The sequence below is a fragment of the Zootoca vivipara genome, chromosome 2, assembly GCF_963506605.1.
Source record: "Zootoca vivipara chromosome 2, rZooViv1.1, whole genome shotgun sequence".
NCBI classification, from domain to species: domain Eukaryota; kingdom Metazoa; phylum Chordata; class Lepidosauria; order Squamata; family Lacertidae; genus Zootoca; species Zootoca vivipara.
Genome location: NC_083277.1, coordinates 19,231,942 through 19,374,730, shown reverse-complemented (window position 1 = coordinate 19,374,730; position 142,789 = coordinate 19,231,942). Strand labels below are relative to the sequence as shown.

The 142,789-nt window shown below is 46.6% G+C and overlaps 4 protein-coding genes across 7 annotated transcripts; 1 reads left to right on the top strand and 3 right to left on the bottom strand.

The window, feature by feature from the left end:
* The first annotated feature begins 10,470 nt into the window (after positions 1-10,470).
* Positions 10,471-16,294, top strand: LHFPL4 (LHFPL tetraspan subfamily member 4). The gene is made up of 3 exons (XM_060271021.1): positions 10,471-10,702; positions 15,654-15,670; positions 16,286-16,294. The coding sequence occupies exons 1-3, from the start codon at positions 10,489-10,491 to the stop codon at positions 16,292-16,294; spliced, it is 240 nt and encodes a 79-aa protein (XP_060127004.1). The 5' UTR covers positions 10,471-10,488.
* Positions 16,295-32,414: 16,120 nt separating this feature from the next.
* Positions 32,415-94,298, bottom strand: SETD5 (SET domain containing 5). 3 transcript variants are annotated; one of them, XM_035106900.2, is made up of 24 exons: positions 94,111-94,298; positions 65,832-66,006; positions 63,091-63,196; positions 61,183-61,394; positions 60,317-60,375; positions 59,816-60,003; positions 58,559-58,597; positions 57,818-58,060; positions 57,252-57,400; positions 56,945-57,062; positions 56,118-56,227; positions 55,650-55,890; positions 55,377-55,460; positions 53,205-53,468; positions 52,200-52,520; positions 50,635-50,877; positions 48,206-48,335; positions 44,772-45,025; positions 40,628-40,684; positions 37,771-38,226; positions 37,010-37,287; positions 34,730-34,863; positions 33,532-33,617; positions 32,415-33,390 (listed from the first exon to the last, which is right to left on the bottom strand). In XM_035106900.2, the coding sequence occupies exons 2-24, from the start codon at positions 65,900-65,902 to the stop codon at positions 32,752-32,754; spliced, it is 4,482 nt and encodes a 1,493-aa protein (XP_034962791.2). In that variant the 5' UTR covers positions 65,903-66,006; positions 94,111-94,298; the 3' UTR covers positions 32,415-32,751. The 3 variants fall into 3 exon arrangements, with proteins under 3 accessions (XP_034962791.2, XP_060127225.1, XP_034962795.2); XM_060271242.1 differs by lacking the exon at positions 94,111-94,298 and adding an exon at positions 90,531-90,548; XM_035106904.2 differs by lacking the exon at positions 40,628-40,684.
* Positions 94,299-99,743: 5,445 nt separating this feature from the next.
* On the bottom strand, positions 99,744-114,970 carry LOC118080897 (probable peptidyl-tRNA hydrolase 2). 2 transcript variants are annotated; one of them, XM_060271241.1, is made up of 6 exons: positions 114,848-114,970; positions 114,619-114,693; positions 111,063-111,143; positions 109,145-109,242; positions 108,836-108,950; positions 99,744-105,862 (listed from the first exon to the last, which is right to left on the bottom strand). In XM_060271241.1, exons 1-6 carry the CDS (start codon positions 114,941-114,943, stop codon positions 105,746-105,748), a joined length of 582 nt encoding a protein of 193 aa, XP_060127224.1. In that variant the 5' UTR covers positions 114,944-114,970; the 3' UTR covers positions 99,744-105,745. The 2 variants fall into 2 exon arrangements, with proteins under 2 accessions (XP_060127224.1, XP_034962803.1); XM_035106912.2 differs by having other exon boundaries at positions 99,744-105,835.
* A 7,819-nt stretch (positions 114,971-122,789) lies between these two features.
* On the bottom strand, positions 122,790-137,659 carry LOC118080898 (SRSF protein kinase 3). The gene is made up of 11 exons (XM_060271240.1): positions 136,884-137,659; positions 135,304-135,412; positions 134,889-134,976; positions 134,015-134,102; positions 132,115-132,221; positions 130,240-130,402; positions 129,169-129,254; positions 126,366-126,473; positions 124,550-124,619; positions 124,358-124,450; positions 122,790-123,652 (listed from the first exon to the last, which is right to left on the bottom strand). The coding sequence occupies exons 1-11, from the start codon at positions 137,008-137,010 to the stop codon at positions 123,468-123,470; spliced, it is 1,224 nt and encodes a 407-aa protein (XP_060127223.1). The 5' UTR covers positions 137,011-137,659; the 3' UTR covers positions 122,790-123,467.
* Positions 137,660-142,789: the final 5,130 nt, after the last annotated feature.

Genomic DNA, 142,789 nt, shown 5'->3' with positions numbered 1-142,789 from the left:
CTCAGGGCTGTGCACCTGGTCTTTTAGGGGCACGGTTACCCCATTCAGGACCAGGACGTCCCCCACACACCCCAACCCCCTGTTCTCCATGAACAGTAATTCACCTGGTGAGCTTCTCCAATCACCACAGGTCCCTGGCTGGGTTTCTACATGCCCCACAGATTTTAAATGTGCAGGATGGGGGCCCAGAAAGGTGACAACAACCCTACACACATATAATGGCTGGTGATATGCAGGTGGCTTGTTTTAGTTGTTTCCCTTTCCGTTGTTTGTTTCTTTTTATTTTCAGATCTTGAGCGTTCCTAAATCTTGTTGATTTTTAAGTCCTGGTGTCACCTCGAGGCCAGCATGTAATGTTCAGCTATAGCAGCACAGGCCTGAAACATACCATCAGGACGGAATAGGAGGACTCTAAGAGCCTCTCTCCGGATAAGCCCTGAGATTGATATTATGGCTCAGCTGAGCTGAACATAATACGATTAAGGAGATGAACTCGGGCGGTTGGTCCCAACAAGATCTCGGCACCTGCAGGGATGTGAGAAATGAGAAATGAAAGGGCAGAGGCTGGTTTTTCATAGAGGGGTGGGTGGGTGGGTGCCGGTCTGACTGTCGGTTGGGTTGGTTTACTCTATGCCAGGCATCCCCAAACTGCAGACCTCCAGATGTTTTGGCCTACAACTCCCATGATCCCTAGCTAACAGGGCCAGTGGTCAGGGAAGATGGGAATTGTAGTCCAAAAAATCTGGAGGGCCAAAGTTTGGGGATGCCTGCTCTAAGAAGTTGGACTTAGTCGAAACAAAATACAAAAAATTCCTTCCAGCAGCACCTTAGAGACCAACTAAGTTTGTCATTGGTATGAGCGTTCGTGTGCATGCACACTTCTTCAGATGCCATGTACACAAAAGCTCATACCAATGACAAACTTAGTTGGTCTCTAAGCTGCTACTGGAAGGAATTTTTTTATTTTGTTTCGACTACATCAGACCAACACGGCTACCTACCTGTAGTTGGACTTAGGATAGGCATGTAGTTGCGGCTGGAGTTCAGAGTCGTCCTCATCTGCAAAATGTAGCAATAAAATAATAATAATAATAATAATAATAATAATAATAATATCCCGGCCAAAGCTGGGCTCAGAGCGGCTAACAACAAGTTTAAATAGCACAGTGTACATAAAACCACAGTCAATTAATTAAAATACATTCTAAAATCAATTCAGAATCAAATTAATGGCAACCACTGGGCTAGAGTTTTGTGAGGATTGCAGAAGGAGAGATGGGGTCAGACTGTGCCTTGGCCATAGGCCTGGCGGAACAGCTCCATCTTGCAAGCCCTGCGGAAAGATGTCAAGTCCCGCAGGGCACTAGTCTCTTGTGACAGAGCGTTCCACCAGATCGGGGCCACGGCCGAAAAAGCCCTGGCTCTGCTCGAGGCCAGCCTAACCTCCCTGTGGCCCGGGATCTCCAAGATGTTTTTATTTGAAGACCGTAGGGTCCTCTGTGGGACATACCAGGAGAGGCGGTCCTGTAGGTACGAGGGTCCTAGGCCGTATAGGGCTTTAAAGGTTAAAACCAGCACCTTAAACCTGATCCTGTACTCCACCGGGAGCCAGTGTAGCTGGTATAGCACCGGGTGAATGTGATCCTGCGGTAAGGACCCCGTAAGGAGTCTTGCATTCTGCACCCGCTGGAGTTTCTGGGTCAGTTTCAAGGGCAGCCCCACGTAGAGTGAGAACAGCTAAGTTAAGAGAAGGGGATGCTGTACAACAGTGGACTTGGATGAAATGGTATTGCTTCTAGTAGACAACCTGTTTGTTGAGCATTCATCCCAGTGGGTTTGTGGAAAATTCAAGCAACGTTAAGTCACGGCGAGTGCCTTTGCCTTTCCACGCTTTCTAATGCATTTTCCTCTCACTTCCCTTCGTGCGAAACGTCCAACCTTTGAGAAAAAAGGTTTTGTTACACTAGACCTCCCAAGTCAGCTACCATTGCACCTCAATTTGCCAGGATGCAACGGAATTGCACCCCAAAATAGCAGCACTGTGGAAGTGTCCTAAAACAATCTAACATCCATATTGGTTTGTTTGCTTGCTTATGTAATTTATTTTTATTATTATTTTATTGGTTTCTATTGCTTTATTGCAGGGGTCCCCAAACTAAGGCCCGGGGGCCGGATGCAGCCCAATTGTCTTCTCAATCTGGCCCGCGGGCAGTCCGGGAATCAGCATGTTTTGACATGAGTAGAATGTGTCCTTTTATTTAAAATGCATCTCTGGGTTATTTGTGGTGCCTGCCTGGTGTTTTTACATGAGTAGAATGTGTCCTTTTATTTAAAATGCATCTCTGGGTTATTTGTGGGGCATAGGAATTCATTCATATATATTTTTCAAAATATAGTTCGGCCCCCCACAAGGCCTGAAGGACAGTGGACCAGCCCCCTGCTGAAAAAGTTTGCTGACCCCTGCTTTATTGGTTTGTTTGTTGGCTAAAATGATATTCTGTTTCTTAATGTCTGATGTTTTGTTGTGTTTTTATATTATTATTATACTTTGGCTAACTCGTAGCCGAGTAAGATTGTCTTCCGGGTTTAACAGTGACTGTGGAGGCCAATTCTGGATCCACACATCCTTCGACAGTGGGGACATTGGTTTCTGGGTGGGAGTTGATCACGGTGTGGATTTGCCAAGCGTGCCTTCCTCCTAGCATGTTTCTCCCTTGTGTCCTGAGTTCGAGCGTCTTTGAAGCCTATGACACCTTTGGTAAAGGCTGTTCTCCAATTGGAGCGCTCGCAGGCCAGTGTTTCCCAGTTGTCAGTGTTTATACTACATTTTTAAAGATTTGCCTTGAGACAGTCTTTGAACCTCTTTTGTTGACCACCAACATTATGCTTAGTATTTTAAGGTTCGGAATAGAGTAGCTGTGTTTTTATATATGCTGTAAGCCACCCAGAGTGGCTGGGTGGCTGGGGAAACGGAGCTAGATGGGTGGGATAGAGCCATTTAAAGGTAAAGGGACCCCTGACCATTAGGTCCAGTCGTGACCGACTCTGGGGTTGTAGCGCTCATCTTGCGTTATTGGCCGAGGGAGCTGGCGTACAGCTTCCGGGTCATGTGACCAGCATGACAAAGCTGCTTCTGGCGAACCAGAGCAGCACACGGAAACACCGTTTACCTTCCTGCTGTAGTGGTACCTATTTATCTACTTGCACTTTGACGTGCTTTTGAACTGCTAGGTTGGCAGGAGCTGGGACTGAGCAACAGGAGCTCACCCCATCGCAGGGATTTGAACCGCCAACCTTTTGATCAGCAAGCCCTAGGCTCTGTGGTTTAACCCACAGCACCACCTGCGTCCCATAGAGCCATTTAGGTTGACTTAAAGGTGGAAAATACAGTGTCTTCTTTAGTTATAGGTTTTTAAACCTCTCCCATCCTCTCCCACCCCAGCCTCCGCCCGCACCTTCTTAGCTGAGATTTTAAAAGAATTCCCCTCCTCCCCTTGCTCTGTGTTGTACCTGGGTATGTGTGTGTGTGGTGTGTGTGTATAAAAGCATCTTGTCAAGGTAAGAATAGCTGGGATGATGACTCACATTCCTGTCTGGTTCTATCTAATGAGCATCCTTCTCTTCACCCAGTGCATGTTTCATATGTCTCCAACCAGGCTTGTTCCTCCCTCCACATTCAGCCTAGGCAGAGGTCCCACAACTTATGTTGTGCTGCAAAAGCAGAGGGTGGTCTACAGAGGAAGGTGTATACACAACACCTCACAGGATGGGGAAACTGCAGCCTCCTCTCTTCTTTATCCTCCACCCCGTGACACAGTCTGACCGACAGCTGCAAATGAGTTGGAGTCAATCAAGCACCTCGATATGAATGAACAAAAAGGAACTCTTTGGCTGCTGTCATGCAGGGGAAAAAAGCCTCTGGCTGTAGGATCCCACACAGGCAAAGCAGATTATGCAGACAAAAGCGTGGCCCGGGAGACAGAATATTCTATACCTGCAGCATCTCTTGACAGATGCCTATGCAAATCACCCCACCTTTGCCCCTGCAATCCACCAAGATGGGGGGGGGCTGCTGGTCGCAATCTGCAGAAGTAATTAAAAACTAAGCGCCCCTAAGCACACAGAGAGTGCATTTCCTTTGCAAATGAGTAACCGTGGTTCATTGCCATACAAGAGGGTTTCTATGGGGAAAGTGGGGTCTGCTTCGAGTGTGGGTTCAGCTCCTCATTCTTCAGAAATGCAGCAGCAATCCAAGGAAGGAGAATCTATCTTGTCACCGTCCCCTTTCCCCTGGTATTTAGTCTAAACCTGCCTTCCTATACTGTAGTTTAAAAGGATTTTCCTCTTGGGCTGGTCTTGATGGAGAGGGTCAAAGCCACATCTCCTTTCCGGGGACCCTTTAAAATATTAGGAGACTGTTGTCCTAGCTCCTTTCAATATCTCCTGCTAAATAGCTTAACGCACCTATTTTAGTCTTTCATCATACATTTTTCCACCAGCGCTAAGGATTTTATGTATATCCTACAGCACAACGACATCCTGAGAAGCTTAGACTCTGTCTTAACAAAAAAAGTTTCTAGACCCTATGACATAGCTGTCAAGTTCTCCCCTTTTTTTCAGGGAAATTCCCTTATGCTGAATAGGCTTCCTCACGAGAAAAGGGGAAACTTGACAGCTATGCCTTATGGATGTAAGGATGGAACCTGAAAACATGTGAGCAATACCTGAACCCTTGGATGGCAGCTGAATAAGGCTTTCAGTGGTCAGAGGGCAGGATGTGAATTCTTTGCCAAGCTCCTGGCACCCCCCCCCCTAGCATTGGGCAGAATAGATGCAGACATGCACGACAAACTTAAAAGTGCATAATATAGTAGTGCAAGTTGCAGATACAGTGCAGAATTTGGGTTATGTAAGAGAGCTTGAGAATTTATATAGAACAAAGTCTTGTTGTGAGAGTCGGAGGTTGAACGGCTGGACTAGAGCCTGTCCCTTGGCAAAGCTATCAAGTACGGTACCTCCTTCGTCATGAAAACAACAGGTAAATGGTCCAGGACGACTAGGAAAAGGGTCTGTGCAATCCTTAGAACTAAGGAGGGTGCCTTCCATGCACCTACAGAGGAAACAACGGGCAAGGGATGATTTTGAGAAAGATGAGCAGGGATCTGCCTCTGGGCTCTGTGAGTATCCTAGGATGCAGCCTCGCCCTCCTGCTAGATGTGGAAGCAGTGAACTGCGGCTGTCTGTTGGGAGTCTTTCAGCTGCACCTCCACCTATGCCCAGTGTGACAAATTGAAGCACTTTTAAAATGTTTATTTCTGCCCGGCTGGCAAAGAGTTAACCCACCTCCAGCCTGACTGGCATAGAACTCTGATGGGGGCGGGACTGTGCCAGGTTTGAAGGGAGGGAGAGTCGGTTTGGTGAGTTAGGAGGGAGAGGGAGGAAGGTGTGGTGTGATGTTATGTGGTGGCTTGTATGAAGACAGTTAAGAGGCTAGGAAAACTTAAAGTTAAATGTTTGACTGAGTTTATTTTGTACAACTGGAACAAAGCTAATTAATAAATGACACGTTAAAGAATCACTTATGTTTTTAACACAATAAAACTTCATCTCTGTTTTTGCCAACAAGAGGTCCGTTTGTATTTTTCCAGCGAGGTACCAGGACTCACAGCCGTGGTGACTCAAGAGAGGGCCAAACTCACCTCAGGCAGGGAGGTGGTGGTTTGTGTCCTGAAGTTACACGGAGGAGGCTTAGAAGGGTAACCTGAGGTGCCAAGAAGTTGCCAGAGTGCCTAGGGCAAACTTCTACAGTGGGGGAATCTAACTGAGGGAGACCCTTTACAGGAGGCAAGAGGTTATTCCTGGGGGACAGCCTAGAGTTTCTTAAGGTACCAGGCCACGTAGGCTGGAAGGCTCTCCTTACTTAGAAACCCATCAGGAAAAGGGGTTTATTTTTGAGGCGGCAGGAGAAGAGGGTGGGTGTTTTCCCCTCTGGATTCCTGTGTCGCAGTGATAGTAAGGTAGAGTGGGACCCGGGTCGTCACATTTTTGGTGGCAGCGTCGTGATCGAAATTCAAAGCTCACGCGCCTAGTTTGGTTTGAGTCTGTCAGGATTTTCCTGTGAGGAAAATGACTCACGTAAGAAAACCCAGAGAGGCAAAAGGAGATGAAAGAATGGAAGGGGCTGAGGGAAGCCCAGGTTCTGAGGTAGAAGTTATGAAACTACGAATTGAGATGGCCCGAATTGAAAGCGAGAGGGAAAAAGCCAGAATTGAAGCTGAGGAGAGAATGCAGTCCGAGAGGCTAAGGGTTCAATTAGAACAGGACAGAATGAAGCTTGAAGAGATACGTTTGCGATCAGAATTAACTAGTAGCCCAGTTAACAATGATAGTACCGCAATTAATTTAAAAAGGTTCCCCAAATTTGGAAAGGACGATAATGTCGAATCGTTTCTATTTACCTTCGAACGCGTTTGTGTGGAATTTCAAATACCTGAGGAGAACTGGATGCTTTATTTAAGACCTCAAATTTGTGGGATACTAAGTGAAATTTATGCTGACCTGAGGGAAGAAGAGCTGTCAAGTTACCAAGTATTTAAGCAAAGGGTCAGGGTTCGATGTGGACTCACGGCTGAACAAAGCAGAAAGGCTTTTCGTGAGGCAAAAAAGGAACATAAAGAGACTTATGCCCAACTAGCTAGCCGCTTAGATAAATTACTTGACAGATGGATTCAAGGGAGTGGAGTGAAGGACTTTGATGAGTTAAAACAATTAATTTGTTTAGAACAATTTTTTAAGCAAATCCCTAGCAATTTACGTTGGTTCTTGAGGGATAAAAAACTGAAAACTGTGGCACAGGTTGCCGAGGTCTTAGACGAACTACAAGGAGATCTCAATGAAATAGCATTCCCAAAACACTCACAGAAGGGTAATCCATGGAGAAACAGAGAAAATAAAGACAGGCAAGAAAATTTTCCTGTCAGGGAATCAGTTTCTGACAAGACAGGGTCTAAGAAAATCACTTGTTTTTTCTGTAATCGTGAGGGCCATGTACGTGCCAGGTGCCCCCTGCTGGTTAAGTCGCAAACTACACCTACTGCAGCTAAACAAGTAAAACTGGTAATGCAGTCACAGGAAAATAGCTCGCCTCAGACAGAAGGCTCAGAGAAAGCAGACAGTCCAGCTGAGACTACTTCTAAGGTCTTACAGGTCTGGAGGGCTGAGCAGGAGTGCAACCAAGATTACATGGAGCCAATTGAATTAAATGGTCAGTCTTGTTTAGGTTTGAGGGACACAGGAGCAGAAGTCTCACTTGTTAAATCACAATTTGTTCCAAAGGAGCAGTACCTCAAGGGTCAGTCCTATAGTTTAAAAGGCATATGGGGCCCACATTTTGAAGTACCATTAGCTGAAGTTGATATTACCTACAAAGGATTTTGTGGCAAGTGGAGAGTAGGAATCCTAAATGAGTTGGAGGTACCCTTTTTAATAGGGAATGACCTAGCTAGTCAGAAGCACCGTATTCAAGTGATAACTAGGTCACAGTCTCAAGTCACTGAGAGTAATCCTCCTGCAGTTATAGAGTCACCCATAGAGCCTGGTGAGGATGAAGGGCTGATTAGCGTGCCAGTGGTCCAGGAGCACGGTGCCCAATTCTTGAGTGATCAAAAAGAGGATGAAACTATAAAAGAGCTGTGGGGTAAAGCACAAAGTCCTAATGCCGAAGTAACTGTGGAAAACCCCTGCTTATTTACCACCATTGAGGGAAGACTGTATAGAATTTCTAGGAGGAGGAAAACTGCTGCTGTTTGGGAAAGGAAGAAACAGTTAGTGTTGCCAAGAGCTTACCGGTTGCAAGTGCTACAAATGGCACACGACGCACCCTCAGCAGCGCATCTAGGCATTAGAAAGACTAGTGATAGAATCCAAGCAAGATTTTACTGGCCTGGGATGGGCAAAGACATCAAAGAGTATTGCAAGTCCTGTGTGATCTGCCAAAAAGCAGGCAAAAGAGCGGACAAAACGCGAGGCTTGTTACAGTCTATTCCCGTAATTACTGAGCCCTTCTCCAGAGTTACAAAAAGGGGGAATAAGTTTATTTTATGCCTCGTGGATTATGCTACGCGCTATCCAGAAGCAATACCTCTAAAGGACATTGACTCAAAGACTGTAGCAAAAGCCCTCATGTCGGTGTTCCTAAGGCTGGGATTCCCCAAAGAAATTATAACAGATTTAGGGACATCCTTCACGTCCAAGACCATGGAAGAGCTTTTAACTCTTTGTGGAATTAAGCATGTTAAAACTACGGCTTATCATCCACAGTCGAATGGCTTGACGGAGAAATTTAATTCGACCCTGAGCCGGATGCTAAAAACCTATTCCATCAATCATCCTAACGACTGGGATGAGAGGCTGCAACACTTCCTATTTGGTTATCGCGAAGTGCCGCAGGAGAGCACAGGGTTCAGTCCTTTTGAACTCCTATTTGGACGACAGCCACGAGGACCCCTAGACTTGATGAAAGCAGCGTGGTCAGGGGAGGAGCAGATCGACAGCCCTGATGTTGTGACGTATCTACAGGAGCTGCAGAGCGACCTTCAAGAGCTACGGGAGCAAGCTGCTCACAACTTGCAGCAGGCACAGCGTCGACAGAAGCAGTGGTATGATGCACACGCAAGAGACAGAACTTTCCAGCCTGGTGACAGTGTGCTCGTGTTAAGAACAAGACGTCGAAAGAAGTTGGAGATGTCGTGGGACGGTCCCTTCAAAGTGGTCGAGAGGATATCAGCGGTGAACTATTTGGTAGAGTTAGATGGGGAAGGGAACCGATGTAAAAACTTTCATGTAAATTTACTTAAGCCTTATTTTGACAGAAATAAGTTGGTGTTACAAGTAAAGGGGAAGATGACCCAAGGAATTCATTTAACTGGGTGGGGAGAGCTAAGTAAGGGCACAACTCTAGCAGAGGTGTCATTCGACGAAGGTCTGACCCCAGAGCAAAAGGAGCAGTTAAAATTAGTCCTTGCTCAGTTTGCTCAGATCTTCTCAAACATACCAGGGAGGACCAGCCTAGCAACTTATAAAATAGACACAGGGTAAGCACATAAGTGGGAAGGAAAACATCATAGCGGACGCTTTATCCAGGTATTTTTGAGAGGTATAGAATGGTGCAAATGATTATATGAAACGGTGATAACCCTAGCAGAACATTTGTGCTTAGGCATTATAGTCTGACACATGCCAAACATGGTTTATCTGTGTACAAGTTTATGAGATGTTAATTTAGTTGACTTTGTAATATGAATGTTATAGAATGCATTGAAGTATTTTTAACCCCAAGCCCATTGCTTTGGCATTGCTCTAGTTAGTTAAGAGCAAGCCGACGCAATGTCTTTGTGGTGGGGGAGATATGTGACAAATTGAAGCACTTTTAAAATGTTTATTTCTGCCCGGCTGGCAAAGAGTTAACCCACCTCCAGCCTGACTGGCATAGAACTCTGATGGGGGCGGGACTGTGCCAGGTTTGAAGGGAGGGAGAGTCGGTTTGGTGAGTTAGGAGGGAGAGGGAGGAAGGTGTGGTGTGATGTTATGTGGTGGCTTGTATGAAGACAGTTAAGAGGCTAGGAAAACTTAAAGTTAAATGTTTGACTGAGTTTATTTTGTACAACTGGAACAAAGCTAATTAATAAATGACACGTTAAAGAATCACTTATGTTTTTAACACAATAAAACTTCATCTCTGTTTTTGCCAACAAGAGGTCCGTTTGTATTTTTCCAGCGAGGTACCAGGACTCACAGCCGTGGTGACTCAAGAGAGGGCCAAACTCACCTCAGGCAGGGAGGTGGTGGTTTGTGTCCTGAAGTTACACGGAGGAGGCTTAGAAGGGTAACCTGAGGTGCCAAGAAGTTGCCAGAGTGCCTAGGGCAAACTTCTACAGTGGGGGAATCCAACTGAGGGAGACCCTTTACAGGAGGCAAGAGGTTATTCCTGGGGGACAGCCTAGAGTTTCTTAAGGTACCAGGCCACGTAGGCTGGAAGGCTCTCCTTACTTAGAAACCCATCAGGAAAAGGGGTTTATTTTTGAGGCGGCAGGAGAAGAGGGTGGGTGTTTTCCCCTCTGGATTCCTGTGTCGCAGTGATAGTAAGGTAGAGTGGGACCCGGGTCGTCACACCCAGCCTGTATATTTGCAAATAAACACAAACGTTGCAAAATGCTGAAAAAGCCTCCTGCAACCTCCTTGTATGAAGGGGAACCAAACCTGGGTAAGCACCGAACTCCTTGGAACATGGTTTGTGGGGGAATCCTACCTGTATATATACCCGTTATACGTCTTACAGAAAGGTCCCTGCTCCTTTCCAGACTGCAAAGCAGAGCGATTGATTTCAGCCCTCCTGTTGTGTTAACCACATGCCTTCCCCCACCCCCACCCCCACCCCCCACCCCGTTTATTTCTTTGTTCCATCCAGCTCTCTGCCTGGTGCTGGGCTGCATGATATTCCCAGATGGCTGGGATTCAGAGACCGTCAGGGACATGTGCGGGGAGAAGACGGGCAAGTACTCGCTGGGCGACTGCTCCGTGCGCTGGGCTTACATCCTAGCCATCATTGGCATCTTGAATGCCCTCATCCTCTCCTTCCTGGCCTTTGTCCTCGGCAACCGGCAGAACGACCTGCTTCACGAGGAGCTCAAAACAGAGAACAAAGGTGAGTGCCAGCCTCCCTGTGCCCCTCTGTGATGCAGCAGAGCTTCTGCTTGCCCACCTCAAGCCATGAAGCAGATATCGGGAGGTAGAGCTTTGGAAAGGAGGTGGGAGGGCTCTGAGTCCTCCTGCCTCCTTCCCAAAGCATAGTTAGGGCTTCCCCAGCTTTTAGGAGGAAGTGGGAGAGTGACAAGGCATCATAGCTGCCAAGTACCCCGTTTTCCCCGGGAAACCCCCGTTTTTACTTACCTTTTCCCGGTGGTCCCCCGTTATCACTTCGTCTCCCGTTTTTCTCTGTTATTTTCTCCTGCCGGCGGCCATTTTTTTTCTTTCCAATTTGCCCTTCTATGGGCACCAAAAATGGCCGCCGCCGGCTTCAAAAGTCGCATCTACGCATGTCCGGAAGTGCATAGACGCGACTTCCGGTGTCCGCGGTGGCCATTTTTGGTGCCCATAGAAGGGCAAAGCGACACCGGAAGTTACGTCGATGCAACTTCCGGTGTTACACGGCTGCCGGTCCCGGATTCTGCAGTCCGGGACTTGGAAGGTAAGGGCAGGGTGCGGCCCACGAGTTGTGTGTAGACGTACTCTTGCGGCCCACTTGCTATGAACGGTTGGGCTGCCCTTAGATAGAGAGAGCCTACCTTTCCTGAGAAATAACTTCTCTAAGTTCACCTTTATGCTCTGGTGTAGCACAGTCCAAAGAGGTGAGGAAGGGCACAAGCCTTCTCCATCCCTGGTCCAAGAAGGGCATCATCCTCACCCTGCCACATGACCAATCTCGCAAAACCTGGTGCTCGCGAGGGTTCCCTATCCACCTCATCAGGTTGGCAGAAGTTGTTGCATGCCGTTTTCTTTGCAAGTTTGCAAATTGATATCTAGCACAGAATTCAGCATGCCAAGAATTTTGCTAATTTTTTAAGGAACACCCTTCTTGCTCCCATGGCTATAGATGATTTTAAAGACAGCCCAGGGGTAGTTTGTGGAATCTCAAAAGGCATCAGGGTGTCTGAAGAGAACAACCCACCCAATACACACTAGCAAGGGGGTGGATTTCAGGAGTTGCACCCCTCATTGCCCCTCCCCATAAGCAGAAGGAGACCTACATGGAGGAAACCAGAGGCATGTTTGTTTAGGATGTGCAATCTGTTCAGATCAGAGAACTGTGCTGCATGATTTTATTTTATCATGCATATAGCAGATTAAAGTGTGCCTTCAATAAGTGAAATGCTTTTTACACCAAACAGAAGCAGTTCATTATATATACCAGATTTGGGAAACCTTTGGCCCTCCAAATGTTGCTGAGCCACAGCAAGTATGGCCAGCGTTCGGGGATGGTGGGAGTTGTAGTTCAGCGACATGTGGAACATCAAAGGCAAACTCGGCCCTCCAGAAGTTTTGGGACTACAACTCCCATCATCCCTGACCACTGGTCCTGTTAGCTAGGGATGATGGGAGTTGTAGTCCCAAAACAGCTGGAGGGCTGAGTTTGCCTAATGCTGACACACACACACACCCCTTCATGATGAAGGCCAGACTAACTTTCATTTTCATCCAATGCTGTTCCCACTTCCCAAGGAAGTAACTGCTGCAAGGGCTGGAACGGCAGGAGAAGGTGCTCTATTACATTTACAAAAATGTGAAGCATGCATAAAATGCACATATTTCTGAAAATAACCCTTTAGAAATGCATTACAAGGCAAAAACGCTTTGCAAAAACGTGTGCACAGTTGTAAAACTGTATACAAACGTGTGTATTAGGAGAAAACCCTTGCTAAAATGCTTTTGAGTTTTTGTTACAGCCGTACCTCGGTTGCCGAACAGGATCCATTCTGGAAAATCTGTTCAACTTCCGAAACCAAGGAGCGTGGCTTCCGATCGGCTGCAGGAGCTTTCTTGCACTCAATCGGAAGCTGCATAAGCCGCGTCAGACATTCGGCTCCCAAAGAAGGTTTGCAAACCGGAAACACTCAGTTCCGGGTTTGCGGCATTCGGGAGCTAAAACGTTCGAGTCGCAAGGCGTTCGGGATCCAAGGTACGACTGTATTTGTATCAGTGCCAGATTTGCATATATGCTAAACAAGCTATAGCTTAGGGCCCCACTCTATTGGGCCCCCCCAAAAAAAAATTTAAGGGAGAAAAACCTGGATGTACATTTCCAAAATATAAGTTAAAAAACAAATAAAATAAAACCCACATGCAGCAATGGTGGCAAATGGCTTTAGATACCTATTAGGTCCATAAATTACCCTACAGCACAGGGGTCGGCAAACTTTTTCAGCAGGGGGCCGGCCCACTGTCCTTCAGACCTTGTGGGGGGCCGGACTATATTTTGAAAAAAAATATGAACGAATTCCTATGCCCCACAAATAACCCAGAGATGCATTTTAAATAAAAGCGCACATTCTACTCATGTAAAAGCACCAGGCAGGCCCCACAAATAACCCAGAGATGCATTTTAAATAAAAGGACACATTCTACTCATGTAAAACCATGCTGATTCCCGGACCGTCCGCAGGCCGGATTTAGAAGGTGATTGGGCCGCATCCGGCCCACGGGCCTTAGTTTGGGTACCCCTGCTTGTTGTTGTTGGTTAGTTGGTTAGTCGTGTCCGACTCGTGACCCCATGGACCATAGCACTCCAGGCACTCCTGTCTTCCACTGCCTCCCGCAGTTTGGTCAGACTCATGTTCGTAGCTTCGAGAACACTGTCCAATCATCTCATCCTCTGTCGTCCCCTTCTCCTTGTGCCCTCAATCTTTCCCAACATCAGGGTCTTTTCCAAGGATTCTTCTCTTCTCATGAGGTGGCCAAAGTATTGGAGCCTCAGCTTCACGATCTGTCCTTCCAATGAGCACTCAGGGTTGATTCCCCCTGCTATAGCATATATTCAACACAAAAAACCAGTGACAATTTGTTGTTGACAAAGGGCAGCTGGACATATAAAGGGCCCCATTACCTTCAGTAGCTTAGGGCCTCATCAAACCTAAATCCGGCCCTGATTTATATATATAACAAACTGATGTGGAAATGTGAGATCTCAATTAAGACTAGAGAAAATCGAGAAACTGAAATCGACGGACTTCCCCATCGCTATATACAGACTTAGGATCTCTCTCTCACACACAGACCATTTGTGCTCTTTAAACCCTCCACTTTTGGACCAAGGTGCATTCCAGCTCCATGGTTCTGCCTCTGCCACTCTGCGTCCTTTAGGCCATGGAGGGAAAACAGCGGCCACCTTCTGTTTCTGCTTCTGCTTCCCCTGGCCTTGCCGAGGCTTGGGTGGAAGCCAGGGAAACCGAAGGTGCCTAATTGGAAATGTAATTAATCATAATAAATCTCCTGGCCTCCGGGCTTGGTCCATCTGTTCGAATCAAGACAAGGCAGTCTCGCCAGCCGGAACCCAAGTGCTTGAGCAGCACTCAGTGATGCTGGGAGGGAACCGCGAGCCAAGCAAATCCCTGCTTTTTGTTGATGCACAGAGAGAAAAAGCAAAATATTCCTCGTGCACACTTGTCCTGATCCTGCAGCAACCCGCCACTCCTCGGCCCTGTCCTCTGTGGCCCCACAGTGATGGCTGCCAAGAACAATTACCTTCCCCAGGTCTTTTTCAAACAAGGGATGAATAAGCCACATTATAGTCACAACAACAACAACAACAACAATTTATTATTTATACCCCGCCCATCTGGCTGGGTTTCCCTAGCCACTCTGGGCGGCTTCCAACCAAATATTAAAAACAGTACAGCATCAAATATTAAAAACTTCCCTAAACAGGGCCGCCTTCAGTTGTCTTTTAAAAGTAAAATAGTTGCTTATTGCCTTGACATCTGATGGAAGGGCGTTCCGCAGGGCAGGTGCCGCTACCGAGAAGGCCCTGTCTGGTTCCTTGTAACCTCACTTCTCGCAATGAGGGAACTGCCAGAAGGCCCTCGGTGCTGGATCTCAGTGTCCGGGCTGAATGATGGGGGTGGAGACGCTCCTTCAGGTATACAGGAGCGAGGCCATTTAGGGCTTTAAAGGTCAGTACCAACACTTTGAATTGTGCTCGGAAACGTACTGGGAGCCAGTGTAGATCTCTCAGGACCGGTGTTATGTGGTCCTGGCGGCCACTCCCAGTCACTAGTCTAGCTGCCACATTCTGGATTAATAGCAGTTTCCGGGTCACCTTCAATGGTAGCCCCACGTAGAGCGCATTGCAGTAGTCCAAGTGGGAGATAACCCTTTCCCAATCCAAATTAAGCAGCCCCATATCCTTTCCTTTGTTCGCTAGCTTTGCAGCTGACTTCTTATTCCCAAGCGTTTATCAGCAATAAGCCAGCAATAATTTGCAAGGCTGCTTCTCCAGCAGATCAAGTGGCTTTTAAAGGCAGGGCTTGCAAGAGCTGGTTGGAAGAGCTGGCAACCTTTGTCCAACCTCACATGCCATGGGGCAAGGGAGAAAAGAAAAATAAATATTGCTGCAGCAGCAGGAAGACAGGTGATGTCCTTTCTGCTGTCCCCCTGCTTTTTTTTTTTTTAAGGAATAGCTGCACACTTCCGTGCTGGAGTTATAGAGCAGAATAAAGTCTCCCCCAGAAAAGTATTCCCAAATGAAAAATTAAATTAATCTTAATAATAAGTAATAAAACAGAAACAGAAAGCCTCAACACTAAAACACAAACGGCAGAATTATTTAAAACAGAGTGGAAGTAGTAATAGTAATAATAATAATAATAATAAACTGAAAATCCCATTGAACTCAATGGTGCCTGTTTCTGAACATTTATAGCCCATGATTAGGCTGAAAGTTGCAGAGCATCCAAGGGGTGCTTCTTGTGACAATTGCTCCGTCACACCCCATAAGGCAATCAGAGCAGCCGAGGAAGCTTTTGAGTGATGAAATAAGTCTGCTAGGGAACCCCTGGAAGCCAGAGCTCAACCCTAACCTTCTCTTTTTATATTTTCAACAGATTTTGTTGGCACTGCGGTAAGTTCTGTGTGTCAGTGTGGCCTCACGGCCTAGTCTGTGCTACACCTGTTAGTGGAGGCCTAGCCTAGTTCTGTCATGTCCCTGTCCACATATCTGTACTGTGTTAGGAGGAGACTACCCCACTTTTTGTCTTAAGAGAATGAGAGCGAGAGTGCAAGAGTTGAGTGTACGGACACACATTTATGTTCCATGCTGTCTCACACGTCTACCCCTCTCCTCTTTGTCTGGGGAAATGCGAGTTACAGGTAGGCAGATTCGCGGGCTCTTTGTGTTGCTGCAAGCCCTGTTCCCCAGGCCATCTGCACACATACAGTGCTCAGAATGTGAACCAGCCCCGGGGTAAAGACTATACCAGGCCGGATAGGATGGACCAAGGACCGTCTGAGGCAGCCCCATGGGTTTCACGGAGCCCACGAAGTCCAGTTATGGCCCAACGACAGCTGCTGGGGGGATCCTGAAGTCACCCAGAGCTTTTTAAAATTGTTGGGATGCAGAATTTTAGCTGTTCTCTCCACCGCCCGCCCCAAGCAAGAGTCCATACAGCACTCCTATTGCCGGCTTTTGTGCAGTCTTGTTTATATTGGTGACATTCTTGTGTTTTCTCCCCCGCAGAGGATATAATGTAGAAGAGGGAGGAGGGCCCTTCTCTCGTTGGTATCTGGATTGAACTCTCTCATCCTTCCTCCTCCCTCCCCACCTCCCTCACTGCCTTTCCTTCGCTGCTGCCAATGGGGGGGAAACGTCCAACTCGAAGCCTCAGAATCTGCAGACCTCACCTGCGTGCCACTTCCGGAGACATGTCCATCCCTCATGATTTGCCAGCTTTGGCCTCTGCCCCCTCTGCTGATTGGCTGCCGATGGAGGAGAGTGTGACACTGGTACCCCTAACCTTACCCCAAACCTACCACTTCGGGGGACGAGGCGATGCACGCACTCTGACCTGGTGTTTCAAAGAAGTTACGCCCCTGGGACTTTTTAACGCGTTCTTTTCAAAGGGATCCCAGCCTTTCCGGGAAAAGCTTCCAGGGCGTTTCCCGGTACCCTCCTTCCCAAGAACCAACCAAGAACTGGTGCCAAGACGCTACTGCTGCAACAGACTCTGCCAGGGCCACCTCCTTGCCAAGTCTTTCTCCATTTTAAACCTTTCAGCAACTTTGCCTGCCCTCCGGCCCACAGGGGGCCGCCCGGCGCCTGAGACTGGCCCATTTGATACTTGTACATGTAAATTTAAATTGTCTCTGAACAGGGTAAGGTGAGCCCGAATCCCCACCCCGTATCCCTTTGGGGATTTCAGCCACCAGAAAACTTTTGCATTCTCCACTCATTCTGCCCAGGTAATGCAGCCGTACCACGAAGGGTGCCGCCGAAGGGGGGGACTGGGGTGGGGTGGGGGAATTTGGGGTTGGCTAGCTGGCTTCTCTCTCCAGCCGCCGTCGTGGGGTGCGACGACATCTCCGCCTGTAGGGTGACTCCTCTTAACACTGAATGTAACCCTTGGGCCAGGAGAGCGAGAGGTGGAAGGGGTTCGCAGCCAGTGGCAGCAAGGGTGGGAAGCAAAACTCCCCTCTTGCTTGCCAGCAGGGTCGGCACCTTTCCAGTTGAGTTCTGAGGTTCGTGCCAAAGAGCATTTTCCTCGAACATGGTGTCTGCTTGGGGCGGGGGGGCAATGCTTTACTTCCCTGGCTGGAACCAATATTACAACTCGGGAGGGCGAGGCAAAGCAGGAAGTGGGTCAGAGCAGAATTTCAGCTCCCCTAACTCGGGATATAATCCCATAGGCAGGGAGGAATTTCTGGCTGCAGGAATTAGTGCCCAAACCCCCCACCCCACCCCACCCCGCTCTGGTATTGGTATTCTGCGTTGTAATGCCAGCAAACAACCTCACAACACCCCCCCACCAGAACTGTGAGCAGGGCAGTCTTGGGCAGGTCGCGCGCCGTGGCGCTGAGGGGTGGAGATCGCTCCAGCGCCCCTGCCCTCGCAGGGCGCAGCATGGTTTCCGCGCGGCGCCCAGCCTACCGGCCCGGTGCCCTGGTGCACCGCGCCACCGGGGGTCTACGTAGAGCCGGCCCTGACTGTGAGCCTCCATTCACATTCCCCCCCCCCCCCCGCTCTCGGTGGCAGCTGAAGACTAGGACAGAAATAGGTCTTCTTAGATGTTCGGACAACTGTGCCCCCACCCGCTGTCCCCACCATCCAGACATCAGTGTAGCAGCTAACCCAGTCCCTGCGGTTTGAGCTGAATGGAGAGGTAGTTCCACCGGTGCAGCTATTCTTGCCCTGTCCAGCGTAGCCATTGAAGAACTATAAAATGCACCTCCATGCCTCTCGCTGGCTGAAGTGGAAGCAGGCTTCAGGGCAGAGCTAGGCCTCAAACCTACCAGGAAGAGGGACCCGCAGAGAGCAGGCCGAAGCCAAACCCTGCCTCGCGAGCCAAAGAGGGGTCCCCGGGTGGTGACATGGACGGACAAGCCATTTCAGCCTGTGCAAAAGCCCCCCCCCCCCGGCCCCTTCCTTTCACACAGCCCACCAGCAGCAGCTATTGACGTGATAAGGAGCCTGTAGGGCCGTGAAGCGAGATTAGAGCAGCCTCACAAAGAACCGAGGGCCTGAAGAAGCAGAAAGAATCTGCTTTGGGCAAGAGGGTCAAGAGGAAGGCGAGAAGAAAAGGAGGCTGGATTTTAAAAATCAAAGAAAAAAGTCTAGAGGGAGGGCCTAAGAAAATCCAAAATGGCACCCTGCGTAGTAGTGAAAAAAGATAAAACAATCGACTTTTTGCCTGCCCTGTAACGGTGCTCCCAAGATCTGCTGCTTGGGGAAGGCTGCATCACCTTGCCTAATGTTAGGGCCGGGCCTGAATTAGTGGCATGAGGGACCCAGTTGGAAACAAGCAAAAAGAGCATGTAGGAAGGAGTGCATGGGCTCAAAAAGCTGGTGGGCAATGAAGGGCCAGGGGTTGGGGGTGAGGGTTAGGAAAGGACAGCAGGAAGCCTGTGAATGGATCTCCAGCTATTTAATAGCAACCAGGATCGAAACAAGTTATGACTGTGGCTCTAGCGGACGGCTAACTCTTTCCCCAATACTATTTTCCTGGTGACAATTCCTCCCTCCAAAGGTGTTTTTTGTCCCGCTGGGGGAATACGCCTTTTACCCCCTTTCCTATAGTAATTTGAAGCTTTTGTAAGGGGGTGGGTGTGTCGATATTCATCAGAAAAAATGACATCGGAGGAGAGGGTTAACCACCCCAGCACCCATGAGCTCAACTGGACGCGCCCCACCCAGCCGCTAAAAATTAAAATTAAAACAAGAGTTTTAAACAAATCACTGTGGGGAAACACGATAAGAAACAGAGGGAAGATTCACCGGTGTGGGAGATGTAGCGCACGACATCGCATGGTCATGTCACTTATGTTTGCCAAATATTTAACACTTAAGAGGCCACTCAAACATTGCCAACACGGGAAGCAAAAGGGTTGTGCTGTTGCATCTTGTTATGCTTAAGTGCACCAATAACCAGCCCTCGAGTATTGTGGTTTATGCAGAAGTGCCAAAGGAAATGGCTGGCTCACCCGAGGACATTTGACAAGCCTCTGTGGAGAGCAATCCTCCCTTCCATAACTATGACCTCAGAAAAGCCGCAGCCAAATTATGAGGGGAGGAATGACACAAATATATATATGTGTGAATTTAGCCCTTCAGACGCCACTCTTTAAAGTGACAGGCCTCAATGTATTGGGCAGTAAACTTCACCGAGCTCCGTAGAACTGACTTCTGAGTAAACACTGATACGATCGGCCTTTAAATCTCAGCTCTCCACAACATAAGGGAATCTCAGCGAGAGAGAGGGACAGAGCCAAACTAGATTAAAGGCTTGCCCAGCCATGTAGGCCCAGGCACATGCACCCTTAATATTCTCAGCCCAAATTTCCCATCGGCCGTTCTAGGAAAGTCCAAAATATAATCGGTAAAGGTTATCTAGTAGCTTGGACCGAAGGAGCGGCGTTAGCCTGCAATTCCCCAAGCCACTAGGTTTCGTGAGCATACTGAGTCAGCCACCAGATGAAGTTTACCCTATGTTGGGGGGGGGGGGCGGCAGGGAGGGCGAGATGTGCCCTTACGCCGATTACGTGACATGCGCGTGAGGAATGGGATCGACGGAAATGGCAAGATTGGTGGAGAAGGGAATACAGTAGCTGTAATATATATCTGTATTTTAGTACCAAAAAAAAAAAAGTTTGATACAGTGTTTCACAAAACCTTAACCGGAAAACATAAAAATTCAAGCTGGATTGGATCGGATCAGAACCCTGTCGCGTCACTGGGGAGCAACACGATTTATTCGGGTTTTTTTGCCTTGGGATTTGGAGGTGGGGAGGAGGGGGATCTAACCAGTCGCAGACTATGGATTTGCAAGGAAACACTTAGGAATATGTAAGAATGGGTGATCAGAGCCAGTCTTTGAAAGAGGCTAGCTGAGAAAATCTCACCATCACCACTCGGGCATTATACAAGGGTGAAACAATTGGTGCATGGGCAGGTTATGTGAGCCTGTATAGCTCCCAGTTCACCATTTTTAATTTACATTTACCAGCTGTCGCCACTCAGCCAGATTTCAGCAGCAACACGCTCAATGGGAATCAATTAGCCACTTAATGAACTGGCTTCTTCACCACACGGAGAATTCTGCATGGATCCACTCAGCCTTTCTTGTCATGGCAGTTAGATTGTATGAATTGGCATTGAGACAGGGACTGCAAGAAAAAGTATACCAGTACATAAGGGTTTTCTTTGCATCTGTAGATGTTAAGAGCCTAATCCTAAAATCATCATGATGAGTGAATAAGGGAAGGGTGTACATTGAAGGGAATCCTGGAGGCGCAGTACATCTGCCCATGTGCTATACACTGTAGCTTTTAAAGATAAAATGATCGAGGATATTATGGAAGAATAAGCCTTGCTTATGAAGAATAGGCATGGCTTCTGCAGAGGGAGGTTTCTGCACCGTTAAACCTATTAGAATTATTTGAGATTGTCTATTGTTCTATTGATTCTAATAATAATTTGATTTATTTATTGCTAATACAGAACATCTCTAGGCTGCTTCCACATACAACTAAAATCAGCCATCAAATTTCACAGTAAAATACGACACGCATACATCTGACACAGCAATAAGCATGGTGATCACATTCCCTCAGATACCCTAGGAGAAAAGGTATGTTTAATCTGGCACAAAGAGAGTGTTAATGTGTCCAAACATCTGGGTCGAAGTTAACACCGTATATTTGGACTCCCAAAATGTTTTTGACAAAGGCCCTCAGCAAAGGTTCCTGGAGCACACTTTGTCATTGTAGAATAAGAGGAGAGACCCTCTTATGGATCAGTAAGTAAAACACATCCATGACGGCTTAGTGATGATGGCTGTGTATTACGTCCCGTATCAGAGGTAGTGTCTCTCTGAATACCAGTTACAGGAACCATGAGCGAGAGAAGGTTCTTGTACTCTTGCCCTGCTTATGGGCTTCCCACAGACCTCTGGACGCCTGGAGAATAGAAGGTTAAGGGGTGATATGATAGCCATGTTCAAATATATAAAAGGATGCCATATAGAGGAGGGAGAAAGGTTGTTTTCTGCTGCTCCAGAGAAGCGGACACGGAGCAATGGATTCAAACTACAAGAAAGAAGATTCCACCTAGACATTAGGAAAAACTTCCTGACAGTAAGAGCTGTTCGGCAGTGGAATTTGCTGCCAAGGAGTGTGGTGGAGTCTCCTTCTTTGGAGGTCTTTAAGCAGAGGCTTGACAGCCATCTGTCAGGAATGCTTTGATGGTGTTTCCTGCTTGGCAGGGGGTTGGACTGGATGGCCCTTGTGGTCTCTTCCAACTCTATGATTCTACTACCTCCGGGTTAGTGGAGTTTGTAACCCGAAGAGTTTGTAACCCGAGGTACCACTCTAAACATAAATTAAACTGTTTGGGGAAGGAGAACACCCATTCAGCTGTCTACCCCTCAGAAAGCTACAGTTCCCAACACCCTTAACAAACTAGATGGGCCTTTGGTCATTTCAAGTGGGGCTCTCTTTATATTATTGCCAGTAATGTTTGAGGGGTGGCTGGGGAAATACCACATCTCCTGTCAGCCTTTCAATCAAAACCTCCATCCATACTTTGTACATGCTCCCACTGTCAGCAGTAGCCCTGTCAATTTATAAGCAGTGATGAAGTCGCCTCCTTTTCCAGTGCAGGCGTAGGCTCCAGAAGCCAGCCTGTAGTAAAAGAGTTGGGCTTAGCTCAGCTTCTGCTGGGAACTCCTCATCCAGCCCAGAGGAGTCAGCCCTGCCCCCCCCCAATGTGTATTGGGGCTTATAATTTATTTACATTGTTCATAAGTGATCTGAAGTTACAGGCGAACAGAGAGGCAGCCAAGTTTGCAGGTACCGACAAATTATTCAGGATGGTGAAGGCAACATGCCAAGAGCTCCTGGAAGATCTGGGTGAACAGGGGATAAAACGGCGCAAACACAGGTCAATATAAAGCCCACCCAGAAATTATAGAAACTCTTTTCGGGTTTAATGCTTGGGTTTTTGAATTTATTCGGTAAATTAGTTAATCTGAATTAGTTTGTCCCAAGTGCCGAGTATAAGCCACACGGGCCTAGGCAAGGAGATAGGATATGTATGCCACTGATTCTGGGAAGAGGATGGTCTGGATGGGTAGACTTGTTTATAGATTTTTATTTTCCTGAAGAAAGGTAGGTAGGTGCATGTGAGAGAGAAATGGCATGGGGAACACTGATCAGTGTTGTAGAAGTGCCACCTTAGATATCACAATTCAGTGTATTTTGTCTCTTGCCTTGCCCTTTAACAACAACAACAACAACAACAACAACAACAACAACAACAACAACAACAACAACAGGTGGAGCTGCAGTTTGGGGAATTCTTGCCCTCACACCAAGTGTCACTGAGATTAGTCCTTGCTCAAGGGAGACATTACTTACGAGGTCCTTTGCACCTCTCCTCTCTCCCTTGCTAGACCTTCTTCCCCTTTGGTTGAAAATAGCTGTTCAAAACCTGAAGGAGAGATTTGTGCCCTGAAAAATGCATACTAAATTTCATTCCTATATCTTGGGCATTAAGGGGGGCATCACGATGACAAAGAACGCCAAACAGGCATGTTAAACCAAAGGGCTTTCATTGCACTGAGCCTTTGACAGAAACTTCAGAGACTGAAAAATTAGATGAAGCCATAAATGTTTGCTTCACTTGGCTTGGAGCAGAATTGGAGCTACACCTTCAACACCCAGGTAGCTGTCTTGGGAGGAAATCTGGAGAGCTCACCATTGTGCAGTTGCAATCGCTCGGGGATTTTTATTTCACATTTATCAAGCTGTCCATTAAATCCACACAATTGCCATAATGGCATTCCAGTTCTGCTCTTGCACTTAAATGCAGAAAAGCTAGTTGAGTCTTTGGTCCAAATTGTCCCATCAGCCGCGAACGAACTAGCTGGACTCAAGCAGACCTCAGCTCTCAACTGCAAAATGGGTATAATACATACCTTATGGAGTTGTCGCAAGAGCGACTGAGAAGGCATTGCAAAGAAGCATGGACACGCAGTTGTAAGCATTGTCATTGAAACAGCACACATTTATTTATTCATCCTCACACCTGACATTTCCACTCTTGTTGACATGGTTCCATAAAATGCAAACCTATCCTGAGATTCCCCCGTTTGGTGTTAAGTGAGCAAACAGAAAACATAATATTTTTTTTAAAAAATACAACCATAAGCAAGCAGCACAAAAGCAAGCAGCAAATCCCTAGTATCCCAATCACACAATATAACAAACCAGGAAAAAGCTTTATTGAAAGCCCTGCTACAGAGGCGAGTCTCTTTCAAGAACTACGGGATCCATCGCAACCTCAAGTGGCGTCGCTGTCTTTTTCAGCTACATGAATGGACAGAGCAAGGCCTCATCTGATAAACTTTAGTGGGCACAAATGGAGAGAACGGTTAATGCGAATAAGGGAAGAACAGGTGGGGAAGTGGAATCACCGCCACTGCATGCTTTAGTAGATGTCTGGGGGGGGGACTTTTTGCCCCCTCCCAGACATTGCTGATCTAAAGATTCCTGCATTGTTGGACCAGATGGGCCCTGGGGTCCCTTCCAACCCTATAATTCTAACTCCCATCATCCTTGGCACCCGGCAGTGCCTGCCGAGACCGATGGGAGGGACTTGGGAGTTGGGCAATGTCAAGGGAGCTAACAGTTCCCCAAACCTGCTTTAGTATAAAGGGCAGAGCAAGGCAGCTGCTTCAAATGGCAAGTGCTGGGGGGAGGGGGGCAGGCCCAGCATGTAGGAAGGAGTGCATGTAGGAAGGAGTGCATGGGCTCAAAAAGCTGGTGGGCAATGAGGGCCAGGGGTTGGGGTTGGGGGTGAGGAAAGGACAGCTCCTCACTCCCTCCTACAGGAGGCAGTGAGGGCAGCCGAGTTGGATGGCTTTAAAAGAGGATTAGACAAATTCATGGAGGAGGAGGGCCTATCGAGGGTTACTATAGCCATGATGGCTGTGCTCTGTGCTCAGTTGGCGGCAGCAATGCTTCTGAATACTGCACTGGAATTACTGGAAACCGCAACAGGGAAGGGACCTCTTGCGTTCGAATCCTGCTTGCTGGTTTCCCACAGTTGGCCGCTGTGAGAACAGGATGCTACTGGCCTGATCCAATAGGCTCTCCATATGTTAAGAGGATCCTGGGGGTGAAGAGTTCAGTGCGACAGCCAACACACACACACGCACACACGTCTGAAGTGTCAGCCTCAAAGCTCGTTTAACTCATTCAGTAGAGTTAAAACTAGCGCTGTTTTGGCTGCTGCCGTAGCATACAGGAAGTTTACTTTCTTTTCTTGTGGAATATCTTTTCCCAAAAGACCCAATCGGGTTTCTTTTCTATGGAACTCCTTAACATCCTTTTTTATTTCTTCATGTATAGCAGGCATGTCAAACCTGCGGCTCTTCAGATGTTTTGGCCTACAACTCCCATGATCCCTAGCTAGCAGGACCAGTGGTTGGGGAAGATGGAAATTGTAGTCCAAAACATCTGGAGGGCCGCAGGTTTGACATGCCTGATGTATAGCATCTGCAGGCGAGCTGCATTGTCTACAGTCCCTGGAAGGAAAAGGGCCAGGGCAGAGAGAAAAAGGAGAGCCCACTTGATTACCCAAAGCTCCCATGAGAGATTTCCCTCTGGTCCTATCCTTACAATGTGATCTGATCACAGAATGCAGTTCCTTTCTGCTCTAAGGTGGTGAAGGGGGAAACCCTACGTTTATTTTAGTTTTTCAAATCAGCATCAATAATTCGCCCAGTTCATCTACTGAACACACGTCCTGTTCTCCTGCTCCCTCCTAAGGATTGCTCCTGCTCCTGCTCCCCACAGTGACTCACTGCTACACCTTGAGCTGGTGCCTACCTGCCTTTCTCCAGTCGTCTCCATGGCAACCTGGCCTGTGTAACTATGGAGACTGTTGATCACGATGCTGCCGATGCCAAGGGCACACTCGTGGCAAGCGCTGGGGCAGCAGGTGTAGGTAGGAGAATATTCCGGGCATGCCTCCCCATGTGTGACCAGGCTCTCTGCTCCCTCGCTGTGGGGCAAGTGGGTAAAAATTAAGGTGTTTATGTACTCCCGAATCAATGGAGAGGATCCACTTAAAATAGTAGTGGCAGCAAGGACCAGAGGCTGCATGTAGACTAAGCGCTGGCAGATGTGCATGTTAAGAGCTCAGCTCCAGGAGTGAGCAAGCAGGCTCCACTACAAAATGTTGCAGTGCACAGAGGCGTAGCAAGCCCAGGTGGTACCCGGTGCGGAATTTTTTTTGTCAAACACCCCCCCCCCCCGCGGCTCTGACTCTGGTGAAAAACAAGAATTGCAAAAAAAACCCTAGAGCTTACAGAACAAAACTGACTTCAGATATGAAATCAGTATTGAAAGAACATATAAGAACAGTTGAAAAATTTCATGCAACAGAAAATAAAAAAAAATGTTCCCCAGTGGGGGGCGCCGAGTGTCACCCCCCCTCCAGGGTGGTACCTGGGGCGACCCGCCCCCATCGCCCCCCCTTGCTACGCCACTGGCAGTTCACTGTCCCCTCCTAACAGGAGAGCTCCTTGTTTTGAGTTCCAACCAGCAGGCCAGAGTACTCCATTCCGTTCCTCAACCAGGTTTCCTTCTGCAAACCCGAGGCTTTCTCCCAAGGATGCCAATAGCTCCTTCCAGTTTCTCAGCGGCTCAGTTTTGGTTCCAGTTCTGTTGGCGCTCGACCACCTGAGTTCACTGTAAGAGGGAGTGGTGGGCCTGTGGATTATGAAACTGCAGCAAAGGCACTCAGCTGAGCAATAGCAGCAAGGTCGGAATGCACTTCTGCAATAGAATGCTAACCATGCAACGATCATACGCAGCTAAGTTTTCTAGATTTATTTCAGGGTATGGTTGCCATGTTATGTATTTTGTGCACTTTGTTGTAAAGCGCCCCATGATCTCTTAACGAAGGGCAGCGTATATCTTTTAATAATAATTCCGCTAGTCCTGCAAGACATGGGGAAAGGTCATCACTTAGCAGTACAGCTTGGAGAGAATTATGGGCTTATACCAATTTTTATTGTGCTTATATCAAGACTGCTGTATCAGTAGGTGCTGCAGCCCCCTTCTGATGTGCTAAAAAAAACCTTCAAGCCCCAATGGTTTCTATACTGCGCAATGAAGCTGCTGCACATTCAATACAACCCACCACTCTGCACACAGAGCAAGGAGAGCCCGCCTAGAATTGATTCTTTCCCCTCTTGTCCTCATCATCCTGGGGGGAAGGAGTCCAAGATGGATGGGAGTTTCTTAAAGGGGAAATACTGAAGGCACAAAAGCAGACAATTCCAACAAGAAAGAAAAGTGGGAGGCACCTGAAGAAACTGCACAATGAGCTTGCAGATGAGCTGAGATGTGTAAGAAATGGGAAAATGGGGAATCCCAAAGGAAGGGCATACGCAAGCAGCCAACGTTTGCAGGGAGGAGGCCAGATGGGCCATATCTCAGAATAAGCTCAGGCTTGCAAGAGGTTAAAAATAATTTTAAAAGGTTTCTTCGGCTATGTTTAAAAGCAAGAGGGGTGGCAAGCGAGTAGTAGGTCCCTTGCGTGGAAAGGATGGAGAAATGCTATTTGCCTCTGTCTTCATCCAAAGGAAAAGCTATCACCCAGCTGGTGATAACAGCATAAATGATGCAAGGAGGGAGCTGCAGTCCAAGATGGTGAAAGAGGGGGTAAGGGAACACATAGCTACTTTAAACGAATTCAAATCTCCAGGGGCTGATGAGATGCACTGACCGGTGAACTTGACATTGATACCAGGAAAGGTCCTAGAACAGTCAGTCTGTGAGCATTTAGAAAAGGATGCTGTGATTACTAAGACCCAGTATGAATCGGGATTTCAATAGGGTCAAATGTATGGTCCTGCACTTAGGCAGGAAGAACCAGCAGCACAAATATAAGATTGGCGGGGGAGGGGGCACCTGACTTACAAGTAGTCCGTAGGAGAAGGGCCTAGGGGGTCTTAGTAGACCCACAAGCTTAACATGAGACAGCCGTGTGATGCAGCAGGGGGGGAAAGGGTAGCCCAGAAAAAGTGGTTCCCACCTCTGAGCCCTGAGCAATGAGGCAAAGGGGAGGGCCAAATCCCAGGAGGCAACCAATTTTTGACTGGGTTACCCTGCAGCTGCAGAGAGGATGCCTGCCCTTAGTTATTGAGAATATAGGGACGCAGGTGGCGCTGTGGGTTAAACCACAGAGCCCAGGGCTTGCCGATCAGAAGGTTGGCGGTTCGAATCCCTGCGACGGGGTGAGCTCCCGTTCCTCGGTCCCAGCTCCTGCCAACCTAGCAGTTTGAAAGCATGTCAAAGTGCAAGTAGATAAATAGGGACCACTAAAGCGGGAAGGTAAACGGCGTTTCCGTGTGCTGCTCTGGTTCACCAAAAGTGGCTTTGTCATGCTGGCCACATGACCTGGAAGCTGTACGCCGGCTCCCTCGGCCAATAATGCGAGATGGGCGCGCAACCCCAGAGTCGGTCACGACTGGACCTAATGGACCCTTTACCTTTACTGAGAATATAGCCCAACCACCAACCACAGCACCTTATTGTTCAGGATAATACTTTATTTAAGACTGTGAATCTACACATTCATATCATTAGTCCAATCAGCCATTGTCCTGGTGGAACATATGAAAAGGGGGCCAGTGTGGTGTAGTGGTTAGAGTACTGCATGAGGACCTAGGAGATCAAATCCCCTACTCAGCCATGACACTCTCAGCCTTAGCTACCTCAAAGAGTTGTTGAGGATAAAAAATATGGATGGAGGAAGAGGACCATATACGTAACACTGAGCTCATTGGAGGTAAAGTGGGACATATACCATTTCCCAATGATGGATATTCAGTCTACAGTGGAACATGAACACCTCGGTTTACGAATTGTCGGTTTACGAACGCCGCGGACCCAACTGGAACGGATTAATTCACTTCCCATTACTTTCAATGGGAAAGTTTGCTTCAGTTTATGAACCCTTCAGTTTATGAACAGACTTCCGGAACCAATTACACCCATGCTTCGGGTTAAGTACACTTCAGGTTGAGTACTCTGCGGACCCGTCTGGAACGGATTAATCCACTTTCCATTACTTTCAATGGGAAAGTTCGCTTCAGTTTATGAATGCTTCAGTTTAAGTACTCTGCGGACCGTCTGGAACAGATTAATCCACTTTCCATTACAGTACTTTCAATGGGAAAGTTCGCTTCAGTTTATGAACGCTTCAGTTTATGAACAGACTTCCGGAACCAATTGTGTTCATAAACCGAGGTACCACTGTACTATATTTCACCATGCTTGGTATTCCATTCCATCGCGAAGGTTATATGAGACAAACAGCTTTGAAGTCCAATCTTTGGGACCATTAGGTAAAGGTAAAGGGAACCCTGACCGTTAAGTCCAGTCACCGACAACTCTGGGGTTGCAGCGCTCATCTCGCTTTACTGGCCGAGGGAGCCGGCATTTGTCCTCAGACAGCTTCCGGGTCATGTGGCCAGCATGACTAAGCCGCTTCTGGTGAAACAGAGCAGCACACGGAAACAGTTTACCTTCCCGCTGTAGTGGTACCTATTTATCTACTTCCACTATGACATGCTTTCAAACTGCTAGGTTGGCAGGAGGACTGAGTAACGGGAGCTCACCCCATTGTGGAGATTCAAACTGCCAACCTTCTGATTGGCAAGCCCTAGGCTCAGTGGTTTAGACTACAGCGCCACCCGCGTCCCTTGGGACCATTAGGTGTGGTAAAATGGGCTTCTCGGCTAGAAAAAAAGTTCAGTATAGACCAGTACGTGTAAAGCATTTCAAGTTTTGTGTATTGGATCTTCAGTTTACTTTTATTAATTCATGAAGTCAAGTGTCAACTCTGGGCATTTGAAAAACAAAAACTTACTGTTCTGGTATTGTTCTGAGTTCTAATCAAAGCAGTGGCAAACCTAATGTGAATTTTACAAACCCTCTGGCCACCTTCTCAGCACTCAAGTCCCAGAGGATGATGTCAGTTGCTTGTCAATACCACGAAATGTTTCCCCAAGAGATTTCACAGGTTGCCACTCTGCCTCCACACCTGTTCATCAGTAAGTTACGAGACACACCCTTCCCATTTGGTTTCAGTAAAAAACTAAAGGATCCCTGGACAGTTAAGTCCAGTCAAAGGTGACTATGGAGTTGTGGCGCTCATCTCGCTTTCAGGCCAAGGGAGCTGGCGTTTGTCCAGACAGCTTTCCGGGTCATGTGGCCAGCATGATTAAACCGCTTCTGAAACCAGATCGCACAGAAATGCCATTTACCTTCCTGCTGCAGCGGTACCTATTTATCTACTCACACTGGTGTGCTTTCGAACTGCTAGGCTGGCAGAAGCTGGGACAGAGCAATGGGAGATCACTCCATTGCGGGGATTTGAAACACCGACCTTCTGATTGGCAAGCCCAAGAGGCTCAGTGGTTTAGACCACAGCGCCACCCGCATCTTAGCAGTGTCTAAGTCAGTGCTCTCCCCGTGTCTAAGCATGGTGGAGGCCATATTTATTTGGCTGCAAGTATTTTCGTACCACACTTCAGCCCCAGCCCCAGCAAAAAGAACAAAAATATGGAAAATATAATGAACTAAAAGCTACACAATCATAAAAATAACCCAGGAGTCAGCAAGATTAAAATGATGGTTATGTGAAAAGAGCTTGAGGCAGTTAAGGTAGGCGACAGGTGGATCTCTTAGGTGGAGAGCATTCCATAATAAAAATATGCTTGTAAAATCGATACACCTCAGTAGAGGCAGCCTTTGGTCAACAAGTTATTCACTGGCAGACAACTTTTCCCACCTGGTGCACTTTTTTAAATAGCTTTAGTTAGTACAACCCACAATGGCTGAGGTTCCCCACCTCTAGAGAAGGATCTGTTGGTTCTTACCTGAATAGCGTTTCTCAAAGGTGCTGAACCCACAGCATGGGCCCAACCCTTTTTTTCTTTTTCTTTTGCAGGTTGGCTGCCGTTCTGTTTTTTCTCAGGTTTTCAATAGTTGGTTGGTGGTTCTTACTGTTTTCAAGCATGATTGCAAGTTCAGATTTGTATTAGCCTGTTCCTGAAGCTTGCCATTCAAGGTGACTGGGGTGATGGGGGCATGCCTGACACCCTGCCTTTCTAGTCTTTGGTAGGAAGAGGGCAGGATAACTCACCATAACGTTGTGTTCAGCATCTTTGGAGAAGTTAATGATGTTAACAGTATCTGGCTGTTCAGGCACAGACCCAGGGAGTAGCTACTCTTGCATTCATGTCCAAGCCGGGATGGGATCTGGGGTGTGCTCTTTCAAGCTGTACTTGGAAAGGCGGCTGCGATTCTTCGTAACAGCAGCAGCAGATACAGCATTCATGCATTCAGAACGCTGAGCCTTGACTACAGTAATGCACTTCACGCAGGGCTGCCCTTGGTAACAAAATGCTGTAGCTTGTCTTGTGCAAGGTAATCAGGACCAAATTACACCAGTGCCAGAAACAGCTCCGGATTGCCTTCCAAAGGTGCTGGTCCTACCAAACCTAAGAGCCTGCTTTTACTCATCGCTCCGTTATATCATTTAAGGTAGATAAGGAATACCATGTACAGCAGCAAACCAGGTCCACAAGGATGAGAAAAGGGGCACTCTCAGCAACTGCCCCTAACTTTGGGGTTCTCTTCCCCTGAACGATCTCCAGATCTTGAGGGCTGTACGTTGAAAGGAGGGCTAAAATCTTGGGCTGTGCGCAACAAGGCACCCTGTCCCTTCGGCTTCACCTGGATTTTGCACAAACCAACCACACTTCATCGCCCAAGAACCCGCTGAGAGAGCATAACAGGCTGGTTTTCAAGTTAAGTATTTTATTATCAAAATTATTACATCTCTTGTGAAAGTTCAAATGTTACAGCACAGTGTACAACTCCACTTGAGGGCAGCCCTACAGCTCGCCCGCCTGCCCCCCAAACTTCCTGGTGGCTCCTTCCCGGCGACTGCACATATAACAGGCGCATTGCCTTTTGCCTGTTGATCTCCAGAATCATCGCTTGCAATGCTCACCCCCCCCCCCATGAGGCATGCTCAGCATGTCAGAAAGGGAGGCTGCAAAGCCCAGTGAAGCTGACACCCTTTTCTAGACAGTATATAGGACTTGTCTTGTGGGTGACAAGTTCTATTCCCCAACACGCTAACAGCCAGACACTTTTGAAGGAAAGGGTTCGTTTATTTCTTCTGCTCTGCTCTGATCAATTTTAAAAGTTTCCTCTAAGTCGAATGAACACCTGATTTCAGTTGTGGATTAGAGAAACTTGTAACAGTCCTAATTATTATTTTTTAAAAAAAAAGAGAGAGAAAGAAATGGGAGGGCGGGGGGAAAAGACTGTGCATCTGAGAAATGAGGGAAGACATGCTCACAGCAATATCTTGTCCGAGAGGAAACGAGAAGGTCCGTGGCAGCACTGGGGTTAGACCTGCCTGATATTTTTGCTAACCTACTATGGTTATAACTGAATATAAAATTAGATAAATAAAAACGCACGCTTGACAGGTAAACAAGTGAGAAAAGCTGGCAACTGTATGGAATTTGACAGAGCATTTGACGGGCCTGGTGTTGATGCTCTTGGGCCTCAGGGGGAGGTAGCAGACGTGTTTCTCATGCACTCCATGAAACTCTTGACCGCAGCAGCAGCAGCAGCGCCACCAGACTGGGCACCTCGTTCATCACCCTCACCTAGACTTAGGGCAGGCACCTAAAGCAAGCCATATTCCCACTGCCACAGCACTGGCCTCTTGGAACGAACTGATCACACCCCTAGGCCACCCCCCCACTGGCAGCGAGGTGCCAACTTCAGAGGCATAGTATGGACTTACTAGAGTGACTTTTTGCAGCAATGCCTGCATGCACACCCTGCACACCCCTCTCTCTCACACACATACACACTCACACTGCTACCAGCCCCACCCCACGGCTCTTGCTTCTCTCCCACAAATGCTCTTTCTTTGCAACTGGAATGATCAGAATGGACTAAGCCCCCAACCCTCCCCGACCAGAATACTCTGGGAACCCAACCTTGCAGAGAGCACTTTGGGATTTAGATCAACGCCCCCCCTCCCCCCACATATCCCCATCTCCCCTATTTATTTATTTTCTGATTTGCACTGGTTTCATATTCAAGCTTCCCTACCTGCCCAGGTGACTACAGCTAAGGGCACCGGTAGGAAACGGAGGCCATGCCACTCAGCACCGTTTGCTTTCTACAACGTACCCGGACACCAGAGAGATGCTTTCCTGCCCATTCTGCCGCTGCCACCTCCTCCTTCCAAAGCCAGGGGGTGGCCGGCAGTGCTCTCTCTTGCCCGGCGCACCCGAGCCCCAGCCTCTGGGCCCTTTGCTGTCCCGGCATGGTTCCCCCGTGAGCCACTGCCAGAAGGAACGGTGGGCTCTAGTCTGTCCTGCCCTAAGAAAGGCCGGTCTGAGTCTTTACGCCTGACCCTGCAAGCTGCTGCAGTCTGTATTGATTGATGCTGCCTCCTCCCCCTCGGTGAGAGTAGTGCTGCTGTGAGCTGGAAAGTGCTGCGGCTCTGGAGCTCTGGTACAGAGCAGGCTGCCCAGAGGCGGGAGGGTTGATAGTCCGCAAGTCTGACTGCGAGGGCCTGGATGATGACGACGACGAGGAAGACGAAGACGACGAGGAAGTGGAGGAAGAGGAGGAGGAGGAGGAGGAAGGGCAGCCAGCGGTTCCCACGCAGGGATGAGACCCTGTTTCAGAGGGGGGCAAACAGTCTGCAGCTGCCGCCGTTTGGGCAGGGCTGGGAGCAGTGGCTATGGGGCAGCTCTTCTTCAAGACGCCACTGCCAGACGGCTGCTGACTGCTATAATACCCAGAGTTCCCTGCAAACAGAGCCGAGGAGTCTGTGGCGCCCGAGGGGGCAGAGGAAAGGGAGGGTTCTGAGGAGCTGAGGGGCGGAAGGTGCCCTGCTCTCTGGGACTGAGACCTGTAGCTGTAGCCAGGGGATAGCATGGGGTGTCCTCGGTATGGGGAGGCGCTCTGGAGGACGGTCTGCGACTCCGCCCGCGGGCTGTCCGACTGCAAGAGCTGCAAGGGAAAGAAGCAGGCATCAGAAAACCGCCGTTTAGCACCCAGCTCTGCAGCTCAGCGACCCCGGCAGGAAAGGCTGGACTGTGCCCGAGAGAGAGCCAACCACGAACGGCATGAGGCGGGTATTGCTTCACGTACCTGGTAGCTGTAACGCGAAGGACTATAAACGGCTGGTCCCTTGAGGGAAGGGTTGAGGGGGTCTGTCGAATCTCCTTCCGCAGCATCTGGAAGGCAGAGCAGAGAGGGTCTAGCAGCAGAAATACAGGTTGCTGGGTTAGGAGGAACCAGCTACAGATGAGCCCCTGTAGCAGGGACAGGTGAGAAAGAGACCCCCTGAAGAGCCCCAGCTCTAGAAAAACTGAAATGTACACAAGGATTAGAATAAAACTAGTAAAACCTCAATAGCTAGAGGAGCAACACTGAAGGGGGGGGGGAGAGGAAGACACCCTTTCACAGAATCATGGCCTTATCTAGTCAATCCCCTTTCCTCTCTTCTGCCTTGCTCAGACCACACCTGGAGTACCCTGTCCAGTTCTGGGTGCCCCAATTTAAGAAGGATACTGACAAGTTGGTATGTGTGCAGAAGAAGGCAGCCAAGATGACCAAGGAAACCAAGCCTTATGAGGAACAGTTTAGGAGATACGATAGCCACCTTCAAATATCTAAAGGGCTTCCACATGGACGATAGAGCAAGCTTGTTTTTTTCTGCTCTGGAGGCTAGGACCCAAACCAAGGGATTCAAATTACAAAAAAAAAAAAAAGGAGATTCCAACTAAACATCGGGAAGAAATTTCTGATGGTAAGAGCTGTTTGACAGTGGATCAACAAACTCCCTCAGGAGGTGATGGACTCTCCTTCCTTGGAGGCTTTTAAACAGAGGTTGGATGGCCATCTGTCATTGATGCTTCAGTTGAGATTCCTGCATTGCAGGAGGTTGGACTAGAAGACCCTTGCGGTCTCTTTCAACTCTTCAATTCTATGCCTGCCTAGCCTCTTCTTGAATACCTCACTGCAAAATTGTAAACACTTGTGTAAGTCAATCAGGAGAGAGAGAGAGAGAGAGAGAGAGAGAGAGAGAGAGAGAGAGAGAGAGAGAGAGAGAGAGAGAGAGAGAGAAGAGAGACTTATATCTGTATCCCCAAGACAAAGCTAGCGAATGAATCTTAACTGCTTTGTTTGGAGTGATGTGAGCCTGCGCCACGTGGAGCAGAAATCCCATAGGTCGCAGACGGTCTTGGACTCCATCATCCCACAAGAACAGAGCCCTGCTTGTAGATTCAGCCCCACCTGCCCGAGCTCCAAAGGCAGCTCCCCCCCCCAGTGCATTCCCATTTACCTGCTTCTCTCTCCCCCAGGCTCTCCCGAGTGGGCGAGGGCTCTCCTCTCTGACACAACTTAGCGCTGCTGCGTAAAACCTTCTCCAGAATCCCACGGCCTTCTCGCAGCCGCTCCACCGAGGTGGGAACCATCCTATAGCAGGGCACAAAAGAGCGAGAATGGGAATGACACCTCTGGACCCTTCAAGAGGTCTAAAAAATTTCAAGCATCTTGTGACAATATTTTTAAACAACAACAGCAGTTTATTATGTTGAAAGGTACCCCTGCGGTCTGAAGGAGTCTTGTTCATGTGTATTTCTACATTATGCGCAACCTTAGTTGTTGAGGGGCAAGTGCTGTTTACTTCTAGGGCAGAGTGGAACTTGCCTCACAATGGATGGCTAGAAAATATTCATTAGAGGCAAATAACCATTTTAATCAAATGGTAACACTGCAGCCTATTTCTATAGTTTCGTTGGGGGAAACAGAAGGCAGTTACCCTGGGATAAGAGTCCGAAGCATACAAAGGATATTGTGCGGGGAACTCAACCACTGCTGGAATGCTTCCACGGCTGCAGTGTATATTAGGATGGTTTGCTCTGGGGCAATAAAAATATGGCCCGAGATTTTTCTTTGTGCTTTAGGATTGTACAAAGGGAGGTCACTAGTCAATACACAAATGAAGTTGTAATGCAGAAAACAAAGCTCTATTTCACCATGCCCTGCTCACCAAGGTAGAAATGTTAAAATGCTCATTTCTTACACAGCTGGTGTGGATTTTCTCTGCTTAGGACCATTTTAGTGAGAACTGGACTCATTGAAGTGGCTCTGGGTAGGTCATTCGACTCTCAACTTTTTACTACAAGTAAAATCAGAACAATGGTGCCCAGCCTCCTTCACAAGGTAGTTGCAAGGAGTGAGAAAGAAGGCGTGTATAGCATGTTCCATGCTGGAGCACGGCAGCCAAAATTTTACGCTTTTGGGAAACCCTTTTGAGTTTCATAATTATGTTTGCAACCCAATTTTAAAAATACCCCCCCCCCCAGTTCCTGACTTAACCCCAATGGGTACTTCTGCTCCAACTTTTACAGTACAATCATTGCTGGTATTTCAAGTATTGAAATCAAAAAGCTTACGTGCTAGATTCCTGAATCTGCACATTTTATGCCTTTATAGTTAATTTGCAAATATGAGCTAGACAGGTGGTCACATTTCAATGAGGTAAGTGGGGAGAGGAAAGAAGAGTCAGAGCTCACACAGTGTGTGTGTGTGGGGGGGGGGTATATATGGGTGGGGATGTGGAAGGAAGGAATGTACATCTTTACTGCTGCTTTTGTTTGGCTAGCAAGAGCTTCCTGCAGGGCAGGGTTAATAGGAGGAGGAGCCCGTCTGTTTAGATTGCAAAGGCAGTTCCTTGGCAATTGAGAGAGATGGAAACTTCATTTCTTTTAAAGTGAAAACTGTGTGCCGATATTGCAAAGCACAGCAAATCTGTTGAGGCTCTTGTGTAAATATGGTTTGCGATTCGAAGTCACCGCCTGTCCCCAGTGTACAGCTGATGCAGCAGAAAAGGTCAGTTATCTGTACGCAAAGGTAGAAGGAGGTCCTCAGGAGGAAACTAACAAGCTTGAGTGTACAGGACTCTAACCCCCCACCCCCAATCCGAAACAGCTCTGCCCCACCACTGCCCGCTAGTTGCAAAGGGCAGAAAAGTTGGAACTCCCAAGCCCATTTAGCGCTGCAGATCTAACAAAGACCACAGTCTTTGGAACCACCGAACTCAGATACTACTAGTGCTGCAACTTGCTTATAGAAGCAGTATCAATATGTGGCAAGGTAAAAACAAAAATTTAGGAAGTCAAATTCTGCAAGTTCACTGACAGCAGAATAATGACAATTAGCTATGATAACTTAACAGAACCTCTGCGTTCAGAGGCAACTGGACTCTGAATACCAGGTGCTTGGGACGAGTAAGAGAAAAAGGCTGTTGTTTTCTGATCTCTTTGTAAGTTTCCTGAAATTACCCGGCAGGCCATTGCTGGAAACAACGCTGGACAGACCTTTGGTCGAATCCAGCAGGGTGGCTCTTTGCAGACTATAGCCCACAGTAAGGGAGAGCTGTGAAAAGTGTTCTCTCTGTGCTCAAAGTTCGCTATCGAGGTTATCATCCTGCCCTTTAAGACCAAGTGAGGCAAGACACGGCACAGGGCATAAACATTTTTATCTCTTTTCACCTTGCCAGGGAGGAACTCCCAGAAACAACACATGTCTCTGCCATAGTTTGCTTCTTGAGACTCACCATCTACTGCTGATGCTGTCCTGGGATTTGCTGTGCGTGGTCCCCCTTGGTTCTGGTGGGCTGACTTCCTCCAGGTGAGACAAAGAAGAATGAGAGGGGGAGAAGCCATGCTGTGGAGAAGACAGGGTGTGGGCCCCTGAGCCCTGCACGAGGCCAGCAGCATCCACATCTGCCCCAGAGCAGCTGACACTCAGCCGGGTAGGTGTCCCTGTACATCGAGAGGAATCCCCTCCCTCCTTGGCTTCTTGCTTTCGTTTGCGGTACTCCAGAAGGGATACCTAGGAGAGAAAAGGCTATCATCAGCTTCAGGCAGGTGACGTGACTTGACATGTGTGTGTGTGTACGTGCTTAAAAGGCACCTGCTGCAATGCCCTGTGGGCTACATGGGTTTTGTGCTGGTGCAAGGAAGCTGCTCTCCAGCCTATGGTCAGTAGGAAACCTACAGCCAGACCTCCGGGTCACACAGAGTCGAGCACAACACAAAGCAGAGATAAGAACGACCCTCTAAGAACAGACTCCGCACCCTGTTGCATGGACTTCTCTGAGCCTCCAGGGAACGTGATGTCTGCTTTCATCCTGTTCTCACCAAAGAAAGATGCCTCAGCTGCTCACCCTACCAAGTAATGGAGAGTCTGCATGTCTCTCAGCAGGCTCCAGACTGCCTCCTCTTGTACGATTTCCCAGCGCGCACACGCACACCGGGCAGGCCTTCCTTTTTCCCTGGAGTGACTGTGCTCGTGTTACTCATGTCGGATACTTGCCTTTTTCCTCTGCGGAGGGTTCTGGGGTGTGGATTTAACACCTTCGCAGGTTTTCTCGCCACAGGGGGGCAAGGGTCCGTGTGCAGCTTCCTTCAGAAGCGCCTGCTCGTGCCTGCCAAAGTATCCCTCCGCAGGGGAGCTGCAGCAGCCCCTGTCTGGATTCAGAAGCTTCCCGTCGGCCATCTGCGGAGACTCTCGTAACAATCCGTCTGCCCGAGGCATAGCATTCAAAGGGGAGAAGGCATACATCAAGTTAAACTCTGTCCGAAAAGCCTGGTCAGAACTTCGTAGCAGCGCCTGGGCTTCTCCACTCTTTCCTGGGAAGCTGGTCTCCAAGGGCTGGGATGCCAGGTCAGAATGCCCCGGAGTGAGCAAGGAGGGTTTCTCTGGACAGCTGTTAGTGCCGGCATCCAGGAATCCTGCCTTCTGTAGGTCAAGGTCCGTCCTGAGGCAGAGCTGGAATGACCAACAAAGGGGGTGTGGGGGCGGGTGAGGGAGAGGATATCAAAAAGGGTAGAGAAGCAGGTGAAAGGGGCAGACAAGAGAAAAACACTTTTAATTCAGGAAAGACCTCCTTTCCCATGGACAGCACATATACGGCTTTCTCACTCTTTGTTCCCAGTCTTTTGCTCTCCGCTCTGCCTGGGTTTTTTCTCCCCCCTAGCTGCATAGCCGCTCTCTTCCTCTGCAGAATTTCTGGAGGCAAATTAAATTTGCAAGGTCCCTCCCCCTCGAGGATGGAGATGTTGGTGGCTCAAATGAGCCTCGGTGTGTTTTCAAGGTCACTATTTAACAAATAACGTCACAACCATTTCAATAAAAGGTGAAGAATCAAGGAAAACTTCAAGGCACCACACACCAGGTACTCTTATCCACCAACCTCTTTGTTGTAAAGCTAGTCACAAGCACACTTTGCAAGCACACTTCACGGCATTCAGAAATCTCTTTAAGAAGAGAACTGACAAGCACACCTGACAGAATCTAAGCTTCGCAGGATGGCATGCAAGCCATGGGCAGAATCCTGGATTAACAGGTTTCCAATTATTACAAGGTCCTTAAAAAAAGTGTGGGTGGTGGCTATATTAAAAAGCAATTGGGAGAGGAGCTGCCCATTCAATGGGGATGAATCTTTGGCACCCTGTACTGCTCCCCCACTTTCCTCTGCCCCCAATAACTCCCATCCCTGTCCAAGCTGTCGAGGATTTACAAAAGCCTCGGTACACTGATCAAAATAAGACCAACGAACATAAACCACACTGCATAGCTCATTCCTGCTCTGCAACTTAGAAAACTGTTGACAGTGCCCTGCCTACCTCATGCTTTGCAGATATGTCCATTATTAGCTTCTATCCCTTTTGCTTTTGTCTTGAATTTTTGGCATGATGGTGTTTATATGCAGCATCCCAACATTATGCTTGCAGACTGACTACCTAAACTGAAGGGGGGGGTATGACCCCACACCACAAAGCGCTGCTTCTCCGTTTGATAGGCTGGAGGTGGGAGGGTTACAAAACAAAGCTCTTGTTGTCCCGCTGCCTTGGAGTGAAAGCAGACAAACCTAAGAGCTGCGTCGCACCCCTTTCCTTCACAAAGATCAATCTCTAGGCAAGGAAAGGTGTGCACGCTTGTGTGTACTGTAATGAAAATACCGTGTGGGTGCAAAATACATACATCAGACAAGATGTGCGTGGCAGATTTAGGGCACGGGGGTGGGGTGGGGAGTACAAATGCATGAAGGCATGAAGGTTCCCAGAAGCCTCTGCTGGAATCCCATGAGCTGCAGCCTTCAATCCATTTTACTCTTCGCAATGGAGAAGGACAGACTGGAGGGATGCAACCAGACCGGCACTTTATTAGCCCAGTAAAACTTCACATTACCCGTGTGCTAAATGGGAGTTCTCATCGTGCTGTGTCTAATGCTTTGGCAGGTCCAGGCACGTTTTGGCTATCCAGGAGGGCAGCCGTCAGTGAGCAACTCCCCAGTTTGGTACTTGTTTGAAACGTTCAGGTTGAGGGCTGTTGGCCTTTTGCCGTTCCAAACTGACTGTGGCACCCAACACACTGTTTTAACTAGATTTCTGGGAAGCTAGACTTAGGTTTCTAGTCCTCTTTCAGAAACTGTTCCTCCCTTCTCCCTCTTGGGCTCTATGTTCCCCTACTCATGCATTTGTTTTATAAAAAAGTGTTACATTGCTTTTCGGTGGAAGCCATGCATTAAAAAGTTTGTTATAAAACAATCATGGCCTAAAAACAAAAACAGAATAAATCCTGCCAGAAAATTATCTCTAGGTCTGTACAACCACATAGCCACCCTTGCCCGCTTAGGAGCCATATCGCTCCCTGGCCTCAGACTCCAAACTCCACCAGACAAAACAATTAACTTTGCATTATGCTTATCGAGTTGCACAATTGAATCTGACCGCAGAGTTTGTATCTTGAAGAATGTGGACTTTTGGCACAGAGTAGGAGCAGGACTGTCTATGCTGCAATGGATTAAGAAGATGGGTTCAATAAAACATACAGCACTGTGGTTGCAAGGCCCAGGGCCAGCCACCAAAAATTAAAAGAGTCTGATTCATTTTCTCCTCTCCCTTCCCTTCTCTCTCTCTCTCTCCCCCACTCCCCAGGAAATGCTACTTCAGAAGAATTAACTGGCAAGTGGTCGGCATTTTCCCTTCGTTCACCACTCAATGCTCAACTTCAACAACAAAGGAATCTGACTTGACTAGCCCCTTCTTCCCCACCCACTGCTTCCCCTATCCCTCCTCCCTCCAAGTGTGTACACACACACACACACACACACCCCACACAAACTACACACCCTCTCCGCCTCCAATTGAGATGGTGTGATAACTACCTCGGGCGACAGGGACTCGGGCCTATGCGCAGGGGAACTCTCAGGGGAGGATACGTTCTAGGAGGGAAAAGCATCTTGTTATTCATCTAATTTTACAAGTCAAGAAGCAAAATAAAATGAAGTAAAAAAAAGAAAAGAAAAAAGCATAGAGGTTAGCCACATCTATTTGCGGGGGATGGGGTGGGGTGGGGGCAGGATAAGAGACTATCAAGGGGGCGGCCTCATCACTTAGGGGGGAAGTGAATACATTACATGGATTTTAGAGTAGAAAAAAAAAACACAGGATGGAGTTACTGTGTCTCATGCTACAACTTTAGTATCCGGATGAAAGGACAGCGCAGAAACCAGAGATCATTCCACTGCCTTGTGTTCAGAGGATGCCCGGCCAGCCAGTAACACCTCGCGAACGCCATCACTCGGATGAGAGCTGGCATATCACAATGCCTTGCTTTCAGACTGGACTAAAAGGTGAAGGCATTATGTAAAAAATTCTCAGCTGGCTGCTCCTTGAGATAGCGTCTGCTACAGTGGATATGAAATTATGGTACAGTACTAGCTCCTTGAGGGAAGGTGGGCATGAAGCATGGGAGATGCCTCCATACCTGGAACTGCAATGTTGCATGAAAGCATCTCTCTCCTCTTTTGTAAACCTAGGGTCCTTCCTGAGGTATGCAGTTCTGGAAAGCATGAACTGCAGGGGGAGGACCACCACCCCTCAGAATCTGCTGGGTTATGCTGGCCGGTGGCTCTACCCCAGATGTAGCATGTCTCTGTCAGGCAGCCATTTGAGAGCTGCTAGTGCCACATTTGGCTGGGGCAAAAAGAGCAGCGACACATGGCAGAATCCCTTTATTGATTAAGCTGACATCATGCCATAAATCCTTTTACCAAGAAAGTCACTTTGGGTATATCTGTTGTTGTTGTTGTTTAGTCGTTTAGTCGTGTCCGACTCTTCGTGACCCCATGGACCATAGCACGCCAGGCACTCCTGTCTCGCACTGCCTCCCGCAGTTTGGTCAAACTCATGTTCGTAGCTTCGAGAACACTGTCCAACCATCTTGTCCTCTGTCGTCCCCTTCTCCTAGTGCCCTCAATCTTTCCCAACATCAGGGTCTTTTCCAAGGATTCTTCTCTTCTCATGAGGTGGCCAAAGTATTGGAGCCTCAGCTTCACGATCTGTCCTTCCAGGGAGCACTCAGGGCTGATTTCCTTAAGAATGGATAGGTTTGATCTTCTTGCAGTCCATGGGACTCTCAAGAGTCTCCTCCAGCACCATAATTCAAAAGCATCAATTCTTCGGCGATCAGCCTTCTTTATGGTCCAACTCTCACTTCCATACATCACTACTGGGAAAACCATATATCTATCTATCTCTTTTTTAAAAAAAGCTGATTAAATGTTGAGCTTCTGAACACTTCCAAGGTAAGACAGCTTCAGATCCCTAAGCGCAGAAGCCCATGAGACACAGACCCACAACAAGTACTTTTATCTAAACTACCCTTCCCCCACCCAGGGCTCCTCAAATGCTTTGGACTACAACTCCTAGGCTGATGGGATATGTAGTTCAAACATCAAGAGCACATGGAATTGAGGAAGACTGGTTTAATGCTAAACCACATAAGCACAGTAAAATATGTTCTTGAGCAGGGGTTCCCAAACTTGGGTTTCCAGCTGTTTTTGGATTACAGTTCCCATCATCCCTGACCATTGGTCCTGCTAGCTAGGGATGTTGGGAGTTGCAGTCCAACAACAGCGGAATTCCCAAATTTGGGAAATAATAATAATAATAATAATAATAATAATAATAATAATAATAATTTATTATTTATACCCCGCCCATCTGGCTGGGTTTCCCCAAGCACTCTGGGCGGCTCCCAAGCAAATGTCGAAAACACAATACAGCATTAAACATTAAAAACTTCCCTGAACAGGGATGCCTTCAGATGTCTTTTAAAAGTAAGATAGTTGCTTATTTCCTTGACATCTGCTGGGAGGGCGTTCCACAGGGCAGGCGCTGCCACCGAGAAGGCCCTCTGCCTGGCTCCCTGTAACTTCACTTCTCGCGGTGAGGGAACCTCCAGAAGGCCCTTGGCGCTTTGGGCTATTTTTTATTGTGTTTGTTTTTGTGTGGTTGAGGTTTTTTTTCTAACTTTTTATAACTTCACTGTTGATTTTCTAGGAGGTAGGCTCAACTTGATGGCTGCTCAAACTGCTTTGAGCTATTTCTATCTGCTGTTTAACAATGCACTGGTATTATTTAACTTGCTTCTTCCTTTTAAAAAAAGACAATTATGGATTGGGCAGAAATGCAGCAGGAAATAATTTAAAGGAAACACAAATAACGTGTCATGAATGAGTGGAATGGTGTGAAAAGGGGCAGCCTCAACACAGGGGAACTGGGGAGAATAGGTGGTAGAAACTTTAACACATTGCAAGGCTCCTTCCATACAACAAACAGAAAGAGGGGCAGGTGGGCAGGAAACTCAGTCATACAGCATCAGAAGCCGCTCACTTTCTTACATGGGGCAGAAACCTTTGAAGCCTGACTGAAGTTTGCTATGACCAACACTCCTTAAGTGCCGCTTCAAATCAGGAGCGCAAATTGGGACCAACGTTCAGTCTCAAGATACAAAGTCCTAGTGACATCCCATGCATGCCACTGTCTCACTAAGACTGGGGCAACTAAGGCCACTCAAGTTTCTGTGGCTTCTGGCAACAGCACAATTCTGCATTTTCCCCAGCCCAACGAGTGCTGTCTCCGTTTCCGTGCAGAACTGGAAACCATGCAAGAGCCCACGAGACCTGAATCCAAAGGCACTGGGAAAGTGATTGGGGATCTTGCCATTTGGATAGTAAGCAAAATTAATGATCAGGCACTGCACAATGATCAACCCACTTGCACTCAAGCGGCAGGACCATAATCGCGGTGGTGGAAATGCTGCAATTATATGGAAGTATAGAAAAGCCACAGGGCACCAGCCATAGAATTCAGCTTAAGAATCTTGTTTTTCTTTTCTTTTAAAAGGAGCAACTATGGTTGCGAAGCTACACTTGAGAATATGTGGGCAATGCCTGATGGAATCTTAGGAGTCAGGGCTGCTGGTGAGCAGGATTCATAGTGTCTTAAGTTGCCATCCCGGTCAGCAGAATAAATCCTCCTTGTAAACCACTTAGAGGTTATGTTACAATCATTTCATTAAATAAAAAAGTAAACAGAAATAGAATTCTGCAAAGTGTGAGAAATCATGCAAAGGCTTCCGATTTGCACTATTTTAGAAGCTGCAGAATCTGGATTCCATTGATACAGTCTGGGTTGTCTTGGTGCAATGTTGTTTTCCTATGTGTACAGAAATGCAAAGCCCAGATTCAAAGCCCATACAATTATGCAGAAAGTTGAGAGTAGCAGAAGATGGAGAGTCCAGAATCCCTAATTGTGGTCACCTCAACTTTCATAAGAATAAACATTTCCAGGGAGTTTTGCTAAGTAGGGCAGCAGCAGACCTAAAGAGTTTAGTGGCCCAATATTGAAAAATGGGAAGCTCCAACTCAATCCCAAGCACAAATATGGGACACAATAAAAAGTAAGAAAACAGGATGCTTCAGAATGAAAGCACTGGCACGTGCTTGTCTTGCGGGAAACTGCAAAACTGAGGCTACCTGTGCAACTCACACCTGCATTGCACTACAAAGGTTTACAGAAGTTTTGAAAGGGGGAGGCAAATGGCTGTAAGAAGAACAGGAAACACATCATGCAGATGGGGAATTATTGGGATGCAATACAGCTCATGTTCTCCAGAGCTTAGGGTTTGCTAAGAGGTGAATGCAGGAGAGCAGCAGCCCAGAAGTTGACAGCATCTTTGGATGCTACTGGGCTAGGGAAGCTGAGATTAAGTGAATTAGGATGCAGGGAGTAGTGTTTCTGGTAACCTGTAACCCTTTGCACACTCTAGTATCCATCTACTGTGCATAACAATAAAGGAGAATAGGGACTTTATAATCTGCGGGTGCCAGATTCTCGGAATACACAGGATTCTTTAAAAAACCTATCTGCTCATTTCTTAGGTGTACCTGTGTCTTTCCAAGGAGTTTTGATGTATACATCCTAGGTCTGCAGGGAAAGCTGCCATCCTGCCCCCCAACTTACCTCAAACTGTAGTGGAGTATTACAACGACTAGCAGCCAAGGAGGGAATTGGTGAGAAGATCACACCGCAGCTACTTCGGCATTCCTCCTCTCCTGGCATAGATGAGGAGGACGTGGTGAGGTGTGGGCTCAGCGCATCTGGAACTGAGGGGTCAGGAAGTGGGGGAGTGACTGGAGAAAGCGGTCTCAATAACTTGGTAACACTCTGCTCCATTAGATAGCGAGATTTCCACTTCTTCAGGGGGCTCAGGAAATCTGAAATGCAACACAGAATCCAGGTAGTGACTCTACCATTACAAAGCCCCAATCTACGCTCATCATCTACTCCCCTTACATGAACCTTTAAATTTTTGACTGGTTCTTGCCATACTAACAACTCTTCATCTCTCTCTATAAAAAAGAACCCTTCTAAAGAGGAGCACGACCAAAACAGAGGAAGGTAAGAAAGGGGAACAATTCCAGGGCTCAAGGGAACTTCCCGAGATGAAAAAAAGGGTCCAAACCAAATGCGATCAACAAGCCAATAAAAACACCTGTTAAGGTCTAGGTTGTCTAAAATCTAAGCCTCTCCACATCACCTCCATATATCTCCACCAACACAGCAGTATGTACCTTGCCAAAAGACAGGGTTGTGGCCCAGAAAGTGATAACCCAAGCCTCTCCCCTCCGCCACTCAACCACCTCACTTCCCTGTGATGCTTCCTTTCATTTACCTGCAGTCTTCCTAAGCTAGGAATGGTGCGTCTTCCTTGCACTCATTAGGCTGATGGGAAATCTGGCAAGAATTCAAAACAAGGCGGAACAAGAACTAATCCTGCAAGAACAGTCCAGCAGTAAGGCCCACAAGTCCCTCTATTAAGTTTCCTGTTGACAACATCCGGGCCTCCCTCTCTGCACTCTTTACTGTCCCCAGTACTTTCAAATCAATCCTCAAAGTGCAGTAAAAGGGTTATTCTGCTCTATTATCTCTATCCTCAGACGCCAAGCAATCTTCACTGGTGAGTCCTTGTTAATTTTATTTTGTCAAACCCCACTACCCTTGCAGCAGCAAGTCTCCTGCTAGGGTAGAGACCAGTTACTGATGGCAAGACCAAAAGAGAACTTTGAAGCCCCCACTTTCCTTCAACTGGAGTGTTTTGCATCTGCACGCGCAAGCTAATCTCTCTTTCTCAATAAACCAAGGCTTCTTTTCCCCCACTCACACAGTTGGATAACTTAAAACACTTTCCCCAGCTCCAAAGTAGCTGCTCATCAGTAAGCCATCCCTCACACTATCAGTAGAACGTCTAAAGCAGGGTGGGCAGCCTTTTTTTTCTGCTGGAGGGTAATCTGTTGGAGTCACATATTGGTGGCGAGGGGAGCCTGAGCCAAAAGTGAGAGTGGGGTCAGAGATCAAGGTGTCCACTCTGCTCTCCGGTACCTTTTTCTTCTTTCCTTCCTTGCCACACAAAATGGAATCAGGCCAAATGGAATCTGGCTCAGAGCTGCAGGCTGCCTACCTGTATCCCAAAGGGAACCTCTATTAGCCCACATTCCATTGACAGACATCGATCCTGTTGGCCAAAAAACACAGTTGCCTTCTAGCCAGTGAGAGCCAATTATTCCAAGGGAAGTAGGGCTGCTCCAGTGCTTCCAACCATCTACTGATAAGATTATGCTCTACCCTTCAACACACAATGCAAACCTTTGCCTAACAGCAGCCCCAGGATAGTTGTAAGTGGGAGTTCATTTGCAAAGTTTTCGCTGGTAGATTAGATCCCCAACCAGTTCCCCAACCCCAAGCACTCTTCGAGTTGTTCCCCCAAGATGCTGACTTGCATGTGTGAGCTGTCCCTTGCATAAGTATCTTGTACAAAGCTGCCCCCCCCAATTTCCCTTCCTTCTCAAGCCACAGCACCTCTCTTCTCTCCCGCCACCCTATTAACAAGGGAGTTGCATAGGCCTGCCCTTCCCAGCGCTTCATTACGTCATGTGACAGAACTTAATCTGACCTGCAAGAAACCCTCAAAAGCCAAATGATTTCGTGGTCCTAAGAAATGCCACTGGACAACTTTTAACTCAAAGAATCCAACCCATAGAAGCCTCTTATGCTTCCCCCGCACCACCACCTCTCACTTAAAATTGCAATTTGCCCAGAACTAGTGCTTTTTCTGCTTTAGATGCCTCTAACCTTTGTGTAACAAACAGTTATCTGTACACTGCCTAGGGCCTCGTCTCGCGTCCTTGGAAAACTGATCCCTGACTTGGATAGATCGCCACCCTCTTCCTCTGCAAAGACAGATGCAAAGTTACTGTTTTTAAAACTTGTCTTTTTGCTTTGCTCACAGATGTATGCTCCGGTGCTGGAGAGTGGCTGTTCTGCAACCAGGTGCCTACTCTTTAACCAGTTATTTTCCCAGCAAGCGGAGGAAGGCGGCGGCACTGGGTTTGGCGCAGTGCACTTCCTCCCTGGGAATAAGGTCTCTGTTTCTAGATGAAGCCCAAAGGGGAATGGGTTCTCTTGATTTTGGAAAAGGAGGATCCTATCCTCAACAAGCCCCTTCTTACTCTCCTCCCTGCCCCCCTCCGCAAGGAAATGGCAGAATGAGTAGTCACCCGGCAAAAGAAACACCATTCGTGCAGCTTGTACGGTTTTTCTGCTCGTTCCCCCTTGCATTCCCCTCAAGAGCAGGCTAACAGGTGGACTGTTATCTGCAGAATGGCAACAGGCCTGTGCCAGTGTCACAGAACTGTAGAGTTGGAAGGGACTCCGAGGTTCATCTAGTCCAACCCCCAGCAATGCAGAAATGTGCAGGTGGCCCATACAGGGTTTGAGCCCACAACCTTGGTGTTAGCACCACACTCTAACCACCTTAGCGACCTCAGGAGCTGTGAAGGATAGGATGTTATACAATGAGGAGGGTGGCACTTCTGAGCTCTAGTCCATCACAAACCCTGGGGCAAAGACTGTAGGTCCTGAGTTGCTAGGAAATAACAATAAGGAATTAGAGGAGGAGGAGGAGGAGGAGGAGGAGGAGGAGGAGGAGACGAAGACGAAGAAGAAGAAGAAGAAGAAGAAGAAGCCGCCTGTGTCAACAGGTAGCAACACTACGCAATTCTATGTGCACTGCACCTTTTATTGCTCATTAGCTCACTGAGTGACCTTGAATCAGTCACTGCTTCTCAGCCTAACCGACCTCACAGGGTTGTTCTGAAGACTCAATGAGGAGGAGAATAACTATGTACACCACCTCAAGTTTCTTGGAGAATCAGGCGAGATACAAATGCAGTAAACAAACGAATAAATAAACTGGTTAGTACACGGAGGCCAGAGTTATATAGAGTTATTTACTGCAATTATGCTTTCTTTCTTTCTTTCTAACTGGCCCTTCAAAGAGTGAAAGACTGAAACGACATCCACGTGCACCACTGAAACATGGAGGCCTCTCAACCAACCTGCGTTTTCCTTGCAGATGCCAGAAGTGCTACCACTCTCGTTGCTTTGGTATAGACACTGAGTTCTGTTCTCTTGGGAAGCAGCTGAGGTCTGAGTCATCCCTTCTTCCAGAGCCTGCTTTATCCAACGCTGCAAAAACAAACCTTGCTCAATAATGCACAGGCTCCCACTTAAAGTGCCCCCCCCAAAAACAGACTTGCAACAGACCACTTTCAGCAATTTCCATGTTATCGATCAATGCCAACCCCAGGGCATGGGGAGGATCTGTTTTCACCTCAATCGCTTTATGGGCAGGGCCGTTTACACCCTCTAGCCCAACTCAAAGTTTTGGTTGGGTTTTTTTTACTGAAAATAAGTGAGGCTTCTATGCAAATAGGCTGAGCCCATATTTTTAATTGGCAAATGATGGTGCAGTAGGAGAAGGAAATGGCGTAAGGCAGGGAGGGCAGCAGGGGCTTGTGTGTAGGGAAACTTAATTAGGAGCCTTAAAAGAGAGGGAGCCAGTGCAGGCCAAAAGTTTCATCCCCTTGAACTCTGAGTCATTCACCTATTATAGCACATTTTCAAATGCATCTCCACAACCATGAGACTAGAACGGTATCTTTATATGAAAAGATTTGAACGCCAGCATCCAGCTTTTTCTTTTCTTTTTACTAGGGAGGTACCACTATTTTAGCATATGGAAACGTAAAAACAACAGCTTGCCACTCCTACCTAGTCCAAGACTCTCATATGTTGAACATGCACATGGTAAAACCAGATCTGGAAATTACTGATTCTAATTAAGCACACAAGATTATGCTATTAATGCTCTAAACTGAAATTGCGAAAGCAAAATTGAATTCTTTGCTTTTGCCCAAAAGCATACTGGGGTTAGCAGGCCAGGACATTCACATGGAGAAATGAGCCAGATTCAGGACCCAATTAGCAGAAGGCGCATTCTAATTATGGCTTATCCCACTGTGTCAGAGCAATATATGGCAGAGATATGCTTACCAGTCTAAAAGGAAATGTCGGGAGCCCATTTCTGGCATGGTTGCAGCAATGCAGCATAGAACATACATTGAACAAAAGCAGGAGAAGAAATAGAGACGACCAGGAGTATGGCCATCCAATGCTGCTCTAGACCTACCACACAAATGTGCCCATAGACCATTCCACAATTTTGTTGTAAAGCAAGTTTCAAAGCCCTTGTGGATGTTCAAGATAGTTGTCAAATTGAAAAGTCAAATTCTAGTAGACAGAAACCACTTCCTCATAGTCCTGTTGCTGGCTATCCCCTTTCTTCCACCTTGCCCTTGACAGGCAACTTGCCAAAATACAAGCAAGATACCCAAATATTAGCTTTATTAAAAAGCTGTCATGTATTATGAGAGCTACTTTCATGACTTAAGCAGCCTAAACCAGAATAGACTTATTCTGCCTGAGGGGTTATGTTGACACCATTTTGTGGGTGGGTGGGGGGGTTTGTTTTGTTGTTTTATACCAGGTAGCTCGTGAGGCCCAGGAAACTGCATAGAGGGCATTCCTGTGTCCATGGGCCATTCCCTTGCAGCTCAGAACCCTCTGAAAACCCAGCTATAAATCCTGCCTTTGTAAGGCATGAAAAACAAGCTGCTTTAGGCAGACTCTGAGTAGGTATTGCCTCTCAAGGCAAAAAATACATTTAAAGAAAGCATTAGACACACAACGTAACTAGTAGCCTAGAAAAATAAAGCAAAAAGATTAAAATGAAGACTTGACTTTGCTAAGGTCTACGGAAAATCTAGAGCTGGCATCACAATGTGCAAAGCCCTTCTTGAAACAGATACTCTTGACTTTCCTAGTCTCCCTAGTTTAGCTACAGCTTGGGGTGCAGAGAGAAAACAGAAAACGCACTTTCCTTTCTGCTCACCTAACCAAGAATCATCACAGGTTATCTCTATTCAAGAGATCTCAACCAGCAATATCTTAGCAACTACAAAATTCAAGGTGTGTACAGTGCATCAATTACTACTTAGGTGTTTCAGCTATTGCAGTTTTTAAAACCCATACAATAAAGCGTTTTAAGAAATCCTGCAAGAGTTTAAGCACACCACAGTCTTGTCTTGTCTAACAATACATGCAGTGCATAGTCTATGCACATCTAGGAACACCTAGTGAGCCTATGGAAGAAGACCATGCATTTTCTGTAATTTTTGAAGTGTCATGAGGCTGTGTTGCAAGCAGGGAGAAACTGTTCCCTACATACACTGAAAATAACAAGAACCAACTAAAACAATTTTAGTTGTATGCTTCTTTTCCAGGAAGATTTTCAGTAAACCAAACCTGGGCAAGCATATTTTGGGGTGTTTTAAGGAAAGGCATGCACATTCATTAGACATTCAAATTTATTTATTTTAAGAAACATTGGGCCAAGTACACGGACCACAACCAAAAGCAGACATACCTTTTTGCATGAGCTGTAGTTCCCATCCAGCTGAACAGGCCGCCTTCGCCTTTCTGGGGTGAAGGGAGAACCAAAACGGATGTAGTGTTTGGGCGTGGTGCAAATGAGTGGGGAGTGGACAAGGCCTGGCAACATATTGAGGGTGGTAGCCAGCACGGTTGGGTCAGTGGTGATACGTAAAGGGCACTCAATGGGGCACTCCAGTTTCTCTGCCTTGTCATTCAGCCATTCTGTAACTAGATACTGAAAGCAGAAATAACAGAAACCTGCCTTACTATGCAAGGAACTTGTAAAGACAAGACAAAATAAGGGAGTCAATAGGGAGAGGTGGGAATAGGCAGACCCAGAACTGTCTACTCTGCTTGGGCCCTGGTTGCCCATTGTTTCAAGCAGGGAACTTCCCCAGCCCTGTTACCAAACATCTCTTTATTAAAGTTGGAAGTAGCAGAGATGAAACCTGGGGCAGAGTATATGCCCTACCATTGGGTTACGGCCCAACAACATGATGACCCCGCCCCCAAATGAAAAGCCTCAAAGGCACTCTCAAATCTGGTGCATAAGATATATACAAGTGGTCTGGCAATGACATCTTTGGAAAGGTCTCATTGGTGTAATTAATAATGTCTTACAATGAGAACTGATGATCTTATCAATCACCTCCTCCTGGAAGAAATCCCTCTGATCTGGAAGGTACCCAAACCTGCCCCATTGTTGGGCTGCAAGAATCCCACTAGTATTGTTTTAAAGGTCTAGAAATCATGTTCTGAACCTATAATTAAAAACCGAGTTGAAGAAGTGTCCATTAAAAAAACAGATCTTGGCTGAAGATGGGTTACACCACAGAAAATTAAGTTCAGCTTGATTGCTTTTCCTCAAATGGTTCTAACTGAAGGTTAAGCTTCTACTGCAGCAGTTCTCAATTTTTATTTTATTTATTTTCTTGGCAGACCACTTGTAAATTGCTGGAGGTCTTAGCAGTCCACTTAATAAACCTTTTTGTTGGTTCTGGCACCATTATCAAAATCAGTGCACTATTACGAATATCACAGGCACTAGGAAATTACTTGTTTGTCTGTTCGATAAATCTGCCCCTTGGTCAAAATGGCCTCCCATCTCCATTACTCAGGGGGGGAAATAAGACAAGTGCAGGTCCAAGCACAGATATTCTCAAATCTTCTGCAACCTTTCTACAGTCAACCTGCCTGGAGCTCACAGAGTTTGAGAATTTCTGTCTCACTGGAAGCTCATAAAAAGCCATTTCCCTCCATTTCTTTACAATTTTCATCAGGCTAAAATTATTTTGACCCTTTTGAAAATGGATAGTAATTCACTGGAGAATGTTGATAGGGTTGGGAAACCAGTGGAGGAGGGTTTGGAAAATCAGGATTGTCAAAACTTGTCTTCTTGACTCAGATAGTACCAATGAAGTCTCTGTACAGCTCCTGTTGTAATTTATAAACCTGCCACACACTGTGTTTGTTACCCAAATGTTTGTTTGTTTGTTTGTTACCCAAGCATATTGCAGGGTCCTACGATACATCCTGCCCATCCCTCAGTTGATTTACCTTTTTCGTTTTGGGATACTTGAGTGCAGCCCGGCTGGCCTGTGTCCCTGCAACCGCAGCCACAGCTGGGTCAGAACCCATCAACTGCTTCCCTTCTCCTGGACCCTCCACGCTGCTGACTTCCGCCGCCGTTACTGTGCTCACGGCGTTTCCCTCCTCTGGAGCTGCTTGAGAGAGCTCAGCCTGTTGGGAGCTGGCTTGCTTTTGCCTTCTCAGTCGCTGTGCAGAACTACTCCGATAACGGGAAAACCGGCTTCTGGGTCGCGGCCTAGCTGGTTTTGACGGTGCTGTTTTAGAGACTGGTTTATCTGCTGCCGTTTCCTGCAATGCAAAGCCCAGTGTAAGCGATGGAATTATTGAGAACCTGTGCCTCTACACATTTACTCTCAAACAGGAGCAGCCTGGTGAAATATGTCTGTAAAGGTTTAACTCCTGGAGTGTAAAGGGAGAATCAAGGGAGCATCTGAGACTCTAGTATTCTTTGGGGGGTGGAGGAGCTTTACTTGCATCTTAATGCAATACTCCCTCTAGAATACCGTTTTCACCCCTTGAAGCACTTGCCAAACAGGTGCCAACTGGCATATTTTGAGTCCAATAAGAAGTGTCCAAGGGTGCCAGTACAACGTGGTCTGTGAAAGTAACTGTGCTGATTTGTAGACAGCGATTCCATGGCAAAATATGGTCCCCACCTTCGCTTGTGCTCTCAGCACGCCCAATGAAACGCGCTTTCTTTCAAATCCAGCACATGTCTGGTAACACTGAAAATGCTACCAAGTCAGGGGCTCACAACCAATTGTCATGTTGGATCAAGCCAATGGTCTAATTATGTAATATATAATTATATTCCAGTGGACGTTTTAATACAACAGGAAGGTTGAATTACACTTCCAGCATCTGGTAGCTGGAAGTATATCCTTTCTGAACATGGAGTTGCATACAGCAATTCCACTGTAATTCCCAAAGTTACTGAGGCTGAAACCTTGGCAGTTCTACCCTTCCTCTTACCCCGGCCTGTGAAGACCTCCGTGTGTTCACTCCAACGCTGCTGGCACTGGAAGGGGCACTTGGCACAGACACACTTGAAGCCAAACTGCTATCCTCAGTTTCATTTGGCTCAGCTTTTACTTCCTCCGGTTCTGGAGTCTCTGCAGTGACCACCACTTCTGCATCTGTGCTGCTCCGATCCGATGGGAGATCTCGCCTCCTCTTTCTTTTTTCCAGGTTCTCAAACACGTGCATGATGGCTTCTACCTTCCGATCTTCTCGGGTCTAGCCCAACCAAAGCACAAACCACAAGTCAGCAGAACAGGTACAAATAGGTAAAAAAAAATGGCAGACCAGACAACAAGGGAAGAAGGAAAAACAAAACAGGATTAACAGTGGCAAACTAGCAGACATTCCAATAATGCCCGCTGACCACACAGAACATGAGATGTTAGTTCTGCCAACTCAGAATACACTGATCTCAATGCAATTGCAATTCAGAACAGCATGGTCATGTGAAAATATTAGGTGCCTAGGATTAAAATGCATGTTACCCCTACCTCCCCCCCCCATTTATACTTAAGCTATTAAACTGCTTGCTAAGTCATCTCTCATTTGCTTCTTCCTATCCCCCCCCCCAAAAAAAAACTTTAGGTCTTCCTCAACTGTACCTTCCTCTCAGAATATTCAGTGCTTTGGATTATACCTTTTGAATGAACATTGGTTGTTGTTGTTTTTTAATTGATAATGAATATTCTACTTCTCTGTATAACCGTTCAAAGGACATTGTTTCATTTTTAAAGGCTATAGAAGCCCAACCGATGAAAGTGTGTGCTGCTCATATCAGTTTTAGCAGGAAACAAGAAAGAAGCAGTAGTAGTAGCCATCAGAATAACATAAAAAGATGGCTGTTCAGTCAATATTTGCTCTAGGGGATTCAAAACAGTGATACAAGCAACAAGCCAGTGTTGCTGTTAGGGAAAATGCCAGCTCTTCCTCATCTCCCACCCTCTTCAATCCTATCCCTCATATACATGCACTGGTAAGGCTAACTGGACCAAGTTGTTGTTGTTGTTGTTGTTGTTGTTGTTGTTGTTGTTGTTGTTATTATTATTATTATTATTATTATTATTATTATTATCACTGATAGGCAGTGCTAAGATTCGGGGGGGGGCAATTGTCATTTACCTTCCATTTCCTATGTCTGTAGGCTTCATTTGAAGCTTCCTCATGTTGACTAACCTCTCTTCTTTTCTTGTCTGTCTATTCTTAGGTTTAAGGGTGAAAAGGAACTGCTGTTATCTGGGCTGCTGCCATTGCCATGGGGAGGCCTAGAACATGGGTAGGCAAACTAAGGCCCGGGGGCCGGATCTGGCCCAATCACCTTCTAAATCCGGCCCGCGAATGGCCCAGAATCAGCATGTTTTTACGTGAGTAGAATGTGTCCTTTTATTTAAAATGCATCTCTGGGTTATTTGTGGGGCATAGGAATTCGTTCAATTCCCCCCCCCAAATATAGTCCGCCCCCCACAAGGTATGAGAGGCAGTGGACCGGCCCCCTGCTGAAAAAGTTTGCTGACCCCTGGACTAGATGGTTGTTATTCTTAACAGGTTCCTAAATCAAGCCTGCTGAGCCCCTGACTCCCTTCCACAAGTAATCTTACTTTTGCAGGGCATCCTGCTGTTTCTCAGAAGCTTAACAAACCTTTCCTTAGTAAGAAGATAGGCACTGTAGTGGACAAGCGTCATTGAAGACAGCGTGCCCACTACTCTTGATCTTCCCCACAAATGCAAAGCCACAGGCACAGACTTAGTTCAAACAGGGCACTGGTGAGGCCCAACAGATCTGGCCAGTTTCCTGCTTGAACCGAACATGGACACTATGTCCCAGAATCCTTTGCAACGTGCAGGGTTCTGCTGCAGACAAATCAACATGGGAAAGATTCCCTGAATGCAGACATTTTGAAAACCACTGTTTTAAACCACATAATCAGAATCCATAGCTAACACGGCACCTGGGCTAGTGAAAACAGTAGCAACCCTGAAGAACAGGAGCAGAGCAACAATGCTGGCATGAAGGAGGCAGACCAAACTAGACAACTAGACAACACTGTGTGAGAAGGCAGCATAAAAACTCACTACCTAATGGGAGGGACTGTACCCATTACAAAAAAGAGAGGAAAAGATACTTGCCCGCCTGTTCTGAGTGAGACCTCCCTGCTCATCCGCAGTGGCTTCTTTCTCCTCCTCTTCTTGCTTCTCTTCTTTGTCTGCAACCTGAAATGTGAAAGAATGGACCTCAGCAGCAGTCACAACTGCAAAAAGATATGGGGCAATTACCGTGAACGTCCAGCATTTCACTGGGGCTGGAGCTGCTCTATGCCCAGGGAATTCACTCCCTCTGGGAACAAGTTCCTCCAGAGTTAGTGACCAACACTCAATGCTATAGGATAGTGGAGACTTTACCTCATTATCACTGGCTGCAGCAAGTCCCTCAGGGACTTCCTCCGGCTGTGGATTGCTGTTCTCATCTGATGCAGCTTCCCGCTGCTCGAGCTCCTTCCGACGAGCTTTCCGACGCCTGGTCTCTGCTCCAATCAGAGTGTCTAGAACAGGTGGAGGCAGCTGTTCTACTGTGTTTGGGGTCCGTTTCTGCACGGGGCAATTCCGGTTTCCCTTGTGACAGGCACAATCCACTTTATAGTTGCTGCCCCATCACAAAAGACACAGAATATATTAGTATTGCTTCACAATGTCTTGAGAAAAAAATATGTAAGTATACCTTTGAGCTAAATGTCTAGGAAAGAGATGGGGGAACTGCTCCCATTATGACCTTACCACCCGAGAGGCTGAGAATGTAAAAACCAAAAAGCGGGGGCACAAAGGTCAGTATTGAGGGAAGAAGGGCAATAAGCAAGTAACCAGAACGCTCACCAGTTATTGTACTCATAGTCAAAGGCAATGGTGACCTCTGCATCCTTGGCAATGGACGTAACAGCATATATGCACAGGTGAATCATCCCACCTGCTATCACATGGCGAACCTTCAACACACAAACAGAAACGTTACAATCCCAAAAATCAAGCATGTGCCACATTGCAAAAGTTGAGTTTCAATGAAGTAGCAGCAAGTCAGCCTCTTTAAGCAACTGTTGGTTTAGAATAGCAGTCAGCAACCTTTTTTCAGCCGTGGGCTGTCCCTCAGACCATGTGGTGGGCCCGACTTTTTTTTGGGGGGGGGGGGATATGAACAAATTCCTATGCCCAACAAATAACCCAGAGATGCATTTTAAATAAAAGCACACATTCTACTCATGTAAAAGCATGCTGATTAGCGGACCATCCGCGGGCCAAATTGAGAAGGTGATTGGGCCACATCCGGCCCCCAGGCCTTAGGTTGCCCACCCCTAGTTTAGAACAACCAAGTTGTGAAACATGATGTATACATTTGAGACTAGAAGGATTTGCTTTGCTAGGTAGGGAGTTCTGAATTCTGTCAAGGATTGGGATACTTGATGGAGAATGCAGGACAGATGGACTAAAATTCCACCTGCTAAAGACCACAAAGTCCAAACGTTTGTCCCTCTGGGATTATTAGTAAAATATTCTACAGCATCAATATTATATAAAGGGACTTGACCTGAGGATCCAGCACTTTTGGGCTGGTGGGGTGATCGTTGTTTGAAGTCATGGTTGACCACAAACTCAACCAATACGAGCCAAATTTTCACACCTATCAAAACACCACAGCAACCACTTACCTCTGCATTTGGTGCACAGGACCGCCTGATGAATCTAGCGTCATTACCAAAAGTCCGAGCATCCACACACATCTCAACACTGTTAAACTTGGAGTAGAACAGCACAAAGGGATACGGCCTAAGGAAGAAAGAACAGCACTTGTAACCTCAATGGCAAACACAGCCAAGACTAAAAGGCATCCGTGGAGCGCTGGACGCACCACCGCATAATGCATATTCATTTCTAAAACCAGTCAATTGTGGGGAACCTCCCACCCACACCAGCCCCCAAAACGGTTCCACTTTTCAGGCCGTTCAGCATTCTTACTTTTTGAAGAAGTGCCCATTGACCTCGAACTGTTGCCGCAGCATCACTTTCCCACGATACTCAATTATAAGAGTGTCCACAGCCAGATCTCTGGCCGCCCTCAGGATCTTCCGGTGCTTCTGAACCCGCGTCACCCTCCCTAGCTGCAGCTGCCAAGTTAAGAGAGAGAATTTAGGACCCGCTCCGCAGGGGGAAGGTCCATGTGTATGGCTGCATTTGTTAAAAGCAGCTGAGCAACCAGGGTCTGAGATCTCTGGCCATATTGAATTGTCTACCAGAATGCATGAACTGAAGTAGCAGACATGCTCAAGGTAGCATTGCTGGCCAGACCAGGAATATTTTATACCTGAAAAGAATCTTATCTAATGAGCCAGGAAAGGAGGACGGGGAGAGAAGGACTGTCGTTTCATACCTCCCCGAGCGTCACCTTATCTGCTCTCCCCTATGTATAAGCTTGCTTGCATCTAGAGGCAAAAGAGCATCTTTCAAACCTGGGGTTATCAATGACCCACCACCCTAGCATGCAACCAACTGGCCTACCGCCACTTTGGGGTCTACTTGTTTACCTGCATCTGAGAGCCAATGACAGTGTTGTTACAGAACAGCTCTGTCTTATTGATTGTGTCCAGCACAGCCGCCTTGCCCACTAACTCTTTATTGGCATTTAGATGGTGCTCCAGGAGGTTCTGTACATCTGCGCTGTATTGGTTAGTGAAGGCTTCTTCATACTGATCGGTCCAGAGCCTTATGCGGTTTTCCCACCCCTCTGCCGTATTCTCATCCAGGGCATGGGCGTCTGAAGGAGAGTTCTGTACCAAAAGAGAGTCAGTTCAATGTCTAGACAGCATAAGGGTGCTGTGAAAAGCACTGGGGCTGCTTGTGGTGACAGAGCAGCCTATAACTAGGGAAATTACCATCTAACTCTGTGTGACCCTTGTCCTCAGCCAGCTGGTTGGTGGCATTTTCAAAGTTCTCCTCAACCTGGTCTCTACTCAAGTAGCCTCAGGTAACCAGCAAAACAGTACTTGAGCCCATTCCAACCACATCCCTTAGAAAACTAATGAGCCCTTCAACATCTCTGCTCTTCAACATCCCTGCCATGCACACCAAAGTCCTTTAAATGTGCCCCTGTCTCAACAATAATGCCACAACCATCATGGACCAGGTCAAAGGATAACCATGCAGTTTCATACATGCTGATGACCAGAAAGCTGGGCTCATTAGTCCATGAGAACAAAATCAGGAGTCATTAATTGTGTTACAGGCATGAAACTATATTCTGGGATCAGGTATGTGGCTTAACTCACCTTCATCCGCAAAGACTTCCGTGAACCTTCTCTAAAAGCCTGTTGAAAGAGTAAGACAAATGACCATCAGTATTGTTGCCCTATATATTCATGCTAAATAAGGGGCACAGCTGCAAAACTGCAACAAGGACGAGAAGAAAAACTGATCCCAGTGTACTTTCAATGGCAAGACTCCCCCACCTCCCTAAAGGGTTGGCTGCCTTTTCCAGAACCTCCCTAGGCGACAAATAGCACTTCCACAAAGCAAAGAACAGGCTCTGCAAGAAGAGCAAAGGAACGACAGCAGAGTATACACAGTTATGCCACCTAAAATCTTTCTGTGGGTATCAAAGAGCAAAATGAAGTTCCCAAATAAAAACTCCTCCAAGTATCAAGAGTCCCTTCTAAGTAAGAAGAGAGCTGCTGCTTAAGAATTACTTAATATGCATTATTTTTGTTAGCTTATGCAGCAGAGAATTATGTAAAATGTGTAGAATATTAAGCAAAAAGTAACTTTTATAAACAAATTTGCTTTGTAGGAACAATTCTTCTATATATGCATAATATATATCAGCTAGATTTTGCTGCATCCAAACCCCGAGCGTCACCTTATCTGCCCATGGGCTTTCAGCCCATGGGTCTCCATAGCCAAAGACTGAACATTGTGTGGTAAAGGAATATATGCATTGGGGGGGGGGTGTCAATTTGAAATGGAAAAAAATTAATGCAAGTCATTTCTTGATGCTGTATGATTAAAATATTATTGTTGTTGTTGTTACTTAGTGGCATACACTCAGCATTCTTTTTTTTTTTACTTGACGCTGACTGGTTAGAATGCTGGAAGTCAGTAGTCAGTTTAGTTCTTACTAATTCAATAATATTAGGTTTGTATCTCTAAGTAAGATGCATGTAGAATCCTTTGGGTTGTTGTTGTTGTTGTTGTTGTTGTTGTTGTTGTTGTTGTTGTTGTTGTTGTTGTTCAAACAACTGCTTAAACAATCAGGAAAGCTCTCCCTTCCTCCACAGTTGCAGCCCTGCCTGAGCTGTGGGCAAAGTGGCACAATTGCGGAACACATTGTCACTGTTCTTGTTTGTTTTGTCTACAGCATCTGTCCTCCCCCCCCCCCGCCCCCAAAAAACCCAGGAGGAGATCATCATAAGGATATGGAAAGCTGCATACCAATGAGGAGGAGATTTAGAGGAAAACGACCAGACATCCTCCCAAACTCTTACTTAGTAACTGGCTGGAGTTGCCGACAGCCATATCCATTGACATACCTTGATTTTTTTGGCTTTTGGTGCCGTGCGAGTCCTCTCTGTATTTCTTTTCCTCTTTTTGGGTTTGGTTCTGCAGACCCGATTGACGGTCAGAGTGATGCTCGTAGGGGTGTGCTGGGTAGCAGTGTACAACACTGTGGAGGGAGAGAGCTCCTCGTCCCAGCTCTCAGTTGCACTGCTGTCCCCGCCTGTCATGAAAAATGTCTCGTTGACAAGTTCCCCTTTGTTTTGAAAAAACTTGTACCTGCCCCACCCCACTCCAGTGAGGTAACATTGCACTCTTCTCCCCAAAAGGCTGCAAGGAACCATCATCTTCCACTCACAATGGCAACTTGCTTTGTGCTTGCCCCCCCCAAGCTCTTCCAATGTACCTACCCTATACTCTGAGATCTCAGGTAAACTGGGAAAGATGACAGAGAGAGGCAATGAGACACAGAGCACTCTCACTGCATCAGGGCACCCGTTCATTCAAATCCCGCGAGCCTGGGGGCACTAACTCACCTGACACGTTGTCTTGCTTCCTCCGACGAAGTCTGATCACTTTCCCTCTGCTAAGCCCCCTGCAAAGGGACAACAGAAACCCAAAGTTGGCATTATTAAGGGTTATATTGCTAAAAATAAATAAACTTCAGGTCTTCAGTGGAACACCAGATCACTTGACATCAAAGTGTTAATATACAGTTAAAATGAATTTAATGACCACGTCTCAGCTTCACACATTCACGTCCACGGCCATCACTTCAGCAAATAATGGGTTTTGTGCCCAGTGCAATATCCATGTTCTCAAGAGCCCCATCTTTCAAGTTTCAGAAAGACCACATTCTTAGCCCTCGTAAGTGTGGAAATAAGCCTACAGTGTGTGAAAGCAGAGCCAATGAAATGCTCTGGACCAGCGATGGCCTGGAAGGACAGGAAAGATGAAAGACTCATCAGATCTCATGTTCCTTATGAGCCCCAAGCCCCCTTCTGCTGCTTGCCAATCTCTGAAGAAGTTCCATCTCTCCTTCGCTATTACTATTTCACCATTGCATTAGAAGTACCTAACTTCATGGAGAGTTTCAGACACACTCTACTGAGCATAAGGTATGATTATTTAACCAACTGCATTTGGTCAGCTCAAACAAATCACTTTTAGACAATCTTACATTGGTGCTATTTATTTGATATGATGAACTGCAGGATTTGGCTCCTGCATTGTAAAAATGTGCATGTTAATTTTGTGTAAGTCAGCTCCTTTGCTGCAGCGAAGGTTGGACCAATTGAAGGTAAAGAAAATAGTCCACCGAGCAATCAGGCAGGCTCTTTAAACATTCTCCCCACCCCTCTCGTTTTTCCATGTATGAGGCTGCCTACAGGCAAGAATTTACCTGCACTTCTCACATTTGATGAGGAAACCATCTTGGGAGAGACTACAGTGACACCAGCTAGGAATAGACTCTGCTTCTGAAGAACTCTCTGTGTCCCCAGAATTCTCCTCATCGTGAGAGTGTAGGCCATTCAGTTCTGCACAAGGGATGATGGTCTGGACAGGGGGAGAAGCAGGAGGGGTCGGAGGAGGAGGGGCTCCGTAATTATGATCCTGAAAACAAACATTTGCATCAGTTCTATTTTGAATGTGGGGGAGAAGAGCAAGAACCATGACTTTATACAACGCGTGAGCCCTAACACACTTCAAAAACCTACCCACCACCACATGCACAGATTTGAGGAGCGACAAGAACTCTGGCTAACAGAGCAAGGACCTACAACTTTGGACTCTCTCTAGAACTGGGCAGAGCGATTGTTTTCTCAGTCCAACCACAGCTAAAGAAAGCCCTGATATTCAGGCGTCTTAGCAAAATATACTAACACTGATCTGAACTACCTATGCTTGTGCTAATGGAAACAAAACCACACTACCCACACACAAGAAAGTAGTACCAGCAGTCTCAGAATAAATCAGGGGCTTGCAACAAGTACCAAAAAAATCTGCAGGGAAAACGCCTCAAACTGCTCTATGCTATCTCTTAAAGGCACAAAATGTGGAGACTAAGGGGAGAAAATGGCAACTGGGTGGGATGCAGGGGGAGAATGGAGTGTCTGGAACCAGAAGACAGAGAAACGTGTATGCATATGTATAGGGTAGAAATAAGCATCTCAATGTCTGGATATGTCATTTTCTGGTTCAAACTGAGAAGTTATTTTAAACTGTCCCCAAGTTTGGAATGAGAGCTGCTCACCGATATTGACAGAGAAATTCAATAATTTAATGGGTTTGGGGTTCAGCATAAGTATACCCACTCTACCTCCCCAAACCCCCAAAATGGAGAAAATGCCCCCAAACCATCCAGTGAGGACTGAGCATGCTCAATGGGCACAAAATACTGGCTGGCTGACAGGTGTAGACAGGGTGGCGGTGATGGAGAATGAAAAATGATGGAATGGGATAGCTGAAAACCTGAGCCAGCACACTCCACACCATAACATTTCCTTGCAGGTACCTCTTGCTTTTCTTAAGGCAGAGAACTGCATGTGTATGCAAGCATTCTGCACTGTTAAGCACAGAAAACCTGCAAGCTGTCTTTCAAACTGGCTTGACTTTGAAACCTATGCTTTCAACTTTCAAAATACTGGGGCTTATCAATACACTTTTGGGGGAGGGGAACCTCATTAGAAAAATATACCTGCAATGGGTAGGTTTACCCTAGGCAGTAGTTTCTATGAGCAGTGCTAAAGACCAAAAAGGAAAAAAAGAGATGCCCCCCTCACCTTCTAGTCCAAGCTTGCATTTAACAACTCACTCAGCAGGCAAAGGAGGCCAGGTATTCAATGCAGGTAAACAAGCAGGCCCATCACTCTGTCCTCCTCCTCCACCAGCCAGTTTGCCTTCTGTGCTGGTCACAGTGGAAAGGCGGGCCTTCCTCTGTGACTGGCACACAGCGGAAGAGCGGTAGACCACTCCTCCTCTTGCCAGCTCCCTTGGCAGAAGGCTTTCTTTTAACACTGTCTTGCTAAGAGGCGGGTAGCCAATGTTCTCATGCTGGCTGATTTTCTGGAAATGCAGTAACTTTGTGGACTTATTTACGTGGCTGTTCTAGTTCCATACTTCCCTTTCGCAATAAGTTGTCTGCAAGCACTAAACAAACACAAAAGCGGGGCTAGAAATTCAGTACCCATGTGTCACTTGGCAATGCTGCCGTCCTCAAAGAAGATATACAGCTCAATCATGCACAAGCCAGGGAGAGGGGATGGGTAAAATAGATGAGTCTGCTGCAGATAAGAGAGACGGTACTCACTGCATAAGGCAGCCCTCGGTAGCTGTGCCTCTGGGAGGCCCCGTAGCCATGACTTGCATACACATTTTTCTCACCAACAGCTGGGCTAGCTTCCACAGACTCTGGGCTGCAGAAAGGGCCAAGAGCAGAACCAATCAGTAGAGGAAGTGGTTCTTTAGGGGGGGAAAAATTAGCCAGGTCTTAGCATTTTCTCTCATGCCACAAAGATATCCAGCCGAGAATGGACATACCTTTTCTGAGGGCCAAGTGAGGTATGGAATCCATGAAGGCTGGATTCTGCATAAAGCAGGGGCTAGGGAAGGGCGAGTGACTGGCAGCTGCCTCAAAATGAGGCATCCTGGATAAGCAATATGAGCAACCCTGCTTCAGCAAGAGGCAACAGGAAGGAAAAAGCTGCTGACAATGCTGCTCTCTGGATTATTTTGCTAGCTGTTCATTTCACTTTAAACCCTTCGTGGATTTGCTCCTCCTCCTGATCCCCACTCAACTCTATGCAATTTGAGATCAGCCCGCCACAGCCTCAGACTTTAAATGAAAATACCTTTCAGGCCACAATGTCTACATACTGCTGCTTCAAATGCAGTGAGTTACTCAATACAGATAGGAGCCGAGACACAATTTTCTAGTGATGGAAGCTCTTGAGAGTACTTGACAAAAATAGGCCAAGAGCTACAGGAATTTCTATGACCTGGATTGGAAGGAACTCCGGACAAACTAAAATATTCAGGATACCCTGCTTTCTTATAGGATGATGCGGTGAATTCCCAACTAATTACTGACCGAAAATTGCAATTCTCCACCACAAGGTGGCAGAAAAAAATCAACTCAGAATATGGTACTGTACAAAATGGGCAATTAGTGAAAGGCTGTGGGAGTCCTTGTTATAGAAAAGGAAACAGGAAAAGCGTAGGTGATGAAGCCAAAGCCTTGATGCCAGAAGGAGAAATTGCTCTCTTTGGAAGGAGGGGGGAGGACTAAGAGGAGGAGGAGCTGCCGCTGCAAGCACGCATTAGGAATATGGTTCAGGAAATGTCCTTTCTGCAACTGCAGTCAACTTTCAAAAGCTACAGCCAGGAAGAGGACGGGTGGCCACAAGGTACTTGCTTATTTGAACTCCTGTCTCTCCAAGATGACCGCAAACTCCTCATTCCTAACTACTGCTCTATTGTGCTAAATTAAATTACAGATATCTTCAAAACAATGGGACTGGTAAAGCCAGCAACAACTCTACCTATAGAAGCTTAATCTTGAATCAATGTGTTCCTTTCTTGATACCCTACTAACAAAAGTAGCCTTTCCATGCCCATTTCCATATCCTGGTCTACTTTCGCATCCCAAGTCCCTCTTGAAAATTAATACAACTCAAGCAGAGACCCTCCTTCAAAATGTGGCTACTCTTTGGCCATGAAGGCTTGGTGGCACATGATACCAGAGCAAACGTTGACTGGCAGACCCTTCACCTACATGCATCTGAAGTCTAGTGCTATCTTAACATAGCTGTCACTCATAGCCACAGCTGCTTCTACCTCCATGCTCCCAAGGAGGGCAAGGACAGGACGGGTAACAGCTACAGCCTTTTCAGGGCTCTATATATAAGAAGACAGAACGCAAGGCCACTGCAACCCGACAGTATCATGGAATGTGATCCTAAACATTCCCAGTAAAACAAAAGACAAAAAAAAACAACTGTCATCAAAACAAGAAGACCTGACAGAAATAGCTATGAAGTGAGACGTATATTCAGAACAGGTCTAACATTAGACAGGAAACAAAGTAAAGGACATTTATTTTGTGGTGAGCTTATTTGTGAGAATACTCCAGATGCAGTATGATTGAAGCTGAGCTGGACAGGTGCTCAACAAAGCCTGATCAGGCCCGTGGTATGAAACAAAACCAGACACGATATACTACACCGTGTGTCCAGATACACAAAAAGATGCAGGAAAAAGGAGTGTTTCATGAATGCTAGCGCTTCACAAAAGCCCACCAAACAGAGGCCAGATACACAGAGCTTTCAGTGTCTCCTGAGTACAGTCTGTCAAGCAGGTGGTTCAAACAGTGTGTCTGGCCCTTCACAGTGCTCCATTCTTGGGAGAAACTGCTGAAGACAAGTGCAGGAGCACAGAACAGCACCAGCAAGGCATGACCCTCTTTCCGTGCCTGACTAAGCTCAACGATCAAGTCAACTCCAGGCATCTTCCTTCCTGTAGACACTTCATTTGGGTTTTGGCGCAGGAAGTTTCCCACAAGCTACCTTACAAGCCTCCCTCAGGGAAAAGAGCCACACTAAAGGGGTGAAAATCTACTTAACAGTTTGAGATAGGCAAGAGGCCCGATGCCTGAAAGATCCTCCTTACCCACATCACACAGCCATCTGTATCAGCAGCACCATGCAACTTAGGCTACAGGAGAGGAAAAGAAGAGTACCGTCAGGGCTCATGTCTTGCAAGATACCTATCAACCAAGGTATGATACAACAGGTGTGAATTAAAGATCACTGGGAAAGCAGTATTCTAGACAGTGCCTCTTCTTGGACGCAATTTGAGGGAAAGGGGAAGTGCTTCTGTTTGGTGTTCCGTCGCGATCAAATGTGTGCACCAGATACCACCTCAGATTTCTGGTTTATCTGTTGCAAAGCTAGCTTACTCCCTGCTATCCCAGGCTCAGCAGGACAGCTCAAGTCTGAACACTGAGGCCTGACTCCATGCCCGTCACACGCTAGCAGGCAAGGCAGAACTTACTCAGATCCAGCAGCCATATCTGAATAAGATGTATCTGGTGTGGTGACTCCCAGAGGGATTGCAATGCTCATGACGTTTGTCAGGGATCACGGAGTCCAAAGGGTACCGACTGGCGGCTCCAAGGGCGGGGAGCAGCCGCAGAGCCTCGGCCAACACGTCACGGACATGGGGAAACCTGCCAAGGGGAAAAGAAACAATGCACTGCATTTTTGTGTATCATTGCCACAGACATATGGTTCACCCTGCCTGCAAAACCATCCTAAAGTTGAGGACAGTGCAGGCTGAAGGAAGGAATGAGTAACTTCAGAGGATGCGTGTTGTCTCTTGCCTCTGCATTACTTTTACATAATCTCCTCTCAAATATGGCCACCTGGTTCACATGCAGATATTTCTTCGTGCCATAAAAGAGAATGCCAAGCACAGGCAAGAGGCCCGCAGGCCTGTCTTGCAAAAGACAGTCACATGGGTAAAACTGCCAGTAGGGGAGGCAGAGCACAACGTGTGTGTGTGTGTGTGTGTGTGTTTGAGATAGAATCCCAGAGCAGCCAATGAGAAAAGAAAGCAGCACGGAAGGCATTTATTCATTTCTGTAATGATTTATTTCAGAATGATCCTCAATGAGAACCCTAGTGCCAAAATCCAGTTCCTGAGCTTCACAGATGTGCATGAGATGCAAAGTCATCTCCCAAATCCCTCATGCTCACTTGGGACAAGGTTTAACGCAAGAGGAACAGGGGGAAAGAGGCATATCTGAAATGGTGGTGAAAGGGGTAACAGTCTAAGGCAAATGGCTGCACAATGAAGGAAGTAATGAGCCCGAAGGCCGTGCCCCTCTCTGTTTTGTACTCCGGTACTAAAGTACAACATACATGTGCCTCTCTTCAGACCTGAACGCAACATGGACATTTAAACCACTGTGTTACTTGGAAATATACAGAGAAGCAGCTACCAGGAAAGGAACAGACCCTACACTTTCATATATTTTGCAGAGACAAGTAACTAAACACACACCTCCACCATTCAGATTTGGTATGCTATCTACACTCCAACTGCAACTAAGTACAGAATGAGAAGCAGCCCTGATACAAAGGCCAACTTGAGGGTGGGGGAGGACTTAAGTAAAGAAGGGAGCATGAAGTGAGAGCTGCAGTAGATGGTTCGGCCTGCATGCAACCTGTCTGTACCTGCCTCAACAGAGCTTGAGGCCTTCCAGTTAAGTGAGAGGATATCTAGTTTGTGCCTTGCAGGTGTATCCGGGGCTGTGCAGGGGGGCTCTATCCTTTGGGAATAGATTTGTACCTGCAGAACTGATCACTTGTGGAAGGTGTTTACTCCCAAGCTCTTGGAGGGCAGGAGGAGCTTGTGAATTAAAGCAGGTGGGGAAAGCTCACCAGTAGGTGCTGCTGGCTCTAAAGGGTTCAATGGTTGACCACCTTGCCTTGCCACAAGCTGTTTTTGTGAAACCAATGGTTCTTTGCCCATGGTAGACATATTAACAATCTGTTCATTCCTACTACAGAGAACTTGGAACAGCTGCTGCCCACTGTAGCCTTTCAAGAACTTTCCTACCTCCACAAATTACCCATATGCAAGGATTAGGTCTGTGATGTGATTGTGGTGGAATGTGGGAGAAGCAAATAAATGTTGCACTTTCTTTCTGACCTAGTTCCTTTGCACGTTCTTCCCATTCTTCAGGGCCAGCCATGCCATCAGGGCAGCTCTTTGTGTGGGAAACAAGCATTCAAGGTTTGTAGTAATTACTAGTACAGGTTGGGCTAAATGCAGAAGGCACAGAACTTAACATCCATCGCTCCTTATGAGCAAGGCACCATCAGGTATCAAATCACTTCACCAATAGTTCAGTCTAGAAAAGGCTGTTAATTGTTCCCCTCTGAAAGAGGGTGTAGAAATGTGGATCACATCCTGCTAGGAGGGGCTGGAAAATTTCTTCAGAATGTTTCTGCAGTCAGTAGCTTTGTTTGCAGCCATAAAAGGAGCTACATCACATGCACAGTTCTACAAAGGAAGTATTTACCTGGCACATTAGAACGAACACACACACACACACACACACACACACACACACACACACGAGGTAGGAGAATATGCAATTGCAGATTGTCTTTGGAGTCTTCCATTCTGTCCAGGAATGCTCACTACTGTGTGAAGCAGTGAATGTGAGCTGCCACTGGTACTCAAACAAGGTTTTGCCCCACTTATTCACAGGCAAGAGCATGGGAATCCCAGGGGTTCCTTTAAGGTTTGCCAAACAGTCCAAATATGGGTTTGCTTGCACTGAATGGCAGTTTAGAAATGCTGCCACACAGAATGGCAAGCACCACTCTGGTTCCTTCCGAGAGCTGGCTGTGCAATGAAAGAAAGGCCTGCTGTTTCTAGTCCAACAGCCCTAAACCAGATTCGCAAGAAATTAGGGTGAACATCAAGGCTCATCCTTAATTAAGAAAAAAAACACCCAGCTTAATTATGGACAGTATCTTGTAGGAGGAACTTCAGTAATGGAAAAGGACAGGAGAATTTGGTAACTTTCACCCACAACACTATTGCTACTTAATGGTGGAGCACCAACAATGTGCTAGACATGGAACCCAATACCAACGCAATATGACCCCTGAACAAAGAGCTCACAAAACAGAAATAACAAAGAAAATGGGAGCAAACAAGGCTCGATAAATGGAAGAGCAGGGGCATGTTTTGGATTTTATAGGTGAGGATTATGCAGAGACTGGAAGCAGCCACTAGGCTGACTCATGCAGCCCTACAAACATTAAGGAGGTCTCACCCACACTACACAACAAGATACTCTAGTAACACCACCACCACCAGGGCAGGTGTACAACCAGGCTGTTGTTGTACAGGAATTGAAATTACTTGATGCCTTGATCTGGGGATCTGTTCAAGGGAGAGAGGGCAGCATCAATTTTTTCCTAGTACGTAGTGTTATATGGAAATGGCCAGAACAGACTAAATATGCCATCTATAAATCAACTCCATGACTATCAAATCTGAAACTGCCTCAACATTCAGGATGCAAGAGCAACAGAATAGTGCAATCTTTGTTTCAACCATCTCCCTTTATCCTTCACTCCCATCTGACCGATGTGGCTGAGACTTTGGAGGCAAGATGAAGAGCCGGTTGGAACGTTTTGTCTATAAAAACAATAAGACAATGAAGCTCAGTGCCCCCTCCTCTGGACTAGGCTGGGTTCAAACCAAAGGGGGCTGCTCTGTGGGGGCTTAATCCTTTTCTGCCGAATCTCATGAGCTGTGTCTCTGAATTCTGAAAAAGAAGGGGGCAGGGCTCCCAGCCTAGTTTGTGCCCCAGACAGGGCAGAAGGATGCCCAGTCATTAGAATTCTCTCTGGCCTACATAATGCAGCCAATACAAAGCACCAAACAATCTTAAACATTTCTAACGCCCAATAATGGTGATAATGTCCACCTTTCTTCTAAAGACCAAAAAGGGCGTGCGTCTTTTGAAAACCGCATTGTGAATCAAGAGAGGGAGAGCTGGACAGGAATCAGAATTAGAACTCTCCTGAGCATCAAAACAATGTGGAAAAAGAAAGGTTTAATCAGTCTATACAAGTCTCCCATATTGATCTTACTTTCTACATGGCATAGGGTAGATTCAGATGACTTCAGGACTCATATGACAGTGAAGAAAAAGCTACGATACCAGTGAGATTGAGAAGGAGAGGAACTTTGAGTGATCCATGTGGAACTTTTACTGTCATCCGCAACACACAGTTCTTACCAGAAGGCAGTTACTAACTTTCTCTAACAGCAAAGAGAATGGAACTGTGAATCCATCCAAGATGTCCTGATAGAGAAAGCCACTCTGATTACCCCATGAACTGCATGATCCCTTTTGACACACATGTGCACATGTCATACCTGAATTTGTAAGTTGCCTACAGATGTGTGGCACAGACAACACTGTATTAAATCACAAAGACTCGCACCACTAGAATAAATAGCCCCTATACAGTGAATATGGTTCCAAACAAACAAACACATAGATTTGCAGCTGTAATCACGTGTTTGATGGTAACTTACGAAGCTACAGGCAAGTCTTTATTAAGGTATTCATATTCCACCCTATGATGAAATAAAATTCAAAGCAGCTTACAAATAAAATAGTCATTTGATTAATTGCAAGCTTAAAATGCCGATCAACCAAATTTCAATGGCCAATGACCTCTGAAGATTTAAGACAAGTTATGATACAGCATCCTATCCTAGGCAGAGCCACATAACATCCAATATCAAAACTGGTGAATATTTGGTGAATATCAAAACTTGGAGTTCTGTGTATCTATCCAAAACAATGATGTGATGTGATCAGCAGTGATCTGCTGGTCACCCTTCAATCTGGGTATCACATTCTGAAAATTATCAAGGAAGCATAGTACTGTATTCAGGCCCTGTATATCTGGTTGGGTGTAAAAGTCAAGTGCAATAATTCATAAAATAGGGGGTAGTGACAGAGTCTGTGTTAGATGTTGAACCTGAAACATTGCTTTAAGGCCTGTAGCAGTTTGCATTATGCAGGGGTGTGTGTGTGTGTGTTCCTAGCATATATAATAGCAAAGGTGAAGAAGAAAAAGCCTGCCTTAATTATATTTTTCAAGTTTCTTCACATTTGGATACAGTTATAAACTGCCACATATTCACAAAATATACTGTCATCTTAATAAAAAAAAAGTTGGGAGAATTACGCTAGCAAGAAAACTGCAGTCACAGTTTTCACTGTTAACATACTAACACAGTGATCAAGATGGTTGACATGTAACATTAAACCAAACAGGTTGAGTGATAGCTCAGTTTGGTAGAGCCTGAGACTTAATCTCAGGGTTGTGGGTTTGAGCCCCAAGTTGGTTGAGAGATTTCTGCATTGCAGAGGGTCAAACTAGATGACCCTCGTGGTTCCTTCCAACTCTACAAATCTATGGATCTGTGAACTTGTGTTTAACATGTGCAAATTCTTTTCTCCTCTCCAGCTCCTGGATGCACTGCATGTGGCAGAAACACACCATAAACAAGGCAGAGTCTGGTGGGTCATGTCATGGGGAGCAGGCTCCTGGCTTTGTTTCTCTCCAAACAAACCACGAAGAGGGGGCAAGGTTTGTTCTTGGCCAGCCCATTGTTGTTTGGAGAGAAACAAACCCCTGAGCCCACAAAAGCTTGGGTTTGCACATGAGGCCCAACACTAGCTTGTTTCCTCCAACCACAAAACACAGGAAAGAGCTGAGCGAGGAGCAAAAACACCTGCATGTGTTAAAACTATGTCTTAATACTGTTTGCAAACTGGGCCACTGCCTCCTTGGGCTTTTCGGTCACAGCCTCCATCTTTCAAACCTTCCTTATCTGCCCAAGTCTCTAGGCCTTGTGTAACCATTTCTCCTAACACTTCTTCCTTAATTTCTTTCCCCCTCGGATCTGTGCATCCTCCACATATGCTTTCCCTTCATATTCTTGTTTTGAAGTCCACTGGGTTCTTCAGCTATGCTGATAGCTCTGTAAAATCAGCAAAGTAGCAACTACACACAGTTTTAGAGGATTGCAATTCTTTGTCACGCCAGCCTTGAAAATGTCATTCTGAGATGGACCTGAAAACTGGCTGAAAGCACACAAATATGAACAGAAACTAAGAAAGAGTCAAACAGTGAAAATCAGGAAAAACTAGCATTATTGAGTCAATGATCTAGAGGGGAAACACATGTGCAGCTGATACTAAAGTAGAATTAATGAGAATGAAAATCAGAGGAACAAGCAATTTCAGAAACACACCAAACAACAAAAATGCAAGCCAACACTTCTGGATTCATTTTCCCCAGACCACATTCAGAGGGAGGGGAAACAGCTAAGGAGGAGGCCAGCACAAGGCACATTAGATCTTAGTTTGATATCAACTATAGGAACGAAGCAGCTGGGGTGGTTTTGGAACAACACAAAGGCAGGCATTATGTCACAGAAGAGGCCCCTGCATTCACTTATAGCATACGGAATAGTGCATCTGACAAACCAAATGAAAGGAAGGGGCCTAGTATCAAATGCTGCAGTTGCATCCCCTTATTTTTTGGTAGCTTCCCTGAACAATTTGGTGGGATGAGTAAACTTGGACACACACCACTGCTCACTCCTAACACCACATTAAAGTGTTTTTTGAAAGTCCAAGTACACATCTACTGGATCAACTCTATCCATATTGATACTCTCAAAGAACTCTAATAAGTTAGTTAGGCAGCACTTATATTTGCAGGAGCCATGCTGATTTGCAGGAGCCAATTTGTTCTTCAATATGCTTGATAATGAGAGCTGAGCTCTCAACTGTGGCTCCTAAAAGCTGCCAGCATGCGACAGATGAGGGTAGCCAATCCAAATCTAAACCAGATGAGGGTAGCCAATCCAATGGTCAAGAAAGCGTTTTCTGCATGTGCTGTAGAGGAAAGTGAGGGGTGAATGAGGCTCGTCAACCTGGGATGGTAGCCCATCTAGGAAAAGGAAACCTCTGTCCTAAGAGAAGGAAAACTCTGGTCCTAAACCTCCGTTGCCTTGTGAGATATCTTCAGGAGAAGAAAAAGCTAAGGAGTAAACCCAAAACAAATCCAGAGTGGAGTCCTTAAGGCGGTTGGATGGCACCCAGGACACCTCCTTCTGCCAATTCTAGCAGCCAAGCTGGTGCCAAATGTATTGCTCTGCTGTCCTTTGGGCCACATCAGCGAAGCTGAGAGCAGGGTCTTGTCATCTGGGCAGCCCAGGACCTCCAGACACACTCCCCAGGCTTGTGTCCTGGAGAGGTCACTTCAGTGCTGCTAACACAGTGGTTTGATTTCACCCCCAGAGGTCCACTCCATTGTTTCTTGAGAAAGACAGATGCAACAGCAGTGCTTGATGATTTTATGTTTAATAATGCTTTTCATATTCGTTTCCCCAAAACAGACAAGTGGTCTGTAATTTCCTGAATCTCTCCCTACTCCCCTGATTATTATTATTTTTTTAAATGGTATTGCACTGGCCACTTCACAATCCCCAGGTACAGAGACTGTTATTAGGGACAAGTTACATAATTTTATTACAAGAACAGCCATTTCACATTTGGGTGGGTGCCATCTGGATCTACCGTAGGGATTTGTTAAGCTTTTGAGAAGACCTAGAATTTGTCTCCAACCACTATTTAAATTGTAGGTTTATTAAATTTCTTAGAAAAGCTTTATTAAAAAAACTTGGCATCTTACAGCAATTAAAATATATATATTTTAAAAAAAACTAACATAAATGTGTATAATAAAATGAGACAACACCCCCCCCCCCAAGTATGAAAAATAATCTGGAATAGTTAATTAACATTATGTTGATATTTAAAAATCAGCCAATCACATCCCATTAAATGTGTGGGAGTAGAGTAATAGCCTGGAACCACTATAAAGCAGTATACCCCTCCCCAACTCAGGCAATCTAGGATGCTATAGTAAATGCTACTAAAAAGCACCAAGATCTCTCTCCTGGCGCAGGTCATTGCATATGTCACCCAGGAAAGTTTCTATACCTTAGTTTCTCCCTAAGAAAGTTGGTACAGGCACAGGAATCTGAACTACATCTTCTCCACATTCAGCTTCTCTGCGCTCACTCTTTTACTTTATTAACACACATTTAACTCCTCTATCATCCAAAAATCCAGCCATCTCCCCAGCTGGTTTGCTGCTTCAAATGTTCAAAAGTTGATCTTAAGTGTTTTTACTGATGGACTGTCTAATTCAGGCATCCCCAAACTGCGGCCCTCCAGATGTTTTGGCCTACAACTCCCATGATCCCTAGCTAACAGGACCAGTGGTCGGGGAAGATGGGAATTGTAGTCCAAAACATCTGGAGGGCCAAAGTTTGGGGATGCCTGGTCTAATTCTTCTTTTGCATCCCTTGTTATCAGCTTGCATTTCTTTTGCTCAAATTACTGCTCATTTTTGTTCTCATTTGGGCATTCAGCTTGTTCTACACATTTCTTATTAGACAGCCATTCCACAGAGTGTAGCCACTTTAATTTTGTTTTTATGCTAGTTGCCTCATTGGTGGATAAGGCGGGGTTGTGCTTAATAGCTTTCTATTTGTAAATCATAGGACACAGGGTATAAGGCCTGAATAAAACAGAAGCTGGTAGATGCAGCATATGAAAAAGCAGGAGGGGGGGGGGGTTGAGCCATTTCAGCACTGAAGGCTGAGCTGGAAATAGATTACAAGCTAGAAGGCTGCAGGTTGATTTACATATTTTAGTTGCACGTTGCCAGGCATACTGCATTTACTCTACAGGATGCTCAGCACTGTGATCGATTGTCTCAGATGTGAAAAACCTGAGTTATCCCTTAAATTATAAATTCAACATCCAGATTGATATTTGTTAGTTGGGCAATCAATTTTTTGCTGCTTTGCTTCCTATTTCCATGCAGTTGTCACTGCATGATTTTTCAGCCAAAGGACAAAAAGCTACATTTACAAAATGAAAAAGAGGGTTATCTAAATTGGGAAATCCTTCCCCAGTCTTTCTCTTACACAAAAGGATGGTTCAGGGACCAATATGAAATACTTTCATAGTGAGTCAGGCTAATGGATCATCTAGTCTAGCAGTCAACCCCAATTAGCATCCGGCCACAATTTATCACTCCAAACTGTCTGGAAGCCTTGATACTGGAATTCTAATTCAGGATATAACAGTGAAAAAAGCTAGGATGACCAGAAGGAAAGTCCATGCTCTATCATAAGCACCACATGAAAAGGTGGTGACACCATGCCTCCTGAGATTCACAGTTAAAGGGGGCCAAAGCCTCAAGATGAGCACTCATAAATACCTTGCTTTTCAATCCAAAGTGTGTGGGAGGTGGTGGTGGGGGATACGCGAAAGGAAAATACCTTATTGGAAATAGTTAAAGCAGGGCTTTGCTTTTAAAAAATATGAATCCTTACAAACCTGTCACTGAAGTATCACTCACTAAATTATTTCACGTAGATGGCATTTGGGAGAAAAATAATGCAAACAGCTGAATCATAAGTAGTAGTAAACAGACTCAGCTGAACTGGAACTCAAATTCAGATCAACCCCTTCAGAATTCCCAGGACAATCACATAGGCCACAGCAAATTACCGATTACAATGCTAGCGACTGTAATGTGCACGTGATATATATCTGCCACCAAGAGAAGGCAATGCCTGACAAAATTTGCCAGGAACCGGTTGCTAGACTGGAAAGGAGAGAGCTCTGCATCTGCGAATCTGGCGACAGGCTTCTTATTTTCAAGGGCGCCATGTGACAGGCCCACTCTGCCTGCTTGGCCACTCCCAGAAAAGGCAAACAGAACCACTCCAGAGTGAATTCCAGCAGGGATTTCAAAGGCAGACATTGCATCAGCCAGGTGTACAGGAAGCAGCTGGGATTCAGAGTCCAAAGGGCAGCTGACCTACTGAGAGGCTCTCAGAGCAAGCTCTCTTTCTGGAATCCTGTGGGAAGGATGAGCAGGAAGGAGGAGAAATGCTTCGGAGACAGAACAGGCCGCATCTGCTTCACAAAGTCTTTGTACTAGCGCTCCGGACCTGGCTGCTCTCCCAGAGATGATGCAATCCCAAGGAACAAGGTCTGCGCCAGAGAGAAGTATTCACAGCCTATGCAGATGGCAAGTCAGCCAAAAGGGATCTCTGATGAAAACACGCCCGAGCCAATCCAAAGGCAGCAGCCTCCCTTCCCCACAGCTACCCCACCCCACCATTTGGTAGAGGAAGGAATCCCACATTTCATGTCATTGCCCCCGTGACTGAGGACCGATGAGGGGAGGAACTAAGCATTTATGCTGCCTTATAATGTTTCCCACCTCAGTCTGTCTGAGGAGGAAGGGAAGGAATAAACACACACACACAATATGGGGTGGGAAATACCCAATCCTTTCCTAACACCCTAACTATAAGCACAGGGCTCTCTCCAATCACTTCCTTGTCAGTGCAAGTCTAAACTCCCCAAACACGTACACAGCAGCTCTGCTGTGACTGGCTGCCTTGGCCCTATTCTCAGAAACCATGCAGAGACACAGCACTGGGAACCATGGCAACACGACACAGTGCAGCAATTATGGAGCCGTGGCAGCTACTCTATACTTAAGGTTCAGCCCCTACCTCCATTATAAACCTGATTTTATTCCTCCCTCCCCTTAAAAGTTACCAGCAAATGATCCTTCAGACCGATCAAACTGATCGTATATGTTTTGCAGGCTGCTGCCATGGGGGTGGGGAAAGGGCAGGGAGGGTGGAACAGTAAACTAGAAACCGTTTGGAAAATTTCAAGAGAGAGAAGTGGGATCAGCTACTTAACACAAACTCCCTCTCCCTTCTGCACTCTCTCTCATCATCTTGCAGGGTCTGACATGTTGTTAGAAGCACTCATAACGAAATTTATGCTTGATGGTGCTGGTATGATTCAGGAGCCACAGAATCAGTCCATAGGCTGCCAAATGGACATTTAACCCTTTTCTGGGCACCCCTAAACAGGTTTACATTTCAGTGTATCTGAAGAAGTGTGCATGCACACGAAAGCTCATACCAAAATAAAAACTTAGTTGGTCTTTAAGGTGCTACTGAAGGAATTTTGATTTATTTTGCTTCGACTCAGACCAACACGGCTACCTACCTGTAACCAGGTTTACATAGTCACTCACATGATTTTTGGGGTCAGCGTTCTAAGAACCATCAACGCAGTAAGTACTATGTAACAGCACAACTGGGAGGTGAATGGGTAGCCATATTCACTTCAGACAAGTTAGGACTGCATGTTGGTGAGTTACTCTGCTGTAAAGCTATGTTAATGGCTTGTGCACATCTGTTTATAGGCCTTGCACCCAGCCTGCTGCAGTATCTTTGGGAGAAATTAACTGTTTCTGGGGTCAAATTAAGCCTAAATGAGGCTTCATTTTAAAGTTGCTTAGCCCATCCCACACATGAATGCTAAGAGGCACTGAAGTCCAAGTATTCCAAATCCTCCTTAATTGGAACCCAGGTTTCTTACACAATCTACATACAATGTGAGTGGGCAGAAGATAGATCAAAATCTACCAGCGGATCATAGATTCAAATGACTCCCAATTTTTGTTCTTTAAGAACAAAACAACTGTTCCCACATAAATTAGGCTGCTAAAATGAAGAAAGCTAAGCAGGGCTTTTGTGTGAAAGGACTGTGAACTCAGTTCAGCTCTGATACTGAAAATCAATTCCTAGACTCAAAATATGCTCACAGGCAGTCTGTTTTCTACTTCTAATTCTATGTCTTTTGCACCTGGCTCTGGCTGGTAGATCTTGGGGTTCTTGTAAAATAACAAGCATAAAATCCGCCTACCACTGATCAACAAAGCCATGCATATACAGGTAAGAAACTCCAGGGAGTGGTACAAGCCATGTGTGGGATTGCAAAAGGCTGGGTCCTTAAACTGGTTTAATGTAAATCAGTAACGAGTAGAGACCTGCCCAAAAATGATGTCTCTGGAGTCAGACATAGACCTCCACTGTAGCAGCACTATGCAGACTACTGAATGTTTCCAAGGCCAAAGAAGCACTGAAGTCTTTTTGGCCATTTAGTAGGCTCAAAATCATGCCAACAAAAACTTTACAAGCCAAAGCTGCAGTAGGCACCAAAAGGAGAAGATGGGAAAGCCTCCTTGAAAGCGCAGTGTGTGTTCCACGAGTAACAAACACTCCTATGAGCTGCTGGCCACAAAAGCAATTTGTATGGTGCCAGGTGCCATGGCTCTTCCTCCCTCCCAAGGCTCATTTTCAGCCGAAGTGCATTCCCTCTCCCTCACCCAGTGGCCTCTTCAGGTGTTTATTAGTGTCAGTTTTTCACAGAGCTGGAGGCTATATGGTCAAGAAGGGCCATGCCTACAGGCTTCACTAAAATCAGATTTGGTATTTTCATTGAGATGTGCCCTGGAAAAGCCAGAACTAGCTTCCCTAAGCTGAACCAGAGAAGCTGAAATAAACATACAGTACAGTGGAACCTCGGGTTATGTACCGTCCTCCTTATGAACGCTTCGGGTATTGAGCTCCACTAACCCGGAAATAGACGCTCCTGGTAGTGAACTTTGCCCCGGGATGCAGAAGTTGCGTCACAGCCGCAGGAAGCCCCATTTGCGAAAGCGCGCCTCAAGTTAAGAACGATTAAGTTCATATCCGGAGGTACCACTGTATACAGTATAAGGGTGGTGCAACTGTTGCAAGTACAGTACATAATTGTATAGTGTAAAAAAGCATCCCCACACAACACCACTGCCATGGCTAGAACAATTCAGGAACCTTTTTAAAAAAGCTTTGGAGATCATGAAAGGATAAACACCTAGCCAGATATTCACATGAGAAAAAAATGTGCCTTAAAAATGCAAAGCTTCCTGCTCCTCTCAGCGCCCCCGTCACCCAAGAAGATACCCTTCTGCCCTGGAATGAAATGGACTAGGCCAAAAGCTGTATTAAGGGAGTAGCAGTTAGGGGGGGGGGAGCAGATATTGCTACACAAAAATAATCACCTCTGCCCAGCCTTAGGTTAAAGGGCAACATTCTACACCACTCCCTCCAGTCCACACACCCACTTTATGCATTTTCCTCCTTGTCAATTATATTTCTGTATATTCATACAACTAAAGATAGGTAAATACAAGAGTTAGTAAACAGTATTATCTACATCCCATGACCCTGGAAATTTCCACTAACACTAGGATCACCAACGTCACTTTTGTTATTTCTCCTAATTTCTAAAAATGTTCTGAGGCTCAGACTTCTATGATCAGAGCAAAGGCTCTGCGTTTAGCTATTATATACTTGCAATTGCAGGGCTGGAACTGTAAGCATTTTTAAAAATAGCTATGCCTTCAAAAGAATGTCTGAATTACCTCTTTATTCTGCTTACTAGTACAGGAGCAGCACAAAACATATCACTACAGAACAGGAAAAAACACTCAGTGGTTAAAACAGAGAAAAGGAAGGCCCACAAACATGAGATCTGATTACTGGTTTTTAGCATTTGCTGACTTCTGAGGAAGCATAGAGAAGCTAACCAAAGCAGAATGCCAACTGAGCAGAGGCCAATGTCCGAACTACAATGTAAAAAAAGAGGGAGAGGGATAGGCCTGGTTGCATGTGATACTTAATTTGTGAAGTTCCTTAATTGCAACATAGCTTGCTTGAGAATTCTATGAAGACTTTGGGGACATGGCGACAACCATTCACGGGAGGTTAAAGGAACAATGAACAAAAGGACTTCTGACTTCCATCTATCAACCAAGCGAAGCCAGGTCTATTCTTAACATGTCAGGAACTACATTCTTAAGGTCACAACAGACACTGCCTAAACTGGCACGTTTCAAGAAAGGGGATATGTGATCTGGATAGCAAGAGAGAGGCAGGTGATTTGTCTGAAGAGATTTGCCAGCAATGACAGATCACATGCAAGTGTGACCAGTCAATCCTGTGAACAAGGAGAAGGAATAGAGTTGCAGGTCTATCAGAACTACTGTATCACTACGGTAGATGATGAGGGTAGAAAGCAAAGAAAATGTGTGAGTTGGGAGTTTGTGGGTACCCCCAAAAAGGCTGGTTCTAGCAGACATTGTGGCATGACAAGAAGTGCCTTTCTGCCCATTCTGTGGTGATAATTTTGGGGTGTACCCCTTATTCAACATTGAAGATCAAGGCTTTCAGACATCCAGAATCTACATTTTATGCTGCTGCTGTTTTCAGCATCATTATCCTATCTCAGAGAGGCTTTCTGAAATTCACAGCAACATTAACAACACTCCCTCCTTAAAGTAGCACGTGCCTCACAGGTCATGGGCATGACAGACTGCAGTCAGCATTTGAAAATTGCCAGGCGCCAGGCATATTTTGCACCTGGCTATCAGCCACTTGCAACCAAGTGAAGAAGCCCAGGCACCAGGATGGCAACTGACGTCTCCACCATCTGAGGTACCATATTTTTCTGTGTAGAAGACTAGGGTTTTTTCCTTAAAAATAATGTCCAAAATTTGGGGGCATCTTATACATGGATAGATCTTTCCCCATTTTCTTAAATCGGAGTCCCCCAAAATAGGGGGTGTCTTATACATGGGGGCGTCTTATAGAAGGAAAAATATGGTACATGCCAGGGGATCCTTGGATCTTGACTGTTCTCACATACTACTATTACTACTACTACTACAACAACTAATAATAATAATAATACCGTATATTCCCGTGTATAAGACGACTGGGCGTATAAGACGACCCCCAACTTTTCCAGCTAAAATATAGAGTTTGGGATATACTCACTGTATAAGAAATATGACCCGGCATATAAGACGACCCCCAACTTTTGAGAAGATTTCCTGGATTAAATAGTAGTATTATATGCAGGAATGTACAGTAATAATAATTTATTTATACCCCGCCCATCTGGCTGGATTTCCCCAGCCACTCTGAGCAGCTTACAGTATATATAAATTATTTTTAAAATCAGACATTAAAAATTTCCTGATACAGTGGCACCTCGACTTACGAAGGCGATCCATTCTGCGGTGCTCTTCGTAAGTTGAATCCTTCGGTTGTCGAAGCGTCCATTTTGCGCATGCGTGAAGCGCGATTTTGCGCTTCTGCGCAGGCGTAGAACACGCGCGGGGCAAAAAGACTTCCAGGTTTGCCGACTTCGTAAGTCGAAACTTTTGTAAGTCGAGTCATTCGGATGTCGAGGTACCACTGTACAGTACAGGGCTGCCTTCAGATGTCAACAATGAATTCTATCCACTGTATTTTATCTGCACAATCAGAATGAATTTCAGGAACTAAAAGTTGTATTGAAAAATACAACTTTTGAGTTGTCTGGCCCCAAAATGGCAACTAGGTTTTCTGTTTTTGTTACTGTAACCCTGGTTTAAGAAGCCATTTGGTGCCTAGCTTATATATCTGAGGTTCTGTATACCTGAAGGAGCATCTCCACACCCATCGTTCAGCCCGGGCACTGAGGCCCAGGGCCGAGGGCCTTCTGGTGGTTCCCTCACTGCGAGAAGTGAAGTTACAAGGAACCAGGCAGAGGGCCTTCTCGGTAGTGGCGCCTGCCCTGTGGAACACCTCCAATCAGATGTCAAGGAAATAAGCAACTATCTTACTTTTAAAAGACATCTGAAGACAGCCTGGTTTAGGGAAGCTTTTAATGCTTAATGCTGTATTGTGTTTTTAACATTCAGTCGGGAGCCACCCAGAGTGGCTGGAGAAACCCAGCCAGATGGGGGGGTATCCTGGAGACTCCCATCAAAAAAGGACAGATTCTTCATTTACACTCCCAACTTACTGATTTCTGAAGATCTTGACCAAAGGCTTATTCTTCATGACTCTTAATCCTTATGCAAATCATTCCAAAGCAACTCCCAAGACTGGGAGTTTAGAACATACTGCATCTCTGAATTTTACTAGTTTAGTGTCAACATATTCATATATATGGTTCAAGGATATATCCCGTGTTTCTCCGAAAATAAGCCATACCCCGAAAATAAGCCATAGTGATAGGCAGTTTAACCTTGTAGGTTAAACTGTACCATACTTAATAAAAAAATTAAGACATCCCCTGAAAATAAAGTTTGTTTTTTGAGGAAAAATAAATATAAGACGGTGTCTTATTTTTGGAGAAACACGGCATATATCCTCAGTGCATTCGTTGTTTTCTCTCTCTCTCTCTCTCTCTCTCTCTCTCTCTCTCTATATATATATATATATATATGGAAACAATGCACTGAGGAAAGGCTAAGCCAGAGAAAAGGTTTCTGAACTTGCTTCTAATGAAGATCTGCCTGGCTATCCAACATTCATTCTTAACTATATTTGGTTATAGGAAGCTGCTTCCATCGCATCAGGAACTGCTTCCATTCTGCAACTCCTGCAACTGGGGCCCCAAACACACTGCCTCCACTGACATGTTCCATACCTATCACACACATCCCCAACGCAGCAAAATCCCTACATTAAAACAAGAGTCATCTGCTCTGTCAGTTTTTAAAGCTCTGACTCATCTGCTTCCCTCTTTCTCTTTAAGGCTAAAGCAAGCAAGCGAGTAAAGACCTAAGAGTAAAGACCTAAGAAGAAAACCTAACTTCTAGAGTCTCAGGTAAGCAGATTTTACCAAAGATCTTTCCTGTATTCTAAAGGGAGACATTTTGCTGCCTAGAATCAGTGCGTTCTTCCAGGGGAGAAAGGGAGCTGCAACACTGCTAGACAGAGTTCAGCTGCTGCAACGCAGCTGCTACTTGTAGAAAAGGCTACGGATTTCCTCTCATGCCTCCAAAACCAGCAGATCCTACTACTAATCTACTTCCCTACATTCTCAGACATAGTCTCATTAACTGTTTCTTCATCCAGTCAGAATATGCAAGAGGATCTCCAATCTGCAATAATCAACATCTTTAGCTTACATAGAAGTCAAATGTCCCACTTCAGCTTAGCCATTGCAGAAAACTGAAGGATTCTTAACACCTAAGCTCACACGATTTTTCCTGGAGCAAGGGTTTACACAATGTTGGGAGAGTCAGACAGGATTTCAATGATCATGTCGTGGGAAATTATGAAGCTCTTACAGATATTCCAGTAACTACCTGCCCTGTCTGGAAATCCAACTGTTCATTCTAGTGGTCTGCAACATCAACACAATTAGCAAGCTGGTTCACTTACAACCATATCAGTGCAGAGGCCCTTTCAAAATGCTCTGAAAACTTTAAGAGTGATTTTTGACCAAGAGCAGGATTCCAGCATTTATGGAATATAAACCAAGCAAGTAAATGCAACACTTCAAAATCCAATTCCTGAAAGTAAATGGACAATAGATGTAGTTCAGATTCACCCTAACAAGTCTGTACTGAATGTGCAATACAGGTCATCAGGTCTGGTCCTTATGGCTTCTTGCTGCTGACATGTGTCAGTGAACTAAGAAAACTAACTTTAAGACATTTAAGAAATTAGGAAGACAGAAGTTAAGCAGAACAGACACTAATTACATATACAGTGGTACCTTGGTTTGCAACAGTTTTGGATTACAACCACATCAAACCCAGAAGTGCGTGTCCCTTTTTTGGATTACAACCCCCACCCCACCCTTTTTTTGAGGCCCCATTGGCGAAAGCGCGCCTTGGGTTACAACCTGTTTTGGTTTACAACCAGACCTCCAGAACGGATTATGGTTGTAAAGCAAGGTACCACCGTAAAGGTAATAAGACTGCAAAGTAGGGGTTTCCTCCCTCTGAATGTGTGTAGATAAACTATCCTTCAAAAGCCAATGTTTCCAGTGAAATAGACCGCTGTGCCCAAATTCTCATGCTGCAATAAATTAAGGTGCCAGGGGACTATCTTCTTTTCTGTTATGAACTACTATTCTGAAAGATGCAGTCTGGTTAACCATTCAACTACGTTGCATTTAAAAGGAGGGAAAGCACTTTAAAGATATTACAGGTTATAACTGAAGACTAGGGATGGATTGACTATGGTACAGAGCTGTTAAACGCCTGACTTTACTAGAGAAACCTTCATGCCCTGGCATGCTATAAGTGTTAAGGTGGAGTGCAGCATGTTGGGATTTGTAGTGTATACTAGCCAGCAATGCATACCGGTACTTAAAACAAGCTACTGCAGATCCGCCTCTGACAAGTTTTCAGTGCAACCACCCCTCTGACTGGACTTTGCTAAAATTTACCAGGCTATAGATATATTATATTCTCTTTTTAATGTCTGCGTGGGAAACCTATGGTCCTCCAGCTGTTTTGGGGACTACAGGTCTCATAATTCCTGACCATTAGCCATTCTAGCTCATGTCCAACATGTGGAAGGTCACAGGTTCCCCATTCTTGATATAGGACAGAGGTTCAAGCCTCAAGTTCTCTCCAGTTTCACAGATTTCCCCCCACATATGGAGATGTACAGTCAGATCACCAATATTAAGTCACTGAAGAGTGACTTATCTTCAGAATTTGTCAGCAAGCCACTGAAAGAATACACCACAAAAATACTATTCATAGTACATATTTAATTAGAATAAGGGGCAGTTTTGTGGTAAACAAATTCCAAATAGTATTTTACTTTCACTTTAGTAGTATTGTACACACATAGCATGAGACACTGAGCCCACCCAAAGAAAGGTATGACACCACAAAATCGCAAAAGGAGGAAAATACTACCCCCATTTCACAGAAACAAGACTTTTCCAGAAAGGTGAAGCTAACAAAGCTGGGAAGTGACCCAAATTTACTAAAAGATCAACAGAAAAACCTAACTAAAAAAACCAACAGAAGTTTTCAGCACCCAAGTTAATTCTAGTTTTTAAAACTACTGACTATCAACTGACGTAGTTCAACTAGTACAAATCTGTGTACAAAAGATTATTTCTATTTTATCAAACCTATTTCAGTCATAGCTTAAGTCAATTAAGAACAGATTGAAGCTAATCCGAAATAAGCTATTCTTAACACCAAAGCAAGTGTCCAGTCAAGGTTGGCATCACTTAAAACCAGTACAAGCAATATTATGAATTTTAGGTTTCAATTCCAACCCAACTTACCTGGGTGGGAATAAGCTCATTGAACTCAATAGGATTTACTTCTGAGCAGATATGGTTAGAATTGTGTTGTAAGGTACTAAGTACAGTATCAAGAAATGAGCCCCATCACTGCTGCCCCATCTCCAACTGTCCTCTTAACAATCATAACTGCCGCTGAAACACATTTGATGTGAAAATATCAGGTCGGTACCGTATTTGGCAACTCCCATGACAACACAGTTTACAGACTTTCAACATGCATTCAAGCAGACTTGGGAACACAACTCAAGTTTATCTCCAGGTGCAAGCCTGACCTAGGTTGTAACACACGACAGACAGGTCAGGGCACCCAAGGAGTCCCCAAAAATATATTTTTAAAAAACAGAAGATACATTCAAACTACCGGAGGGTTCCCACAACTCTCCACTTCATCCATGGAAATGTTTCAAAACAAACTAGGAAATTTAGCCCACAAGCAATCAGGGGGAGCAGCATTTATAGCATTTATTAAAACAAGTGCCTACAGTAATATACACTGCAGTTCAACTGATGCAACCAAGAACATAGACCCCAGTAATCTTCAGTAAGCCACAATTTCTCTACTTTATATCCCAAACTACATGAGATTTATGAACTACTATGCCATAGGGTTGAAGGGCAATGATGATAGGATGAAATGATCATTCAAGTATATCAGACATCTAGGGGAAGAGCAGAAGTAACACAGATGTGACAATTTGTGACAAGGAACAAAGTGAAACTGACTGAAATGTGATACCACTCATCTACTTGTGTCTCAAAAACAATAATTTAATACCTGGTGCTGGTATGTATATTCTTCGCCCCCCTCTCCACAACACATCCAACTTGATTTATACATGGTAAAGGAAGTTATACACTGGTCTATAGCATTAGTATTACCAGCACTTATCAGCAACAGCACTAATAGTATTAGTAAATTAGTCCTGGACTATAGTTCACAGAAAGTATAAACAAGAATAAAACTGACAATGGAGGTTAAAGGTGTAGTTTCCTCCTCCTGCCCCTCTAAAAACGACCTACTTTCTGGACAATCTTATAGCCTGCCATAGGTCTACAGCAGGCATCCCCAAACTTAGGCCCTCCAGATGTTTTAGACTACAATTCCCATCTTCCCCGACCACTGGTCCTGTTAGCTAGGGATCATGGGAGTTGTAGGCCAAAACATCTGGAGGGCTGCAGTTTGGGGGTGCCTGGTCTACAGCATAGGACACAAATCTGGATAACATAGGACTTTCCAAATGTTATAAGATTAGGTAACCTAGAAATGAATTTTGTTTGACAGTAATGAGGAACCCATATTATGAAATTTCAAAAACGTTCTTGTGACCTGCATCTGAGGAGTGGTCCACATGGCTAGGAGCACTCTTCATGCCACACTTTCTGTGTTATATGGCTCAAAATATCCATTTTCTAGCCCAGGTTTAGCTGACAATTTTGTCATGGCATAGGATGCAATAGAATCTAACTGACACACCTTGAGGTCCATGGGCCCTGAAGGACTAACAGGAGTAAACTTGTCTTCATCAAAAAACAGCAGCAGCTACAGCTTTAAACATGAGGTGTTGCTTTTAGTCACTCTTGCATAATTTCCTAAAGTTGCATTCAACTAGCAACTTGTCAGTTCTTCGTTTCACTCTTTCAATCCAGAGAGAGAAAGGCATGAAGATTTTAAAAACATTTCAGAATAAGAAATGCTTGAGCAGCTTTCACATGGCTTTCCATCATGGGTGTACCCAGCGAGGGGCGGGGGGCAGCTGCCCCCCGCAAAGCAAAAAAAAATAAAAAAATCACCGTATTTTACGGACTATAACCCACACCTTTTCCCTCCGAAAACTGAAGGGGAAAAGTTGCTGCGGGTTATGCCAGCGACAGGAACGGGGGGGGGGGAGAGAAGCAGCCCGAAATTGGGCTGTTTTCGCCCCCTCTGCGGCTGCAGCCAGCAACATGAACGTTGGGGGGGGGAGAAGCATGGGAGGAGCAGCCTGAGCTGGGGGGGCAGACGGGAGCTCCATCCTTCCTTCCCCCCTCTTTCTTTCCTTTTTTCTCTCTCTCCCTCCCTTCTCTCTCTCTCTCTTTCACCCACCCCTTCTTTCTTTCCTTCCTTCCTTCCTTCCTCCTTTCTCTCTCTTCCCTCCCTCCCCCCCTATCTCTTCCCCTCTCTTGCCCCCCCCCCAGTTTTGATCCTGGGTACGCCCCTGCTTTCCATGCTCTCCAGCAAATTTCATATCTGGGGCTATAGTATGAATGCACAAAGCCTCCACTATATAATACATGCCAAAACAAACTCTTTTAGTGGTAAACAAGTTAATCTGCACATTATAAATTGATTGAGCATACTATAAAAGCACTGACTAAGTAACTGTTGAATACTGTCAGTGTGGAAAAGGGAAGGAATCCTCCCTAATTAGAATAGTGTTAAACTTCCACCCCTGGTTTCGTTCAGCCAAAAGGTTTTTTAAAAAAAGCTGTGGTTTTCAATCCATCTGTATGTACAGAAGTACACTTTTCTCAGTTCTTCCAGATAAAAAGGACCAGGCCTAGTGAAATGACATTAAAGTTTTTCCCCCCAAATTTTCCTCTGCTATGATGGCTTGTAAGCACTCACTAACCGTTTGCAATCCATATGCTAGAAGCAACTGCCAGAGATTGCCATTCCTTTGGGATACTGAAATACCTCAGAAACAGAGAAATCCCTACTCTACTATGGTTCTAATGAACAAGCAGTAAAGCAGAAGGAGATATAGATAGATGAAAAATATTCTTCTTTGAAAATACACTACCACCACATAAGTCCCATTTTTTTTTCTCTGAAAGAGATTTGTTAAACCAGCTGTTAGAATAACTGAAAAGCCTGATATTTGCTAATTAAAGTATTCAAGACTGGGTTCTTAATTTTAAAAGATTCAAGCACAACATTTAGGCTACCCCTTATCATTTATCTGGGATAAGGCATCAGTGCAGCAAGAACCCTGGTAATCCAGGCTCAAAAATAGTGAAGAACATAGAAAGACTGTAAAAACTTACATTGCCTAACTTTCTATTTTTAAAAGTCACACAAATTAGATGTACAGGAAGTGAGACTATAAGCAACTGTTTTTGTCTTCAGCAGGGATGCCCCCCCCAAAATAAATGAATTCCAGAACTCAAGGAATCCATTCAAGTGCCTCTTCTGCACTAGTGTAGTCCCACTGTCCATCAGAGAAAATTGCTCCAGAATTGTCCCTAATATGAATAAAATTTGCCTGGACAATGACTAACTTTTCATTTTCTCAAATCCTATGTATTTATTTTCAATTGTTAATACTTGAAAGCCTGTTCCTTATCTGTTAGCTATTATTCAAATTGAGTAGCCAACCTTTATCAATTTCATTCAGTTCCTCCACCTAATGGGGTAAGCTCTTTGCTAACACCGTTCCAATTAAAGCCATTTGTTCAATACTGGTTTCTATTGCCCTTATGTTTTCTACAAGTCAACATCCCCACAAAACTGCATTGTTGTAGTGTTATTGCAGTCTGGCTTAAGGGACCAAAATGTGTGCTACATAACATACAAAGGTCACCAAGCATCTTAATGCAGGCAACCACACCAGTGTGACTTACAAACTGAAATTCCATTTGATAAAAGGTGTGAAATTGGGGACAAAAGTGCAATTCCATGGATCTTGACTGTTTTCACACTCTAATACCACATTCTGTAGAATTCTATCAGTTATATTTTATCTGCACAATCATAATGAATTTCAGGAGCCAAAATGCTTTTTCTGTGCAGCCTGAACAGGAACAGTGAACAATGTTAAAGTTAATTGTTGTAGCTTGTCTTCACTTACCCCACCCCACTGCCCTGCTCACAGTTGTGAAGACTACAGTATTCTTACATCATGAATGGTCCATGTCACCATTTAAGCAAAAGAAGTAGAATATATATATGGACTGTTCCTGGATAAAGTTCTCAAAGTTCTTAACCTAGATTAAGGTTGTCATCTGTACAAGCCAGATATTTAACTAATAATCAATCACAGTCAGTCCATCATTTGAAGAAAAAAAAGACTTTAGAGCCATCTTTCCTCAAAATAGCAACTACATGTAGACATTCCATTTTGGTGACTGCAACATTGGTTTAAGGAGCCATCTGCCCCCTAGCTTATATATCTGAGTTTCTAACAACAATTATGATGTGACAAAATAATGTTCTGAATGAGAAAAGGAATGACTCTACGAAAGGGGCATCAAACACAAGTAGGTTGAAAGGCTCAGCGGATACTCAGAAGCCACATGCTCCCTGGCATGCTCCTTAATATACTTAAGCTTCTAATTTAGAGGGAAGGGAGCAAAGAGTTGACTGATAACAGGGTATCCCAGCCTTGAAAACAGTTTAATATTTTCTGTGGAATACAGAAGAGGAGCTCCCAGGCCATGTTGAAGACCAATGAAGGATCTCCCTACAATTACCGTAATTCTGTTTGTATCCTCCTGAATGGAACATGCAGTCATTAGCTCCATTTCAGTGGTATTCAGAAATGATATTCAAGTGAATACTAAAGAACTTTGGGCACTGCTCACTGACAAGCTCAATGGTCTATTGCAGTTGCTTTGGAGCAGGGAACAGGTGGCACACATTTTTGCCTTTATCTGCTGCCCTTTGTATTGCTTTACTGCTGTTTTTACAACCAGTTAGGAAACTATCATCAAACTGCTTACTCTGGAAGTATTATTTCCAAATGAGCTCAACAGAATCACTCTAAAAGCCACTTCAAGGGTTACAGTGGTCTTCAGTATCATAGCTAAAATTAATAGAAAAGCACTGTAAAGTTTTTTTTTTAAAAAAATGTAGCATCTGAGTCAAGCATTTTCTAGCAAAAACATTCATTTTCCTAGAACCAGCTAATACCCTTGACACTCAAGGTGCAGAAACATCAATAATTTTATCAGGATTCCTGCAACTGTGTGACGGGAGGAGAAAACCAGCATGTATGGTTATTAGGGCTCCTAACATTTTGGGTCTCAGGAATATGAGTTATTTTTTCAGTTTTACAAATAATATTTCTAATTTCAAATATACCGTACTGTTCAGATCATTTTCAATATGAGAATCATTTGTACTCAGTCACTCATTGTAGGATAACACTGCCTAGCACAGCAATACAAATATCTTTCTTCATAACAGAAATCTGCCAAAATGAGTTGCAGCCTAGACTTAGGTGTTAAAGCAGCTCTGCGGGTTAAAAAAACCAACACTTTTTAATATGAAAGACTCTGCAGCTTCTTTTTGCATTAATGTCATATTATGAAACCAGGATGCAATTTTAAAGTGTCATAGTTTTCAGTATAAACCATCACAAATGCCACCCCTTAATGTAGGCAAATCGTGCCAGATTATTCTGGTGTTTAAGGAACATTTTCAAGGGTGTTTAACATCTATTCCAGGGGTTCTCAAAACCACAATCCTAACAGCCTCCACCAAAACCAACCAAATCAGAGATTTAGCAAGCATAATCACTTAAGTCCTAGACAAATGGATCAAATCATGGTTGAGGGGAACACAAGATGTGTAAACATATAATGGCACTTGCAAGGAAAGCTCCCCTCCCCCTCCATATTGTCAGTTATGGATATTAGGCAACTGCCCATGTTTTACCAACCAGAGGAGGGCACCTCAGCACTCTTCTTACTCCCTGACAGAGCCAGCACACAAGACAATGTCAAGGAGGAGCTCTGTCTTCCCCTTACAACTGCCAGTGTCTCCTTAAGAAAGCCTGCATCATCACAATGTTTAACCATGGGATTAGACCAGGCATCCCCAAACTTCGGCCCTCCAGATGTTTTGGCCTACAACTCCCATGATCCCTAGGTAACAGCTAACAGTGGTCAGGGATGATGGGAAGTGTAGTCCAAAACATCTGGATGGCCGACGTTTGGGGATGCCTGGATTAGACTATGGTGACTAAGATTTCAGGAAGCAAGTATATTAATTAGCTAAAAAAGCCAATGCAATTCTGGGCTGCATCAATAGGAGTATAGCATCTAGATCAAGGGAAGTAATAGTACCACTGTATTCTGCTCTGGTCAGACCTCACCTGGAGTATTGTGTCCAGTTCTGGGCACCACAGTTCAAGAAGGATACTGATAAGCTGGAACGTGTCCAGAAGAGGGCAACCAAAATGGTCAAAGGCCTGGAAACGATGCCTTATGAGGAACGGCTTAGGGAGCTGGGTATGTTTAGCCTGGAGAAGAGAAGGTTAAGGGGTGATATGATAACCATGTTCAAATATATAAAAGGATGTCATATAAAGGAGGGAGAAAGGTTGTTTTCTGCTGCTCCAGAGAAGCGGACACGGAGCAACGGATTCAAACTACAAGAAAGAAAATTCCACCTAAACATTAGGAAGAACTTCCTGACAGTAAGAGCTGTTCGGCAGTGGAATTTGCTGCCAAGGAGTGTGGTGGAGTCTCCTTCTTTGGAGGTCTTTAAGCAGAGGCTTGACAGCCATCTGTCAGGAATGCTTTGATGGTGTTTCCTGCTTGGCAGGGGGTTGGACTGGATGGCCCTTGTGGTCTCTTCCAACTCTATGATTCTATGATTCTATGAAAGCACCACAATACTTGAGCAGGAGCAGATATTTATAAGCACTAGAAATAGACCACTGTTGTATTGTACTTATACGGGGAAACAGTGTACTTGTTGTAAACCTGCCTCAAGCAGATCCATGTATGCTTTGCCCAGGTACCTATGGGGCCATTCTTTCTAATGGGCTCTGCTGCCACTTGCAAAATGTGTCATATTTTGACTGCACTCTCTGAATGGAAAATCCTCTCAGCGCTAGGAGGCTAGTGTCTGCTGCACACACCCATTGCACAAAGCAGAAATTCCTGTCAATAAGGCAAATGGGGCCCAGTCAATGTAAGGGGAGGAAAGAGACCTACAAACAATAAGCAAAGCATCTGGCTCGCTGATTTACTGGAAGGGAAGCTAAAGTCAGACAAACTGTACTCGCAGTGCTGCATCTCCCACTTCAGAAAGGCTATAAAGGAGACAGGCATCCCTGGGTATTCAGGCCAAATCCTAAAAGCAGTCCCAAAGACTGTGACACAGGGATGGGTGAAAACTAAATTTGCATTATCCTAGTTGAAAGCTTGCATGCCTGAGAAAGAAGAGTCCCCTCTCAATGCACGAACCAGCTATCTCCTAAGTGCAGCACTAATGGAGGTTGTGCTGCTGCCCTTCCCTGGAGACAGCAGCCAACACTACTGAAGCTTCTCACGTAGCAACCAGAGCTCCAGAGCCAACATTAGCTGCTTGTCAAGGCTCTGAACGTTCACCCACAGGATCCAAAGCAAAGCAACAACCTCGGTCACCTCTGCGCTGCAAGACATAGCTAGCAAAACCGACTTCCTGGGCCAGCTGGAGGGGGGGAGGGGGAAGACTGCCTGATGTCACCTTCATAGGTGAAAAGGGAGAGTCCTGAACGCCATTAAGGAAGTAGTACGTCTTTGTCTAGTCTGTAACCCATATCCTCAAGTGTCGACAGCTCATTTGGAAAACATTTTTGCAATCAGGCCTATGTCTTTACTGCCAAAAATCATGGGTTTTGAGGCCATGGCCCCATCCCCCTACAATACAAAACCAATTCATTGTGCTGCCCACAGCCTCTGCCTGAGTGAGCCTTAAATACTCCAATTACATAATGGGCCAGGGAGAGAAACTGCAGGAGGCCACACTGCAAGGGCCATTATCTCCTTAAAGTAACACCAACCTCAGCAAAAGGAATCCCAGTAGCATATTTTGCTCCATTCTGCAAAAAAATCTCCCTGCTGCCTGAAGTACAGGAGACCCCACTGGGTAACTGCACAGACCAAAACCTCTCACAGCTAGGTACCTCACAAGGAAGACGCTCCTGACATTCTCTAACCCCACCAGCTACTTCCCAGATTACTAAACAAACCGTTCCCCAAAACTGTAAAAAGGATTTTTGTCTCAGTACAAGGGAGCTCTGTTTCAAGTAGCAGGCCACTGGCACCCCAAGGACAAGCTGCTAAAGACAAGAGTGGGGGGAGACTATGACGACCTTGCCCACAGCACTATTATTGTGTTTACAAGGGGCTGTGTTACCAATTAAGATGCAGAGATCAATGCAAGAAAACCGAAAAAAGTACCCTGATAGAGCATACACGTCAGACAATGAAAAAGTTGGGGGAGGGGGTCCATACTGCAGCCTCCAGCAGCAGGCAAGGGAAAAGGAGAAGAGGATTATTAAAGTGCACCACCATCGCCACACAAGCACCATGAGAAAGCAGAAAATGCAGGTCAAACACCTCCTCCCCCGTTGCCTGAAGGAGCCAGCAAGTCAGAAGCAGACAGCCGAGGAAAGGGAGGGGGCGGGAAGGGAAGGAGCAGCAGCTCAGGGGAAGCTGTTTCAGCACATGGAGGAGGAGGGGTAGAAGCAGAGGGGAGGCAATGGTGAACTCACAGAGGAGCACAGACGGGCGGTCGCACGCACACACACACACACACACACCCTTTCCTGGCAAACAGCTGCTTTGAAGTGGAAGCCATCGTCCCAGAAAGGGATTTTCCCACATTCTCACAGTAGGCTTTCCACAGAAGATTTGACCGGCTACTTCCCCACCTCCAGCACGACCCTGCTCCACACACACACGCACACTGCACCGAGAGAATCCTGCCTGGGAACCCGAAACAGGAATGAATTCAGAGGTTCCTTCAAACACCACCCCTCCCCCCACCCATTCTCTCCCTCCCACAACACACACACACACAGGCCACTCTCCCTCCCACCCTCCAGGACCAGACACGCAGGTTCGCCATGACGCCCCCGCTCTCCTCCAGCGCCTGGCACCGGGCAAGCTCACCCGCACCCCCCACGGCGAGGAAGGTGGGGGATGGGTGGGAGCGAAATGAAAAACAGACCCACCACCTTCCCCACCCCCACCCACCCCGGCTTCCCTCCCTGCGGGAAGACCTCGGCGGGGATTCCCACTCATGGACGCACCCCCAATCTCTCTCTCTCTCTCTCTCACACACACACACACACACGGAGGTATATAGAAATATACACACACACCTATGCACCTTTGGAGGCATCTGGATGTGAAGAGAGGAGTGCGTGTGAATGTATGTGTATATAGATATATATGCACACACAAATATTTATATATATACACACATCCACACACACTCCTCTCTTCACATCCAGATGCCTCCAAAGGCGCAGAGAAACCGGTGTGTCCAACGCAGGCCAGGGAGTGTGACCTCTTTCTTTCCCCTCCACCACCAGCACCCCAACGACATGCGGGAGAGGCCCCACTTCCCCTGGAAGAGCCAGGCTGAGGTACTTCTCTCTCTCGCCCTCCCCACCCCCCACATCCCTAAACCCCCCACAGCAGGGCAGATAATGCATGGAGAGAGTTCCGGGGCAGCTGGAAAGATACGGGAGCTTGAAAGGAGGCGGTGAGAGAAGGGGCTGGAACAGAGGAAGGACCACCGAGAAACAACCCCGGACCACCACCACCACCTCCATAAGTTTCCCGCCCCTCCCCCTCCATGGGTCTCTTTCCCACCCGCCTCCCGCCTTTTGAACGGATGTCCCATCTTCACCCCACACGCCCCCTTTTTCCTGCTCCTCATTTGCCTTAGCTGACCTGTCCGGCCCGTTGCCCGGGCCCCCGGCACTAGGCCCTGCTGGGCGCCACAGTGTTTCCTAGGCGGCAGGCGGGACCGAGAACTCAAGCTCCACAGAGCAGCGGCCACGGCCCCTCCCCCTCCGCGGCACCAGCGAACAGCCAACAGCTCCTCCTCAGCAGGCCGGGCGGAAACGGCACTGAGCGCACGGGGATTCCCAGCGCTGGCGCCAGGGGCGCCCCAGGCACGCCCACCGGCCCTACTCATTGGCCGGCTTTTCCGCGCGATCTCCACCCCCCCCCTCCGCTCTTCCTCCCGCCCCCGCCTCTCCCGCCTCCTCTCCGCCTCCTATTGGGCCCCTTCTCTTAGGGCTGGCGGTCGCTCCCACCCCATCCCCCTGTAAGCCCGAGCGGCCCCAGCCGCCGTCAACTTCGCAGAGGCGCTGCTCTATTGGTTGTTGGAAACGCCACTCGGCTTCGCGTCGGCCTGAGCCAGGGCTATAAAAGCAAGCGCGGCAGCTTTCCCCAGCTCAGAGCAGTGCGGGTGCGGTGGGTGGACGGGTTCCATAATAGAGTTCTGTACAGGTAGGTAGACTACGGCCTGCCGTAGTCTAAACAAAATAAAAAATTCCTTTCAGTAGCACCTTAGAGACCAACTAAGTTTGCTATTGGTATGAGCTTTCGTGTGCATGCACACTTCTTCAGATACCTCTATAGGGAGGAGAGCGAGAGAAACTGTTCAGGGCAGTTCGGCTTCTGCCCGCGCCTCTGCGCACGTGGGTCTGCTGCTCTACGTGCTCAAGGGCGAGGCAATCTTCCGATTGGCTAGCTTTTAGCCAGTCCCACGTGGGGTTAAGTGCTGCTTGGGGACACGTGGCATGGGAGCGGGGAGGGGGAGGGGCCGGGCTCAGCGCTGGCTCCGGAGGGCGCTTCTGTGCATGCGCGCCGAAGAACCTGTCTGGGAGGAAGAGCTGGCTGCAACACGGCGCATGCACCCTCCTCCTGGGTGGCTGGGCTGCGGGAGGGGGGGTGACTGCAGGGGAGATTCGCGCCAGGAAAGGGGGTGTGTGCTAGGCTGGAAGCGCTCTCGTTACTTAGGGCAGGTTAGGGCTCGCACTGCTGCAGGATGTAATGCTGGCTTTGCCAGTAAGCCCTATTGTGGCGGCGGCGGCGACCCTCTCGTCTTTCCACCGTACGCCTGCTGCCCTCCCCACGCCAGGATCGACCGTCTTTGCCTGCTCTGCATCGCCTCGCGCTCCCCCGCCCCCCGTGATCTTGTAGCCCAAGCCTATAATGCACATATTTACTCGGTGCCCTGCCGAATTGGCCGGGATTTGCTCCGAAGTAAGCGTGCACAAGATCCGGAAAACCTAACCATTTGTAGCTTACCCTGTCCACCTTCTTCTACTCTATAAACATTGGCGGTGCTGTGCAGTAATTTCATCCGCCGCTCTCCTTGCGCAGCCTGAATTTGGGCGTACCTCCTTTTCTAACGTCCGTCCGCCCTTTCTCACAATGCTTCGTGTCAAAATGAGGAGCAGCGCTGTTTAAAGAAGGGAGGAAACGCGTGTGGAGAGAGATCAAGACCAGTTCTGGACCAACAATCGAGTAAAAAGTGATGGTCGGAGGAGCACCCTTCCTGTTGTGTCGCGATGGTCTTAGGTGCTCATTGCAAGTGCTCAATCACAAATAGTCCCCTTTGCCTGCTGACAATATGTTATCGCAGAATTCAGAGAAAGCCCAGTATCACATTTTGCAGTGCATTAAAGCATATGCTGCAGTAAATGTGTTAATCATTAAGGTGCCACACAAGTCTCCATTGTTTTCGCCGCAACAGGCTAAAAGGGCTACGCCTCTGGAAAGTCAAGATAGTGGCTGGCAAGTCCTCCAGAGCTGCCAAAGCTAAGAAACAACATCGATTAGAGTGATATACAGTAGAGGTACAAGGTTTAGAGGCTGGGGTACAAAACCAGGACTCCTCATGGGCAAAGATGGAGAATGTGTGGACTTGCAGGTGCTGTGGGACAACCGCTCACCTTGTCTATGACCTTTGGCTGTGCTGGGTGAGGCTGATGAGAATCCTGCCTACACCTGCAAGGCCACAGGTGTGTTAAAATGAGCAGCGTCCATCTCTGCCCATGAGGAGTCCTGGTCTCGTACCCCAGACTCTCTGTACCTTATGTGGGTCATACTCTGATATCTATTCTTGATCCGGGTGGGCTGTTTGCATTTGAAGAGAAGCCGAGTGTGGCCCTCTGGTCATCTGAAGTGTCTTTCTTAGATACATTTGCAGAATGCAGTTCCAGGAAGTATTTTTCTCAGCCACCATCTCTCCTGTGTCTGCGAAGATTTGTTTCCCACCACCCCTCCCACCTCCCCCCACTTTGGGAGCCAGCTAAACATAGGCCTGCGTCTGCTGCAGAGCAGGAAGCTGCGCAGCCTGATTCTACGCCGAGCTGCGTGTACCTAACTAAGCCTGGCAAAATTAATGAGCATGCCCCTGGCTGCATGCATAGTTATATTTTCGTCCCTCTTTTCAGACCGGGATTGCTTCCCCAAAATGGGTCAGAGCAATTAAAACTCAGTACACAACGCCAGCGATGGGTGCCAAACAGAAATGGCAGAGGCGCGCAAATTAAAAGGCACGTACGGGGAAGGTGCTGGTGGCAGGGGAGGAGAGAGATCTGCTTGGCAATGCCAGGAAAAGGCGTGCGATTCCCTTTTGCTGTAGATTGTGCTGGGACAGAGGTGGCGTAGCTATCCAGCAGCTCTGGGTTTGGTGGGCACTGAGAGAGGGCCTTAACCTTCCCTCTGCAGTTGCTGCCACGAAGGAAAGGAGATCCTGTAGCAATGCCAACAAGGACAGGGAGAAAAAAGTGGGAACTGCAGGGATATGTTGCAATGTGGAGAACTCCAGTTTGCCAGTAGGGTGTGTAGATGAACATATATGGTGTTCCATATTTCATACACGATAAGAGCAATCCACCTTTTTGGTTTTCTAGCAGAGCGGCTGTTTTTTTCAGAGCTACGTGACTCACAGAAAACCAGATGACTTTTCCCATGACTCTTATCTGCATGTTTGTGTGTGTGTGCGTGGAACTTTACCTACTAAATATCTGCTTTGTCACTCAGCGGCAAGTCCTGGCCGCGTGTCACCTCTAAACTCAAGACCCACGAATCTACAGCCTTGTATTTTTAGTTCTTAGCCCCTCCAAAACTCCCTTCCCCATCTCAGTATTCCCTGCCTGCGTTTGCAGGATGTAGTAACACTTAATATCGGCGCAAGGGACAGAAGGCTGCCTTCCGGTAGGCTGAGATTTTGGAAGTCCCATCCCCCACTTTAAAAAAAGAGAGAAAAGAAAAAAGCAGCAGCCACCACAACCCTGTTTCTATATCAGGCCCCATAATGCAACAGTCCAGCCTCCCTCCTCCACCAGGATGTGGAGAACAGGAAACTGGCACAGCTGCTCCCCATGTCTGTGGCAAAGCAGGGGACAGACAGCGGCACCTGGTGGCCAAAAAGGCATTGTACACGCTGGACGATTAGGTCATTTTCAGAGCGCTGGGCTGGCCACTGTGAAACACACCCTTGCTCACTTTCATCAGGCATGTTGGGTCTTCCATCAACAACTTAAATTCATATTGGGGGGTGGGGAGGTGATAAGACAGCAGTTTTCACCGCCTGGTCATATGAAGCCAGAAAACTGCCTCTCGAAGTATTTGTCCGTCTAGTCCACTATTGCCAAAGTCTGGGGTGGGGGGTGGGGGAACTGAGGCCTGCCAAATGTTTCTGGGCTACAACTGCCCTCTGGACTGCTGGGTGGATCTGAAGGGGGTTGGGGCCCACCATCCAGAAAGGGGACGGGTGCCCCAGGTCCAACCAAATCCGACTAAAACCCATCTTCTCCACCATCCTGTATCCCAAAGCAGCAGCAAACTCAATGCCACTGGGAAGTCCTAAGTAGGACCCCAATGCTGTAGCCCTCTGCTGTTATTTCACAAAATGATGAGAGTTGGACGGGGACCCAAGGGTCATCTAGTCCAGGCATCCCCAAACTCGGCCCTCCAGATGTTTTGGGACTACAATTCCCATCATCCCTGACCCCTGGGTCCTGTTAGATAGGGATGATGGGAGTTGTAGCCCCAAAACATGTGGAGGGCCGGGTTTGGGGGTGCCTGATCTACTCCAACCCCCTGCAATACAGGAATCTCAACTAAAGTACAGGGCTGCCTCGCAAGACGGATTTAATTCGTTCCGCGAGTCAATTCGGTTTGCGAAAAATTCGTCTTGCGAATCGCAGTTTCCCATAGGAATGCATTTAATTTTTTTTTGGCCCATAGGAATGCATTAATTAAATTTCAATGCATTCCTATGGGAAACCGCGATTCGCAATACGAATTTTTTGCAAAACGAATTCGTCTTGCGAGTCACCATCAGACCACAAGACGCATTCGTCTGCGAAAAATTCATCTTGCAGGGCATTCGTCTTGCGCGGTACCACTGTATCCAAGTCAAGTCACAGTCTGCCCGGACTGGCAGTCGTCCTTGAGGGTCTTCCCTATCCAATGCTCCCTGCTTTTTTTCTCTTTCAGATGCCAGAGGCTAGAACTGGAACCTTCTGCATGCAAAGGATGTGCTGTGGTGGAAATTATAATAAATGTATTCAATAGAATTTTAACCTCCCACATGACAAAGGAACAATCCTTCTCCCCAGACATCTGTGGTTAAGAGTCTATTGGTTCTCATTCCTGCTATGACTCTTGTACTTTTTTTGGCCTTGCTTATCTCAAGGATTTCTCTTCTCACAAACAGCTTTGTGCTCAAAACATGGAACCTCGTGGCAGATTTTTATGCTTAGGATCCCAAGTGTTGGAGCTTGCTGGAAGCTACGCCTCAACTCAGCTGGCTTTTAAGTTTCTAGCCCTCATGTCTATCAAAATAACACCTCCAATTATGTTGTAAATGAGACAGAAGTATAACATGCACTTTTATGATGGTAAAGGTAAAGGGACTCCTGACCATTAGGTCCAGTCGTGACCGACTCTGGGGTTGCGCGCTCATCTTGCATTATTGGCCGAGGGAGCCGGCATATAGCTTCCGGGTCATGTGGCCAGCATGACAAAGCCGCTTCTGGAAAACCAGAGCAGCACATGGAAACGCCGTTTACCTTCCCGCTGTAGCGGTTCCTATTTATCTACTTGCATTTTGACGTGCTTTCAAACTGCTAGGTTGGCAGGAGCTGGGACCAAGCAACGGGAGCTCACCCTGTCACAGGGATTCGAACCGCCGACCTTCTGATCAGCAAGCTCTAGGCTCAGTGGTTTAGCCCACAGTGCCACCTGGGTCCCTTGATGCTACTGAGGCATAATTTCCTTTTTTCATGTTTACTGATACATGAAATACTGATATTGGGTGGCATTCAAACAAACTTTAGTCCGAGTAGACATACTGACATTAACGGACCTAACCTAGTCATGTTCATTAATTTCAGTGGGTCTATCATGAGTAAAACAGAGCTGAATAACATCTGCAATCTGATGATACAAAGTAAGATTTACCCGGACTAGTATATTACTATAATGCAAGTTATTTAAATGCGATGTAGGATGTCAGGTATATGCAAATGTAACGTTTAATTAAAAACACAATACGCTTGGAAGCTTGCATACATTTTTAATCATTTATACAGCACTATCATTGTACATGGAACCCTTACGGCGCTGATTTAAAAAGAAAAAAAGGGAGGCAGGTCCCTGCCCCCATGAAGCAGCAATCTAAAATTTGACAGTATTAGGTAGAAAGGGGAAAGGAGAGGAATGGGAGCGAATGCTGTCAAAATAGACTTGGAGGAGTCTTTTAGTCTTCATCCACGCGGCTAATAATAATAGGACATGGCCAAAGGCTTCAACAAGGAAAAAACCCAGCAAATGCCGAGAGAAAACACGGTCGCTTCACACGGTATTCACACTGATGTATAAAACCAGACCAATGAACTGCAGTGCCACCCACCTGTCACCTGCATTGCAGAGAGTTGTGACCACAGGGTGGTGTCTGCACTGCTACACAAAGCCCTGCTTCCCTTAGTCGTCATGAAGGTGAGACCAAGGGGCCAAATCTGCTCCCCAAATTGCCAAATCCGGAGCCAAGAGGAGCAACAGGGGAACCGGTGGTGGCGGCAGCAGCAGTAGGAATGCCACAATTTTCACTTACCATACAGGTGTTTTAAAAAAAGGCACAGGAGCTACCCTATTAAGGGGGGGGGGCAAGGCAAAACTAGCAAGCTGAACGCCTCCTGTCGAAACGAGACAAGTGCAAAAGCGGCCGGGGAAGCACACAGCCACACACAACGGGTTAAAGCAACCGTCCGGCGGACGCACATCTATAGGAACGAGTTCTCTTGTAATAAGCAGGATTGGTCTTCGAGCCTTGAGAACAGGGATCAGGCTGTACACAGCTTTAACCCACCTAAGTGGAACCCGTAGCACAGATGGGAATGCCAAGCAGCTTCCAACAGGACTCTCTCCCGCCCTCTTCTTGCCTGCCTGCTTTCACTTTTTCTAAATCCTCTGCGCTTGCCGCTACAGAGAAGCGAGGAGACGGGAGGCAGCTGGCTCTGCCACCGTTCCGGCCCTCGAGGCTTGCCAGCGCTAAATACGCGGGGCCATTTGTTTCTTTACTTTGCCGGTACATAAACTTAGCAAATTGCACACCTACCAGCAGGACCCTGTATTAAGAGTCACTCCAAACCATCGGGGGGTTTATGACTCTGCTGTAAACATCACGTTGTCTATATTCCAAGAGGCTCTTAACCTAGTTGCAAGCTTTTTTTGTCTCTCCCCCCACCCCACCCCCGTCCGCCTGCAACATGGGCTTCTGCCAGCAATTTGTCTCATTGTGTGGTGAAATACTTGACCTAAATGGCAGGGTGAGAGAGGCAGGCTAACAAAATGCTTTTATTGGATGACAAAAAAAGGACCCCCCACTCAACCGTCCTTACCCAGAAACGCTCCTTGTGACCTGTTAAAACGGGGCCAGGCTATTAAAGCTGCTGGTTCGTGCTGAACGGATCAGGCCAATGGCCCATCTAGTCCACCATCCTGTTCTCACAGTGGCCAACTGGATGCCCGTGGGAAACCCTCAAGCGGGACCCGAGCAGAAGAGCCCTTTCCCTCTCTGGTAGTATCCAGCAACTGGGATTCAGAAACATGACTGCCTCCCAAGTGTACACAAGCATCGCCACCATGGCTGGTAGCAGCGGCTAGGCTTATCCTTCATGACTTTGCCTAATCAATCCTCTTTTAAAGCCATCCAAGTTGGTGGCCGTTCTTTATCTGTCCTGAATCTTCCAACATCCAGCTTCATTGGAGGACCACGGGTTCGAGGAGCAAAAACTTCTCTACCCACCTCCTCTGGGCCATGCCATAATCCTCTTATCAGGTCACCTCTCCTCCAAATTAAAAAGTCCTCAATGCTTCAACCTTTCCTCCACCCCCTTGATCATTTTGGTTGTCCTCCTCTGAACCTTCTCAAACTCTGCAATATCCTTTTTGAGGCGAGGCGACCAGAACTGGACATGCCAGTATTCCAAATGTAGCCGCACCGTAGGTTTGTATAACGGCATGATGAGATTCTTTTCAGCTCCTTCAATAATGACTCCTAGCAGGGCAGTTGCCTTTTTCACAGCTGCTGCTGCTGCCAACATCTTCAGGTCTCAAGGTCTCGTTCCTGGTCAGTCACCGCCACTTCATATCCCATGGGGTTATATGTGAAACGTAAGATTTTTCTTGCCCCCAACACTTGTTTACATTGAATGGCATTTGCCATTTTACCACCCGCTGGAGAGATCCTTTCGGAGCTCTTGTTGATTTAACAACACTGAACCGTTTAGTATCGTCAGCAAGCCTTGGGCCACCTTGTTGCCAACTTCCAACTCTAGATCCTGAATATAACTAGTTAAAAAGTGCAGCTCCCAATAGTGGCGGCGCTCCACTTTTTACATCTCTCTATTCTGAGAACTGCCCATTTTTTCCTACTCTGGGGCCTCCAACCTAAGCAATTCCTGATCCTTATTCCAGTGGGCTACCTTGTAAAAAAGCTTTTTGAAAGTCACAAGTCCACTATGTCAACTGGATCACCTCTATCTATATGCTTGTTAACACTCTCAAATACCCCAATAGGTCCGTGCGACAAGACTTGCCCCTACAGAAGCCATGCTTGCCTCTGCTCCAGCAAGACTTGTTCTTCTATATGCTTGGTTATTTTATCTTTAACAATACTTTCCACCAGCTTACCCAGGGCAGGCATTAAGCTAACTGGCCAGTAATTTCCAGGATCCCTTTTTGATGTTACATAGGTTACTTTCCAGCCCTTGGCTATAGAAGCTGATCCGAGTAACCTTTTTTTGTGAGAAGTTCTGCAGTTTCAACATTTGACTTCTTTGAGAACTTTTCAGGTGGACGCCATCCAGACCTGGTAAGTTGTCAGTTTTCATTTTGTCTGTTAGACCTAGACTTTCGTCTCTAAACACCACTAACTGCCTCAGTTCCTCCGGCTCCCTTCCTGCAAAAAAATTAGTTCTGCCACTGCAATCTGCCCTGCAAACTTCCACTGAGAAGACATGCAAATAATTCATTCAGCTTCTCCATCTCCTTATCATCCTTTGACTTCCTTGTCATAAAGGTCCAACCACATCCCTGGATGGTCTCCTGCTACTAATGTATTCAAATTCATTTACGCATCCATTACTGTGTGCATGCACTTGTTTTGCCAAAGCTTTTGCTTCCTTCTTGTTGCTTTTCATTTAGATAAGGCTTCCGTATTTTGAAAAGGGCCTCCTTAACAATTTCCCTGACTCTGCTCTTTAATCATGCTGGCATCCTCTTGGTCTTGGGCCCTCATGACATCGTACCTGGTCTGCCGCAAACATTCCTGCTGAGCTTCCAATATTGCCTTTTTTAACAACTCCTAAGCATTTTGGAGCGACTCGATCCTCTGGGTTTCACCTTTCAACTTCCTCTTTTTTTTTTATCAATCTCCTCACTTGGGGAAAGTTTCCTCTTTTGAAGTCAAATATTGGGCCACATCACAATACTGTGCCGCGCCGCATTTTAAAGGAGGGGAGTTTGACGGCAAATCTTATCTGGACTGCAATATCCTGGGACTCTGGGTGAATGGCCTATTTGCAACACTCGTAAGCTTTCCCCCCCCCCTTTTTGCAAATTTACTATAACAGAACCATCGTAATTCCCATGGACACAGAGCTATGCAACCAACCCGCAGGGAGTATTTTTTATATTAATTGAAGCTACAGCTAGAAAAAGACCTTCAACTAGAGTTCCACCTTAAAATTAGGGGGTGGGGGTGATATTACATCTTCTGTTCCAACTTTTGACATAGACTTGGCACCCATTTCCACAGCTGCCAATGTGTACTGAAAACTGAACTGGACAAGCGGCAATACAGGTGTTACAGGTGGCATCTAGAGTTACCTATGTATTTTTTATTTTTTTAAAAAAACACTTAAAAATTAAAGCAGACAGCTTTTCTCATCACGTCATCTGCATGCTGGGAAAAACGACACTTAGGGAATATCCTTTTCAACAGGCAGAGAGCCCTGTCGGAAAAGAGCTGGTAACTTTGGTCGAGCAAACCACACACCTTCTTTCATCTAGACAAGCTAACAGTTTTGGCCTTCAACTGGCTGGGCCACTGACATGGGTGTAGGCAAGGGGGGAGGCAACTCCCCCCCCCAAAAATCAATAAAAACACATAGCTAACTGAGGTCCTGCCCCCCCCAAACAAAAATCCTGGCTACGCCCACCGCCACTGACCCAAATTTTATGACCCAAGACTTGAGCGAATACAGCCCTATATAAAAGCTAAGCCGAGCCATGCAATCCCAGGCTCCCCTATTGACTGCACCCCCAAGTTTCTGCTATCAGAAAAATTCAAAATGCCCACCATTCATTCCTTTCACAGCAGAAGGACGAAAAGTCCAAAAATGGAAAAGACGAAAAGTCCAAAAATGGATTGCAGGTTGCAATTTGGTATAGGGGGAGAGTCCTGGAAATATCAATGTCTAGCAGGTAGAAAAACCGCTACAACAAGAGACCCACGCCTCTGTCGCAGACCTGGTGTGCGAGCCTCTTGTTCTGAATGTTTGAGAATCTGGAACAAACACTAAAACATGCCTTAGGGAGGTGTTATGGGAACGGCACCAAGACTACTGGACTTCTGTTTTGCCACCTTGGAAAAGGCCCCGCCACTCGACAAGTACCTGCGCAGCAGAGCTCTCAAGTCTGTCTCCCCCTTCCCCCCGCTTCTCTTCTCAAGAGGCACATTTTTCATTTATTTGTTGAATACTGTTGTTCTACCGAAACAGGAACAACTCACACTGGGTTTTTAATCGGACGGGAGGGGAAAGGAAGGAACGCACACCACCGAACCCCAGCAAAGCTGCATTCTCTTCTACACTGGTCCTTAGCTCTAGGCTAGGTAGCAAACATTGGGCCTTCCAGGTTTTTGCTGAACACACCCCAGATTATTGGTCATGCTGGCCGAGGCCAATGAGAGTTGGGAGTCCGGCAACGTCCGGAGGGCACCATGTTGGCTACCCCTGCTTTGGCTGCCTCTCTCTGCTGCTTTCAACCAAGGGTGGGCAGCCTAATTTCATGTGGGCGGCTGGGAAAGGAGCAAAATTGGGGATGTGTGTGAGAAGGCAGGGGAGAAAAGACTAGGATCCCGCCCACTGCTAGCATGCAGCCCTAATGATTACCCCACCCACCCAGGAATACAGCCCCCCCCCAGCACAAAAGAAAAACGTTCTCCATGTCTGCTTTAACCCTCCTGTGTCAGCTATGGCCTATTCCTACAGCCATTCCTTATTCCATCCGCCCATCTGTTGGCTGGAGACATGATAGTACGTTGCGAGCTCTACTTTCAAAATCCTTCCTCCCCGCCCCCCCCCCCGCCCGCCTTGAAGTCATCTGAAAAGGGCAACAGGAAGGATGCCGCAAGGATTGGGAAAACAGTCCACGAGCAGGAATACAAAGACAAGGGTTTCCAACTACTTTTGGCTAAAACAGAGACAACGACGGCTCCCTAAGAGCAGTTCAGCAACATAACAAGTGGTCCAGAGCGGCTGCGGCATCTTCATTCCTTCAATAATAATAATTAATAATAATGCCCCAAACGAGACTGACAAATGCTTTAGGTACAAGATCAGCCGTTTCGCTGCCAGGTTACCCCGGCCTTCCTTCCATGGTTTCCCCCACACACGGCGCAGAAAGCAAGCTTGGGCGACACCTGTACATCATCTCACCTGGTTTGAGGGTGGTATGGGAAATGCAGAACTATCCATGACAAGAGCCAATTGGGGAGAGCACCCTAACAATCCAACTGGGAGAGGAGAGAACTTCAAAGCCTCCGCCTTAATGGAAAGAAAAAGAAAGGGGGGGGAGAAGGAATGCTCTTCTTATCATAAAGGAGAGACACCCCTCTATTCGGCATGCTGCCCTGACGGGCCTCGAGAGCTGCTGTCGGCAGGAGCTTCCTCTTCCCACGAGAAAAGCGTGCGCGCGCACACACACACACAGGGGCGGCTTGCCCCGCGGACTCCACGTGGGGCAGAGACAGAGCCACGCTCTGAAGCGCTTCTCAGTTCAGCAGTTTCAGCTGCCCGGTCACCTGGTTCACCATCTCTTCCTCCCCCATGATGGCGAGGACCGTGTGGGAGCCCGTCGGAACCTGAAACACAGAGAGGACACCCCACAGCTGGGGCAAGCAAAGCACTGAGGAGAGAGCTGCCAGAGAGCTGGGGCCGCCCCTCGATCTACCGTGCTCTCATTCGAGGTTCAGCACCGCAGACCCCCTGCTGAATACTTTTTTTTTTACACCATTAAATTTTTATTGTTTTCATTTAACATTTTTCAATTCTTAAATATAATACATACATAACATTTGGATTTGATATCCCGCTTTATTACTACGCTAAGGAGCCTCAAAGCGGCTAACATTCTCCTTTCCCTTCCTCCCCCACAACAAACACTCTGTGAGGTGAGTGGGGCTGAGAGACTTCAGAGAAGTGTGACTAGCCCAAGGTCACCCAGCAGCTGCATGTGGAGGAGCGGAGACGCGAACCCGGTTCTCCAGATTACGAGTCTACCGCTCTTAACCACTACACCACACTGGCTCTCTATTAACCAGTTTACCAGTAATTGTGTTGCATTGGGGTAAGGAAAATCACCTATAAAGCCTGTTCCAATTGCTCCTGAACCAGCTGAAATGGGTGGAGAAATGGGAATATTTTCTACAGTGGACTGGCAATGGGAGTTTTCAGAGCTATTCCCTTTAATTAAAAGCTGTATGTTTATAGAACATACAGCTTTGTCAAGCTCCGACTTCCCTCCCCCCCCCCACCCGCTGTTAAAATATATCTATCCGATCGTGCATTTACTTAATATCAAAGATGTAGGTTTTACATCAGTGGAAATTGCAGGAGGTACCCTCGATAGCGGAGCAGCGGATGAAAATGATAGACTACGTGGAGACGGCCAAACTAACCCATAGAATTCGTGACCAGGACGACGGGAGATTTCGGAAGGAATGGAGTAAATTTGTAGACTATGTAAAAGATACTTACAAAGAGATGAATACACTAGCGGGAGTGATGTAAAACCCCTGCTGAATACTTTCCCAATGTGGGATTTAACATCACTGAAGCAGTCAAGTACAACATTTCCTGTTTGCCCAGAGTGGACACACAGGGGAATGTTCCTCCAGCCAGGAGGACTTCCTGTCACATCTGGTCTGGAGCACCAACCCCCGGCATGGGACCAGGTAGATGGGCGTGACCCTGGCAGACCCTATAAAGGGGCCATTCACACAGCCATCTTCCTCTTACTCTCTTGATCCCTCCTCTCCATTATGCCTTTTGCTGTCTGCTGGATCTCAGCCAGCAGCACATGGACTCATCCCTCACAAGAGAATGAACCCACACATTTCTCTGTAATTGTAACCAGGGCTGGATTTAAGTTTGATGAGGCCCTAAGCTACTGAAGGTGATGGGGCCCTTTATATGTCCAGCTGTCCTTTGTCAACAACAAATTGTCGCTGTTTGTTGTGTTGAATGTATGCTATATGGTCATTTATGGACCTAATAGGTCTCTAAAGCCATTTGCTGTATGTAGGTTTTAATTTATTTGGTTTTTTTAATCTTATATTTTGGAAATGTACATCAAGGGCTTTTTTCCTTTCAATTTTTTGGGAGGCCCCAAGAGAGTGGGGCCCTGAGCTATAGCTTGTTTATCTTATACGTAAATCTGGCACCGATTTACTACAAGCTAAAGCCCGCCTTCAGGACCGTACTGTGAACTGAATGTAAGTAAACCTTATCATTACTTTTAAAAGAAGACTGTTGTGTCATTATTGTTTTTAAAAGGGAACTAAAGGGGATTTACCAGGAACAATCCAATCTGGATTGCTTAGCTCATACGATTCTCACAAATCCATCAACCAGCTTCCTGCAATGTACAAGGGAATGTGCTCTGCTACTAGCTCATTAGCGTGAGTGAGGAAGAATATTATTTAATCAATCTATCCTCTCCTACTAGCCTCAACATTCCAACGCTCAAGGTATCGAGAGATTATTTCGCTGGGCTACTAGTTTAAACCAGATCTTTGTAAGGATTCAAAAGAGGAAACTGTTGAGGTCAGCAAGATAAGCCTCATCTAAATTGGAAATATGTGGGGTTTTTTAAGTGGATGTGAATTTTGAATGTTAGGCTGAATTTTTCAGGTTTGTAGCTTGCCCCTTGGCAGCAAAGGATCTCCCAAAATGGCAACTGTACAGCTAGCCGCAGAACACAGCTTTTGTTATCACCTGGAAGGAACCTTTCATAAATAAAAGTTGCGTAAGTTGGGACCCAGGTGGCGCTGTGGGTTAAACCACTGAGCCTAGGGCTTGCTGATCAAAAGGTCAGCGGTTCGAATCCCTGTGATGGGGTGAGCTCCTGTTGCTCGGTCCCAGCTCCTGCCAACCTAGCAGTTCGAAAGCATGTCAAAATGCAAGTAGATAAATAGGAACCGCTACAGCGGGAAGGTAAACGGCGTTTCCATGTGCTGCTCTGGTTTTCCAGAAGCGGCTTTGTCATGCTGGCCACATGACCTGGAAGCTGTACGCCGGCTCCCTTGGCCAATAATGCGAGATGAGCGCGCAACCCCAGAGTCGGTCATGACTGGACCTAATGGTCAGGGGTCCCTTTACCTTTAAGTTGCCAACTCTGCTCAATCTTGTAGGGGGGGGGGAACCTTAATAGACACCAGTTTCAACTACAGGCTTAGAAACAGCATTCCAGTGCTCAAAAGGCAGAAGCTTTGTTTATTTTATTTCTAAGTCCTCCCATAGCCAGCATTCTCCAGCATTCGGTGGAAACCTTCATCGTTTTGAAACCTACTCCCCTTAATGAATCCTGCCCTATAGAGAGCCTAACTAGAAAATAAAAAACATCCTTTTGCTCTCCTTCAAGTTCTGAAACCAGAAGTAATTAAGGTATTTGCAAACATACCCAATCTGCCCAAGAAGTCATCAAGCCCCACCCCATGTGCAGCAATTAAAGCCCTCTTCCATTACATACATACATACCTGCGTACTATCCCAGCAGAACTCAAGAACAAGGTACATTCGCTTTGTCCAAGGCAACATACCTAGGAAGCGCGAACCGACTTTCAGAGGCTTTGGCCAATTACCTGGGTCCTCCCTGCATCTTGCACTAGGTACGTTGGCAGTTCCAGGCTCAGGGCCAAGGCATGCAGCTCCAGCAACTGGTCCGTGTTGGAACCCTGCAGTACGACTTTCTTTGCGCTGAGAGAAAGGCAAAGCAATCTTGAGTGTAATACCAGCTCCCACGCCACCCCCGACGCAGAATCTTGCACCTCCAGCCCAAGAGTCTGCCCTAAGGCAGCTACAGAGACCAGCAGCCCAGGAAAAAGTTTGCTAACCCCTGTCTTAGGAGGATGGTGTCCTCCGCAGGCCTCATTCCCCTTTTGCTTCCTTACCCTTGTTCATCCCATTGGTTGATGATGTCCCTGTGAGACGACTTCTCCTGCAACAACTGGAACAGGCCAACTGCAGCATGCCCCACTTGAGCGGCGATCTGCAACAATAAGCACCAGGAATCAAAAAACGGAAAGAAGGCAAGGCCCCTGCCAGAGAGGAATGGCAAACCAAGCTGATGGACCAGGCCAAAATGGCAAAACTCCGAAACCAAGAGGACAAAAAACTTTTTAAAAGAATGGGGGGAAACTATAAGTTATTTAGGAGACCACTATAGGCAGATGGAAACACTGGCAGGATTTTTATTTCACTTGTAGTTTAACAAATACCATGGACAATATGGACTGATATAAAAGTCAGGATACAGGCAGGTAGCCGCGTTGGTCTGCCGTAGTCGAAACAAAATCCTTCCAGTAGCACCTTAGAGACTTAGTTGTGGTCTCTAAGGTGCTACTGGAAGGAATTTTTTTGTTTTGTTTCGATAAAAGTCAGGATTATGTAAGAATATGCAGTTGTAAATGTTCAAAATGGGACCCCATGGAGGGGGTGGGGGGCATAGCTGCCAAGTTATCCCTTTTTTTAAGGGATTTTCCCTTATGCTGAATAGGCTTCCTCGCGAGAAAAGGGAAAACTTGGCAGCTATGGTGGGGGTTAAGTCGTGAGATTCGGAGTAACCTCTGTACATGGATTTATATTTGGATTTTAATAACTTTGTATTTGTAAAAATCAAATGAAAATGAATTCAAAATGGGGGGGGCGGAAGAAACAAGAAACCCACTTCCCTCGCACGGCTTGTGCCAAAGCATCGTTACAAATCTGCTGTGCCTCTGCTGCGACAGAAGACAACAGCCGGCTGCAGAGATACCCTGCCATTACCTGCAAGGCGCAGGCTGGCAACAAGTTAGGAATCTTTTTTTAAAAAAAATGATTTTTATTATTTTCTCAAATACAAAACAAATATGTCCAAAGTAACCTTAATCCACAGTTTCCCATATTGATACACCTCTAATAAACATTGGTTATCATATTAATACAAACCTCTATTTTATACAATTAATACATCTATGATTCTATTTATACAGATTTTTCATCCATACTCATGTTTTGCCAAACCAGACTTCCCTTCTTCCCCTCATTTGGTTTTCCAATTTCTTCTCTTATTTTTATGTGCTTTCCCCATTTCCCCCGTCTTTCTCTTTAATATTTTCCATTTTATCTTATTCACAGACATAGGTATCTATTCTTTTTGTTGCAGTTTTTATGTGAATCCTACCAGCGTCTTCACATTTTTACAATATCCCTTTAAGTATTCCACAAATTTGTTCCAATCCTTTTGAAACCTTTGGTCTTTTTGGTCTCTTCTTCGTCCTGTCATCCTTGCCAACTCTGCGTATTCCATTAGTTTAGCCCGCCACTCGTCTATTGTTGGGATTTCTGCTGTTTTCCACCTTTGAGCTAAAACCACTCTCGCCGCTGTGGTGGCATACATGAATATTTTTCAATCGTTCTTACTAATTTCACTTCCCATCAGCCCTAGCAAGAAGGCTTCGGGTTTCTTGGGGGAAAGTATATTTTAGCATCTTCTTTATTTCATTATATATTTGCTCCCGGAATGTTTTCACCTTTTTACATAGGAATCATAACCCAAATCATCTTCTAGATAGGGCTCAACAATAGCAGGTAGACTTATTTCAGGAGCAATAGTATTGTTACTGGGCCTCCATCCACAAATTTATTGCAAAACCAGGAGCCCCTCATTACTCAAGGACTCTTGTTTGCTTTCACTTTTCAGCCCTTGTGTGAGCCAAGGATGAAGAACCTGAGGACCATCATCCTGCCCCCATGTAAGCAAATCAGCAAGCAAAGCCAACTGCCACTTAAAAGGGCCAAAATGCTGGAACAACCCATGAGTAGCTTTACCTTTCCAGTCCCCATGGAGAGCTCCATGTTCACCACAAAGACCATCTTATAGTAACCGCTGCCTTGTGCATCCTCTTCTTCCTGGAAAGAGATGGTGATGAACAAGTCCCTTTCGTCACAGCGCAAGTCACCTGCCTCTCCTGTTTACAGCTCAGGTTCACAGATAGTTGCGTCATACTGAGTTAGACCACTGGTCCAGCCATCTCCGTACTGTCTACACTTGGCCAGCAATGGTCATCCAGAGTTTCAGCCAGAGGTCTCTCCTAAGGCCTGTCTCTGGAGATTGAACCTGGGACCTTGAACATGCAACGCATGTGCTCTGCCACTGTGGTACAGCCCTTCGCCATTTCCCACAAGCCAGGTCCTGCCCACAGCAGCTAAAAAAGCCAATGCAATTCTGGGCTGCATCAATAGGAGTATAGCATCTAGATCAAGGGAAGTAATAGTACCACTGTATTCTGCTCTGGTCAGACCTCACCTGGAGTACTGTGTCCAGTTCTGGACACCACAGTTCAAGAAGGATACTGACAAGCTGGAACGTGTCCAGAGGAGGGCAAACAAAATGGTCAAAGGCCTGGAAACAATGCCTTATGAGGAACGGCTTAGGGAGCTGGGTATGTTTAGGCTGGAGAAGAGAAGGTTAAGGGGTGATATGATAGCCATGTTCAAATATATAAAAGGATGTCATATGGAGGAGGGAGAAAGATTGTTTTCTGCTGCTCCAGAAAAGCGGACACGGAGCAATGGATTCAAACTTCAAGAAAGAAGATTCCACCTAAACATTAGGAAGAACTTCCTGACAGTAAGAGCTGTTCGGCAGTGGAATTTGCTACCAAGGAGTGTGGTGGAGTCTCCTTCTTTGGAGGTCTTTAAGCAGAGGCTTGACAGGCATATGTCAAGAATGCTTTGATGGTGTTTCCTGCTTGGCAGGGGGTTGGACTGGATGGCCCTTGTGGTCTCTTCCAACTCTATGATTCTATGATATATAGCTGTTTAATACCTGTGGAATTAGGTTCGTTCTACTTCACCGTGGAAAGAGGTGCTAAGGAAGCCTTTACGAGGGTATCATGTACTGCAATCGCTTCACCAGAATAACAGGGTGAAACAGTTGCAGGACCAGAAATCTCAGCTATGTTATTTACACATGATAGCCCTTCGGCAGGCCTGCCAGAAGCTTCTTCCTGCAGCAGAGCTGAATGAACTACTACCCGTGTTTCCCTGAAAATAAGACACTGTCTTATATTTATTTTTCCTCAAGAAGACACTATGGCTTATTTTCAGGGGATGACTTATTTTTTTATTATGCGTTCAGGCTCGCCTCGTCCTTGGCGTCCTCCAGAACTGCGCCTATCACTATGTCTTATTTTCGGGGTATGGCTTATATTGCACAAATGCTTAGAAATCCTGCTACGGCTTATTTTATGGGTATATCTTATTTTCGGGAAAGCAGGGTATAATAATAATAATTTATTATTTATACCCTGCCCATCTGACTGGGCTTCCCCTGCCACTCTGGGCGGCTTCCAACAAACATTAAAATACATCAAATATGATTATTCTGAATGTGTAGACTAGGACTCCGAAGGGCCAAGGAGAAAGGTTATGTTTTATGTTGTGAACCGCCCTGTGATCTTCAGATAAAGGGCAATATATTACTACTACTATTACTAATAATAATTTTCTGCCACTAAGATAAAGGGCAGGTTTTTCCTTTTTCCAGTATTTTTTTATTAAAAGGACAGATTCTTCCCCAAGGAGTTTTAATCAGCAGAAGGCTGGGGAAAGAGGAAAGGTTATTTTCCTGATCTAACATTGCTTTCAGAGCAGGGCACCTATAAGCTTTCTGCTTCCTCTTGCCAAGATAATGTAATTGTCTCAGTTGAGGCAACAATTGGCTTCGTTTCTTAAAGCCAGTTGTGCTTCTGGCCCACAGAGAACCGCTAACAGTGTTCCCCCAGGATTGTCGAGTTATAGATTTGGGCTGTAAAGAGGAAGGCAATCCTCAAGCAGTCCTGGGCCTAAGTTATTCAGGGCATTGTACATCAAAGGATGGAAGTGTAGAGTTAGAAGGGAAACCCATGGTCATCTAGTCCAACCCCCTGCAATGCAGGAATCTCAACTAGATCCACACATGACAGATCCACACATCCAACCTCTGCTTAAAAACTTCATGGAAGTTGTCTCCCACACAGTGTGGGAAAAGGAGATACTTAAGAGGGGGCACAACACACAGTCAAAGGCCACACAGACTATAGAAACCCGGAGTATTGACAGGCAGCTGGAGGTTGAAGCCATGGCAGATTTGGTGGGTTCAGTCCTTTGCACAGGTCTGGTACAAAAACCTTGAAATTGGCCCAGAAGCAAATGGGAAGTCAATGCAGGTCTTTGCAGCAACACCATGTATTGCTGGTAGTCTCCTTCCTATCTAGCCAAAGCGTTCTGCACTAACCAACGCTTCCAGACCCAAGAGATTTGCACTAATCAAATCTTGAGGTTACCAACACATAGATTATGCATATTGTAAATCACAAGTGGACTTGCTTTTTACATAAAACAGGGCTTCTCATTTTGCAGGAGGCAGGAGGGATGTCTTCCTGCATGTGTCAGTACCCTCCAAAGATCAGTAGGCTTTCTGGAAACACTCTCCCCCCTTCTATTGATTTAATGTAAATCCAGCATTACGGCCTTCTGCGCATATCACAAAAATCTAGGCGCTAAATACTCTCGTTGCTGGTCATCCTCCATAACCATTCAGTATGAACCAGTTAAAGGGCACTGTGCCAAGTTGCATCCTAACAACCAGATAGGTGTGGTGGATGGGATCATTCATTAAGTAGGTTAGCAGAGCAAAATGGAGAATGAGGAGAAGAGCTCCAGTTATAAGTATTTAACATGCTTATAGTTAGGTGTTTCAGACACAGTTACTCAGAGACAGGCTAAAAAAGTAATGGCTGTGAAACAGGCAACAGCGATTAGTTTCTATTGTCACAGGTCACCAAGGTGGCACCCACAGACATACATAGACACGCAAGAGGCCTTCCCTGACACTCACAGGTTCCTATTATTTCCACTAAAATTAGGCTTGGGGAGGTTAATCCTCACCTGCGCTTTCCAGGAAAACCACACGCGAGCAAACACATTAGTGGGTGGGTGCGGGAAGGAAGCAAAAACCCGTCTTTCAAGGGATGGGGAGTAAGAATGCGTGCACGCGGTTGCTGGGCACGCGTGTACCGTCGCAACACAGGGTCAAAAAATCTCGGCGAGCTGCTCAGTCGCCTCTTGAGGATCACCTCGGGGCGCCACACCCTCCGACGCGGGAATCCCCAGTATCCAATTCCAGAGCGTGCCGGACCGCAAAAGAGGCGCTCTTCACATGCTCAGAAACCGCGTCAGCCGAAAGAAAGGTTTGCGAGTCAAGGATTTTAAAAAGCGTAGCAGCAGCAGCAAGGCAGGGTCGATGAAACAAAGAGTGCGTTGGGTTAGGCCGTAAAATGATCCCCGGCGGGATCAGGAGGCAGGAAAACGGGATCGGGCGGGGGAGATCGGGACGGATTACCTGGGAATCGAGGCCGCTGCTGAAGTAGAGCTGCGCCGCCGCCTCGGCCGAGCGGCCCCCGGTGAGCGCCAGAGCCTGCGGGAAGGGAAAGGGAGACGGCCGTAAGGATCGGCTTCAAGGGGTGGATCCCGGCCCACACCCGGCGCCGCCAGCGCCACAACGCGCAAGCGGCCCCCATCCCCTCCTCCCACCCCACGAGAAAAAGAGATCCGCCGGCCGGGCGACCCACCCGCCGCGCCGCCACCTCAGGGATCCCAAGCTCCAGCAGCGGCGCGACGAGAGACTCGTCCACGCCCGAGTCCGAGTCTAGCGCTTGCGACTCCATTCTTTTACAGCTGCTGCTGCCGGCGCTCTGCCCTCCTATTGGCCTCCCCTGCCGCCTCCCGGCCAATGGGAGCCGCCGCCGCCGCCTCTCGGCCAATCGCCGCGTTGGCTCCCCGAGGCTGCGACCAGTGGCCGGCGCCCGCCGAGCAGCGCTTTCCCCCTCGTGACCGCCGCGGCCAGTCCAGGTTCGTGAACTTGCGCGCGCCTTTGGTCGCTTCTTCCGCACGTGACGCGGTCGCGTTCCAGCCTCCCTGCTAGGTGGGTAGGCGGGGTAGGCATATATATATGCAAGCGCTCCTGCAAGGAAAAGCCCATATACAGTATATATATACGGTGCTGGGGCGCACATTTTTATTCTTATTTACGGTATGTATGCGGTATATATAATATTTATAATAATACATACCGTAAATAAGAATAAAAATCTGCGCCCCACCACCAAGTATGATTTCAATGCGCGGAATGTGTGTTTGAATGAACAAGGCCACACACAAAAAAAACAAACCGCCAATGGGGGGGGGGGGAAGAGGCCCAAAGGCAATACTGTATAAACCTCGCCTATGAATGTTGGCATTGCAGGGTGAAAAGAGAGCAATTTTGTGGAGCGGAGGGTCTCCTTGGCCTTGCACACATTCAGGCCACAATCCTATACACACTTATGGGCCGGAGTCAACACAGTGGTACTTACTTCTGGGTGAGCAAGTACCGTATAGGATTGCCTGAAAACCCCGAAGTAAATTGTGACAGACTGCACTTTGAATTAAATTGTGACAGACTGCTTTTTGCATTACTGTTTAAGCCCCACTCTTTACATTACTTGCTTCTTTTACACCCTCGTGTATAAAAGACGCCTGGATGGCTATGTCCAGTCAAAGGCGACTGAGGTGCGGTACTCGTCTCGCTTTTCAGGCCAAGGGAGCCGGCGTTTGTCCACAGACAGCTTTCCAGGTCATGTGGCCAGCAGGACTAAACCACTTCTGGCGGGACACTGTGACAGAAACCAGAGCGCACAGAAATGCCATTTACCTTCTCGCCACAGCGGAACCTGTTTATCTCCTTGCACTGGCATGCTTTCAAACTGCTAGGTTAGCAGGAGCTGAGACAGAGCAACGGGAGCTCACCCCCTCGTGCAGATTTGAACCGCTGACCTTCTGATCAGCAAGTCCAAGAGGCTCAGTGGTTTAGACCACAGCGCCACCCGCGTCCCCCATATGTAAATGTCCCTGTGACAACTTTCCAGGTCTCTGCTCAGCATTATGAGGCAGTAGTGCAGAGCTTTCCAAACACGTTAGTGTATCGGCTGCAGTGTAGGTGTGTTGCATGAACACTCCCTGTGCTCCTCCCGGGGTAGGAAAGGGGTTCGTTTAACCTCGTTTGCTAGTAAAGGTGAATTCCTGTGTCACAAAATGTTGCATGTCTAAAAAGTGTGCCACCAACGTGAAAAGTTTGGAAGAAGAGTTTGGATTTGATATCCCGCTTTATCACTACCCGAAGGAGTCTCAAAGCGGCTAACAATCTCCTTTCCCCTCCTCCCCCACAACAAACACTCTGTGAGGTGAGTGGGGCTGAGCGACCTCAGAGAAGTGTGACTAGCCCAAGGTCACCCAGCAGCTGCATTTGGAGGAGCAGGGAATCTTACCACTCTTAACCACTACACCACACTGGCTCTCTGCAGTCAGTGGCTGCTGCCCATTGAAAACGAGAGGGTAGAAGGCAAGGAGGTCAACAGCAGGGGGAGCCAGAGCCAACGACGGGCAGAGCCAAACCATCCTCATTCCCCCCCCCCCCGCCCACGATATCTGATTTTTCAACATCGTGATAAATGAGCAGCTAAACATGATATACCACAATGTCTGAAGCTGGATCAGAGTGGGGATGAGGCAAGGAGCAGTCATGAAGATTGGCTGCATGGAGGAGAGGAAGCAGAGTCTCCTCCATTGCATGGTTTGAGTGGGAGAGGGTGGTGATGGTGGTGGTCCATTGAGCTGCCTCAGTGAGACAGCCAGGAAAGATGCATGTCTACTGTGGCGGCGGCGGCTGCTTTTCTGCTGAATGAGAAAAGCTGCTCCGCCTCAGAGCCAGGGGGAGGTAGTGCCCTGGTCCCTTGAAGTGAGGGTGATCATAGAATAATAGAGTTGGAAGAGACCACATGGGCCATCCAGTCCAACCCCCTGCCAAGTGTGGGAGTGGCCGCCAGGACCACATAACACCGGTCCTGAGAGATCTACACTGGCTCCCAGTACGTTTCCGAGCACAATTCAAAGTGTTGGTACTGACCTTTAAAGCCTTAAACTGCCTCGGTCCAGTATACCTGAAGGGTATTCAGCCCGGACACTGAGATCCAGCACCGAGGGCCTTCTGGCGGTTCCCTCATTGCGAGAAGTGAGGTTACAGGGAACCAGACAGAGGGCCTTCTCGGTAGCGGCACCTGCCCTGCGGAACGCCCTTCCATCAGATGTCAAGGCAATAAGCAACTATTTTACTTTTTTAAAAGACAACTGAAGGCGGCCCTGTTTAGGGAAGTTTTTAATATTTGATGCTGTACTGTTTTTAATATTTGGTTGGAAGCCGCCCAGAGTGGCTAGGGAAACCCAGCCAGATGTACGGGGTATAAATAATAAATTGTTCATAGAATCATAGAATCATAGAGTTGGAAGAGACCACAAGGGCCATCCAGTCCAACCCCCTGCCAAGCAGGAAACACCATCAAAGCATTCTCGACATATGCCTGTCAAACCTCTGCTTAAAGACCTCCAAAGAAGGAGACTCCACCACACTCCTTGGTAGCAAATTCCACTGCCGAACAGCTCTTACTGTCAGGAAGAACAATCAGCTTGCTTGTTCTCCCTCAGCGTGAGGGGAAGGCAGCTCAGATCAGCAGCCTTATCGGCTGGGATCATTGTGCAATATTGGTGGTGTCTTGAAATTGGCTGCCCTGCAGAAGGTTACGTTCTACCATATGTGGTGGGATTGCAAAAAGGTAAAACTGTACTGGGAAATGATATACAATGAATTGAAGAAAATGTTGAAAATAACATTTGTTAAACAACCAGAAGCTTTCTTGTTAGGCATTTTAGGCCAAGATTTACCGAAAAAGAAGAGGACGCTATTTATGTACGCTACTACAGTGGCGAGAATCTTGATAGCACAAAATTGGAAGACTAGAGAAGTACCAACTAAACAACAATGGCAAGAAAAACTGATGAACTATGCAGAAATGGCAAAATTGACAGACAGACTTCGGGGGAAAGACAACAGTGACTTTGAAAGAGAATGGGAACCATTTATAATCTACTTGCAGAAACAAAGGAAGATATTGACTTGATGACAGGATTTAAATAAACACTCACACCTTTATCAACAAAAATATGTAGAAAATAAAGAAATAATATGTAGAAAATAAAGAAACAGCAGTGTGTAATAGGTGAAAAATAAATCAGAAGTCAAAGTTGGGGGAAGCCCAGGAGTGGTGGGAAGAGGGAATGCAATATGAATGTTATGGATATGTGATGTGTGTAATAATTGAAAAAGAAAATGGAATAAAAATTTAATAAATAAGAAAAAGAAATTGGCTGCCCTGCTCTCCCTTGGGCAATGAGTGATATATTCCTGCCTATTGCTGGGTCAAAAAAATTCCTGTGGGTGTGAATGGTTAGGGCTACACTGGGACCACACAGGAGGAAGTCTAGGAAGCCACCTCCTAGACTAGTTGTAAGAAAGAAGGCAGGAAGGAGTTGGGCTGGTAAGGGCAGACTTGAGGTCAGTGGGGCAATGTCCATTCGCCCTAATGGGCCAACCTTCCATGGCTGGGGGGCTCCCAGAGATAGCCAGCTTACTACATTCTGAAGTAGGTGAAACCATAAACATTGTCATCCCCGAAGAGCCACCACCACTACCATAAGGCCAACAAGTCCACAGTCTAGATAGAACAGCCTTTCTAAATGTTGGGTCCCCAGATATTGTTGGACTACAACCCCCATCATCCCTGGCCACCTTTGGTCCTGCTAGCTAGGGATCAAGGGAGTTATAGTCCAGGGGTCCCCAAACTAAGGCCCGGGGAGTCGGATGTGGCCCAGTCACCTTCTAAATCCGGCCCGCGGACGGTCCGGGAATCAGCATGTTTTTTACATGAGTAGAATGTGTCCTTTTATTAAAATGCATCTCTGGGTTATTTGTGGGGCCTGCCTGGTGTTTTTACATGAGTAGAATGTGTCCTTTTATTTAAAATGCCTCTCTGGGTTATTTGTGGGGCATAGGAATTTGTTCATATTTTTTTTTCAAAATATAGACCGGGCCCCCACAAGGTCTGAGGGACAGTGGACCGGCCCCCTGCTGAAAAAGTTTGCTGACCCCTGTTATAGTCCCTTGGACCCCTGTTATAGTCCCTTGGACCCCTATTGACCCTTGGAGACCCAAGGTTGAGAAAGGCTGGTCTTGATTTCCACTGTGTTGCCACTAGCGTTCAAGTGGTGATTGGGGGTGGAGAAGGAAGGCGGCAATGCCACTGAAGGATAGGGAGACACCGTTATGGAGGTTGTGGGAAGAGGAGAGAGAGCTTAGAGCTATGGAGAATTGTTGAGGTGGGAATGTAGCTCATGTAGAAGATTCCAGATTCAATCCCTGGCTTTTCAAGGAAGGTACTAAGAGATACGCATGTCTCAGATCCTGGAGAGAGTCTAGTAGTGTGGACCAGTGTTCTTCAACCGCATGTCTCCAGATGTTGTAGGACTAGCCAGGAATGTTGGAAGTTGGAGTCCAACCACGTATGGAGACATGAGGTTGAAGAACACAGGTGTCAACAGTCCTGAACTGGATGGCAAGATGGGTCTGACTCAGTAGAAAGCAGCGTCCTAGGCTCATTTCTGCATGCTGCAGCAGCACCAAGGAGGACTCTTGACTTTCCACCATGAGGAGTTTTGTGCATGCAACTGTTCAGTTTAAGAATTTTGGCCAATTTTGCAAAAAATGGAAGTCGAAAACCAGAGTTATGTATACAGTATTTACACCAATGCATCCTTTGCTACAACTCATTACATTTTATTTTGCTAAACCAGTCGTGCTCTTTTCTGTATGTTTGCATTCTGTTCTTTGCTTGTTTCCTGCACGGATGCACACAGTTCTGCCTTCTTCAGATTAGCAGGCCATTCATTGTGGTTGCAGTCTTTTTTAAAAAACGGTATTTTAATGAAAAATCAAGTTATACATGGGGCCCCTACGAACACAGCCAAAAAATAATTTTGCCGATGAGGTGCGTTAACACCAAAGGTGACGTAGGGGGACCTTAAGACATCTCTGTGAGCTCATGCAGTACAGATCAAAAGTCAAAAACCAACAAAGGTGTCTAAGTGGAGTGGGTGGGGTGATGAACAGGTGTGCACATGCTCACAAAGCTCTTAAAAGTGGGTGAGGGGGAAAACAGCTTTGAATTTTGTAACATGGGGAACTGGATGGGCTGAAACATTCATCTAGATCAGTGGTTCCCAACAGGTGGTCCGCGGACCCCCAGGGGTCCGCGAGCTATGCCAGAGGGGTCCGCAAGATGCTATTAGAATAAAAAATATATTAAATATATTTTGTATGATAACAGATTTTTTGTTTTGGCCGCTTCCTGCATGAGCAGAGTCTAGCGCAAAACTAGCATTAGATAGAGGCAGTAGTTCTGCTGTATGCCGTTAGGTGGTGCTTTACAAACACTACTGTTTTGCAAAGAGGCAGCGCGCGCACTCTACTAACGCTCACCTCCCCAAGATGCTTTGCGCGCGTCGGCTTCATTTGTGTGCTACTGCGCAGGTACCCTGTCTTCTCCATTCCCCTCCCTCCTCCCTTTGCCTCTTTGCAAAACAGTAGTGTTTGTAAACCAAGCGTTGTTTTCCGCGGAAGCTACAGTTTGCGTAGTTAAAAATGGACCGTTGGTTAAAAAGTGGTTCGTTAAAACGACAAAGGCCTACAGATGAAGAGGAAGATAATGCATTTGATGTTCAAGCAAGTAAGTCAGTGACTCTCGAACCGATCTTGTCAGTGTCCATTGAACCTAAATCGTCGGCGTCCCTTGAACCTAACCCTTCCAAGATCAGTGTTAAGCTTACTGGAAAAATTAGATTAGGAATTAGGAATTAGATTTAGGATGAGGAATTAATGGGGGTCCTTGTCACAATAGCGGCTCGATGAGGGGTCCTCGAGAAAATTTTGTTGGGAACCCCTGATCTAGATAAATAGATGGAACATCATGAAAAGGTTACTACTGCTTGTTCTTATTAGACACTCAATTTCACATTAAGAGGGTGGAATTGGCGCACCAACCAACTCAGGATGAAGTATGGAGTGTGCAAGACTCTCAAGATTTCTGCTTAAAATCCTGCAAAACCACCAGGCACAGAAAGGACTGGGTGAACCCTGATGATGTTTCTAGAGCAGAGAAACCTCCATTTCCCAAGCACTCTGGTGGCAACTGTGTCTCCCTACTTTACAGGGGACAATCCTCTATTTGAAGGAGTCTTCTATAGGAAGGTCTGTCTAGTCCAGGTCTGTTTCAGTGATAAAGAACCATCAGAAAAGGGAGCAAAGGACCTGACGTTTCTCCACCACCTAGATAACAGACTGACACAGGTAACCTGGTCACAGTCTTTTCCTCTGCTGGGGAGGTGAAACTCGGAAAATTAAAATATCGTCGAAAAGTGCATTTATTTCAGTAATGCAACTTAAAAGATGAAACCAATATATGAGATAGATGCATGACATGCAAAGCAAGATAGGTCAAGCCTTTATTTGTTGTAATTGTAATTATTTGCCGGGTCAATTATAAATGGAATGGAATTAATGAAATGTAATAGCGATGTTTATTTTTGTATTATTGTAACTGTTTTATTATTGTGGAATTTCCAAAAGAAAGCATTTGTAAAAATTAAAAGAAAAATAAAAAAATAAAAAGTTGCATTACTGAAATAAATGCACTTTTCGACGATATTCTGATTTTCCGAGTTTCACCTGTACATGCAAATTGGCACATGCCGATCTAATGCAAATCTCTGCTGTCTCTTTTTGGGTGATGTATATGCGGCTACCCTAGGAAGCATTCTCACAATCATCTCCTTCCTCTCTGTGCTGTAGCTCTGCAATTATATACTGTATATATAGGGGTGTGTGTGTGTGTGCGTGTGTGTGTGTATATACTGCAAGCTTGAAGCAGAAGATCTCCTAACCTGTACCTGATGCTGATTGGCTTGCCCCTCCATGATGTCACTCCGAAGCCGGATCCCAATCCCCAGAGCAAATCTGCTCTTCTAAAACCACGGCAGCAAAAAGTCATGGGTGCATAAATGCAAACGTGGAGAAATTAAGGTTCTGAAGCCAGGAGGAAGCCAGGCTCACCCCATGGCAGAGGAGGGACGTGCCTTTTGTCTTACGTTACGCCGGCCCTCACCCTGTAGAACTGGTTTGCCAAGATGGATTAAGAGGAGACGTATCCAGAGTTAAACCATGACTGTTTGCTCTTGTGAGATGGGCTTCAAGAGCATCACCCATCCAAGACTAAGGGCAGCCAGACTAGGCATGATGTTGACTTCATCAATACAATTAATGTGCATGTGTTTTGTTACATAAGCAGATCTGGGACTCGTGAGGGTGGGAAGAATTAAATTCTCTCTCCCAGCTAAATTTGCCCCTCCAAAGGATCCACTTCCATTCCAGGGGATGCAAATACAGTGGTGCCTCGCAAGACGAATTTAATTCGTTCCGCGAGTGAGTCAATTTCTTTTGCGAAAAATTCGTCTTGCGAATTGCGGTTTCCCATAGGAATGCATGGAAATTTCTCTTTTTTTGCCCATAGGAACGCATTAATTAAATTTCAATGCATTCCTATGGGAAACTGCAATTTGCAAGACGAATTTTTCGCAAGACGAATTCGTCTTGCGAGTCACCATCAGATCGCAAGACGCATTCGTATTGCGAAAAATTCATCTTGCAGGGCATTCGTCTTGTGAGGTACCACTGTAGCAGCTCCGGAGAGTTGTTTTGTGTTCAGTTTAGCAGGGAGTGAAATAACTGAACTACCTCTCTGCACCCCGTAAGGTCCCAGGCTGCTTAGGCGTCTTTGAGGCCGGGGCTGTTGAAGTTCAGTAGCTCATTGTGACAGCCCCTAGACAGCCACACCCCAAGGAGTTGTTGTTGTTGTTTTTAAAGAAAAAAGCAGGTATCAATCCATTATATCAGCTGCTATCAACTTCTGACTTCCCCTGTGCTACAGTGAAACTTGAAAGCCTCATTATCACCTCATTCACTTTCCAGAGCAGTAACCCCGCCTCTCCTGTAGATGAGGTCATCGCTCTCACTCCGAGAAAAATCCCAGATCTGTACTCCCCTGTGTTCCCTTGCCCACGACACCCCTGCTTGCTTACATAACAAACAAAAAAACCCACATGCACTTTAATTTAATTCATGCCTAGTGTGCCCCTAAGATTCCTTTGTGAGTGTATCCTACTTCTAAACCACCCTGGCAGAGAGAGCAGCAGGATCAGACCAAGCCTGCACTAGGTATTGAGCCAAGGATGCTGAAGGCATTTGTCAGCTGCTGCCCTCCTTTCTGGGGCATATTCCAGCATAGGCAGGAGAAAACTGGCAAGCGGAGATGCCTGGTGCTTGGGCCAGCTGTATTTATCCGTGAGGATATGGTAGAGGCCATAGGGAGAGAGCCAGGACATCCGAAGGAGAGCACCTGCCGAAGGAGAGAGGGGGAAAGTAGCCGCAGTCATGTTCTGGAAACCTGTTAGATTCCTCCTGGGGACAAGGGCAGGGACACTGACTTGGGCCAAGGTTATGGGTGTCAACAGTGCTGCGCCGCTTCCGAGGCCTCGCGAGAAACCGGAAGTTGCACTGGAGTCCCGCGTTGTGGGTGCTAAGCCCAGGGCCCCCTGGAGCTGTCACCTATAGACGAGGGTGTTGCATTTTTCCTTTACAAATTTGTCTTTTGCAATTGCACTAGGCAAGTGCAGAATTTCATACAAGACTTGGGCCTGACTATGCAAAGGCCTGACTATGCGATCCTATGCAATAGTGTAGTGCCAAATTCAGAAGCAAAAGGTCCTTCATGACAGCCACAGCCCCTTCTAAAATGATACAACCTTTGAGGATAATACAATCATCATAAAATTAAACATGCATTGCAAACATCACTGCAGATCGCCATGTGTTGCCTTTCAGCTAGATCTACTATTTTCTGTGCATAATATTAATATTAATAATCATATAATTTTATCAATAATAATAATAATAATAACAATAATAATAATAATAAGTGAATTAGACTTCTTCTGAAAAGCTCTCTGCAGAAATAGTATCAGTCCTTTGACACCCCACCCCCCACCGCCAACCCCTCCCACTGGATCTCTGCTCTTATCTCCAACTCCCGCTGCAATCTCACCTTGTCTGTTGAAAAATGTTGTTGCCCGCTTCCAGAACAAAGCAACTTTGGGTGGGATTCTGCCCAGGAGTTCGATGATCCGAGCCACGTGATCTGAAAGGGGGGGAGGGGGACGGGACAAAGTTAGAAGCTTTACTGTACGGTTTCTCCTATCAAATGGAGTTTAAGAAGACAGGCTAGATTCTGACCTACCATCATCCCTGGAAAAATATTGCCCAGCCTGGGGATCAAAGAGACGGTCTCCAGTGGCCAGTTCAAAAACCTGCAGGATGACACACAACACACATTGAGTAAGTCCATTGTGAGCCAATTCATAAAGGTAAAGGGACCCTGACCATTAGTCCAGTCGTGACCGACTCTGGGGTTGCGGCGTTCATCTTGCTTTATTGGCCGAGGGAGCCTGCGTACAGCTTCCGGGTCATGTGGCCAGCATGACTAAGCCGCTTCTGGCGAACCAGAGCAGCACATGGGAACGCCGTTTACCTTCCCACTGTAGTGGTACATATTTATCTGCTTGCACTTTGACATGCTTTCTAACTGCTAGGTTGGCAGGAGCTGGGACCAAGCAACGGGAGCTCACCCTGTCACAGGGATTCGAACCGCCGACCTTCTGATCAGCAAGCCCTAGGCTCTGTGGTTTAGCCCACAGCGCCACCCGCGTCCCTTGAGCCAATTCATATGGCCAATAAATACATTTGTTTCTACAATACACTTAGCAGTTTGATCCGAATGACTGTAAATATTAAAATATGCACTTTATGTTTCTGAACCATTTTCACAATGAGTAAACTAGCAGAGAGAAAAGTGTGAGACACACACAGGAGTCTCCAGGCAGGTATGTGTATCGAGGGTAAAATCTCAACTATGGTCAATCTCAAAGGTGCCTCCAGGCTATTTTACAGGAGGGATTCCATTTTTTATATACAGTGGTACCTCGGTTTATGAACACAATTGGTTCCGGAAGTCTGTTCATAAACTGAAGCGTTCATAAACTGAAGTGAACTTTCCCATTGAAAGTAGTGGAAAGTGAATTAATCCATTCCAGATGGGTCCGTGGTGTTCATAAACTGAAAATTCGTAAAACGAGGTGTTCATAAACCAAGGTTCCACTGTATATATTTCTGTTTTAGAGTTTAGAATATTCATTTAAACAACCTTAAAACATCATTGACTTCCCTTCTTCTCTTTCCATGGTTGATTTTGCACAACACAAATCGCCACATGTTTTACATAAACCAAGCCATTCAGTATTCCATTATTACATCCATTATTTACACTGCTGAATTTATCTTAATGCTGCCATCGTTTTCAAGTGCAATTTCCCCCATATATTCCAAAAAAACATTTTCCAATCTTCTTTAAATGTATGTTCTTTTTGTTCTCTTATTCTGTGTGTTAGGTCCACAAGCTGCGTATATTCCATCAGTTTAAGTTGCCATTCTTCTTTAGTTGGGACCTCGCTCGTTTTCCTTTTTTGGGCTAACAAAACACAAGCCAAGGCAGTGGCATACATAAACAACCTTATTTGACAACTGGGAATTTCCACATGCCATAAATCTAGGGTTGCACATTTAAAGTGGATTGAAGCACTCTGTCGCCCTGGCACGAGAAATTCACAGATAAGCACAGCTTTTTTTGCAGCTTGCCGAGTGGCGAAAAATGAATGAATGAATGATGAATGGGAAGACATGTAAACACCCCACAAGCAAATCAGGGTGAAGGCAGGATGGCTGCTCATTGTCATATAACCACTCCAGAAACAAACCAGAATGAATGTTCAATAAATCCTGGACATAATCTAAGCACTGCATAAGATTTGTGCAAACAAATTGGGATGAACGTTGAGCAAAAAGGTCATTGGGAGGAGTCCCAAGGCTATCAGTTCATATCTCTGGCTGCCCAGTTCTTATCTTCCATGTTCTCCTTTTTGAATACAGTAGATGGTTGGGATTCTAAAGGCAAGAAGCAGCAGCAGTAGCAGCGTCATTGCCGGAGGAACATTCCTTACCAGGCACGCTGTGCTCCAGATATCCGCTGGGGTGCCGTAATCTAATCCGAGGAGGACCTCCAAGGCTCTGTAAGGCTGGGTCTGGATCTTCTTGGAGAAGGGCTTGTACTGGAACAAAAGGGACAACGGGCTGAGTGAGAGTGGGTGGCCCAGATGCACCTTTGGATAAGCAGGCGGCCTAAAACAGCGGCAAATCCTTGAAGACATAATACTGGGCAGGATTATTTTACTCATTTGTTCATTTCATAAGATTTAAAAACTGCTTGATAGCAAAACCAAAACCAAAACCACCCTCAAAGCAATTTACAAAACCATAAAAGGTTTAAAAGGTAAAGGTAAAGGACCCCTGTCTGTTAAGTCCTGTCGCGAACGACTCTGGGGTTGCGGCGCTCATCTCGCTTTACTGGCCAAGGGAGCTGGCGTTTGTCCGCATACAGTTTTTCCGGGTCATGTGGCCAGCATGACTACGCCGCTTCCGGCGAAAACAAAGCAGCACACGAAAACGCCGTTTACCTTCCCGCTGGAGCGGTACCTGTTTACCTACTTGCACTTTGACGTGCTTTCGAACTGCTAGGTGGGCAGGAGCAGGGACCGAGCAACGGGAGCTCGCCCCATTGCGGGGATTCGAACCGCCGACCTTCCGAACGGCAAGCCCTAGGCTCAGTGGTTTTATTAAGGATGCAGACCTGGGAGTAAGCCCCACTGCAGTCAACAGCACATGGTTAGGACTGTACTTTTCAGAGGAGGTATATATATACCTCCGTATATAGCAGTTTGGGGGGCGACAACAGGTGGAGAGGGCTTTTGCCTTAGAATCAGTGCTTTTCTTCTTACAAAAATGTTTAGGGGTATTCTCATTTTCCTACTCATATTGAAATACTGCCCCCCCCAATGAGGCCAAACTTAGATTCACAAAAATGTTTAGGGGGTATGCGTTACCCCCCCCCCCCCCGCGCGTCCCCCAAGAAAAAAGCACTGCTTAGAATCATAATACCGGTAATAGAATTGTGGGGTTGGAAGGGACCACAGGGGTCATCTCGTCCAACCTCCTGCAATGCAGGAATCTTTGGCCCCATGTGGGACTCAAACCCACAACCCTGAGATTAAGAGTTGTATGCTCTACTGACTGAGCTATGGGGCTGCCTTCCTGCTCAACTTGGTGGCATCTGATAGTCCACTGGGGGAAAGGGAGTGCTGGACTAGAGGGGTATTTAGACAGAGCTGACCGGGCTCTTCTTACATATTCACACTTGCCTGTCCTGATGTTCATGGCTGCCTTTTCCCCAGCTTAAAAGACCAGTGGCGTAAAGGTAAAGGAGCCCCTGACCATCAGGTCCAGTCGTGTCCGACTCTGGGGTCATGGCGCTCATCTCGCTCTATAGGCCGAGGGAGCCGGCGTTTGTCCGCAGACAGCTTCCGGGTCATGTGGCCAGCATGACAAAGCTGCTTCTGGCGAACCAGAACAGCTCACGGAAACACCGTTTACCTTCCCGCCGGAGCGGTCCCTATTTATCTACTTGCATTTTGATGTGCTTATGAACTGCTAGGTGGGCAGGAGCTGGACCGAGCAACGGGAGCTCACCCCGTCGCAGGGATTCGAACCGCCAACCTTCTGATCAGCAAGCCCTAGACTCTGTGGTTTAACCCACAGCGCCACCACCTGCAACACAGCCTTGGGCAGAAAGCTCTTGTATTTTGTTCTTGGCAGGTGGCAAAGGGACAGATGCCTCTGCCAAGTTTTAGTTTCTCATTTTTCCAATTTCAATTGGATTGTTTTAAAATGAAGATTGAATAAAAATGTATCATTTTTTCCAGCTTCTATGGTAGTTTGTGATTTATTTTTTTGTATAAAAATGAAGCTCCTCATTAAAAAGTCATCAGCATTTTTTATACGAGTTTCTCCTACACACACATTTCTGTGAGGTTATTCCCCAATATTCATATATTTTGGAATCAATTTCCTCAAATACAATGCACTTTTGTACATTATTGTCTCTATGAACTTTTATGCATGCTTGGCACTAATACAGTGGTAACTCGCAAGACGAATGCCTTGTGCAACGAAAAACTCGCGAGACGAAAGCGTCTTGCGATGTTTTTGGTGACTCGCAAGACAAAGTTTTCAATGGCCGTGCTTCGCAAGATGAAATTATCGCTAGACGAAGCGACTCGCGGCACAAATTAATTTTGTCTTGCGAGGCACCACTGTATCTGCATTTTTTTTGGCAGGGCAACACATGACTTGGCTGGAAAACTGCACAAGATTCAGAGAAGCAAAATTTTGAAGCAAGAAGAAGAAGAGGAGGAGGAGGAGTTTGAGTTTGGATTTGATATCCCACTTTATCACCACCCAAAGGAGTCTCAAAGCGGCTAACATTCTCCTTTCCTTTCCTCCCCCACAACAAACACTCTGTGAGGTGAGTGAGGCTAAGAGACTTCAGAGAAGTGTGACTAGCCCAAGATCACCCAGCAGCTGCATGTGGAGGAGCAGGGAAGCGAACCCAGTTCACCAGATTACGAGTCCACCGCTCTTAACCACTACACCACACTGGCTCTCTTCAGTTTGAAGAGTTGAGCGCTCAGTTTGAGCGTTGTTGCGGATCATGCAAATTGAGTGTGTTCACCTTTAAGCACGAACTGACGGATTTCCCCTCCATCCCTACTACTTGTGGCGGTCTTGTCAAAAAGCTTAACTAGCCAGCTATGGGGTGATGCCCTCCCTGGTGCACTTCAAGGGAGAGCAATGTACTAACAAGCAACGATGGCAGAAAAGGGATGGGTGGCTGTGCTCTCATAGACTCACCGTCCAGCAGGCACTTCCCAGGTCCGCAATTTTCACTCCCAATTCCATGAGGTTGCAGCAATCCAGGACAGCAGCCACGTCCTCCCCTGGACAGAACCAACACGAGGAAATAAGCTCCGGAGGCAATAGAAAACCGTAGGTTATATATCCCTTATTGCACCTGTATTTCACACCAGCCCTGACTCAACAGCAGCAGTGTGAGATCTCATCCCGACGGAAACCAATTCCGAAAGAAGACCATAAATGTATCTTGCAAGCTTCAGCCCAGGAGGGGTCAGCTGCAAATTATAGCACAGCAGACCCTCCAAGTGCCCCTATTTTCCAGAGACAGTCCCGGATTTACAGAAGCCATCCTGGTTTCTGATTTGATCCCAGAATGTCTTGCTTTTCCTTAGGACATCCCTATATTAATTGGAGAAATGTTGGCAGGTATAGAGTCATGCGACCCCCGAGCCAAGGAGATAAGTAACTATACCTTTAGAAGGCAGCCCTGTATAGGGAAGGTTTTTTTAAAAAAAACATTTAATGTTTTGCTATGTTTTTGTATAGGTTGGAAGCTGTCCAGAGTGGCTGGGGCAACCCAATCAGATGGATGGGGTATAAGTATTATTATTATTATTATTATTATTATTATTATTATTGAATAGGATGTCCCTAGTTTCATTACAGAAATGCTGGAGGGTATGGCATAGGCCAGGCATCCCCAAACTTCGGCCCTCCAGATGTTTTGGACTACAATTCCCATCATCCCTGACCACTGGTCCTCTTAGCTAGGGATCATGGGAGTTGTAGGCCAAAACATCTGGAGGGCCGCAGTTTGGGGATGCCTGGCATAGGCATTGCCACCCTCTCCCAATTAACCTCCATCTCCTGAGTTGGCAACCCTAGGGCCTGCCCACCACCAGCATGCGGCTCCAGAAGTTAACCCGCAAGGGGCTGCAGCCCTTGACCTAAGAAAAATGGTTCCCCACCCCTGGCCAGAAGTGACCAAAAAGGGATTCCTCAGAGTTCCTGGGTGGACGTGCTCTCCCCTTCCAAACAAACCGCGGCCTTTTCTCCTGCGCGGCGTACCTGGCCTCTTGGGCTCGGCTCCTGTGCCGTGTTCCTGGAAAGCCACCTTGTGGAGAAGCGTCTGCAGGCTCCCTTCCGCGACGCAGAGCAGGATGTTCTCCGGTTTGATGTCTGCATGGATGATGCGACACTCCTTGTGCAAGAAATGCAAGCCTTGGAGAACCTGCCGCGAAGCAGAGGCAATCAGTGGCCCAAAGCTGTTCCATGTGTATTGCGTTGGTATTTTTGCGGTACTGAAGAACATAAAGAAGAAACTCCAGAGTTGGAGAGTGGGGCTCAGAGGCATGGTGGTCTGTGGGGTGTTTGGAGATCGAAGACCCATATCTCTTTCTGCAGCAGGGCCCCTGTCTCCAGCACCCTAGAGCCACATACCTGCCAAGTTCCTCTCTGAAAAATAAGGGACCGGACCAAAATCAGCATACCGGAAGTAGCGCGGCAGCCATTTTGGAACTGGGCGGAGCATGCTCAGAAGTGACTTTTGATGCTGCTGTGCCCAGTTCCAAAATGGCTGCCGCACCAGAAGTTGCACCAAAATAAACCAGGGGAAAACAAAAAAATCCGTTTTTTCGGCTGGAGACAGCTGGAAAAACGGGGGTTTCCCGGGGAAAACAGGAGACTTGGCAGCTATGTAGAGCCGTACGATCAGCATGGAAGGGGAGCTGAGAAGAAGTCTTCTCACCCTTTGGGCTGACTGGAGCTCATTAGAGTCACAGGGGATGTGAGTTAGCCAAGGAGGATTGGCTCCTGGGATCACTCTGGAGAAGGCGTGTGGAAAGAAGTAGAGTCGCTCTCTATGTCCAAAACTAAGTATTTAGGAACACTGAAAACACAAGGGGCTTCCAAGGGAATGCTGTGCAAGTTCTATAATGTACAAAACGCCAGACACTCCAAAAGAATATCTCCAAATCAAGATACTGGGTGTGTATCTGAAGAAGTGTGCATGCACACAAAAGCTCATACCTATGACAAACTTAGTTGGTCTCTAAGGTGCCACTGGAAGGATTTTTATTTATTTATTTTTTGACTGCGTCAGACCAACACGGCTACCTACCTGTAGAACTAATCTCCAAATCAGTTGCTCATGTATGTGCACAGAAAATAAACAGAAGTAGCTAAAAGGCAACACCTTGCATTGGTCGTTGTAATGCATCTGTGAGTATTATTATTGTAGAATTATAAGATTATTGTATAATCTTAGAAGGGGGTGTGGCTATCATGAAGAGGCCCTGCGCTTCTGAATTTGCTGCTACGGTACGGATAGGTATTTGCCTTTAAAAAAATCTGTCATGGACTGGATGTGCGGACACCTCAGGAAGGAAAAGGAGGGTGTAGCATTGACTGGCTGTGATTGGCGGGAAGTATGGGAGACCTCCGGATTGGCCTTGTTAAGTCTCTCATTCCGGGAGAAAATAATTCTGCACATGCTCAGAAACACCTAGGTGCCAGAGTCGCTTACCAACTTTGCACATGACACAGGAGGGGGATGTGCCAGGGACTCAAGCAGCCCCTGCGGAGGGGGCGGAAACAGCCCGATTTCCATAACCCGCAGCGACTTTTCCCCTTCAGTTTTTGGAGGGGAAAAGTGCGGGTTATGGTCTGTAAAATACGGTAAAAATTTTTTGCTTCGGGGGGGCAGCTGCCCCCCCTGCCCCTCGCTGGGTATGCCCATGAATGGGAAGACACATGAATTTATACTGAGCATGCATGGATTCTGGTGAGGCCGGGGCTATGAAGAGTTCTCCCCTCCAGCCACCCAAGGCATCATTTGCTGCAACTGTTGCCTGAGAAACATCCCCACAGCAACTGCCTTGGTGCATCTTGGCCGGCCCTGATGCTGCCTGGCTCAGCTCTCCAGGTAACCCTGTACTTACTTACCTGTTGCGTTGCTTTCTTCACAAAGGGCAACGGGAGGCCCTGGACTCCTTGGCTGCTCAGCAGAGACTGCAGAGAAGGCCCCAGCAGCTCAAACACTAAGCACACATGTGGGAGGAGAGATTGTCAGGGATCCAGTAACTGGGAAACTGCTGGAATTTGGTTCACTTCAGCCGCAGCTCCCCAGGGTCTCATGCAGAGGGAGTGGAGGATGTGAGAAACAGCTTCCAGAGAACTGTGTCCCAGAAGGAAAGTTAACTGGGAGAGATCATCAGGGGGTTTGCGCTGGGTGTTCACCAGTATGCAGATGATAACCAGCTCTACCTCTCCTTTAAATCGGAACCAGTGAAGGCGGTGAAGGTCCTGTGTGAGTGCCTGGAGGCGGTTGGAGGATGGATGGCAGATATCAGACTGAGGTTGAATCCTGACAAGACAGAAGTACAGTGGTACCTCGGTTTGCGACCGCAATCCATTCCGCGGAGGCGATTGCTCGCTGAAGGCACGCTTCTGCGCGTGCGCGAAGCGCTGATAGAGCGCTTCTGTGCATCTGACGCCGCAGAACCCGGATGCAAACCCTTCCGGGTCCGTGGCATTCGCTCACCAAAGTGTTCGTAAATGGAGGTAGTCGTAAACCGAGGTTCCACTGTACTGTTTTGGGGGGACAGGGTGGGTGGGGGGTGGGGGGACTCCCTGGTCCTGAATGGGGTACCTGTGCCCCTGAAGGACCAGCTGCACAGCCTGGGAGTCATTTTGGACTCACAGCTGTCCAGGGCAGCTGTCTACCAGCTCCATCTGGTACGCAGACTGTCTTGCCAAAGTGGTGCATGCTCTGGTTATCTCCCGCTTGGACTACTGCATTGCACTCTACATGGGGCTACCTTTGAAGGTGACTCGGAAACTACAACTCATCCAGAAGCGGCTACCAGGGACCATATAACACTGGGCGGCTTCCAACAGAAATATTAAAATACAATAATTTATTAAACATTAAAAGCTTCCCTAAACAGGGCTGCCTTCAGATATCCTCTAAAAGCCTGGTAGTTGTTTTTCTCTTTGACATCTGGTGGGAGGGCGTTCCACAGGGCGGGTGCCACTACCGAGAAGGCCCTCTGCCTGGTTCCCTGCAACTTGGCCCCAAACGGCTTCAGCCCAGTATACCTAAATGGCATCTGTCCAGTATACCTGAAGGAGCGTCTCCAGCCCCATTGTTCTGCCCGACACTAAGGTCCAGCTCCGAGGGCGTTCAGGCAGTTCCCTCACTGCAAGAAGTGAGGTTACAGGGAACAAGGCAGAGGGCCTTCTCAGTAGTGGTGCCTGCCCTCCCATTAGATGCCAAGGAAATAAACAACTATCTGACTTTTAGAAGACAACTGAAGGCAGCTCTGTATAGGGAAGTTTTTAATGTTTGATGTTTCACTGTGCTTAATGTTTTTAATTTGTTGGAAGCCGCCCAGAGTGGCTGAGGCAACCCAGTCAGATGGGCAGCATATAAAGGAAAATACAGTCAAACCTTGGTTATCGAATGTAATCCATTCCGGAAGGCTGTTCGGCTTCCAAAATGTTTGACAACCAAGGCGCGGCTTCCGATTGGCTGCAGGAGCTTCCTGCACTCAAGTGGAAGCCGCGTCGGATGTTCGGCTTCCAAAAGCATTCAAAAACCGGAATACTTAATTCTGGCTTTTCGGAGTTCGGGAGCCAAAATGTTCCAAAACTGAGGCATTTGGGAACTGAGGTTTGACTATAATGATGTTGATTATTATAGCGAATTCCGTTAAGGACAGCTGGGTGTGTTAGGACAGCAGCTTAGTACAATAGCAGTGGAAATGTCCAACCTTGTTTAAAAGCAATGCCCTGTCCAGCTTTTTGTGCCCTTGTATTGCATTATCTACCAGTCAAAGGATATGGAAGCCATTGTCTCCAATCATTTTGAAATCGTCCAGGAAGTGGATGACATGGTCGCTGGCTTGGTCTCTCCTCCTCTTGCTGTTCACCTGCAGAAATATAAATAAGGAGTGTGCACAAATTACTTTTATGAGGCCTTTGACAGCCTCCGGATGGCTTGCGATTAGAGGAGGTATCAACCGTGTTTGAAATGGCCCATTAACGTAGGAATGGCATCATTAGTAGTACTAGTATTAATTATACACCTTTCATCTTGAGCTCCTAGGGCTGGTTACGATAATTTAAAAAACAGTGTTAAAACAGTTTAATACAGCTTGCAATATTTTTTAGGTGTGCCCTAAAAATATGCATCTCAAGGGTCATAACCTTCAGGGGGTTTGGAAGAAAAGAGCTGGTTTGCAGGGGTAGCTAGTTCAGGAGGGCGAACAGCAGGGCTGTCTTAAGCATGCCCGGCGCCGGGAGGTGGCTCTGGGCGCGGCGCTGCTTTAGCGCAGCATGGCGGAGGCGGGCAAGGGCGGCGAGCTGATGCCGGGAGGCGCTGCGCCCAGCCTCCGCCTCTTCCCTGGCACCCCTGCCACTAGCCTCTATGGGTAAGATGCCCCTGGCGAACAGGGCACTTGTCCCACCAAGCTCAGTCCTCTTCCAGCCCCTACCTATCAGCCTTCTCAGTTTATCAGTCCATAGGGTGGTACCAGCTAACGGCTCCGCCACCCCCGTCTCAGCATTGCACTCAGCAGGGGAGAGGATGAAACACAGCTGGTTCAGGTTGGCTCTGCCTGCCGTCAGCTCCGTCGCCACCTACTGTTGGCCTCCTGCCTTACACCCTACCGGCCCCAATGGGCCACCAGTCCCCCAACTGGCGGTTTGTTACCTACGCAGCGAAGGAGCATGACTTCATCCAGGGCTGCCTCAGCAAAATCCTCCCCGCCCTTGGGCACCTTGACAGCCACACACCTCTTCTTCCTGAAAGATGATGCATAGATTGAGAGCGAGAACTGATCTCCGGGCTCTGAACTGTTTTGCAGCCCTCTTCCAACTGTTTCAAGGATGGGTTCAAACCTCTCCACCCAGTCAGCAGAAGATCCTTGACCAGGCACTCCTTTCCTCACCCCCCATGATATAGCAGCCTACTTTGGAAGGTTGTTGTGAGGAGTAAACGATATGAGGGGCCTCGTGTTTGCTGCCCTGAGCTCCTTTGAGGAAAGGCCAGCCCTTTCTCAGCCAACAGAATGTGTTCCTACCACATGACTGGCCTCTGTAGTTTGGAGCAGGCCATTTTTGTTTACTTACCCCAAGTCTTGGCAAAGCCAGACCGTTGAGAAGTAGCCGCACCCGAGATTCTGCGCTACGTGGTACCTTCCATTGAACACCTCTCCTTTCCTCACGGGATAGTAACCTTCTGCACAAAGGAAGGGAGGATGAACAGGCGTTAATGAAAGACAGCAAGAGACTTAGGCTCTGCAGGTCATGCAATAGTATAAATCTTCCAAGGCTGAAGAGTGGAAGGTGTGAAGCCTCCGATGGTAAGAATTTGAGAGATTCCCTGCAATTCTGTTCATAGAGACATAGTGGACTACGCAATCTGGCGAAAACATCCCTATCTTCTATATTACACCTGTATTCTCCCATTCTAGTAAACAGGGTATGATTTATGGAATGACAAAGAAACAGCTATTTCTGTATTCCCCCCCCCTCCAAAAAAAGGAAAAATAGAGAAAATAGGGTGCCGATATGGCAGCAACCCAGATATGCTTGGTGCCAAAGGAAAATTACTTTTATGGCAACAGAAGTGTGCATGCACACGAAAGCTCATACCAAAGTATAAACTTAGTTGGTCTTTAAGGTGCTACTGAAGGAATTTTTTTATTTTGCTTCTACTCAGACCAACACGGCTACCTACCTGTAACTAGTTTTATGGCAACAGATTAGTTTTTAATTAATAGTTCTACTTGGGTGGGGAAAACAGCTGTTTGGTGATGCTGGCTCATTTGCTGGTTGTTATGTACTGCTGATTGGTTCGCAGGAGCCACCCAATCCAGCTCCAGGTGGAAGTGAATCAGCAACCTGATTGGCCTGCAGGAGCAGCCAATCAGGCTGCTGGCATAAGTCAATCCGCAACCTGATCAGCCCACAGGTGCAGCCCTGAAGTAGCCAATCACGCAAGGCCCATTGTGTAAAGAATGAATTTCACTGATGGAAAAGCTGGTTGTTATAAAATTGTGACCAGCTTCTCCCCCCCCCCCCCCCGGCTAGGAGCAATAGCTGGTGTGCAATGAGTGCCTGGCGTGCTCTGGTCCATGGGGTCACGAAGAGTCGGACACGACTAAACGACTAAACAACAACAACAATCATGTGTCTGGGAATGATAGGAGCTGTGGACAGTCCATCTTGGGGGAAGGCCGAATTGGACATTGTGGAGGGGTTCACCTGCGGCCCTCTTGTTATTGCTGGACTTCCTCTCCCATCAGCCACAGCCAGCCGGGCCAGTGCTATGGGATGATGGGGTTGGAGTCCAACAACATCTGGGAGGGCCACAGGATAGCCACCCCCCAAGGAGACCAACCTGCATTCTTTAGCTGCAATTCACAGGGGGGGTGGACTGGATGACCATTGGGGTCCCTTCCACGCAGTCTATGTCCCCTGACTTTTCTGGATCCATTTGCCCATCTGACTAGCAGCCGGAAATATTCCCTCATCTATAAAGCTTTCTGGATAACCTTTTGCTGGCTGCTGTATCTCAACCTAATTGACCTTCCGCGTAGACGAGGGTAGGGAGCACAGCCTCCTTTGAGGGGGTGATAAATGTCACAAAGAAATTAAATGACACAGCTTGGGGCAAGACCTGTGCCTGCCACTTCCTCCCAACTTACCTGCGCAGGAGGCCGAGGCCTCCTTCTGCCACTCACACCCATCCATAGCAGGTGTGCAGCCCTCTCTCTCAAGGATGCTCAGAATTCTCCAGGGTTGAAGAAGCTTCACATCTAAGGGCAGAAACATTTAACTCTTACCCCTCAAGCTGCAAAGCTAACTGAACAGAACTCTGCCTTAAGCCATCACTGCAAAGACCACTTTGTCAGGTGAAAATAATTCAGAGGAATTCTGCAGTTCTACAGCATGGAGAGGGGGAATCTGTAGAGGTCACAGGATTCCGATGCCCAACAAGGCCAACTGTCAGAGGGTCGTCGTGGCCACTCTAGAGTAACTCCTCTTGAGTCCAGTTTGTCTTTAAAGACGTTTATTGTGCTATTTATTTACAGTGTAGAGACAGCTTAAAACATGGGGGAAATGTTTAAGCTTTTTTTTTTGTTAACTTTGTTTATGTTAAATATGTATTCTGTAGTTGACCTTCTTTGTAATGTTTTATTTTGAAATCTTTAAGATGATATTTCAGTTTTCTGCTAATTACCGTATGTTGCTTTGACTGTACAGTCATACCTCGGTTTGAGAACGCTCTGGTTTGAGTACTTTCAGTTTAAGTACTCCGCGGACCTGGAAGTGTTTACTTCCAGGTTCTGTGACACGCACATGCGCAGAAGCGATCTGCGCAGTTCGTGCATGCACAGAAGCGCTCTAGTGGCGCGTTGCGCATGCGCGCTATCGGCGCTCGGTTTAAGTACTTTTTGGGGAGTGAATGGCACCCCGGAACCAATTGAGTACTTAAACCAAGGTACCACTGTATACTAGGGCGTGTTGGTTTTTTCCACCTTTAAAAATCCTGATTTGAGGGGTGTTAAAAAGTTGTGGTATGATGAGGTAATTTGAAATCTATTTTGGTTCCTTGTAAATCTTGAGAGAACTACAATACAGTGGTACCCCACAAGATGAATGCCTCATGCAACGAAAAACTCACAAGATGAAAGTGTTTTGCGTTGCGCGAGGCGACTCGCAAGACAAAGTTTCCTATGACCACGCTTTGCAAGACAAATAGGAATGCATTAACTAAATGGGTAGACCGGGTAAACCGGGAAAATTTTTAACCATGCTTTGCAAGGTGAGTTTTTTGCTATACAAAGTGACTTGCAGAACAAATTAATTTCATCTTGCAAGGTACCACTCTATCTTGTCATCAATTTTAGGCACTTAGCAACATCGGTTTTCATCAAAATTGGGGAATAACCTAGATGTTTAGAAATGACAGAAAAATTTAAAAAATGTAAAAAAAGGAGGAACTTTTCACATAGAGATTTACCAAGCAAGACCTCAAGATTTACAAGGAACCAAAATAGATTTCAAATTACCTCATCATACCACAACTTTTTAACACCCCTCAAATCAGGATTTTTAAAGGTGGAAAAAATCAACACGCCCTACTGTATACGCTATATTTGACTTTCTTCAGAAATGTTTGATTCTGGATTGTTTTATTGATGTTTTAATATGCTGCAAAGCGCTTTGAGATTAAAGGTATAAAGGTAAAGGGACCCCTGACCATTAGGTCTAGTCGCGGACGACTCTGGGGTCATGCCGCTCAGTTCCCTTTACTGGCCGAGGGAACCAGCGTATAGCTTCCGGGTCATGTGGCCAGCATGACAAAGCCGCTTCTGGCAAACCAGAGCAGCGCACGGAAACGCCGTTTACCTTCCCGCCACAGCGGTCCCTATTTATCTACTTGCACTTTGATGTGCTTTCGAACTGCTATATTGGTAGGAGCTGGGACCAAGCAACGGGAGCTCACCCCGTCACAGGGATTCGAACTGCCAACCTTCTGATCGGCAAGCCCTAGGCTCTGTGGTTTAACCCACAGCGCCACCCGCATCATAAAGCGGTATAGAAATGAAATAATAATGATAATAATGATAATAATAATAATAATAGCTGATGCTTAATGATATTGTTAAAAATAACAAAAATGTAATACAAGGTTAATTATAGGGAATGGAACGCGAATTAGAAATAACTGGGGGGGAATGCAGCAACAAGAGGAAATTATGGGGACATCAAGAACGGAGTGCGGGAAGCCGATGTTTGGAAAAATGGTATTAAATTTGTTTTAAATTGCAACATTAGGAAAAATCAATAAAAATGATTTGGTTGGCTCCGAGCAGGAGCTTGCTGGTTCAGAACCTGGAGGTGGAAGGAAGACAAGAGATGGGAGTATCTGCTGCCTTATACCATTGGCCCATCTAGCCTGGAGCTGCTTACACTGACTGGCAGTGGCTCTCCGCGGTCCCTGGCAGGAGGTGCCTACCTGGAGATGCAGAGCACTGAGCCTCGTCCTTCCCTCTCTCTTCCCCAGCTGTTACGACTTTCCAATCCTCCTGGGCTTTTGCTTCCCCTTGAATTCTGAGAGTTGGCCTGGCAGGAGAATTCCTAGCATTTCTGATAGGGTCATGGCAGAGATTATTTCAGGGGGGCTGCACTGGGCCTGAGCTTTTCAAAATGACGGCAGCTATGCCCGTTCTGCTTTCCGCACTCCACTGAGCTGGACCAAGGCCAGGCTGAGAGCTCAGCTTCCTGGCTGCCCTTCCTTGGATTTTCAGATGGGATTAGTGAGGATTGCAAGGAAAGGCCCAGGGAGGCTTCCCTGCTGAAAGACTGCCCTGGCCTTCTGCTGGGAGCTCTCAGATCACCTTCTCCAGGCGAGGAGAAAGGAGAGGCTGTTCTCGCACGTTCAAGAGTTTCACATGTTGCACAGTTCAAACGTTTCAGAGTCTTTGGGAGGATGGAGCCCTGCACGTCCGTCATGTAGCAAACCCATTTTAGCAGCTGCAATGTTAGCACAGATCTGGTCCAAGATGAATGTTAGAATTATTCCAGTTCAGGTTGTCCGGTAGCTACAGCAATCAAATCAACCTCGTGTTTGCGAGGAACAAAACGGACGGCACCACCAGCCAGCTTTCTTCCTCCTCTCCTCCCCTTCTCCGCTTTACTTACCATCTAGCCTGATGAAGAGTTCTGCAGAACTAAAAAGCTTGCCCATTAATGGTCATGTGGGCATTTCCCCCCCTTGCAAAAAACCTGACCCTTCCAACGCTGCTTGCTTGTGGATGCACCTTTCTTTCAAGATAAGTATTTAAACATCAGGAAGAACTTTCAGACAGTAAGTGCGGTTCGGCAGTGGAACAGACTCCCTCTGGAGGCGGTGGACTCTCCTTCCTTGGAGGTTTTTAAGCAGCGGCTGGATGGCCATCTGTCATGGATGCTTTAGCCGAGATTCCTGCATCCCCTGGGGGTTGGACTAGATGACTCTTGGGGTCCCTCCCAGCTCTACAATTCTACGATTCAATCTAAGTGTTTCATTGGTTAGCGATATAAGAGTCTGGGGATCAAGAGCAGTGCCCAAGCTTGGAGTTTCTGAACTTCCTCCCCCTACTTTCTGTGCCCTCTGCAAAATTACAGAGCCAAACGACAGTGACTTAGGTATACAATCCCTACGTAAAAATGCGTGAAACTTACCTTCATTGCGGTTCAGGACTTAACCAGCCCCGATCGTTCCGTTCTCACCCAGGGAAAGGCAGCTTGCAGGCTTGCCAGGCTTCCGAGCTCTGGGGAGACTCGACCAACCAGCTCCCACTGCTTCCCTTTTTAGTCCCTGTTGCTGGAAAGGAGGCGGGGGGGAGGGGGGCGTCCCAAGTCCCCCAGCATAGCTGTGGTGAGGATAGAGGGTCAGGATTGGATCGCACTGAAGTCTGTGGAAACACACGGTGCTTCGATACAGTTCACGGAGCCGGGACAGCTGGGAGGGTCTCGTTTTACCATCCCTTTTCAACCCTACACCTGTTGGAATAGCTTCCTGCTATGCTCTCTAATACTTTCCTGGCTCCATCTCTGCCCAGCAAAACCCGGAATCTCCAGGGTGTATATTTATAGATCAGCAGTGACTGATTGCCGAGATGGAAATGCAAACTTTTGCATTGTGCAAAATGCAGACCTGTGCCTGGAAGAGCAAGTCTCAATGATGTCGGAAAGACTTATGTCTGAGCAGGCAGGCATAGCGCTGTGTGTTAATAAGCATACTAATACAAAGATTATTATTATTTAAATAAATCAGAATTTACAGATTGCTAATACATGCTACCTTATTACTGATAAAAGTATTTGTATACCGCTGTCACACAAAAAGGCTTACAGCAACAGAAACCGTACAATAAAAAGCCATTTAAAAACAGAAATCAGCTGTTATGGAAAGACTGGTTCTTAATTGCCTGCATAGGCCTGGCAGAATAGAAATGTTTCCAGGAGGCACAGAAGGATCCTGCTGAATCTCAATTGGCAGGGCGTTCCACAGGACTGGGCCAATGCCACGAAAGGCTCCGTTTCTTCTTGTTGTTAAATGAGCCTCGCCAACTCGGGGAATGAAAAACCAACGCTCCTGCGGATGATCTCAGCAATTCAGCCAAGATCAACCTTGGGACTAAGGCCTAATGAACTCAGAAGAACTTGCGCCTGAATCCCTGGGCTTACCGGTGCCATACTACTTGTGCTATCACCAACATGGCCTCGTCACTTGCCGTTGCTTTTATGTAATTGCCACTGTCCTTTTTGCACTTTGCTTCCCTCCAGCATCACTCTACTCCAGCCCCCCATTCCCAAGCTATATATGCCTGCTGCATCTGATGATTGCACAATAATACATTTGCCGGTCTTTACGGTGCCACAAGACTCTCCATTGTTTGAAATATAGATACAGACCATCCTCTAGCAAAGGGTCCTACATTGTGCCAAAGGAAGACAAACCCAGGACACTTCTGCCTTGAAAATTAAGAACCAAGACAACCATTAACTCTGATGGCAAAACAGTGATGTCAAGGCAGTGGTTGTTTTTAAAGAAACTGTCTCGGCAACTGCACTTGTGAACTCTGAGGGTGCATTCAGACATGCCTACTAAAAGAACCCGCTCCATGTTTTTTCTGCTGCAGGGAGGACTCTTGCTTCCTCTTACTTTCATCCTTCTAATGACAACACCCAAAACCGGCTTAAAATCCAATGCTGATTTTCATTTAAAAAACAACAACATTTCTTTTAAAAAATCAGGTGGTTAGCACAGGGGTCAGCAAACATTTTTCAGCAGGGGGCTGGTCCACTTTGTGGGCCTTGTGGGGGGCCGGACTATGTTTTGGAAAAAAATATGAACAAATTCCTATGCCCCACAAATAACCCAGAGATGCTTTTGTAATAAAAAGGACACATTCTACTCATGTAAAAACATGCTGATTCCTGGACCACCTGCGGGCCGGATTTAAACCTTGCTCCAGACAAGGGGAGTGGCAGCAGCATGCTTGTCTTCTGTGACAGATTCTAAGCCAACCTAGCATGGAAGAGGCACGGTTCAAATGAGAGTCTTCCTGATTGGTAGCTCAGTCTCTTAGCCACTAGTTTTCATTGTGGTCCCCTGCTTGTGGAATGCCTTCTTGAGAGAGGCTCACCTGCCAATCCATCACACTGTGGCCTTTCTGACCTTTTCATTTTCCCAGGCTAGTTTAAAGGGTAATAGCCCCAAAAGCTTTGGTTATTGTGGCTTGATAGTAGCGTAGGAATGCTGGTGCTCAACAAAAGAGGTTTAAAGACTCTCTCAAGGCAAATCTTTAAAAATGTAGCATAAACACCGACATCTGGGAAACTCTGGCCTGCGAGTGCTCCAATTGGAGAACAGCCTTTACCAAAGGTGTCATGGGCTTTGAAGAAGCATGAACTCAGGACGAAAGGGAGAATGTGCTAAGAGGAAGGCACGCTTGGTAAATTCACACCATGATCAATTCCCGTCGGGAAACCAATGTCCCCACTGTGGAAGGACATGTGGATCCAGAATTGGCCGCCACAGTCACTTACGGACCCA

Excerpts from the sequence above, each read along its gene's own strand:
- LHFPL4 (XM_060271021.1), top strand. The coding sequence starts at position 10,489 with ATGATATTCCCAGATGGCTGGGATTCAGAGACCGTCAGGGACATGTGC.
- SETD5 (XM_035106900.2), bottom strand. The coding sequence starts at position 65,902 with ATGAGCATTGCAATCCCTCTGGGAGTCACCACACCAGATACATCTTAT. Across the intron at positions 55,461-55,649 it reads CTGCAGCCAGTGATAATGAG|GTTGCAGACAAAGAAGAGAA; the intron begins GTAAAGTCTCCA and ends TTCACATTTCAG. Across the intron at positions 48,336-50,634 it reads ACTACAGCTCATGCAAAAAG|CGTTGGATAAAGCAGGCTCT; the intron begins GTATGTCTGCTT and ends TTGTTTTTGCAG.
- LOC118080897 (XM_060271241.1), bottom strand. The coding sequence starts at position 114,943 with ATGGAGTCGCAAGCGCTAGACTCGGACTCGGGCGTGGACGAGTCTCTC. Across the intron at positions 111,144-114,618 it reads GCAGCGGCCTCGATTCCCAG|GAAGAAGAGGATGCACAAGG; the intron begins GTAATCCGTCCC and ends ATCTCTTTCCAG. Across the intron at positions 109,243-111,062 it reads TCTCCATGGGGACTGGAAAG|ATCGCCGCTCAAGTGGGGCA; the intron begins GTAAAGCTACTC and ends TTATTGTTGCAG.
- LOC118080898 (XM_060271240.1), bottom strand. The coding sequence starts at position 137,010 with ATGTTTCTGCCCTTAGATGTGAAGCTTCTTCAACCCTGGAGAATTCTG. Across the intron at positions 135,413-136,883 it reads GGCCTCGGCCTCCTGCGCAG|AAGGTTACTATCCCGTGAGG; the intron begins GTAAGTTGGGAG and ends TCCTTTGTGCAG. Across the intron at positions 130,403-132,114 it reads TGAAGAAAGCAACGCAACAG|GTTCTCCAAGGCTTGCATTT; the intron begins GTAAGTAAGTAC and ends GCTTCGCGGCAG.